The sequence below is a fragment of the Mytilus trossulus genome, chromosome 5 (genome assembly GCF_036588685.1).
Source record: "Mytilus trossulus isolate FHL-02 chromosome 5, PNRI_Mtr1.1.1.hap1, whole genome shotgun sequence".
Lineage (NCBI taxonomy): Eukaryota > Metazoa > Mollusca > Bivalvia > Mytilida > Mytilidae > Mytilus > Mytilus trossulus.
This window is the reverse complement of record NC_086377.1, coordinates 61534833-61679011: the sequence shown is the minus strand read 5'-3', so window position 1 is coordinate 61679011 and position 144179 is coordinate 61534833. Positions and strand designations below refer to the sequence as shown.

At 32.7% G+C, this 144179-nt stretch overlaps 7 protein-coding genes across 9 annotated transcripts; 5 read left to right on the top strand and 2 right to left on the bottom strand.

The window, feature by feature from the left end:
* The first annotated feature begins 29496 nt into the window (after positions 1-29496).
* LOC134718153 (uncharacterized) lies at positions 29497-30708 on the top strand. The gene has a single exon (XM_063580643.1). The coding sequence runs from the start codon at positions 29497-29499 to the stop codon at positions 30706-30708; it is 1212 nt and encodes a 403-aa protein (XP_063436713.1).
* Positions 30709-31392: 684 nt separating this feature from the next.
* Positions 31393-34394, bottom strand: LOC134718152 (uncharacterized). The gene is made up of 5 exons (XM_063580641.1): positions 34086-34394; positions 33752-33852; positions 33183-33443; positions 32323-32416; positions 31393-31749 (listed from the first exon to the last, which is right to left on the bottom strand). Exons 1-5 carry the CDS (start codon positions 34392-34394, stop codon positions 31456-31458), a joined length of 1059 nt encoding a protein of 352 aa, XP_063436711.1. The 3' UTR covers positions 31393-31455.
* On the bottom strand, positions 34371-35147 carry LOC134719781 (uncharacterized). The gene is made up of 2 exons (XM_063582744.1): positions 35055-35147; positions 34371-34761 (listed from the first exon to the last, which is right to left on the bottom strand). Exons 1-2 carry the CDS (start codon positions 35103-35105, stop codon positions 34468-34470), a joined length of 345 nt encoding a protein of 114 aa, XP_063438814.1. The 5' UTR covers positions 35106-35147; the 3' UTR covers positions 34371-34467.
* A 24746-nt stretch (positions 35148-59893) lies between these two features.
* LOC134719017 (uncharacterized) lies at positions 59894-70835 on the top strand. Its single transcript, XM_063581927.1, has 6 exons — positions 59894-60140; positions 62269-62371; positions 65557-65702; positions 66364-66466; positions 67928-68082; positions 69918-70835. The coding sequence occupies exons 1-6, from the start codon at positions 60068-60070 to the stop codon at positions 69995-69997; spliced, it is 660 nt and encodes a 219-aa protein (XP_063437997.1). The 5' UTR covers positions 59894-60067; the 3' UTR covers positions 69998-70835.
* A 4025-nt stretch (positions 70836-74860) lies between these two features.
* LOC134719780 (uncharacterized) lies at positions 74861-89207 on the top strand. Its single transcript, XM_063582743.1, has 7 exons — positions 74861-75080; positions 80245-80329; positions 80652-80754; positions 84127-84272; positions 85964-86066; positions 87055-87197; positions 89073-89207. Exons 2-7 carry the CDS (start codon positions 80281-80283, stop codon positions 89186-89188), a joined length of 660 nt encoding a protein of 219 aa, XP_063438813.1. The 5' UTR covers positions 74861-75080; positions 80245-80280; the 3' UTR covers positions 89189-89207.
* Positions 89208-94320: 5113 nt separating this feature from the next.
* LOC134719779 (uncharacterized) lies at positions 94321-111990 on the top strand. Of its 3 annotated transcripts, XM_063582739.1 has the most exons (9): positions 94321-94452; positions 98405-98554; positions 102776-102866; positions 103612-103737; positions 104236-104337; positions 106941-107019; positions 108039-108101; positions 109301-109366; positions 111914-111990. In XM_063582739.1, the coding sequence occupies exons 2-8, from the start codon at positions 98507-98509 to the stop codon at positions 109344-109346; spliced, it is 555 nt and encodes a 184-aa protein (XP_063438809.1). In that variant the 5' UTR covers positions 94321-94452; positions 98405-98506; the 3' UTR covers positions 109347-109366; positions 111914-111990. The 3 variants fall into 3 exon arrangements, with proteins under 3 accessions (XP_063438809.1, XP_063438811.1, XP_063438812.1); XM_063582741.1 differs by lacking the exon at positions 108039-108101; XM_063582742.1 differs by lacking the exon at positions 98405-98554 and having other exon boundaries at positions 94381-94452.
* A 12841-nt stretch (positions 111991-124831) lies between these two features.
* LOC134719778 (uncharacterized) lies at positions 124832-136787 on the top strand. The gene is made up of 6 exons (XM_063582738.1): positions 124832-124942; positions 129040-129139; positions 131407-131532; positions 132732-132827; positions 134886-134980; positions 136537-136787. Exons 1-5 carry the CDS (start codon positions 124895-124897, stop codon positions 134966-134968), a joined length of 453 nt encoding a protein of 150 aa, XP_063438808.1. The 5' UTR covers positions 124832-124894; the 3' UTR covers positions 134969-134980; positions 136537-136787.
* Positions 136788-144179: the final 7392 nt, after the last annotated feature.

Genomic DNA, 144179 nt, shown 5'->3' with positions numbered 1-144179 from the left:
AGAGTGCCAACATGTACTTTTTTTATTCAAAATATTGAATTGAAACAAATTTCAGTAGTTTTCACACCTCAGACTGACTCTTATTATAAAATTATTTGTCCGCAAAAACCAAAACTGAAAATATAAGCATTTAAGTATGTAAATCTATATAGCCACAAAGTAAATAAGTTATATTTTCATGTAAGGATTGATTGTATAATACAAAAGGTAGCAATATTTGAATATTATGACTAAAAAACTTTGTTCGCATCAATTTAGAGTGCCAGCATGTCCTTTTTTATACAAATTATTGAATCCTAAACCAATTTCAGTAGTTTCCATACCTCAGCCTGACCCGTATTATAAAATCATTTGTCCACAACATTAAAATTGACCATATAAGCATTTTATTATGTAAATCTGTATATTTGCTTAGTAAATGAGTTATATTTTCATGTAAGGATTGATTGTATAATTAAAAAAGTAGCAATCTTTGAATATTATGACTAAGAAGTTTTGTTCTCATCAATTTAAAGTTCCAGCATGTCCTTTTTTTATTCAAAATATTGAATTGTAAACAAAATTAAGTAGTTTTCATACCTCAGACAGACTCATATAATAAAATTATTTGTCCGCAACAACCAAAATTTACCATATAAGCACTTTATTATATAAGTCTATATAGCCATATGGTAAATGAGTTAAATTTTCATGTAAGGATTGATTGTATTATATAAAAGATAGCAATATTTGAATATTATGACTACAAAAAATTATTTGTTTCACAACAACCAAAACTGACCATATTAGCATTTTATTATGTAAATCCATACAGTCACATAGTAAATTAGTTATATTTTCATGTAAGGATTGATTGTATTATATAAAAGTAGCAATATTTGAATATTATGACTACAAAAAATTGGTTCGCGCCAATTTAGAGTGTCAGCATGTACTTAATTATTTATACAAATTATTGAATCGTTAACCCATTTAAGTAGTTTTCATACCTCAGACTGACTCGTATTATAAAATTATTTGTTTCCCAACAACCAAAACTGACCATACTAGCATTTTATTATGTAAATCTATATAGTCAAATAGTAAATGAGTTATATTTTCATGTAAGGATTGATTGTATTATATAAAAGGTAGCAAATTTTGAATATTATGATTAAAAAAAAAATTTGTTAGCATCAATTAAGAGTGCCAGCATGTACTTTTTTATACAAATTATTGAATCTTTAACCAATTTCAGTAGTTTTCATACCTCAGACTGACTCGTATTATAAAATTATTTGTTTAGCAACAATCAAAACTGACCATATTAGCATTTTATTATGTAAATCTATATAGTCACATAGTAATTGAGTTATATTTTCATGTAAGAATTGATTGTAAAATACAAAAGATAGCAATATTTGAAAATTATGACTAAAAAGTTTTGTTCTCATCAATTTAGAGTTCCAGCATGTCTCAAATATTATGAGTACAGAAAATTGGTTCGCACCAATTTAGAGTGCCAGCATGTACTTTTTTATACAAATTATTGAATCGTAAACCAATTAAAGTAGTTTTCATACCTCAAACTGACTCGTATTATAAAATTATTTGTTTCACAACAACCAAAACTGACCATATTAGCATTTTATTATGTAAATCCATACAGTCACATAGTAAATTAGTTATATTTTCATGTAAGGATTGATTGTATTATATAAAAGTAGCAATATTTGAATATTATGACTACAAAAAATTGGTTCGCGCCAATTTAGAGTGTCAGCATGTACTTAATTATTTATACAAATTATTGAAACATTAACCCATTTAAGTAGTTTTCATACCTCAGACTGACTCGTATTATAAAATTATTTGTTTCCCAACAACCAAAACTGACCATATTAGCCTTTTATTATGTAAATCTATATAGTCAAATAGTAAATGAGTTATATTTTCATGTAAGGATTGATTGTATTATATAAAAGGTAGCAAATTTTGAATATTATGATTAAAAAAAAAAATTGTTAGCATCAATTAAGAGTGCCAGCATGTACTTTTTTATACAAATTATTGAATCTTTAACCAATTTCAGTAGTTTTCATACCTCAGACTGACTCGTATTATAAAATTATTTGTTTAGCAACAATCAAAACTGACCATATTAGCATTTTATTATGTAAATCTATATAGTCACATAGTAATTGAGTTATATTTTCATGTAAGAATTGATTGTAAAATACAAAAGATAGCAATATTTGAAAATTATGACTAAAAAGTTTTGTTCTCATCAATTTAGAGTTCCAGCATGTCTTTTTTTATTCAAAATATTGAATTGTAAACAAAATTCAGTAGTTTTCATACCTCAGAATGACTCATATAATAAAATTATTTGTCCGCAACAACCAAAATTTACCATATAAGCACTTTATTATATAAGTCTATATAGCCATATGGTAAATGAGTTAAATTTTCATGTAAGGATTGATTGTATTATATAAAAGATAGCAATATTTGAATATTATGAGTACAGAAAATTGGTTCGCACCAATTTAGAGTGCCAGCATGTACTTTTTTATACAAATTATTGAATCGTAAACCAATTAAAGTAGTTTTCATACCTCAAACTGACTCGTATTATAAAATTATTTGTTTCACAACAACCAAAACTGACCATATTAGCATTTTATTATGTAAATCCATACAGTCACATAGTAAATTAGTTATATTTTCATGTAAGGATTGATTGTATTATATAAAAGTAGCAATATTTGAATATTATGACTACAAAAAATTGGTTCGCGCCAATTTAGAGTGTCAGCATGTACTTATTTATACAAATTATTGAATCGTTAACCCATTTAAGTAGTTTTCATACCTCAGACTGACTCGTATTATAAAATTATTTGTTTCCCAACAACCAAAACTGACCATATTAGCCTTTTATTATGTAAATCTATATAGTCAAATAGTAAATGAGTTATTTTTTCATGTAAGGATTGATTGTATTATATAAAAGGTAGCAATATTTGAATACTATGACTAAAAAAAATTGGTTTGCATCAATTTAGAGTGCCAGCATGTACTTTTTTATACAAATTATTGAATCTTTAACCAATTTCAGTAGTTTTCATACCTCAGACTGACTCGTATTATAAAATTATTTGTTTAGCAACAATCAAAACTGACCATATTAGCATTTTATTATGTAAATCTATATAGTCACATAGTAATTGAGTTATATTTTCATGTAAGAATTGATTGTAAAATACAAAAGATAGCAATATTTGAAAATTATGACTAAAAAGTTTTGTTCTCATCAATTTAGAGTTCCAGCATGTCTTTTTTTATTCAAAATATTGAATTGTAAACAAAATTCAGTAGTTTTCATACCTCAGAATGACTCATATAATAAAATTATTTGTCCGCAACAACCAAAATTTACCATATAAGCACTTTATTATATAAGTCTATATAGCCATATGGTAAATGAGTTATATTTTCATGTAAGGATTGATTGTATTATATAAAAGGTAGCAATATTTGAATATTATGACTACAAAAAATTGGTTCGTATCAATTAAGAGTGCCAGCATGTACTTTTTTGTACAAATTATTGAATCTTAAACCAATTTATATAAGCTTTGGATTTCAAATATTTTGGCCACGAGCATCACTGAAGAGACATATATTGTCGAAATGCGCATTCTGGTGCAAGAAAATTGGTACCGTTAATTTTATTACTACCACTGGGTTGATGCCTCTGCTGGTGGACTATTAGTCCCCGAGGGTATCACCAGCCCAGTAGCCAGTACTTCGGTACTGGCATGAAATACGGATTTTTTGTGTTATTTAAAATTTGCTGTTACAAAGTATTAGAAATTATTATAAATTAAGGAATGTATCTCCCTCGTGCAAAGCTCTCATTCCTTTCAAGAATTTGGCTATATTTTTTGGACCTTTTGGATTATAGCTCTTCATCTTTTATATAAGCTTTGGATTTCAAATATTTTGGCCACGAGCATCACTGAAGAGACATATATTGTCGAAATGCGCATCTGGTGCAGGAAAATTGGTACCGTTAATTTTATTAAGTAGTTTTCATACCTCAGACTGCCTCGTATTATAAATCTATTTTTTTCGTAACAACCAAAACTGACCATATTAGCATTTTATTATGTAAATCTATATAGTCAAATAGTAAATGAGTTATATTTTTATGTAAGGATTGATTGTATTATATAAAAGGTAGCAATATTTGAATACTATGACCAAAAAAAATTGGTTCGCATCAATTTAGAGTGCCAGCATGTACTTTTTTATACAAATTATTGAATCGTTAACCTATTTAAGTAGTTTTCATACCTCAGACTGCCTCGTATTATAAATCTATTTCTTTCGTAACAACCAAAACTGACCATACTAGCATTTTATTATGTAAATCTATATAGTCAAATAGTAAATGAGTTATATTTTTATGTAAGGATTGATTGTATTATATAAAAGGTAGCAATATTTGAATACTATGACCCAAAAAAATTGGTTCGCATCAATTTAGAGTGCCAGCATGTACTTTTTTATACAAATTATTTATTTAACATATGGCTATATAGACTTTTATAATAAAGTGCTTATATGGTAAATTTTGGTTGTTGCGGACAAATAATTTTATTATATGAGTCATTCTGAGGTATGAAAACTACTGAATTTTGTTTACGATTCAATATTTTTAATAAAAAAAAGCACATTGTGGCACTCTAAATTGATGCGAACAATTTTTTTTATTCATACCGTTCCAATAATGCTACCGTTTAATTTATACAATCAATCTTTACATGAAAATACAACTCTTTTACTATGCCACTATAGATTTACATAATAAAGTGCTTTTATGGTCAGTTTTGGTTGTTGCAGACAAAAAACTTTATAATACGAGTCAGTCTGAGGTATGAAAACTACTTAAATTGGTTAACGATTCAATAAATTGTACAAAAAAGTACATGCTGGCACTCTTAATTGATACGAACCAATTTTTTGTAGTCATAATATTCAAATATTGCTACCTTTTATATAATACAATCAATCCTTACATGAAAATATAACTCATTTAACATATGGCTATATAGACTTTTATAATAAAGTGCTTATATGGTAAATTTTGGTTGTTGCGGACAAATAATTTTATTATATGAGTCATTCTGAGGTATGAAAACTACTGAATTTTGTTTACGATTCAATATTTTTAATAAAAAAAAGCACATTGTGGCACTCTAAATTGATGCGAACAATTTTTTTTATTCATACCGTTCCAATAATGCTACCGTTTAATTTATACAATCAATCTTTACATGAAAATACAACTCTTTTACTATGCCACTATAGATTTACATAATAAAGTGCTTTTATGGTCAGTTTTGGTTGTTGCAGACAAAAAACTTTATAATACGAGTCAGTCTGAGGTATGAAAACTACTTAAATTGGTTAAAGATTCAATAATTTGTATAAAAAAGTACATGCTGGCACTCTAAATTGATGCGAACCAATTTTTTTGGGTCATAGTATTCAAATATTGCTACCTTTTATATAATACAATCAATCCTTACATAAAAATATAACTCATTTACTATTTGACTATATAGATTTACATAATAAAATGCTAGTATGGTCAGTTTTGGTTGTTACGAAAGAAATAGATTTATAATACGAGGCAGTCTGAGGTATGAAAACTACTTAAATAGGTTAACGATTCAATAATTTGTATAAAAAAGTACATGCTGGCACTCTAAATTGATGCGAACCAATTTTTTTGGGTCATAGTATTCAAATATTGCTACCTTTTATATAATACAATCAATCCTTACATAAAAATATAACTCATTTACTATTTGACTATATAGATTTACATAATAAAATGCTAATATGGTCAGTTTTGGTTGTTACGAAAAAAATAGATTTATAATACGAGGCAGTCTGAGGTATGAAAACTACTTAATAAAATTAACGGTACCAATTTTCCTGCACCAGATGCGCATTTCGACAATATATGTCTCTTCAGTGATGCTCGTGGCCAAAATATTTGAAATCCAAAGCTTATATAAAAGATGAAGAGCTATAATCCAAAAGGTCCAAAAAATATAGCCAAATTCTTGAAAGGAATGAGAGCTTTGCACGAGGGAGATACATTCCTTAATTTATAATAATTTCTAATACTTTGTAACAGCAAATTTTAAATAACACAAAAAATCCGTATTTCATGCCAGTACCGAAGTACTGGCTACTGGGCTGGTGATACCCTCGGGGACTAATAGTCCACCAGCAGAGGCATCGACCCAGTGGTAGTAATAAAATTAACGGTACCAATTTTCTTGCACCAGATGCGCATTTCGACAATATATGTCTCTTCAGTGATGCTAGTGGCCAAAATATTTGAAATCCAAAGCTTATATAAATTGGTTTAAGATTCAATAATTTGTACAAAAAAGTACATGCTGGCACTCTTAATTGATACGAACCAATTTTTTGTAGTCATAATATTCAAATATTGCTACCTTTTATATAATACAATCAATCCTTACATGAAAATATAACTCATTTACCATATGGCTATATAGACTTATATAATAAAGTGCTTATATGGTAAATTTTGGTTGTTGCGGACAAATAATTTTATTATATGAGTCATTCTGAGGTATGAAAACTACTGAATTTTGTTTACAATTCAATATTTTGAATAAAAAAAGACATGCTGGAACTCTAAATTGATGAGAACAAAACTTTTTAGTCATAATTTTCAAATATTGCTATCTTTTGTATTTTACAATCAATTCTTACATGAAAATATAACTCAATTACTATGTGACTATATAGATTTACATAATAAAATGCTAATATGGTCAGTTTTGATTGTTGCTAAACAAATAATTTTATAATACGAGTCAGTCTGAGGTATGAAAACTACTGAAATTGGTTAAAGATTCAATAATTTGTATAAAAAAGTACATGCTGGCACTCTAAATTGATGCAAACCATTTTTTTTTAGTCATAGTATTCAAATATTGCTACCTTTTATATAATACAATCAATCCTTACATGAAAAAATAACTCATTTACTATTTGACTATATAGATTTACATAATAAAAGGCTAATATGGTCAGTTTTGGTTGTTGGGAAACAAATAATTTTATAATACGAGTCAGTCTGAGGTATGAAAACTACTTAAATGGGTTAACGATTCAATAATTTGTATAAATAAGTACATGCTGACACTCTAAATTGGCTCGAACCAATTTTTTGTAGTCATAATATTCAAATATTGCTACTTTTATATAATACAATCAATCCTTACATGAAAATATAACTAATTTACTATGTGACTGTATGGATTTACATAATAAAATGCTAATATGGTCAGTTTTGGTTGTTGTGAAACAAATAATTTTATAATACGAGTCAGTTTGAGGTATGAAAACTACTTTAATTGGTTTACGATTCAATAATTTGTATAAAAAAGTACATGCTGGCACTCTAAATTGGTGCGAACCAATTTTCTGTACTCATAATATTCAAATATTGCTACCTTTTATATAATACAATCAATCCTTACATGAAAATTTAACTCATTTACCATATGGCTATATAGACTTATATAATAAAGTGCTTATATGGTAAATTTTGGTTGTTGCGGACAAATAATTTTATTATATGAGTCATTCTGAGGTATGAAAACTACTGAATTTTGTTTACAATTCAATATTTTGAATAAAAAAAGACATGCTGGAACTCTAAATTGATGAGAACAAAACTTTTTAGTCATAATTTTCAAATATTGCTATCTTTTGTATTTTACAATCAATTCTTACATGAAAATATAACTCAATTACTATGTGACTATATAGATTTACATAATAAAATGCTAATATGGTCAGTTTTGATTGTTGCTAAACAAATAATTTTATAATACGAGTCAGTCTGAGGTATGAAAACTACTGAAATTGGTTAAAGATTCAATAATTTGTATAAAAAAGTACATGCTGGCACTCTTAATTGATGCTAACAATTTTTTTTTTTAATCATAATATTCAAAATTTGCTACCTTTTATATAATACAATCAATCCTTACATGAAAATATAACTCATTTACTATTTGACTATATAGATTTACATAATAAAGGCTAATATGGTCAGTTTTGGTTGTTGGGAAACAAATAATTTTATAATACGAGTCAGTCTGAGGTATGAAAACTACTTAAATGGGTTAACGATTCAATAATTTGTATAAATAAGTACATGCTGACACTCTAAATTGGCGCGAACCAATTTTTTGTAGTCATAATATTCAAATATTGCTACTTTTATATAATACAATCAATCCTTACATGAAAATATAACTAATTTACTATGTGACTGTATGGATTTACATAATAAAATGCTAATATGGTCAGTTTTGGTTGTTGTGAAACAAATAATTTTATAATACGAGTCAGTTTGAGGTATGAAAACTACTTTAATTGGTTTACGATTCAATAATTTGTATAAAAAAGTACATGCTGGCACTCTAAATTGGTGCGAACCAATTTTCTGTACTCATAATATTCAAATATTGCTATCTTTTATATAATACAATCAATCCTTACATGAAAATTTAACTCATTTACCATATGGCTATATAGACTTATATAATAAAGTGCTTATATGGTAAATTTTGGTTGTTGCGGACAAATAATTTTATTATATGAGTCATTCTGAGGTATGAAAACTACTGAATTTTGTTTACAATTCAATATTTTGAATAAAAAAAGACATGCTGGAACTCTAAATTGATGAGAACAAAACTTTTTAGTCATAATTTTCAAATATTGCTATCTTTTGTATTTTACAATCAATTCTTACATGAAAATATAACTCAATTACTATGTGACTATATAGATTTACATAATAAAATGCTAATATGGTCAGTTTTGATTGTTGCTAAACAAATAATTTTATAATACGAGTCAGTCTGAGGTATGAAAACTACTGAAATTGGTTAAAGATTCAATAATTTGTATAAAAAAGTACATGCTGGCACTCTTAATTGATGCTAACAAATTTTTTTTTTAATCATAATATTCAAAATTTGCTACCTTTTATATAATACAATCAATCCTTACATGAAAATATAACTCATTTACTATTTGACTATATAGATTTACATAATAAAAGGCTAATATGGTCAGTTTTGGTTGTTGGGAAACAAATAATTTTATAATACGAGTCAGTCTGAGGTATGAAAACTACTTAAATGGGTTAACGATTCAATAATTTGTATAAATAAGTACATGCTGACACTCTAAATTGGCGCGAACCAATTTTTTGTAGTCATAATATTCAAATATTGCTACTTTTATATAATACAATCAATCCTTACATGAAAATATAACTAATTTACTATGTGACTGTATGGATTTACATAATAAAATGCTAATATGGTCAGTTTTGGTTGTTGTGAAACAAATAATTTTATAATACGAGTCAGTTTGAGGTATGAAAACTACTTTAATTGGTTTACGATTCAATAATTTGTATAAAAAAGTACATGCTGGCACTCTAAATTGGTGCGAACCAATTTTCTGTACTCATAATATTCAAATATTGCTATCTTTTATATAATACAATCAATCCTTACATGAAAATTTAACTCATTTACCATATGGCTATATAGACTTATATAATAAAGTGCTTATATGGTAAATTTTGGTTGTTGCGGACAAATAATTTTATTATATGAGTCTGTCTGAGGTATGAAAACTACTTAATTTTGTTTACAATTCAATATTTTGAATAAAAAAAGGACATGCTGGAACTTTAAATTGATGAGAACAAAACTTCTTAGTCATAATATTCAAAGATTGCTACTTTTTTAATTATACAATCAATCCTTACATGAAAATATAACTCATTTACTAAGCAAATATACAGATTTACATAATAAAATGCTTATATGGTCAATTTTAATGTTGTGGACAAATGATTTTATAATACGGGTCAGGCTGAGGTATGGAAACTACTGAAATTGGTTTAGGATTCAATAATTTGTATAAAAAAGGACATGCTGGCACTCTAAATTGATGCGAACAAAGTTTTTTAGTCATAATATTCAAATATTGCTACCTTTTGTATTATACAATCAATCCTTACATGAAAATATAACTTATTTACTTTGTGGCTATATAGATTTACATACTTAAATGCTTATATTTTCAGTTTTGGTTTTTGCGGACAAATAATTTTATAATAAGAGTCAGTCTGAGGTGTGAAAACTACTGAAATTTGTTTCAATTCAATATTTTGAATAAAAAAAGTACATGTTGGCACTCTTAATTGATGCGAACAAAACTTTTTAGTCATAATATTCAAATATTGCTACCTTTTGTATTATACCATCAATCCTTACATAAACATTTAACTCATTTACTAAGCGGTCAGTCAATTGAAAGCAATTTTTGAACCAGCATGACCTCTTTTATTTAAAATATTGAATCGTAAACAAATTTCAGTAAAAATGAAAACTACTGAAATTTGTTTACAACACTATATTTTAAATAAAAGAGGTCATGCTGGTTCAAAAATTGCTTTCAATTGTAATATATGTCCATTATGACATAAAAATATAACTGAATTACTACTAAATAGATAGCTTGATAAAGGGTAAATATGGTCCGTTTTAGGAGTCAGACTGTCTTAGATGAGAAAACTGTTTGATTATGGTGAGGATTAAATTATTTAAATAAACATACTTAAACTATTTATTTGCGAAGAACAAGAAATTTACTTTAATATTTTTTCAATTAAATAAAGATGTGTGATAACATTTATAATCAGCTGTAATCGTCAATATGTCAAGCGGAAATGACCAGTTGGTCATTTAATGTCGATGTACATTATCATTTGATATTTGAGGTCAGTGTATACAGGATACGATGACAATCTGTGTTAAAGCGCGTTTACTGCAAACAGTAAACGTGCGTTTACATTTCACGAAAATAGAAGACGCGCATCTGTTCACGTTAACGCGGAGGTAAACGGGAAAGTAAACGCCCGTTTACTCTTTACAAAATTAGAAGACGCGCCGTTTTTGCGTTAACGCGGAGGTAAACGCGAAAGTAAACGCCCGTTTACTTTTAATGTCTACTGCAATTTCGGAGTTAACGCACAGTTAACGCGGCGTTTACATGAAGTGCACGCGAGTAAACGCCGCGTTAACTTTTTCGGCCCGTCTACATGTAATGCTTGGTCTGCACCCAACTGTATAAAGAGTTCACTAAAGTAATATAATAATAGCATTTTTTTTTTAAAGTTGGTGTATTCTGAATACACTATGACCTAAGAAAGCACATAGTAATATACAATAAGTAAATACAGTATTATTTCCCATGAGACAACTATCCACCGTAGAACAAATTATGTAAATGTTAGGTCACCGCACGGCCTTAAACAATTAGCCTGTAGACTTTATACAATGTCATTCATAATATGACGTGGTTTTATTAGAATGGAATACTGCTATCAATATTCATCTTATTGTCTGTGAATTCTCGCCTTGTCGGGTCAGACATTAGACTGTACACTGTATAAATGTACTTGTAATAAGCACAGCAGTAGACGTGTATCATTGAATTATGTTCTAAGTCCATTGTAATAATGTACATTGTGATATACTAAATACTTAACCGACAATGCTTTTTCTAATATCGGACCCTTATGACATACAAGAAAAAATAGTTTAACGAGTTAAAAAAAAACATAATCACTTTTATTCGTTCGTTAAAAAAAGACATTCTGGACCTTTTTATAATTCGAACATGTCATTTTCCACACTTTGATATAAAATTTCATATTAATTTCACTAACAGTTTACTACATGAATAAGTTTAAATTGATAGTTGAAGACATTATGATGTCCTCTCGATATGGTTTGTTTAATTTAATAGTTGAGTTATCAGGGTTTTCCCTGGGTCATTTTTTTTTCGCCACCTCTTTCGCCAAAACAATATATTTTTCGCCATTTTATTATTTTTTTCGCCAAGTAACATAAATTTATTTTTCGTTTAAAATTTACCTGTTTTCTACCCCCCCCCCCCTCCCTTAAATAAGATGATTTTGCCCCATTGAATCTGTGATAATTCTTTCAAACTTATTTAAGAGTCTACATTTCAATGAATAAATACTAAACATTTACTTTAAAACAATAATAAAGAAGATATAAGTCCTGGAATATAACCAAATTAATGGACATGTTTTGATCATATAATACCAGTATAGTTTGTAGGGAAAGTTTCTTTAAAAGATAAATACTGATGGGCCATTTTGTACAAAGAAGTGTTTTTTACAACAAAACAAAAGCTTTTATCACATGAAATTGATCCCTCATTTCATGTGTAGTCATTACATTGATGGGTTACTCTTATTCGAGAGGTGGTTCCCAACCTTTTGGATAGATTTTTTCATGACAACAGTTTTCCTTTCTTGACCATCGGAAATATAAAACTATGTTTGAAACACGTGTGTTACTCAAACGAATTTAAAGTAGTCTCCCCTATCAATTACCTATAATAAAGTCGAAGGATAATTAAAGTTTTAAATCGGAAATTTTTATGCTTTTGAATATTTTTCGTTACAATAGCTTTCTTTTCTAAACTATCTTTAAGAGATGAGGAGACGTCAAAAGATCGCTTCAAACATGTGCGTCGTACAGTGGTAAAGAATTCTGTATGTGACATTTAGCGGAAGCTATTTAACCATATCATTTTGTCAAACAATTCAATCAACACCTTTATTAATTAGTCCTTTGTTGTCACTAGCTATAAAATGCAATCAGCTGATCATTGATTTTCTGTCCAAATCTTAATGAGGTCAAGGTTAATTCCCAGTATTGTCTGATCGGGTAAATTCCGAGAAACTCGAACAAAAAGTAAATAAACAAGATGGAGGAAAATAAATCGTTATATATATTTCTTTCGTCAAATTCTTTCGCAAATGACGAATTTTTATCACCATAATTATTATTTTTTCGCAAATTGCGAAAATGGCGACTGCCAGCAGAAACCCTGAGTTATTGTATCATGGAGGGTATCATTTCTAAGAAGGTGGACTCTGCCGGGGATAATTATCGTAAGAAATGATAAGTAACGTCTCAAGGCAAAGGAGGTTGGCAACATCATTGCTTAGTCATGAAAGATATGTATTATAATTATCGCTCACTTTAATTTTCCGCTTACTAGTATCTTGATCATCCTTTTCATCCGGAACGCTTTTGTTAGGTGTCCGTTTAATCCGTTTGGATGTACATTTGACGTCCGTCCTGTCCGGTACGTTTCCGTTTCGCGTACGTTGCATATCCTGTAAGTGTCAGTTCTAGGCTTTCGTCACCCGTCCCTTTTATTTGATCAGTATTACAACGGACACCGAACGGATAGAAATTTTGTAAATGGAAAATCTATGATTCAACTTTCATAAAATTTGGGTATGAATTGTAAATATGAGAGCGCCTAAAATGCAGTTCTCAATATAATTATATTTCTAAGAGACACCACTCTATGAATTTTTGAATTCGTCCATGACATTGCTAATATAAACCTATGATACAAGTTCCATAAATTTCTAGCAAGAATTGTACATTTAAGAATGCTAACATTGCAATTTTGAACAAAACTGTTATAAAAAAACTATATGACATAAGTTTCATAAAAAAATCCGGCAAAAATTGTGAACGTGAGACCGGATGGATGAACGCACAGACGGATGGACGAAAATACAAACGCCAAATATTTCCATTGAACCTGCAATGCGTTACGCGGGGTAAAAAAATATATGAATGTAAGATTTGCCCGGCCTATTTGCCGCTTACGCCTACCGAATTTGGTCAAAAGACTTTCCCCCCTCTTTAGTCAATTAGTAAATTGTGTTACTTTAATTTTTCACAATCGTATTCAAACAAACTATCTAATTTTTCACAATCGTTTTCAAACAAACTATCTAATTTTTCACAATCGTATTCAAACAAACTTATCAATACTAAGGTGCCACAGAGATGTATGAATTTTGATCTAAATCATGACAAATGTAACCAAAACCATGACGAATTTTTAGACTCTTTTCTTAACCACGTCAATCGCTTAACCAAACCATATCAATTTGGATATCTTGGTTATCCTGGGTTATTTTCTTGAAAACAACAATTTCAATTTATATAGTCTGACTTACAGTATAGATTCAAACATTTAATTAGCTTTTTATTTGCTCACTTGAGAAGAACTGGGGCAATTGATTTGGGAAGTTATAACACTTATCCATGACCAACTTAACCAAATTATGTCAAAATTACTGTACTAAGCGCTCCTCGGTATGACAACCTTACTACCCGTGTTTACAATGATTTCAAATGAAGGACTTTTCGTTTAAATGAGCATTTATGGTCACTTTAAGAAATAAAGATCCTGAAGTTTCTACGTTTTATAAAGTCCTGGAGACCAAATGTTTAACATGTTTAAATCTCAGCGTTCTTGGTGCGGATAATTATGAAAAGCGTTATTTTCGTTTTAAAGTATTTATTGGTCAATCTGAAAATGTTGCATTAATTCATATTGTAATAGATTTATTTATATCGGAATTTTTAAGGCAAAACTGCTTTAGAACAAACGCAATTCATTTTGACATTTAAAGTCATCAGTTTTGTTTACTTTTTATATTTTTAAGTTGGGTTGTTCTTTTAGTCTTATATACTTTCATATTTGTTAGTTAGATACAGAAAGTACCGGTACCTAATCCCGGTCTCATTAAACATAAGATTGTATATTTAGATAGATACTAGTTTGTAATTGTTAGTATTCTAAATTATTTATCAATTATTTCCATATTGTTCAATGAAGAGTGAATTTTATTTCAGAGAGAAAGAAAAGAGAGAAAAGCAAAAGATCAATAAAAAAAAAAACAAACAATAAACCAAACTAGAACAAAAAATCAATGATATTCGGACTTTTGGCAGTAGTATTTTGGTCAAAATTAACATGTATCTTTTGACAAAGTTAGTTTTCCATTGTAAAAAAAAATGATACAAACACAAAACAGATATCAAGAAATCGTACATGTGCTTTTCGGCAGAACACAAGATAAAATTGACAACATAAAACAATATATTATATGAATCATATATGGTGCTGTGGAGAAGGCTAAAAAAATATACACTGTAACATTACATAGAATGTATAAGGTAATGCAGTTGTTAAAGTGTGAATTATTCTTGTTATGGAAGCCAGGGGTCCCAGTAGAGGTTGGCAATGTGAAGAGTCTTTGTTTCATAAAATATATTCTTTTCTAGTATTAGATTTTCTTTTAGATAATTTTTCAGCTCTGCAAAATTTACTTGGAGAAACAATTTTTCCCTTGACTGGTCGATACCAAACCCTTGTGAAGAATTTTATAAAAGCGGGAGGTTTGACTAGCCACAAATCTAGGTTCAACCCACCATTTTTATCTTAAGATGTCCTGTACCAAATCAGAAAAGTGGCCATTGTTATATCATAGTTAGTTTCTGTGTGTCTTATATTTGATGTGTTCCCCTCAGTTTTAGTTTGTAACACAGATTTTGCTTTTTCTCAATCGATTTAAGAATTCCAAACAGCGGTATACTAATGTAGCCTTTATTTATATATATTGACACCACCACAAATATAATTCAGATTCTTGTATGTCAATGATGTTTTATCCATGCATAATAATGTTTTTCAATTTAAGTATATGGCAATTGTCGGTTAGTATAAATAATTTACCATATATAAAAATAGCTACTAAACAGGAACATACATTATTGTTGAATTGTTCCCGGAACTTCGGATGTACCAAAACAGGTACTTCCGATCTGACAAAAAGGCAAAATTTACTCTCCTTTTTAAATTTCATGCCATATTTTTATTATTCAAATTTATCAGTCAAAAATTGTTCTGCAATGATCACCAGTCATGCAGCTTTCATTTGATACCAAAGTTAATAAAATATTCTAAATATTTTGAAAGTTATGTCCAAGCGTAGGGACTATTTTGTGTTAAATATGTACTACTTTCTGGTATGTGCTTTCTGGCCGGGCCTGAATTAGTGGTGTTACACCTAAAAGTCTCATTCTCAGTGGTCATGATAATTTTGCAGTAATGGTGTATTTTCAATTTTAATGCAAAATAAAAGCCTGTCGAACAAACAGTTTGTTATGATGGTGTATTTTCAATTTAAAATGCAAAAAAGAAGGCAGGTGAAAAATTTAAAAAAAATAGGTCATTATCTCGCAACTCCGTTCATAAAATAAGTCACGTGATGTCAACATTAAAAATTAAGTCCGAGTTAGAGCATTGTTTTGCAAGACGATTTTTAACATCCTACTTAACTAATGATATTGCAATTGGTAAACAATGAGATTGTTTTGTAGGACGATTTTAAACATCCTACTTAACTAATGATATTGCAATTGGTAAACAATGAGATTGTTTTGTAGGACGATTTTAAACATCCTACTTAACTAATGATATTGCAATTGGTAAACAATGAGATTGTTTTGTAGGACGATTTTAAACATCCTGTCAAATGCTATTGTAATTGGTAAAAAAATGCGATTGGTGTGTAGGACGATTTTAAACATCCTATCAAATGCTATTGTAGTTGGTAAAAAAATGAGATTGGTGTGTAGGACGATTTTTATCATTCTAATTAACTAATTATATTGTAATTGGTATAAAATAGGATTGTTTTGAAGGACGATTTTTTAACATCCTTAATAACTAATTATGATATTGTAATTGGTAAAGAATTAGACTGTTGAGTAGGATGATTTTTTACACCCTAAATAAGGGTATTGTAATGGTAAAGAATGAGATTTTTGTGTTAGACGATTTTTTAACATCTTTACTAACTAATGATATTTAGTCCTGCAACTATAGTTCTTTTTTTAACTTTAATGTTCCGGAAGAACACATACCTGAATTGTATATCGATGGAAAGAGGAACACGTGTACAATAAGAACATTTTGGTCGAAATTGAGGTCAAACGTCAGACCTAAAAATATCAATATTTCAACCACAAGGACAACTAGAGGCTCTAAAGAGCCTGTGTCGCTCACCTTGTTTTATGTGAATATTAAACAAAGGACGCGGAAGGATTCATGACAAAATAATGTTTTGGTGATGGTGATTTGTTTGTACTGAACAATCTTGCTGCTTACAATAATATTTATCTATAATGAACTTGGCCACGTAGTTTCAGTGGAAAATGTTAGTAAAAATTTTCAAATTTTATGAAAATTGTTAAAAATTGACTATAAAGGACAATAACTCCTTAGGGGATCAATTCACCATTTTGGTCATGTTGACTTATTTTTAGGTCTTACTTTGCTGTACATTATTGCTGTTTACAGTTTATCTCTATCTATAATAATATTCAAGACAATAACAAAAAACGGCAAAATATCCCTAAAATTACCAATTCAGGGGCAGCAACCTAACAACAGGTTGCCCGATTCATCTGAAAATTTCAGGGCAGATAGATATTGACCTGATAAACAATTTAACCCAGTCAGATTTGCTCTGGTTTTTGAGTTATAAGCCAAAAACTGCATTTTACCCCTATGTTCTATTTTGAGCCGTGGCTGCCATGTTCGGTGAATGGCCAGGTCACCGGACACATTTTTTAAACTAGATACCTCAAAGATAATGGTGGTCAAGTTTGAATTAATTTGGCCCAGTAGTTTCAGAGGAGAAGATTTTTGTAAAAGATTATTAAAATTTACTGAAAAAGGTTAAAAATTGACTATAAAGGGCAATACATCCTAAAGGGGTCAACTGACCATTTCGGTCATGTTGACCTATTTGTAAATCTTACTTTGCTGAACATTATTGCAGTTTACAGTTTATCTCTATCTATAATAAAATTCCAGATAATAACCCAAAACAGCAAAATTTCCTTAAAATTACAAATTCAGGGGCAGCAACCCAACAGCGGGTTGTCCAATTCATCTGAAAATTTCAGGGCAGATAGATCGTGACCTGTTAAACAATTTTATCCCTTCTCAGATTTGCTCTAAATGCTTTGGTTTCAGAGATATAAGCCAAAATCTACATTTTATCCCTTTGTTCTACTTTTAGCCATGGCGGCTATCTTGGTTGGTTGGCCGGGTCATCGGACACATTTTTAAACTAGATACCCCAATGATGATTGTGGCCAAGTTTGGTTAAATTTAACCCTGTAGTTTCAGAGGAGAAGATTTTTGTAAAAGTTAACAGACGACGCCGGACGACGATGACGACGACGATTACGGACGACGGACGCAAAGTGATGCCTTCGGGCCAGGTGAGCTAAAAAGATGCCTTCGGGCCAGGTGAGCTAAAAAGGAGAAATTTTCTGATATATTTATTCAATAGAATGCTACAATAGCGGTTCAATCATAAGCATATGCTTTAAACGATTTTAAAACGACAAATCTGATTACTTATATGAGGAGCTGCCATTACAAATAAAAATGGCATTTTTCCATTTGACATATCACAAGAAGAGGTGGCCTTGACCTTTTCACATCCATAAACTTTCATATTGCTTATAATTTTTCACTACAGTATATTACAGAATTATTTTCAAAACTATGAAACACCAATTATTTCAAAGTCTGGACAAATCAGTTATAACACAAAAAATACCATAGTCAACCGAAGCGAATGTGAGGTTTAAAAAAGTGTGACTTGCATTGATTTAGCGTTTGGTTGAGTGTAAAAAAAGACAGTTTGGTGCAGGAACATTTTTTAAGTGGTAAAACAGTGTAGACTCATCAATGTTTTTGGGAAGTCATGAAAAATAATACAATGTAATGCCAATTTGCTAATGTTGTTATCTAAAATCAGCCATGACCCTAAATAACTTTTTTTAAAGCGACATACAATAGCTCTAGTCTTATGAACCAATTTTTTAGTCATCATATGTGGATTCAGTACGCGTATTAGCATTACATTACACTTACCTTTTTTTCGACAAAAACAAGTTCGGCGCAAGACTGAGTTTGTTCAAAGCAAACACAGCTTTTAAGCACAAAGGTTTACCTTTGCCGGTACAAAGTTAATCTTGTAAGTAATCTGATGACATTTGTCCTATGAAAAACCTTGGGGTTTATCATTTTTTTGTCTTCCCAGTCAAACATTTGAAAGAATTCGGAACACGAACAGGACCTCTCTTACCTTTGGTATAATGAAACAGCCGCCAACGATGATGCACTGCAAACAACACGAACATAGAGCAGACAACAACCGACGGCCACCAATGGGTCTTCAATGCAGCGAGAAACCTGAAGTCTCCTCGTGCCATGGGATGAAACTATCAATAATCTTCATGTTGGTACTATATTGTCGGCACCTTTTTGTATCAAACTTCCCCCTTGGTGTTTTGAAACAATACCATTTGGAGCGTAAATACCGTATTGATTCGATCAAACTAGTGCAATGCCAATGACTGACAGGTTTAGTATTAAGTTTACCTCAGCATAGGAAACACAAAAGCCATGAGAGTATAAAGTTTCTATAAATGTTCGTGACCCATAGTTCTATATTCATGATATAACTGCAAGGCCAATCCCAAATGTAATGGGGCGAATGTTGCGCCAAAAGCGGTTTATGTAGTAATATCTATACATTTACTAATGTGTGTTATCTTTAGGGACAATATAACGTTAAGAAGCGCCTTTGTGTGATTTTATCATCAATAAAAACAACAAATGAACTTCAGAAGCGATGCGGGCATCTTTTCCATAGAAACACCCTACGAGAACATAGCTCACAAGAGCGCTCTGGTCGCAGAATGAAGTAATTGTTCTTCTTTTAATGTAAATTTGATATCTTTAGACACGGATCGGTGTAATTCTGAAAGTCTTTACATAGACGTCAATTTTCCAGCAGCAGATATGGCATCCCCTATATTGAGGTCAGAGCTAAACTCTATATTTGATATCCATTGGCTACGCTGTGTCTGGATTGTAAGGTGTCATACTATCTAGTTAATGTGTTCTGGAGTTTGGCAGTTTGGTAAGCATCAGAGACTATCTTGGGTAAAAGTGATCGGTATATATCGAGGATATGCTACATACATTTGTAAGAAAGGACTTTTTATGAAAGAACAGATCATCACTAACAATCGTTTTCAATTAATCGACAGCAAGTTCAAATTTTAATTGTTCAGTAAGTGTTTTAGCTGAAAGGTAGACTGCATTTGAAAATAAAACTGTACTCGCGTTTTTCTTTACCATGCCATGCATTTGTCGTTTTTAAAGATTGCGCTTTTACATAAAAAAAAAACTGTTTTCATATCCAAACTACAAGGAGGAAACTAAGCACGATATCGATAAAAGTGTCAGGTTGTGAGGATACATGTGGATCAGTTTGATCACATATATAGCTTTCTGTTGTTTCTAATTTAAAGACGCAACAATTTTGCCTTCTGGTGTAAGTCTTTAACATCATTGATGATTCACAACTCTTTCGCCGAAGGAAAGCAGAATATCAAGAGAAATTGATTGTAGCATCACCTTGTCACACACTAAATGTCTGCGACACTACAATTATAGTACTTTTTCCCATACCGCTTACATGCATATAAATTGCTTTGGGGTTGAACATTGACATACAATGGTTGTTTTCACACAGTTTCACATAGTGATTAACCGGAAAAACATCTTATCCGAAGGCTTTGGTTAACTTTTATGAAAAGTCAAAATTTTATTACCTAAAAGATATCTTATTAACAGAAAATACACGAAATAACTACTATGTATATCAAAATCTTTCAAAAATAGATTAACTTATCCTAGAAAATGTGCATTTATCACATCGAAGCTATTAAATTCATTGTTAAGGAAAAAATAAAATGTGGAGTTGATTGACGGATAGGAAATTACCGTTATTTAAAAAGGTACAAATGATGTTTTTATTTTTGAGTTTTTGATAAAATTGTTTGAGATTTGCCAAACAAAATTTGGATGCAGTATCGCAATAACATATAATGTCCTCTCAAATGTCAAATGCTGTTATTAAGACATATGTTTTCTCATTTTAAAAGAAAAACTCATTAAATTTCCATCTACAAATAGCCAACTTTAAGTTTTAAATTTTTACTATGTCTTTATCATTTCTATGATCCTTGATGTGCATCGAAAATGTTAAACAAAAATATTATGTTTTTTTATTTTAATGTGACTAACCCACAATCGTAAATTGAGGGTTACCCCATTAAAGGGCTAAAATACAAAAATGTATCTATGGAAACTTTTTACGACCTGGCGGAAATTAAAATATAGATATTATTCTATCATTTAAAACAATTTCCAGCCGTGTGTTATTCCGGAACATTAAACTCGTTAACTAAGCGTCTTTTCCGAGGTCGGTTGCAGTACTAATTGTAATTGGTAAAAAAATTAATAACAGATGTTATTGTTTGTTTGTTTGATGTTATATTTGTTGGTTTTGATGTTATATTTGTTGGTTTTGATGTTATATTTCTTATTGGTCTAGACAAAAACAAATGCCAACAATAACAACTTGTTATATTAGCCTCAAGTGTGTTTTACGAATTTATTTCAATCGTTCATCATTAATTTTTTCGTCTGTTGAAACATTTAGTTTTTCCTCAAAATCCGTTATAAATGACCTTCCAAATGACTTGATTTGAGCGTCACTGACGATCGTGCATACACAAAACGTTCTGCTGGTGTACAAATATCAGTATCAGATACCTTTGATTATTTTTTCGATCTATCGTTATAGTACACTAGAGGTGACAAAAAACTTAACATTTATAGGTAACCTTATCTTCAACTGTTTAGAAAATTGCATGCCTCTTTCAATGTGGCACTTCTTGAGTTCAATGTAAGTATACTTATTTTGATGTAGAGTTGAATGGATTTCCAGAAAGAAAAAAAAATGACAAAATAAGAATAGAGTATAAAAATATAAAAAAAAAATAGAAATTAATGTACAGTTAAGTAGTGGCTGAAAAGTATGCATATACAATATTAACTCATCCAGGATTAAAACTGTGTACGTCAGACGCGTGTTTGACCTACAAAAGACTCATCAGTTACGATTAAATTTTAAAAAGTTTGAAAAAATTATTTACAAAGAGCATTTTGGTACAGTTTAACTATTGCTATTATGGTAGATCATTCTTACTAAGTTCGTAAACTTCAAAGTTAAGTAACCAGTAAATTCATAAATATAACTATATCAATGATTATATTATGTATGGAACAAAATAGGTTGTATTGACTGCATAGTTTGGTGCACAAAATGTTCAAATAACGACAATTGTTTTCTATTCTTTATATTTATTATTCTATAATATACTTTTCTTTGTTTGTTAACCTTTTTTACTCTAGTTGTTCTCACTTTTGACCTATTATTATTATATTTTTGTAAACTAATGATATAAGCCAGACCCCTATAATTTTATCGTTCGACAGTGACACATAACCTTATATTTTGTTACCTTTTTCTAAATATAGATTTGGTTCACATAAACCTGAATTGAAATCAGCCACAGATTGCTGATGCATATCACCTTTAATGTATCACAGCATCTAATAATATATATTTGGATATAAAGCTGAACATAAATGCAACTATGAAATTAATTCGTGTGCATCATGTCATAATGGTATAATTGAATACATAAAACTCAAGACAAGTAATCGAATCGTGTACTTATCTTCATTCATTGACAATGAATGCTTACAAGTAGGTAGGATTCAACTTTCGTAAGTTATTTACACATTTAAAAAAAATTATACATCATGATTTCTCTATTTTTTGCGATATTTTCACATTTCTTGATCGGTCGGGGAAAATTTTTCTCCTCACTAGTGATAAATATGTTCTCGGCAAATGATTGGTCGAAATTTAATTCTGACATTAATTTTCTTGTTTTTTTCTGAGTTTTCCTAATGTGATGTCATGAAAAGGCGACCATGCCTGATGCGTCACATAAAAAGTACACACACTTTCTTCAATTATTTGAAAAGGAATGATAAAATCATTAGAGAAACAGATTCCATCACTATAACTTGTGTGTTACGATATTTCTCCACTCTCGACAGTTAAATTTAAATTATTCAAAAATATTAAAATTTAACTGTTTCGAGTGGAAAAATATAATAACACACTTTTTGCAGTTGTGGAATCTATAAATTGACTAATTATATTTATTTCGATTATCGTTACCATTATGCTAAAAAAATACATTTTCGTTATCATAATTTGTACACAAACCATTGTATCCAATAGCATCACTTATTGTGCGGATCGGATAGCAATCGCACACATGATTCTTCAAAATTGCATCTTTTCAGAATCTAGAGGACTATGAGTAATCTCATTGTTCGTACACCAAAACGAAAATTACGTTACGTCATTGGTTGAATTTCGATCACAGGACTTTCTGAAATATCCAATATAAATTCTCACAAAAAAAACATTTACAAGCACTTCTTAATTATGAAAAAAATAAGAAAATCAGAATAAAAAAAAAGAAACAAGAAACAATGGATAAAACTAGTATCTCAATTGTTTGAAAAACAATTGAAAGGTCTTTCCTGTAAAAGTGATGTCTTCGTAATGTACTTTGTACGACCTTTCGTTTGATATACGACAAGCATACCTTCTGAAACTTTTCACTTTTTACACTTAATGACCTTATTAGCCTACATTTTTTGTTACACAGGGTAGATGAGCTTTCATTTGATATGCGACAACGCCATGTTCTAGAAAGTTGGATTTTTGCACTTAATAACCCCATCCAACTAATTTTTGGAGGTCGGGAATTTGATATTTCAAATGTGCACATCATGACCTTTCATTTGATATACAACAACCCTATCGTAAAAGATTTTCTTTTTTGCACTCAATGACCCCATCCAACCAATTTTTGGGGGGTGTCAATTTGAAATTTGAAATGTACGCTTTATGTTCTTTCATTTGATATGCGACAACCTTACCATCTGAGAAATTTGAATTTTTGCACTTAATGACCCCACCCTTCCACCTGGGATGAAAAAAAGGTTTAAAATTTTCATTTTTAAGTAGAGTTTATTGAGACCTTCAATTTGATATATCAGATGACCCCATTTGACAAAGTGCCAAAAATGATGCAATATCAACGATATAAATAGAAGTTATGAAACTTACAAAGTCAATGCAAAACATAAAAATTTCAAAATGATTTTTGGTTTTTTTTTCAATGGAATGTTTTTGGTATTTGGTCAAACATATAACTATGTTAACCTCTTCTATTTCTTAAACATTTTTAGTGGTAAGCTGTTGTTGATTCAGAAATACATGCCGCCGTTCGCAAAATTCAAACTGCATTATCTCTAAAACAACAATAGATATCTCAAATCTGTTCAACGGTAAATGATCTACAGTTAAAGGATAACATTATAGAAAAAGAATTGGGACAATTTCAAAGTTCACCAAGGTTACAATTAATCATCAAATATAAGATGCAATACCAAACTTGAGAACCGGAAGTTGTGGAGACATGGGACTACCACCTTTCAACTCAGGACCACTTGACCTTTCAAATATCACAAGGTCAAGGTCATAGTATAATGTGAAGGTCAAGTTGAAATTTCATCATGACCTGACATTGACCTCAAATTGACGGTCTTGAATAACTGATCATCTTTGCAGTTTATAGTAGGTATTGATATCTGTTACCTTTAAAAAGATATACACAAAATACTATACTTTTAAGAATCATCCCGTTGTAACTTTTGAACAGACAGTCGGACATTTTTGAACTTATCATATAAAATGTAGAGCTTGTCAAGAGGAACATTTTATACGCTGTATGTATGCAGCAAAGTCTTATCGTTTTCCTTATATGTAAGCTTGAAATTGCAGCGTATTTTTTTTTTTTGCACTCAGTGACCTTTGACCTTGAAATACATTTTTTCTCAAAGGGGAATAACTCCTTATAAGGGTTAATAACAAAATGATTGTACATGTTCATTGACATTGCCATCTGTTCCTGTACATGTTGCCGTTTTCAAATCGATTCTATCTCTTATACTTTTTGAGAAAAATGCAAAGAAAAGAAATTGTTTCAAGGAGATATAACTCTCATAGGGGACGATGAAATCCTATTCAGCCTCATATGGTAATACATCATGATGAGATCTACCTATTGTCCAAATAAGGTAATGATATCTTGAAAAACAACGAGAGGGGGCCATGTTGAAAAAATACTAATAAAAGGGAGATAACTTATAAAGGGGATGATGAAATCCTTAGCAGGGTCATCTGGTTATACCTCATGATGAGGTTTATCGATGGTCCATGTTTGGTCTTGATAACTTCAAAAGAAACATGGGGAGGCCATGCCAAAAAAATGTTGGAAGAAAAAAAAGGAAAAAAAAGAAAAAACATTAGAAAAACAATAATGTCTTTCCTCACGTAGGGGAAAGACCTTAAAAATCAAAGAAGGCGCATAACTGTACACGTTATAGTAATAAGCTACGAAGATGTGGTAAGGAGAGAACAATTGACACAGACATTAACAATTATAGGTCACCGTACGAACTGTTTTTGTATTTTTTTTATTAATGACGTCCTCTCGAACACACCAATCAAAATTGATAATTCAAAAGATAATAAACTGAATTAACATCAATATTTTAAAGGCAATGCTCGAGTTGTACGTTTCAATCGCATGCAACCCATTTCCATAGACTATCAACATAACATAAACAATGATAAATAAAGTGAAACCTGACTAAACCGAATCTTGCATAAACCAAAATCCTATATAAACCAAACATGTTCTAAAGCACCGCCATATCAAACTGTATACGTTGTGAACATGATAAAACCGAAAAGGAAAAAAAGTCCCGAAGAGGTTCGGTTTAAACAGGTTTTACTATATTGTGTTACTTTGCTAATAATTGTGAATAAAGTTATAGTTTATTAAAGAGGGACGAAAGATACCAAAGGGACGGTCAAACTCATAAATCTAAAACAAACTGACAACGCCATGGCTAAAAATGAAAAAAGACAAACAAACAACAGCACACACGACACAACATAGAAAACTAAAGAATAAACAACACGAACCCCACCATATTACCTGCAAATTGAAAATTTTAATGACAAAAATTGTAAACTATATAAAAAAAAAAAAGATGATTAAAAAAATCATAACCGAAAGCTCGATGAGGATAGCTGAAATTGTTAACCCTCATAAAATATTGTCAACATTGGCTATGCCCTATTTGCACTATCGTTCTTTTAACTCTGTGTTATTTAAAAACAATATAACTAGTGGATCTAAAATCTTTATACCGGAAAGAATGATAGGGTACTTTGTTACCCTTTGAAAAAAAACATTATCAACATTGGCCTTAGCTGCCATATTTGCTCTATCAACCTTTAAGCTATGTCTAACATTAAAGGTATTTACTAGCTTTAATTTTGTATTAAAGTGCATCATAGTATTGAGTATTCAGATTTCTTAATGTATCGTTAAACTATTGTTATATAAAATACAAAAACACGTCTTATCTGTGCAATTTGACCATCCATTGAATTTGTGATATATTTAGCTAGGTCATAAGAAATAGTACTATGTCGTTATTTTATATTTTTCTCTCCACAATCCCTCTTACATTATTAAAAAGTTTGTGTTTGCTTGTGTTTTAGCATTATGGATCGCATACGTGGAGCGAACCTGTATTTTGCAGTTCTTGTTGTTATTTTGCACATCACAGTAACAAATGCGTTAGATCGTAAGCAAATGATTTCATCATAGATACCAGGATTAAAATTGTATACGCCATACGTAGTTTCGTTTGAAAAGGGATACCAAATGTCTTTTATTGTGCCAATTGTGTATGAAAATAATTAGATTGTTGGTACAAAATGTAAATTTAAGATAGTGCTGGCAAAATGCTTTTTCTATGTTTATTTTCTAAAAAAAAAAATACTCCTTGCCTAAATAGTTTGGATTTCTGGAGAAAATTTTGAAAATTAATTTCAAAATATGATGGAGGTGGGTATACGATTGAATAATGGAAATAGGAGGTAAATTAATTTTAGGTATTGGAATGTGGATATATGGTTTAAAACGTGGGACCTGTGATACAGAAAGAAAATTTGTGAGCGGGAAAATTTTAAAAAGTGGTGTTGGAAAGCTTTATCACCCCCTCACAAATTAGTTCAAGCTTCACTGTGACTTTGAGATGCAGAACAGCAATAAATACGCTGTTCGTTTCCTTTTTGTGAGCTTCATTTATTGTTGTTCACGTACTGATTTTGTGAATGTAATGTGAATACCCTTGACCTTCTATTCAAACAAAATAGTGTTATGGTCTTAATCCAGCAAAATTGCGTTCGTGAAAAGCGGAATAAATTAGTTGAAAATCATATTCTATCATTCATACTTTAGTTTCTAACATATATCTGTTATTTGGTCTCTGATACAAGAGGCCCCTCATGGGGGGTCCTAGTAATCACATAATCACCATTTTTTTGCCAATATAATCACATAATCATTAAATATTTGCTTATCTTTAGTAATCAAATAATCATAAACTAAAAATAAAGTCCTAGGTAATCAAATAATCATGAAATATTTGGCTAAGTAATCAAATAATCATTAAAAAAACGGCCAAGTAATAACATAATCAAAAACCCCATGAGGGCCCTCACACAAAGTTGCTGGAATGTTAATCATATTATATCTTCTTATTTTAAGTTTTTTTCTACCAGATTGGCAAGATGAAAGGCTGACGTTATATATGTATTTGGTCGCCGTGACTTTGTCGTTCGTGGTATAAAACAAGTGTTAACCTTTTATCTGGTGAATAGTTGTCCCATTGGCAATCATACGGTTACCGTTTCTTCTCATGCTCATTTCTATGTTTTATCTTTGAGAGGAATGTACGAATTCAACACTGATTGAACCCCTTGCTACTACCTGCGTCACAACTAGTTTTGTAGCTTTTTCTGCGGCTACTGATGATGCAGCAAAATGCGTGTAAGAGAAATAATTGTGAGGACCATGTATCCCATTAGAATGTGGCAATATTGGAATTAAGAGTTATTTATTAGCTCCCTTTTAAGTTTGAGCATATTTACATTTTATTTAATTACTATTGTTTACATGAAAACTTTCACCTGTGTTTATGTACACAATAACTTTACTCCTTTTCTAAACCGGTTATTAACAGTTAAAGGTAAGATTGTGTTGGTTAAATTGCAAATCTTAGTTCAAGAAAGTACCATTTGTTAAGTCATTTTGTTATTAATTATATACTGAATTCACATTATATTGTCCAGAATTCATACTTTCCTCGAAGGTAACTATCAGTATTTATTACAGCCATGCTGTTTACTGTTTCTCTGGACCAATTCGTCTCTTAAATGTTTTGGCAAAATATTTAGGGTATAAACGTTAGGACTTGGGACTAAAATGGTTTAAATGATACAATTTAAAAGCCCTACTTACAGTAAGACATTTTCCCCCCTTTATTTAACTTCTGTATTGTTGTACAACTTACTGTCATAATATAGGAATATTTATTGTGTATTTTGGTATGAAATAAATATGATAATTTAGGTATTATTTCTTTAAGACTTCCCTTCCTAGAATGCTGGCTTATACTTGTCCAAATCATTATCCGGTCAAGTATTAGCTTTGTCCTCCCAGAGAATTGTCCGTTATGTCGGTTGTTGAAGACACTTGTCCCCTAGTGTGACCAGGTGTCCAGGGCAGAACTGGTCTTCATAGTTTATGTAAAGAACCTGGGTTTATTTTGGTTATTTCGCGGCTGCGCTAACATTAAGTAAAAAGGTATCCAGAAAACGTTACTTTTACTTGAATGTAAAGCCCCAGTCACACTGTCACGTTTCGGCTATCCCGTTTTGCTACGTTTTCAAAACGTAGAGAAACGGCAATATCCGTAGTGAATCGTATCGATCCGTACTTAAAACGGCTATATACGTAGTTATGCGTAGATTGATACGTGATCGGTGCCGTTTGTATTGGTCTGCACAATACAAACGTGACTAAAAATGAAAACGTAGTACTAACGTAGAAAAGCGCAGTAAAACGTAGAAGGAACGTAGAAATGCGTATTAGAAACGTACCTGATACGTTCTTAAACGTATTTGATTATAATCACTAGGTGTTATTACGTTTAAGTACGTATCTGCCACGTTGCATTAGGTTTTTGTACGGTATATTACGCTTCTTGGTACGCATTAATAGGTTTCATCACGTTATTCTAGGCATTATTACGTATCGATGCGTATTACTACGAATGATTACCTTCTTCTACGTATAATCAAACCACGTGTATCTATATTTCTCGCCATTTGCTAAAATAGTTTGTCAGTCTTACAGCAAGATGGACAGACAACGGATGGAAATGACAAATTATGGATTATTGATACACAATCATATTTTGAAATTGAGAATGTTGTTAAACAGACACATACATAAACGAATAGATCGCAGAGTGCGCACGGTATGGGTAAGGGATTGGATAGGTAGAAGATCTCAGTTTGTTTTTTATGCACAGCTGTTGGATGAATTGAGATGTGAAGACACCGTTTCTTTCAAAAACTTTTTGAGAGTTGATCCAACCATGTTTCAGGAAATTGTTAATAGATTAACACCAAGGCTACAAAAGAAGGACACGTGGTACCGAAAGGCATTGCCAGTTGGTCTTAAAGTAGCAATAACCCTTCGATATCTAGCCACAAGAGACAGTTATCATTCACTTATGTATTTATTTAGAGTGCCGCACAACACGATATCCAATCTTGTAGTACAAGTCTGTGAAGCAATTATTTCCGAGTATGCTGAAGATGTTATCAACACACCTACGGAAGAAGCTGAATGGCTAGCCATTTCGCAAGAATTTAGTGATATGTGGCAGTTTCATCATGTGCTAGATGCACTAGATGGGAAACACGTTGCTATCAAATGTCCGGCTGGTGGTGGTTCTAAATACTATAATTATAAAGGATTCCATTCTATAGTTCTAATGGGCTTAGTAGACGCTAATTATAAATTCAAATGGGTTAAAGTTGGCGCACCAGGTGCTTGCTCTGATGCACAAATTTGGAATCAGTCAGACTTAAAAAATCATATAATTGATGAGAATATGCACATACCAAAAGCAGAGCCTCTTCCGAATGATGACAAAGACATTCCGTACTTCATCGTTGGTGACGACGCGTTCGCCCTCAGAAGTTGGCTAATGAAGCCCTTTTCTAGGAGGAACATGACCCTTGAAGAGAGAGTTTTTAACTACAGGCTATCGCGATCACGAAGAGTTGTTGAAAACGCATTTGGGATACTTGCAAATCGATTTCAATGCTTACTTTCAACTTTAAAGCAAGAGCCTAACAATGTCGTATCCATTATTCTGGCCTGTGTTTGTCTGCACAATATAATGAGGATAAGATATCCAGGTGATCAGAACATTTTGTTAGACAGAGAAGACGAGAACCACCATCTTTTACCTGGAGCTTGGCGAGACGAAACAAACCTGAAGGACATTGATGATGTGCAAGATCGCAACTATCCTAGCAAGGCAGCAAAACAACAAAGACTGTATCTTAAACTCTATTATTCGTCACCTGCAGGAAAAGTTCCATGGCAAGAACGAATGGTTCAATAACGTTTTTTTAACTGTCTTATCGTAGTATATTTGAATGATAAGTATATGATTTGTACTTTTGTTTATTTAACTTTGAATGTATCAAAAAATAATATCATGATACATGTAATTAAACTTTAAGAAATTCTTCTATCAATACCAGTTTTCTGGTCTTTTAAAAACAATGCCACGCATGGGTCAGCATACTTAGGATAAATTGAAAATTTCATTATTATAACACTAAAACAACAAGACAAATCAAAATAAAAAAAAACTTTGGGATCCCGCTAACATATTTAACCCCGCCGTATCATGTATACATGTGCCTGTCCCAAGTCAAGAGCCTGTAACTCAGTGGTTGTCGTTTTTTGCTGTGTTACATATTGTTTTTCGTTCATTTATTTGTACATTAATAAGGCCGTTAGTTTTTTTTTCGTTCGAATTGTTTTACATTTGTCATTTCGGGTCCTCTTATAGCTGACTATGCGGTATGGACTTTGCTCAATGTTGAAGGCCATACGATGACCCATAGTTGTTAATTTCTGTGTCATTTGGTCTCTTGTGTAGAATTGTCTCATTGGCAATTACACCACATCTTCTATTTTTATATTAACCAACAAAATAATCACTCAAACAAAAAAACTTTTAATTTTACAGACAACTGTCATAATACATGAAATAAACAAACTGTCTACATAATAGAGTCGTCTTTTAATGTCATTCATATAAAACTTTTAAACACCTCTACGGTTCCTGGTATGAATAAGTTTATAATGAGAAAAGTGACGATGAGGGTGAATCAACGTTCATTGAATCCGATTGCATTATTACACTGACAATACTTGATGTTGTAATATCTTGTGCGCATGTAACAGGTGGAGCAGAATGTGCTCTTATAGGTTCAATGTCTGCTTGAGTTTGAGACCGGTTTTGCAGAAAGGCGACGTCCTGTCCAGGTAGCTGATATTGCTGCTGCCATGCAGGCAGGTACCCAACATTACTTGATTGATTACAGAAGCTGCCCATGGGAACATCCAATGCAGATTGTTGACCAGTGAATCCCTGCAACAACAAAAAACCATGACCATATAAACAAGTTTAATCAACTGTGTATCATCGGCGTTGGAATTAGGTACTAGAACTGGGGTTATGCGGGGTTTCAAGGAAGGATAATTAACATAACTGTACGGGGTACTGTTGCCTTGTTCGGTAATGCCGATTTCTTAAAGATAAATAAATCCCAGTTCCTAAGTCAATGATACACAGCAGTGGCGGATTCAGGGGGGGGGGCATAGAGGGCGTACGCCCCCTTTATTTGTACTTTTTCCCCCTTTTTACGTGATTTTAGCCACAAAAAAAACAATTTCGCCTCGCTCCGCTCTCCAACAAAATATAGTCTACGCCCCTTTCCAATTCTGTAACCATATCGTTTTAATATACGTAGTATATATAAATATATATATATATGACCGGACGCATGACAATTTCAAAATGCAGCAATTACCTGAGAGTAATTACAACACGAGGCATCCAAAATATGCAGGTGAACTAAAGAAATGTGTATTTCGAAACATGTTCTGACCTTTCAGTCTTAACACAATACTAGTACTAGTAAATAATATGTGAATGATATACCTGCAGTTGCTGAAGACGTTGTTTATCACGGCTGCGTAGCTCTTTACTTTTATTTTGAAATCTGTCCAATAGATCCATACTCTCTCTTTTAAACCTGAAAGCAAAAATTTGATATAAATTCATTTAAAAAGTGAACATCAATTTCATATTAATGTAAAATATAGCTATAATGGATTATTTTTGATACATCTCATTCTTTTGAGAAAGTGTGAGGAAAATAATTGAAAACGAATCATACTGACGTTTGATAAACACCAATCTTTACATATAAAATTTTTGCAAAGTTTCATGAAAATCTCTCAATAACTTCAAAGTTTCATTTCAAAACGGCTTAACTTAAAAACGAAGTTTTCGATATATCTTAACATTAAACTTGTAAAAGCTCTCTGTTATAGTACTCAACAATTGAGCAAAGTTTCAATAAAAATTATGGATTCGTTCTTAAATGACTACTTAGTAACAGTCGATGACGGACGGACAGATGGACAAGCGGACGAAAGAGCAGACAGACAGGCAATACGCAGACGAACGGACACTCAACCAAGCGTTTTTTACGAAGGGTATTACACAATGCCTTGCGACAAATGTGGCGGGGTATAAAAACTAATGTCATTACCATAGCGTATCATCGGACACAGGATGTTGGTACCAGGCTTAAACGATTTGTATGGTGTTCAATTTTAAAGCTGCTACAGTACATCAAAAAGTTGTTGCACTGCACCGTGGAGTTATGTTTTCCTCCTAAAAAATCAGAATAGACCCTCTGCTCGATGATACACGATTTTTATATAGCGTATTCGGCCGTGTATAGTACACATTCATCAAGTAACAAAACATTAACATACAAAAGCATAGCATACCTCCCCCACAATCTGTCGTCAATACCTGGAAGAATGCTGACCATCCAATGTCCCCAGTTCTGCCTTTCGGGTGTCATGTCCGCATGACTAGCCAGCTTAGCCTGCACTTGTTTCTGTAATTCAGAAGACTGTTTTATTGCTTCCTGGATGTCTTTTTCAACTGGAGATTTCATTTTCTGGTATTTCTTTTTCGTTTTTGTTGTAACTATAGGAGAGGGAATATCTATTGTGCTGGACGTCTCCTCAAGATTACATTGCGATCTAAAGAAAAAAAAACGATGAAAGGTGTATTTTTTGTTCTAAACAATACAAAAAGACACCCTATCTCTACTACTACGGTGGGTTTTGAACGACCTTGACTGGCTTGACACCCTATCTCATAACAAGAAAACTAGAAATGTCGGAAGCACAATCAATCCGATACAATTACTTTTAACTGAAAAGTATTTACAAATGTAAGTGTGATGGACGGACGGACGGACGGACGGACCAAAACATTATAATAAGTCCTGATGTGAAGATATAGTTTCAATTTAACTAATTATACAAAGAAGTAAATGGTTACTGACCTTCTTTCATCGTCTTCTTGACTTTCCTCTTCGTCCTCATGTTCACTGGGAGAGTCGACGCAAGCATATGTTCCGTATTTTGCCTTGAGTTTCTCTTTCGGCTGAAATATTCAGACATAATCGGAACATTATTTATGTATTCGTACAAGATATATCGAGATGAAGTCAAACGTGTGAAATGAAACAGCTGTAAAATGAATTTCGTAGAATCAGAACATTAAGTATCATTTAGAAAAAGAAAAAAGGTACGGGAATTCAACAAAGGAAATAACAATAAAAGGTAAAAAAAAAAAGTGAACTGAAATATTAAGTAATAGAAAACTGTATTGCACACGTTTATTCCTCCTCTGGTTTCTATTCTGGCAATATGTGGACCCAAGAAGCCAAATTTTTCTTTGATCCATTTGTCTCTTTGAGTATCATCTTTTCTGCCTGAACCAGATTTATTGCCTTCTCGTGTCAGTCTTCCGAGCTGAGATCTCATTGACTCAACCCATGTCCTGAGAGTCTTCCAATCCTCTACTCCTAGCTCATTAGCTTTTGCTTGCCATCGTGTATTTTTGAGAGCAGTATCTTTGTACTGATAATGAGTTGAAAGAGAAGAAAAAAATCGGTCACATTGATTTTTAAATATAAAGACCATGCTGTAAGTTTATCTATGTCTACTGGTGGGGTTAACATCTTTTGACATTTATTCTCCGTATTAATATTTTAAATTATAGCAAATAAATACATGTACCTTTGTTGTATAGAGGTTCGTTTTCTCTATACCAATCTGCCACCTCATCCTGCTTTTCTTGTGGTATTTCTAATGACTTGCTTCTTTTGCGCTTCTCTTTATTGGTATTAGCTGGCTGTTCACTATCACTATTTTGTGTTTGCTCATTTGTTTCTTGTGTATTAGTTGTTTCAGTCTCAGGCGCCACACTAACTATGCGGCCTCTGCCACGCCCACCACGACCCCTTCCTCTGCCTCTGGTCCTCATCAGAACGGTCTGGTTTGAAACACACTAAAAGATAAATCAAATGCCGGTAAGAGGAAAATTGGATTTAAAACGGACAATGTGCAACGTAGAATATTTCAAAAGAGCAATTATTATAAAAGGGAAACCATTGACAATGTTCTAACCAAAGCTTTAAATGTTTTTCATGATTCATGTATCCACTCAACAAAAATCTTATCTGAAAGAAAAAACAATAAAATCTTTCTTTTGAATACAAAAAATCTAAATTTTTAGACCATAAAATGGGAACAAAATAATGTAATTACAATGACAGATGTATTAATAATTATAAAGTGTACCTCTATTAATGTCTCCAGATTTGTTTTAGTTACTCTGCTCCCTCTTTGCATCTCTGTCCTTTCTAAATTTTATTGAATAATGATGCCGTTTCATGATAACTTTTTATTGATAGTGATCACAGCGTAGTGACACGTGATACTGCGTGCAATAAACTTGCTAAATCGTAGGAAATCGTGCAAAAGCGTACTTGAACCGATTTAGAAACGTACTAAACACTAGTAATACGTAGTGAAACGTAGTAAACCGTAGTAAAACGTAGTTTATACGTACTGAAGCGTATTAAAACCTAGTAGAACGTACCCCTTGTAGTTATAAAAAAAAACTAGCAAATCGTAACAAAACGAAACAATACGTAGAAGAACGTATCAAAACGTGGCGTAAACCTAGTTAAACGTACGGACCGTTAAAAATGACAAAAAAATGCCATGAAACGTAGCATTTCTACACGTACTAAAACCTAGCTGTCGAAACGTGACAGTGTGACTGAGGCTTTAGATCAGTCCGTTCACAAGAATAAGAAAAAACAAGAAATTTCAAAACAAAATGTTGCTACAAATAATGGACAATTATGAGAATTTCTACACGTCTGTCAATGGTTTTACCGTTACTGATTTGTATTGCAAGTTCTCAATTTACAAGTGAATTCTTTTTTTCTTTTTTTTTTACAATAACACGTGTAATTGTTGATGGAGGCAGCCATCTTGTTAAGCATACGATTGTTTCGTAATATTTGTATACTTGCTTACCAAAAAAAAACTTCTTCCTCTCTTGCATGTAACATCTCTCTCATATTAAAGATGCTAGTCTACTTTCAGCTATTTATAGATTTGCGTTCTGTTTACGATAGTAAAGTCTAATCATTAAACGTGTTATTTTTCTTTGATGCTACAATTTAATGACGGCATTCTTCTCTTTGTATATATACTAGACATTTCTAAGAAACGACTATAATTTATATTTCTGTCTATGAGGAAATAAAAAAAATAATTTGGCGCACATTGAATAACATGCATAGCGTATTATTTAAAAGTTTGCACCAAATGTTTGAGGTTATTTCGCAAAGACAGAAACATATTATGGTCAGTCCTTATAATTGAATTCTATTAACTTTCGTTTTAACGGAGTTAATCATGAAAAACGTTGATGACGATAAAAGATATAAATTGGGACTGTCGTCGAAATATAACGAAACATTGGACAAAGACTTACAAAAGAGAAGCTAGTGTCCAAAAGAGGGACGAAAGATACCAAAGGGACAGTCAAACTCATTAATCTAAAACAAACTGACAACGCCATGGCTAAAAATGAAAAAGACAAACAGAAAAACAATTATAGTACACATGTCACAATATAGAAAACTGAAGAATAAACAACACGAACCCCACCAAAAACTAGGGGTGCTCTCAGATGCTCCAGAGGGTAAGCAGATCCTGCTTCAGAACATGACTTATGTAAAATAATGACATTGTATACTTCCTTCAAAAACTAAGAACTGACTGTTTCTATCTAATTCCATGTATGTATGTCAGGTCTACGTTTAAAAAATAAATAGTGATGGAAGAATACCACAGAAATAATTGGACCAATAATTGAGAAAACTCGACTACTAAGGGAGCTACCACTTGATTTTCATTCGAGGGTGGTGGGACCGTATAGAGTGAAAAATTAAAAAAAAGCCGGACAGGGATTACAGGTAAAACAAAAGCAAGACATACTTTTTGCATCCCCCAATTCAAATCCAAATCGTAGCACGGTAAGATATACAAAAAAAGAATAATCAGCAAAATATTTCAAAAGTAAAAAAAAACGTTTAAAGAAAAAGAAAGAAGAATAAAAATTTCAATATCAAGATCATTACGTATTTGTTTGTTTTATTTCGGATCGCTACGGGCACTATCTTGCCATGTATAACGACTGCAGTACAAGACACGTACACTGTTACGTGTACCGACGCACAACAATAAAATTGAGAATGGAAATGGGGAATGTGTCAAAGAGACAACAACCCGACCAAAAAAAAAAACAACAGCAGAAGGTCATCAACAGGTCTTCAATGTAGCGAGAAATTCCCGCACCCGGAGGCGTCCTTCAGCTGGCCCCTTAACAAATATATATACTAGTTCAGTGATAATGAACGCCATACTAATTTCCAAATTATACACAAGAAACTAAAATTAAAATAATACAAGACTAACAAAGGCCAGAGGCTCCTGATTTGGGACAGGCGCAAAAATGCGACGGGGTTAAACATGTTTGTGAGATCTCAACCCTCCCCCTATACCTCTAACCAATGTAGAAAAATAAACGCATAACAATACGCACATTAAAATTCAGTTCAAGAGAAGTCCGAGTCTGATGTCAGAAGATGTAACCAAAGAAAATAAACAAAATGACAATAATACATAAATAACAACAGACTACTAGCAGTTAAGGTAGTTCAGGGGTATAGAAAAAAATCGACAGAATTGTCTTATACTTTGTGAAATTTAACTTTGAAGTATTGTAAATGAAAAAATGCAAAAAAAAATGGGGGTCACCGGCCATCTAAGAGATATTTTGACCTCTGAAAATGAGTGCAAATAGGTTATAGGGAATTATAGGGAAAATGGACACAAATACACTTTATTGAATTTTCAAAGCAAAATAAATGACAGAAGTGGCTCATTTTTTCATACTGTATAGCTTGATGTCTCCATTTTATAAAATTGAAATAAAATTTGGGGGTCATCGTCCATCCAAGAGATTTTTTTACCTCTGAAAATGAGTGCAAATAGGCTAAACATAGGAAAAACAGACATAAAATCTCTTTGATTGAATTTTTAGAGCAAAATAAATGACAGAAGTGGCTCATTTTTTCATACTGTATAGCTTGATGTCTCTATTTTATAAAATTGAAATAAAATTTGGGGGTCACCGGCCATCCAAGAGAATTTTTGACCTCTGAAAATGAGTGCAAATAGGCTAAATATAGGAAAAACAGACCTATTATCTCTTTGATTGAATTTTCAGAGCAAAATAAATGACAGAAGTGGCTCATTATTTCATACTGTATAGGTTGATGTCTCTATTTTATAAAATTGAATTAAAATTTGGGGGTCACCGTCCATCCACGAGATTTTTGACCTCTGAAAATGAGTGCAAATAGGCTAAACATAGGAAAAACAGACATAAATCTCTTTGATTGAATTTTCAGAGCAAAATAAATGACAGAAGTTGCTCATTTTTTCATACTGTATAGCTTGATGTCTCCATTTTATAAAATTGAAATAAAATTTGGGGGTCACCGTCCATCCACGAGATTTTTTGACCTCTGAAAATAAGTGCAAATAGGCTAAACATAGGAAAAACAGACATAAAGTCTCTTTGATTGAATTTTCAGAGCAAAAATAAATGACAGAAGTGGCTCATTATATCATACTGTTTAGCTTGATGTCTCTATTTTATAAAATTGAAATAAAATTTGGGGGTCACCGTCCATCCAAGAGATTTTTTTACCTCTGAAAATGAGTGCAAATAGGCTAAACATAGGAAAAACAGACATAAAATCTCTTTAATTGAATTTTCAGAGCAAAATAAATTACAGAAGTGGCTTATAATTTCATACTGTAGAGCTTGATGTCTCTATTTTATAAAATTAAAATAAAATTTGCGGGTCATTGGCCATCCAAGAGATTTTTTTTAGCAAAATAAATGACAAAAGTTGTTCATTGTTCAAAGAGGGGTTGACCTCTGCGGTTGTATAAAGCTGCCTCATGCAGAGCATCTGGTTATTATTGTGCTTTTAAAAAACGTATTTGGGACAACATATGAAAAGTGTGAGCTGACAGTCTGCTTAGTTTTTATCCATTAGTCTCATTCTGACTTTCTATCTAAAAGGTTTTTATGTGTCAATATTTGTGTTTCAATACAAAAGGAAGATGTGGTATGATAATGGTTTGTTAATGAGGCAACTCTCTGCAATAGACCAAATGACACAGAAGTCGTTATCGCATAGTGAGATGTAAAAGGCCCTTCAATGACTAATGAAAAACAATTCAAATGAGAAAACTGAAGGCATATTAATGTACAAAATGATGAACTAAAAAATATATGTGACACAACAAAAGACAATCACTGTCTGAATTACAGGTTCATAACTTGGGACAGGCACATACATAATGTTGTGAGGTTAATGTACCCCTTAAACTGGTACAACTGTTACTTTTATTTATTATAGGGGTTTTATCAATATGTATTATTCATTTTTAAACTCTAAATCTACATGTAGCAAAACGTAGATTATCACAGATAAATTTGCAGAATGAGTTGTATGAATAGTCTTGACCCTTGTCTTACAAACTTTGTGGAGCAAGAAAAATGTGATGAGGTTTGTATGTACATAAAGTCTGTCGTAAAATTAAAGATTTCAGTATATATTCGCATTTTACAATATTTTTTGTAACAGTAACTGCTGTATTTCACGTTATTTTTCTTTTCTACTATAGGATAGTATAAAGTGGTTCAAATACACATATGCCTCTTGAGACTTATATCACATGCAATAGAAATCAACTCCCCAAAAAAGCAAATTTTAATAATTTCAGCTATAGTATGCATTTTTAACATGTTTCAATGTAATGTATGTGCTAGGGGCCTAAATTGACCCTGAATTATTTCAAGTGTTTTTGGCCTAAGACTTTTTAATACATATAAATGTATTATTAAATTATTACATTTTCATTGTAATATACTATGCTATTTGTAATTTCCATTTTATTTAAAGTTAAGATCAGTTCGTTTCTACTATCCTGTTAGATACATCTAAGGAACCTCCTTTGATTTTATCTTTATTTACAAAATAAAGACTCTTGTGTGAACATTACCATGCATTTGACATGAAAATCAATTATATAATCATTTTTATAAATTTGATTACTAAAATGTACATATCTTGAAATATTTTTTCATACACCTTTAATAAATAAGCCATCAAGAGAATATGACACCCACTTAGCGCAGGTGTAATTTTTAAAAGTTTGCATTTAATGTCTTACTATAATATACTAAATAAATGCATTTAGAAATAACTGTGTAGAGACCTAACAAGCTTTTAATTTTAGAAAAATATCACTTTATGACAAGACCACTTTTCCTGTTTAGGTAGTAAAAGTTTTGTTTTTCTCTCATGAAGATTCTGTAGGATCAAATATATTATAGGGGGTAAGGAAAAGTTTTAAAGAATAGAGAATAATGCATGTAATGTCATGAATGTTCACAATACATTTGTAAATAAAGAAAATAGACATACATGTAACAATGAAGAAAAAACGGGTTGTAAAATTATAAGAAGTACAGAAAAATGGGAAAAAAATAAATCGAGATAAATAGTATGAAGAATAAGATAGGAATGAAATGAAGGACCCTCAATCCAGACCATTGGTATACGTAAGAAAGGTAGTTATGTGATTCTTTTGTAAAATCATTCATTTTTAAAAATAATTTATACGGTCTAAATCTTGCTAAGGCCGTAGTTTTTTTATTTTTAGTTTTACGAACCCTCCTACCCTAATTTTTGCCAAATAGGAAAAAAAATAAAATTAAAAATTATGATTTTTATTTTTTTTTCTCCTCCGACCCAGTGTTTTTCATGCAAATAAAAATAAATTTTAGTTCATAACTGCATGAAAGAATCTAAATTTATGCTCTTGGTGATTTAGTAAGTTGTTGCACATTGATTTTCAATTCAAACCTTGTCAAGAAAAAAATAATAGTTGTTACACTAGTAGAAAATCTCCTGGTGAAATAAAAAAAAAAAAAATAATATTGACGGTTGGTATTAAAAAAAAATCAGCAGCAGCAGCATTTTTTTTTGTTTTTTTTTTCGTCCTCCTACTCATTGGTTTTGTCAAAAAATTTCGTAAAACTAAAAATATAATAACTATATGGCCTTACGTGTTTAACCTCGCCACATTATTCATGTATGTGTCCGTCCCAAGTCAGGAGCCTGTAATTCAGTGGTTGTCATTTGTTTATGTGTTACATATTTGTTTTTCATTAATTTTTCTATGTAAAAATAAGGCCTTTTGTTTTCTTGTTTGAATTGTTGTTCATGTATACATGTACGTACATCATGTACATTGTCAAATCTGGGCCTTTCATTGCTGACTAGTATATGTGCGGTATGGGCTTTGCTCATTGTTGAAGGCCGTATGGTGACCTATAGCTGTTTATGTATGTGCCGTTTTGGTCTCTTTTGGATACATTGAAGTTGTCTCATTGGAAATTATACCACATCTTTTTTAAATAGATTGGTTTTGTTCTCACATGTCTAAATTTTAAGTGTGCATGCTTAACCAAAAATGTTATTTACTGGAAACTGGGCAAAATCAACTGCATTCACATTCGAATACACCTGATCGCTATTTGTCCGCCATTACAAGATATCACACAGTTCTTGTAAAATTTTGACATCATAAAATAAAATATCTGACGTCACAATGGAAAAGTGATTGTTGTATGCGTCAAAAGGTCAAGCAGCCGGGTCGGCCGACCGAGTAGGCTAATAGCGATAAGGTGTATACTCCAGGTTTACAACAAGAAAATTCTGTTTGCATATGCATGTAATTACATGTATATATTAAACCTAAGCTTTACTTTCATGAATCTTGACCTTTTCTCCCAGAAACCTAAATGGTCTGAACCCTTTGCAGATTACATATTTCTCAGGTCCACAAATTTCAAATCTATTACATGATAAAAGTATCATGAGCTTTGCCTTTGGTTACATTTATAATTAATTTTCTGCCTGAAAAAGGGGGGGGGTCATTGTTTTGTTATTCGACACAGATATTGGTTTGAAATTATTTAAGCTTACATGTTATTTTTCAGTGGTCGTGACTCGCTCTTGAACATGTATATTCAATTTATTAGTACTTACTTGTCAGTTTAAATTTCCCCTTTTCCATGATTTGTTTACATCATCTTTCGCATGTTTGTCGGACCTTTTCTAGTGTAAGACAAGAGTGAAACTGCTTCATAAGCTACCAAAATGAAGATCGTTAACTATAATTTCGATCTGCATTACAGTATTCATGAAAAGCAGTTCACGTGTTCGATAAATGTGAGTAATAGTCTCTTTTCATTCTTCTCCTTCGTCAAAAACATGCTATTTATTTTTAGAACGGAAGTCCGATTTCAACAATGACAATTGTAACAATAAATTTTATTAAGTTTTAAAATTGCATTTAAAAGTTATTCAACTCTTTCTCAATGCATTTAAATAAAAAAGATTATTTAAATGATCCTATTTTACTGTTATGGAAAGTTACGACAATGTACATCACTTACGATATTAATGCGCAACTTTATGCGCAGACGGCGCGAAAATTTAAACCCCCGAACTACCTTAACTGACATGCCAGCTCCAGACTTCAATTAAACTGACTGAAAGATTATGATTTCATCATATGAACATCAGGCACAATCCTTCCCGTTAGGGGTTTAGTATCATATCATCATAACATATATGAGAAGAACGTAACCCGTGTCATGCCAACAACTGTTTTTAGAATAAATGTCTTTAGTTCCGACGCAAAGACCTTATCAGTGACTCAATATTAACGCCAAAATATGCAATCTTTAATGACTTGACAACAGTATCGTAATTATATCCCTTCTTAATTAGTCTATTTAAAGGTTTTGTAAGTTTCTGAGGTGAATACTGACACCTTTGTGCTTTATAAAGAATATTTCCATAAAAAATTGGATGTGAAATACCTGAACGTATAAAAAGTCTGCATGTTGAGCTATATTTACGAATGATGTCTTTATACCGATGATAAAATTTAGTAAATGTTTTGATATAATAGGTATACATTGTTATAATAGGATTCAGGTCAACAATCACAACAGCTCTACAAGGATTCGATGTTGTTGAAAAATGTAAGTATACAATTAAAAAGTATACAAATTCCCGTACCAATATAACCAAGTCAGGAAATTATGACAGTTGTTGTACATTTATTTGTTTGATGTGTTTGTGCTTTTAATTTTACCATTTAATTAGGGTTTTTCTGTTTTGAGTTCAGTATTTTTGTGATTTTGTTTTTTAGCACGTGCTAGGTGTGCTCGACTTCAATCTTAATTAATTCGGATTGTAATTTTTCCTGCCAAACGTCAATTATTCTCTCCGGGCGCTCCACTTTCATCGACTAATAAAAACCTAAAATAACAAAAGGTGTTGAAAGTAGCATTGAATACCAAAGAATTCAACTGATTCCTAGCTTGACAGTGTTAAGTCATTATAAGGTCATTACAAGGTATACTATACCCTTTTAGATTTCGAACAAGAACAGGCCAATGCCGCTACAAGGCAGCACTCGAACCCGCTAGGTGGATAGGGATTTATATAAATTTCAAAAATGTGTTTACCAATCCACTTTGAATAAACATGTTTGAACTAAACTAAGGTATACTAACCTCCTTTTGAAGTAGTATAGTTTATAGAAAGATGGATTGTTTTTCTGTCGAACAAGTCTACTCTTAAAGTAGGGTAGTTGATCTAACCTAATAAAGACTTCACATGTAAGCTTGTAAGAAAGCTAATCAACCATATTGTTCTCTACACACTCAATGAAATCGGTTATAACATGTATTATATATAGATGTCAATGAAACAACTTTCTACCAGATACCAAACTACAAAGACGTTAACAACTATCAGTCATTGTACGACCTTCATAAATTAGCAAACCCAACACCGAAACCTCAGCAACAAAGTGCCCGGCATGACAAATGTAAAACAGTTGAAACTATAAAAAGCCAGATTTAAATACAAAACAATTAACGAAAAAACAAATATGATATACAGCAACAAACGACAACAGCTGAATTACGGCTCCTGATTTGAAGCTAAAAAAGTGTTGCGGGTTTTCATGTACAGTCGCATGTCTAAATATGTTAATGTTCAGTCTATTATTCATCGGAGGAATTGAGAGTACAGTGAAACCTGGCTGAACTTAACCTCTTCGAGACTGACGATTTTGTTGTTTTGGCCGATGTTCGGTTTTATTGGTTTCACAACGCATAAAAATGACGGTACTTAAGAACATGTTTGGTTTATATAGGTTTTCGGTTTATGCAGGATTCGGTTAGCCAGGTTTTACTGTATATTGTTCTGTATCACACGGTTTCAAATTAAGTTTTCAATCAAGAAACTGATTCTGCAACATTGTTCTAGAAATTTTGGAGAAAGTATGTCTCATTGCCTATATATAGCTACTTATTCAAATGTAGTGAATTAAATTCTTAGAAAAACAAGTTAGTAGTCAAGACCGTGGTTGTTTTTTCTTGATGTAAAATGAATCTAAAGCCCCAGTCACGCTGTCACATTTTATTCCGTTTTTAAATGCTACGTTTCAACTACTCTTTGAAAGAAAATGTTCCGTTATTTTAAAAGCTAGGTTTTACTAGGTTTGTGCTACGTTCTTGTTACGTTTTGCGTCGTATTAGTACATTTAAACGTTTCCACCCCACATTAAGGTGGTAGACCTTGGTTCAGGGAGATAACTCTTTACATCAGTAATGTGTTTGTAAAAGTCAAGTTGCATCAACGTATTTTAAGCATTTACCTGAAACAGTAATTAAAAATTTGTAAGGGTTCCGCGGAACCCAGTGTCTCGCCTACTTTTGCTGTAACTCCCATGCTCAACAAAAATGAGGAAAATAATCAATAAAAATATTCCTCTTGATACTTTCTTTTGATTGTAAGAAGGTTCTGTCCAAGATTGGTAAAACATTCAGGATAGTATATGAATCAAATAAATGTTTTAAAAACTTTAACTGCAGACTGTATGTAATGTTAACTGGAAGAAAAACTATGTCCATTTATAAGTAAAATACAGATACACAGGTACCAAATATTAACAAAATTTCCTTTCTAGATACTAGCTTTTGATCATTAACAAGCTTCTGTCCACGTTTGGTGCAAATTTAAAATAATATATTAAAGTTATTAAATTTTCAAAAAATTTAACCACAGAGTGAATGTGTTGTTTCCTGGCAGAAAACCTAAGTTCATTTAAAAGTATAATACGGAAAAAAGGAATTTATTTATTTACAAAATTTATTTCTGGATACTATCTTATGATCATAAACAAGCTTCTGTCCAAGTTTGGTACAATCCCAGTATAGTTTAAGAAAGATATTCAAATTTTAAACACTTTAACCACAGAGTGAATGTAATGTTTCCCCGCAGAAAAACTAAGTCTATTTATAAATAAAATACAGAAAAAATAGAATTTTATTTTTACAAACTTTACTTCTGAATACTATCTTATGATCATAAACAAGCTTCTGTCAAAATTTGGTACAAATCCAGTATAGTTTAAGAAAGTTATTAAATTTTCAAAAACTTTAACCACAGAGTGAATATTTGTGGACGCCGCCGACGACGACGACACCGACGACGACGGAAAGTAGGATCGCTTAGTCTTGCTTTTTCGACTAGAGTCGAAGGCTCGACAAAAATAATGTATGTAACATAGAAGCTTAGAATATATGAATGAAAATGGTTGACACAAACGAACTGATGATTTTAAGAGTTATTTCCCTTTACCAAGGTCTACCTCCTTAAACGTTTCGTTATGTTTTGTTACGTTCCACTAGGCTTTGAAACATATTTACTAGGTTTTATTTCTCTTCAGTTTTCGCTACGTTTGCTTTTGAATTTTTAAAACATACGGGGCAGGTCCCGTTTTAAACAAAGGATCACTACGTTTTGATACGCTTCGTTACGTATATTCCCGTTTCGCTACGCTTTCAAAACGTAGTGAAACATAAAAAAAGAAGAGTTGGTATGATTGCCAATGAGACATTTTTAGCCCTTGAAACGTGACAATGTGAGTGGGGCTTTAAAATGAATCTATGCAACGTTTATTGTTTAATAGGTCTACCTACGTTTACCTGTGGGGATATTGCATCTATTGTATACTACGCAGCAAGAGCTTGTTCTGAGCAACTCCTTGAATTCCAGGCACATAGTAATTGCAGGTACATTGCACCATATATGAAAGTTTTTCTTACTCCCTACACATTTCTATGAATATGATTGGTTAAAAGCAACCACGTGGAGACCGTGTTTATTCCATATTAGGTTGGTAGGCCGGACATGGGTTTATTTTGGGGAGAGTCTGTCAATTGTGTATAATTTTATTTTTTAAGCTTTTTTCTTAATTTCTCAAATATTGTCTACTCATTAGATTCTAAATCCCCATTATGTTCTATCCTTGTTTTCATTTCCTTTTTTTCTGCATTCGATTATAACTCGATCATTCAAATAAGTCGTCGTATTTTATTTGACAATTTCAAAAAGTTTGTTTATATGTGTCATCGTCCTTAATATGCATGAAATATTTGTCACTGGACGTTAATCAACCAATAATCAATCAAACAATTATATGCTTCATTTGAAGGAACAAATATGATTTTCAATGCTAATCTGAGACTTGCAAAAACCCAGTAAACAGATTTCTGAATGTAAAACAATTATTACGGGTGCCGCATGTGAAGCGGGAACACTTACAATACCCTATTTCTATCTTTCTATGTTTTGATTTTACACTATTGTTTAGATAATGTTGAAGGTTTGGTACCATTTAAACAATTAAACATGTTGCAGTTCTTTGTACCTCTCCTAAGTCAGAAATCTGATGTTCAGTAGTTGTCATTTGTTTATGCAGCTCATAAGTGTTTCTCGTGTTTTATGTAGATTAGCTATAGGTTGCACTTTGTAATTACAGCTGTTTCTCAAAACACGCCTCGTTTGGGGAGATCTTGAATATTCATATAAAATTAATTTTGTTTACATACTGGTTCCCAGTTATGCTCTCTGTGTTCAATATCACAGAGACAGAACTTGGGACCGTTACCAGTAAATAACCACGTGCATAATATTTGTTTACATTGAAATTTGTGGTAACCTTTCATTCGAGGTAGGGGTAGACAAGAAAATGAGTGTCAGTTTAAACTCTGAGAAGTTTATGGCATATAAACGTTGAAAATATGCCGGCAAGCCCTATATTTTGACCTTTGAAAAAAATGTTGTGCATATGAACTTTCAATTCTAGGATAAGATTTTTTTTAAAACTTAAATTCATAGTAAAAGTGGTACAGTTTTAGCCGTAAAAGGAGTTCCAATGGGAAATTGCATTGTCAATATTTACAGAAATGCAACATATAGACCGTTGGTTTTCCCGTTTTAATGGTTTTAAACTAGTAATTTATATAGCTTGCTGTTCGATGTGCACCTAGGTTCCGTATTGAAGATCGTACCTTGACCTATAATGGTTTACTTTTAAAAATTGTGACGTTGATGGAGAGTTGTCTCATTTGCACTCATACATGTACCACATCTTCTTATATTTGTTTTGACTTATTGTAAATAATTATAGTACATTGTATGGCCTGGCTACATGTTATGCCACAGCAGCCTCGGAGGTGTCATCTTGTTCAGTAGATGATTTCGAGCAGACGATCACAGACAATGCAGCAGCTTGGCAAGCTGCATTCTCAGAAACCCAAACGGAAATGTGTTGTCGTGAATATTTATAGAATCTAATGCATTCTGGGTAACATTTTCAAAAGAATACACCAAACACTAAAATTAGGTTTGAAGACAGCAATATATATGTTTTTATTAATTTTTGTAAATTATAATACACAATTTATTATGCAATGGACATATCAGTTATCCAGTATTTGAAGTCTATGTCACTTACACTGTATAATTCTATATGTACATATACCTCTGTAATATTTATCAATTTCTTGTAAAATGCTTTTATTTTTATATTGAAAAAGTAATGTGTAATGTAATGCATTACATAGGCAAAGTAATTGTAATGTAATGTATTACATGTTAGAAAAAATGTAATTGTAATTGTAATTGTAATAGAAGAATCACAAAGTAATTGTAATGTAATGCATTACATTGCAATGTAATGGCCCCAGGTCCACATTGCCTCACATTCTCATTAAGAAAAAATTCACACACCTAATTAAATGGGCATTTAAAAAGTCAGAATGTGAAAATATATGTTCAAACTCTTTAAGGTCATTTTTTAATATCAATACACAAAACAACTATGTTACTTGGACATGCTTTTATTCTATATATGCCCTTGAATTTTTACTAGATAACATTTTTCGGAATTCCAATGGGGACTTATTGTGCACAACTTGTTGCAGACCTTTTTTTGTATTGCTATGAGTTACAGTTTATGACAAAAATAAGCAAAGACCCATCGAAACAACATCTGTTACATTAATTTAATAATATTTTTAGATATTTGGATGATATGTTGGCTCTCAATAATGACAATTTCAGTATGTATATTGAAGAAATTTATCCTGTTGAACTTACTTTGAATAAAGCTAATAATAACAATGACCACTGCCCTTTCCTTGATCTTGATATCTATATTACTAACGGAAAGCTGAATACTAAAATTTATGATAAAAGAGATGATTTTTCATTTCCTATCGTTAATTATCCATTTTTAGATGGTGACGTTCCCTTGTCACCATCTTACGGTGTTTATGTATCTCAACTTGTACGATTCGCTCGTGTATGTAACAATGTTTTAGATTTTAACGAGAGAAATTTATGTATTACTGAAAATTTATAACACCAGGGTTTTTGATATCACAAACTAGTCAAAACATTTACCAAGTTTTATCATCGGTATAAGGACAGCATTCGTAAATATAGCTCAACATGCAGACTTCTTATACGTTCAGGTATTTCACATCCAATTTTTTATGGGAATATTCTTTATAAAGCACAAAGGTGTCAGTATTCCCCTCAAAAACTAACAAAACCTTTGAATAGACTTATTAAAAAGGGATATAGTTACGATACTGTTGTCAGGTCATTAAAGATTGCATATTTTGGCGTTAATATTGATTCACTTATAGGGTCTTTGCGTCGGAACTAAACACATTTATTAAAAAATCAGTTGTTGGCATGACACGGGTTATATTCTTCTCATATACCGGGTATTTTATAATGGTATGATACTAAATCCCTAACGGGAAGGATTGTGACTGATGTTCATATGATGAAATCATAATCTTTCAGTCAGTTTAATTGAAGTTTGGAGCTGGCATGTCAGTTAACTGCTAGTAGTCTGTTGTTATTTATGTATTATTGTCATTTTGTTTATTTTCTTTTGTTACATCTTTTGACATCAGACTCGGACTTCTCTTGAATGAATTTTAGTGTGCGTATTGTTATGCGTTTACTTTTCTACGTTGGCTAGAGGTATAGGGGGAGGGCTGAGATCTCACAAAAATGTTTAACCCCGCCGCATTTTTGCGCCTGTCCCAAGCCAGGAGCCTGTGGCCTTTGATAGTCTTGTATTATTTGAATTTTAGTTTCCTGTGTACAATTTGGAAATTATTATGGCGTTCATTATCACTGGACTAGTATATATTTGTTTAGGGGCCAGCTGAAGGACGCCTCCGGGTGCGGGAATTTCTCGCTACATTGAAGACCTGTTGGTGACCTTCTGTTGTTGTTTTTTTTCTACGGTCGGGTTGTTGTCTCTTTGACACATTCCCCATTTCATTCTCAATTTTATTGTTCGCTTAGGGGATTGCATATATCGTCAGATTATCGCAATTCCAATGAGGGACTAACTTAGCACCATTTATTGCTGACCTGTTTTTGTATTGTTATGAGTTACAATTTATGACAAAAATAAGCAAAGACCCATCGAAACAGCATCTGATAAACAAATTTAATAATACTTTTAGATATTTGGATGATATGTTGGCTCTCAATAATGACAACTTCAGTATGTATATTGAAGAAATTTATCCTGTTGAACTTACTTTAAATAAAGCTAATACTAACAATGACCACTGCCCTTTCCTTGATCTTGATATCTATATTACTAACGGAAAGCTTAATACTAAAATTTATGATAAAAGAGATGATTCTTCATTTCCTATCGTTAATTATCCATTTTTAGATGGTGACGTTCCCTTGTCACCATCTTACGGTGTTTATATATCTCAACTTGTACGATTCGCTCGTGTATGTAACAATGTTTTAGATTTTAACGAGAGAAATTTATGTATTACTGAAAAATTATTACACCAGGGTTTTCGATATCATAAACTAGTCAAAACATTTACTAAATGTTTTCATCGGTATAGGGACATCATTCGTAAATATAGCTCAACATGCAGACTTCTTATACGTTCAAGTATTTCACATCCATTTTTTTATGGAAATATTCTTTATTTAGCACAAAGATGTCAGTATTCACCTCAAAAACTAACAAAACCTTTGAATAGACTTATTAAGAAGGGATATAGTTACGATACTGTTGTCAGGTCATTAAAGATTGCATATTTTAACGTTAATATTGATTCACTTATAGGGTCTTTGCATCGGAACTAAACACATTTATTCAAAAAACAGTTGTTGGCATGACACGGGTTATGTTCTTCTTATATATGTTATGATGGTATGATACTAAATCCCTAACGGAAAGGATTGTGCCTGATGTTCATATGATGAAATCATAATCTTTCAGTCAGTTTAATTGAAGTTGTCATTTTGTTTATTTTCTTTGGTTGCATCTTCTGACATCAGACTCGGACTTCTCTTGAACTGAAATTGTATATGCGTATTGTTATGCGTTTACTTTTCTACGTTGGCTAGAGGTATAGGGGGAGGGCTGAGATCTCACAAACATGTTTAACCCCGCCGCATTTTTGCGCCTGTCCCAAGCCAGGAGCCTGTGGCCTTTGATTGGCTTGTATTATTTGAATTTTAGTTTCCTGTGTACAATTTGGAAATTATTATGGCGTTCATTATCACTGGACTAGTATATATTTGTTTAGGGGCCAGCTGAAGGACGCCTCCGGGTGCGGGAATTTCTCGCTACATTGAAGACCTGTTGGCGACCTTCTGCTGTTGTTTTTTTCTTTGGTCGGGTTGTTGTCTCTTTGTCACACTCCCAATTTCCATTCTCAAATTTATAATTTATATATGTTTTTAAAATGTCTATCACGGTATCTATTATATATTTCTTATCTTTCGACATTTGATAGGAGAAAACTATATTCAACTCCGAACAATTTTAAGTTTTAGAATTAGAAATATAAACTGTCGTATCTCGCTAGGTCCAGTGCTATAATATATCTTTAAATTTCCTTTATTAGAATAACCCCAGATCAAATAATGTCATTCAAATGAATAATTTATATTGATAGTTTATATATATAATATATATCAACTTTTCAGTTTTATGAATCTCTGGATTGGTTTCACAAAGTAAAGGATGCTAGGCCATACAAATAGTTATCAAAAGTACCAGGATTATAATTTTATACGCCAGACGCGCGTTTCGTCTACATAAGACTCATCAGTGACGCTCAGATCAAAATACTTAAAAAGCCAAACAAATACAAAGTTGAAGAGCATTGAGGACCCAAAATTTCCAAAACGTTGTGCCAAATACGGCTAAGGTATTCTACTCCTGGGGTAAGAAAATCCTTAGGTTTTCGAATAATTCAAAGTTTTGTAAACAGAAAATTTATAAAAATGACCATATAATTGATATTCATGTCAACACCGAAGTGTTGACTACTGGGCTGGTGATACCCTCGGGGACGAAACGTCCACCAGCAGTGGCATCGACCCAGTGGTGTAAATAGTTATCAAAAGTACCAGGATTAAAAATATAGAAAAAGTACAAACGAAAGAGCACTAATATAAAATAGAAAACTCGGAGTAAAAGATAAAGGGTATAAAAAAAATACATTAAAAGTTATTGAATACAAATCCTATTCAGGAATAGATTACCTTAGCTGTATTTGGTATTTGGCAAAATTTGAGGAATTTTTTATTTTCAATGCTCTTAAACTTCGTACTTTATTTGGCATTTTAACATTTTTTATTCAAGCGTCAATGATGACTCTTTTGTTGATGAAACGCTTCTGTCGCAAATATGATATTACAGGAAGTACACCACTAATTCATGGTCCCATTGCTTTCTATGTTAAATTCCTCAGTTTCAAGCAGGCACACCTCTTTTATTTTAAGTTCAAATAAAGTGGCAATCATTGCATTTCAAAGCAACACTTTGTGGTGTCTTGTACCGGAAAAATCAACATACCTTGCATGGCATATAAGAAAGAACTGGTTCCCGGAACTTCAGATGTACCAAAACAGGTACTTCAGATCTGACAAACAGACAAAATGTACCCTCTTTTTAAAATTTGCTGCAGTTTTTTTAATATTCAAAACTAAAAGTCCAAAAGTGTTCTACAATGATCACCAGTCCTTCAGCTTTCATTTGATACCAAAAATATCTAAATATTCTACATATTTTGAAAGTTACACTCATGCGTAGGAACTATTTTGTGTTAAATATGTACTACTTTCTGGTATGTGCTTTCTGGGCGGGCCTGAATTAGTGGTGTTACACCTACAATCCTTGTATCTATGATGAGTTTGATATTATAAGACCCTCATTTATGGCACACAATGTTATACTTTGACAGTTTATGATTCTGAAATAAAATATTGATAAGAATAATCTATATTGAACTGAAAACGAAGTACTACAAACATATTTATAACAGAGATTTCGACATCATTTGAAATCTTTTATATTTTTCGTATTTTCTTTTTCAGTAGGTATAATCTTCAATATGGAGTTGACTGTTTTCGCATTGGCTGTCGTTACTGGAGTCTTCTCACAGAAAATTTTTTGACGTGAAATATCTATGACTTTATACTTGTTTAGAGTAAAATGATATGCATATGAGATGTACCAGAGATATTGTAGTATAATAATGTCTCTGAATGTACAAACCTAAGCTTTGTGTCATATACGTGACTGTTTTTCGAATAATTTTTTGACCTGATTTACATGAGTGTTTAACGTTGCAAGATCATGTACTGCACTGAGAAATAAAATAAATATAGTGACTAGAAAGGATTTATTGAAAAGTGTAGAAATTGAGGGAAAAATTTAGATAAAATAGAGCCAGAAATATTTCTCAATTCTGAATTCGTAAGTAAATGGAATAAAAGACATTAATCTTTATAATTATCATACATGTTCATGCAATATTCTTCTATGCACCGACCATTTTATTTTTTTATCGTGTGTGTGTTTTTGTTGTATAATTCAAAGTCTTTTAAACAAAATGTTTTTATCTTTTTTCTTTCGTGTGTTTTTTTTATGTATAAATCAAAATCCCTTTTTATAAAAATGTTAAGAAAGAAATTTATTTCTAAATTACATAAAATGTTCCTTCAAATCATATGCATTACTAGAAATTGTTTGATTATTGTATGTTTACTCTCTTGCTTAATGAATGGCTATTATCTATTTTGAATTTATTGAACCATAAAACTAATTTTTGACTCTTCAATAATCCGCGAAGAGGATTATGTAAAATATGAAGAGTCAAAAATTAGTTTTCTGGTTCAATAAAATCAAAATAAATTATTGCCATTCATTATAAATAAATGGAATAATTAAAACTAATATTTTAACCAATCAGAAGACAGTAAAAACACCGTATCGGTGTTTTTGTTTCAGCAAAGTTGATGTTATTCGTTTTTTAATATCCAATCAGTTGCTTGCAGTCGGTACGATATTCAACTGATGTCTTAGTTGAAAAAATTAAAGATATTATATATTCGATACTATTAACAGCTTGATAGTCATAGTTAAAGTCACAAGAAACGAGTGACCGGTGAAAAATAATGTTCTTCCAATTCTTGAACTAATGCATACAAACATAATAAACTTAGTTTTCTGTGCACGAATTTATTATTTTTTTCGTGTAAATTTCGTATAATCGTCATTTTTTTTCAATCGGTCAATGTTGTTGTGAAAATATGGCAGGTAATTAAAGTTCGTGTTTTGAAGCCGGAGTTTAACGATGGTCACCTGTTTGTCAACAATCGACAAAAAATAAACAAAAAAGCATGGAAGAGAGCACGTGTTTTTAAAACATGTAAATTCAGATAATAGTTTATTTTAAGGACATCCATGCGTATTGTGATCACCGGATTTTTACGAGATGGGTCACACTGAGGTCACTTTGCATACGGAAAATATGTCGGGGGAATAGCTTGCTGGAAGGAAGCAATTAAAATAAAGTAAACTTCTTCTAAATATGAATAAATTAAAGAATTTTCTTCAGAAAAAAGTATCTGTACATAAGTTTTATAATGAAAACTATCCATTAAGTTATAAAAAACATATGCATTAATTTTTTTTTATTTGAGGTTTCTTATGACTTTAAAAGGAGTAAATAGATATGAAGAAAATAGCTTTATGACACCTTTAAGCTATCATAAATTTTCGTTCTCCTCAAATAAAAACCTTTAGAAAAGTATATTAACATCGAATATCGAACCGGCCGCTAGCTTTACATACATGTGACTTGTCTATCGCTAAGGAAGCCGCTGTTACAACACTCAAAATATTGATAGGTCATGCATGAACACCTTTTATGAAATATTTGATTTATAAAATATGGCGGGAAAAGGCTTTCTCGGACTTTTACCTTATATTTGCATTGATGTCATTTGGGACTCAAAATAAAAGAAGAACAAAATCAAGAATCTGCTTAAATTTTGTATAACGGTCGACCTTTTTATGAGATATTAAGTCTTATGATAAAAGATAAATAGGTGTTATGGGACAAAATATTTTACCTTGTATCGTATGGGAAAATACTGAGGAGTCCGAACATTTGACACTTTTTCCAAAACCTCACCTAAGTACAGTCTTAACGAATGTTATGTATTGCTTAACCGCACAAATATACAAAAAACAAAAGCACTTCAATGCCGAATGACGTGTGAACCGTCATTTTGATTCCGGAATAAACGCTGAAGAAAGGAAATGTGGCATGATCGAGACAAAAGACGGAAATGCTAGTACATATTGGAACTAGAGCGCATGTCTGTAAAAGGGAAGCTTTAGCCCGCCTCCGGAAGCGGGAATATGTCGCTGTGTTGAAGATCCATTGGTTGTTTTGAGCTGTTAACTGTTCTTAGTTCAGTTGTTGTCTCATAATTCAGACACATTGCTAACATCGATTTATTTGTATGGGCGAGTTTGCTGATTAAAGATTGGTGTGCAATTTCCAGTGGCAAACATTGTATTTTTACTTAAGAGAAAACATAGGTTCATGTATGACCAATATTTTTAGTGGTGGAACATTATTTATGTATGTGCTTGTCCCAAGTCCGGAGCCTGTAATGCAGTGGTTGTCGTTTGTTCATGTGTTACATATTTAACTTTCGTTCATTTATTTTATATAAGTAATGCCGTTAGTTTTCTCGTTTGAATTGTTTTACAATGTCATATCGGGGTCTTTTATAGCTGACTACGCGGTATGGGCTTTGCGCATTGTTAAAGGCCGTACGGTGACCTATAGGTGTTAATGTATGTGTATTTTTTTTCTCTTGTGGACAGTTGTCTCATTGGCAATCATACCACATCTTCTTTTTTATATATAGATGTTCCATAGGCAATCATACCACATCTTCTTATTTCAATATGCATATGTTATATGCAAGTTAATCCTACTTTGTCCTAGATGAATATGGTAAGTTCGATTTTTAATGCGCTATTTCATACGGTAACATAACACCCAATCCGGATATTGGTGAACCGACCATCTGTGAAAAACATGCACCAACCGTGCGTACAGCCGAAGCTTTTTCAAAAATAAAAACAAAAAAGTCCCAACAGGGATATGATGAACTTTTGTCTATTTTATGTCCAGTGGCAAATATTAAATACATTTTCCGGACTCATCGTTTTAGAAATTTAAATGATAGATTGTTTCATCAAGAGATAGGTCCCCGGAACTTTAAAAGTTGTCTCTGGATAAGGATGGGGAGTTCGATAGTAGCAAATAAATTCATCATAGATACCAAATCATAATTTTATGTTTACGTCATACGCGCGTTTCGTCTAAAAAAGAAACATCGGCAGTGACGCTCGAATAAAAAAATGTTTAAAAGGCCAAATAGATTACAAAGTTGCAGAACATTAAGAACCAAAAATTCTACAGCTAAGGTAATCTATTGGACTCTCAATTGACCCCTCAGAGATTACTAAGGATTCCATAACGACAAAAGAGCTTACCACTCTTCCCCAGACATCCTTAGACTAAGTATCGGATTAGGGTCTAAGCATAAACTGAACGTAGCTGCGTATTTACATGTGTCACAACTGTGCCGATTCCGTACCTCTAGCGGACTCACCCGAGAATTGCCGATTGTGCGTATTCATACAACCATCACAACCAAAAGGACGCAAAAGCTTAACTTCCGAACGTGACAGGTCCAAAGACAACTATGTGTGCAATACTTAATCAATCTTTGGGGTTTCTGACCAAATTTAACAAAAGTGTTTGCATTCCTTAGCAAATAAGTAAAGATATATCACGAATCAGGCTCAAGCTGGCAGCCACTTTAATCCGCCAATCAATAGAGCACCACCTTTTTTCCAGCAGCAAATTAAATTGAACAATGTCCACCGAAAAATCACGAAATGTCGAATTCCGTTGTCAAAGAGGTGAGATGATTAGTATATTTGAATAAGATTTTTAAATTTTTGAAGCGTTTGCGTCTTACAAAGTTATTGTTTATTAGACATATCATTAAAATTTGCTGCTGAAAAAGTGGCTGCTACATGAACCTTGATTGTCTGAGTTTGGTGAAACATTGTACTTGAAGATCATTATTTACCGAATAGACATTGTTATCGTATCTGTCTGTTAGTAGTTTCCAATTACTAACTAAGTGTATACAATGTGTACATTGTTATCGTATCTGTCTATTAGTAGTTTCCAGATAATATCACAGTCTATACAATATGTACGTATATACATTGAGGGGGATTAAGAGAGGTCCTGATCCCGAAATCCCGGGCTTATAACACGAAGTCCCGAAATCCCGAATTTAAATAAAGTAAATCCGACCATCCCGAAATCCGAAAAAAAGAATTCCCGGATCCCGGAGAGTCAATCCCGAAATCCCGAGTTTAAAAACAACCGATCCCGGAGTCCCAATAAAGGTCCTATCCCCCCTTTACATGCATTGAATAGTAGGTAGAACACAAACAATTTATATTTTACATTTGAATGCATACAATTTCTTTGTACTTCAATGGAAATAGGTGAGTGTATTAATGATTGGCAAGTCTTGCCTTTAGTTCTTTGGAAAGGTCGAAAAATACGTCGATTTTTAAAGAACTACTTTTTAATCTACTTTTCATTTCTAGTTTCGATGTAAGTGGTGGAAAATAAGATACATGACATTCGTTTTTGTTGGGATCATCCTCCATACCACCCTCCCATCCCCCACCCCCTCCCCCCACACCACAACCACCGCCACCCCACTACAAAACACCTTCCGAATCTGCTCGTGATTGCCATTACCCAATACATATATTTTAAATTTGATTATCTTGTCCATATGTACTTATATGATTCATAGCTCATGTCAGGTTACAACATTCACAGATTCTTTTAAAGTTATATATGATCATTAGCACAAACTTACAACTTCTCGTCCAATAAATATGCTTGAATTTGCCTTCTAATTTTCATAGTACATACTTTTCCGTGTACTACGTAACTTCGCATGAATGACCACAAGGGTAAGATTTCATTGTATTGTAATCAAGATATTAGAACAAAAATTGCTACTGGCTATTTTAAAATAAATTCTGTGTTCCAAATTTAACTAAATAGTTTGTGATTAGTTTTCAAACAGATTTTTAACATCCTACTAATCAATCTTTTGATTTGAATTTTGTTTTGACAATTAAAAAAGGTTCTGTCATTAAAATGAAGAGTTATAATTATGGTGCTTTATACCTTGATTGAAGTACAACTAAATCTTAAATTTGTAATCCTTTATCTTCCATGCAATTACTGTGTACACAAAAAGAGTCAACCATTAATCTTTTGAAGGGAAACTATTAATAAAGCAATTTGATATATTTAGTCATAAATTGGTCGATAATTGGTTGTCTTATGTCCAGTGACAAATATTTCATGCATATAAACTACCCACTAGACTACCTATGGGTACATACCAGGGGCAGATTCAGGCATTTTTAAGAGGTGTTTCAACCAAAGATGTGGGAGGGGGGTCCAACTGTTTGTACTCATTCAAAAGCATTTTCAAGATAGTTTTAGGTTTTATGTGAAATAAAAAAAAATGTTTTCAAGAATGTAAAGCTTTCACTTCAATTTAAGAATTGCCTGCTCTTGATCAATTCATTTTGTCATCTTACCATGTAAATAAGTACATGTTTAATAAAACAACGCTTTTAATCAATAAACATACTTACACCAGCAGCTACCTTCTTTACATTCAAAAGTCAAGGGCCTTTTGAAATCCCATTTTTACAATGATATTATAGTGAGTAGATTTACAAAACTACGTAAATGAGCTACATCCAGTCAGCCAAAACATATCAATAGAGTAATTACAGGATTACTCAAGTTGTAAATATGTGCGAAATTGGATATTGTATAGAAAGGTATATACTATGAAAATAAGAGCTTGGGGCAAAGCCCCGCGCTATAATTTTCATAGTATATACCTTTCTATACAATAACCGAGACATATTCAATATGTATCGATCAATCATGTTTACAAACATTTTGGTTGTTATACTATTACATTTTCTATTAATAACTACATGTAAACCGAATGAAGAACGTATAGGTAAATTGGTGTCATTCTTTTCGACTTTATACTTAAGACAAACTGGCACTCGGTCAGTTATGAGCAACCAAAAGGAGTAAAATCAAAGAGAAGATAATCTGTCGAAGGAATATAAATTCCGAAGTCAAAAGTTGGTTATGTGAAGGAGAAAAAAGTCTATTATTAATTTAGAGTGTCTATTTATTATGATTAAAAATAATGACAAAGCAGCGAGTTCTTAAGCTTATACATAGAATATATAATCTGCAGTTTTTAGAAGTTGTGTATGTTTCTCCTTAGTTTTGATAAAATTGTAATGTATAATGGTTTCCACCGGAAGTGACGCTGTATGCTTGAAACGGGTTTTTTTTTTTAGGAAATACATGCATAAATGATGGACCCTCAAGGGTGACTGGGGTATAGAAATATGGTCACTTGGTCTTCTCCCGACCGGCAGTAAAACGCTTGCCGAAAGGGGGCGTCCGTTTGGCTGTGCGGGATGTATAAGTTCGCAGTCACGTCCGGTCAGAAGGGGGACGTTAAATCCGATGCCTCGTGTAAAGAGAGTGCCCTTTGCACGTTAAGAACCCTTGCAACAACTGTTTGAGGGGTCCGTAGGTGGCCTGTTGCAAGGCAAAATGTCTGTCTCTATCCAATATACCTTCATTTTCCAGTGGCAGTCCAAATTTCCCCGACCATCATCCTCAATTATAACAACCTACCTATTGTATTTATTGTGAACTTGTTCTCGTCCTGAATATGCATGAAATATTTGCCACTGGACGTTAAGTAACTACAATCAATCATAAATGATGGACTAATAAAAATTAAAAAAAACTTAAAGTACACAAATAATAACAATAAGAGAATAATTATACACAAATTATGATAAAAAATATAATAGAATTAACAATGATAATGAAAAAAAGGATTGACACAAAATATATATACGACGCCTATTAAAACGTGTGAAACAGGACTGGATGAGTTGAATAACATTTATACATGTAATACTCTATGTAATTTGTTAATAGCAAATAAACAAGCTATAACTACACATTCCCTTCGGCAATGTTAATATATTCGTTACATGTCCACTTACCGGAAGTAAATATTTACGACAACAACCGAATTTGCTTCTTTACAACTGAAAGATATTCGCGAAATGGAAATTGGAATTTGGAATGGACGTAAAACAAAATATAACAATGTTTGACGATTTCGATATGTTTTGCAGGATAATATTGTGAATAATCAATAATGAAGAAAATGGTTATGAAGATATTCCTTTTAATATTGGTTGTAAATTTACAAATTCTATATGTAACAGCAAGTGAGTATATATAAAACATTACGAAAACAACAATGGTAATATAAGCCTTTGTATCAACAATAATCTTTTACAAATACCTTTAAATATTATAATAGATTGTTTAAATCTGTTTGACATACATGAATTAACCTTATAGGGTGGTTTATTTTTGAAAGAGTTAAATACAAAGTATACAGGAGACATCCATTGCTCCCACTGTTTATGTCCCACCTACGATAGTAGAGGGGCATTATATATATGTTTTCTGGTCTGCTCTGTGCGCCCGTTCGTTCGTCCTTCCGTCCGTTCGTCCCGATTCATGTTGAAGTTTTTGGTCAAGGTAGTTTTTGATGAAGTTGAAGTCCAATTAACTTGAAACTTAGTATACATGTTCCTTGTGATACGATATTTCTAATTTTAATGCCAAATAAGAGTTTTTATCACGGTCCACTCAACACAGAAAAGTAGTAGTTCCGTTCTTTAAAACAGTCATTTGCACTGAGGGGAGTGCATACATATTATTGTAACATGCACAACTCTAGTATATATGATGTTTAATATATTATAATTTTTGCATTGTGTACACATTTGTATTGTATGTAGATATAGGAAGATGTGGTGTGAGTGCCAATGAGACAACTCTCCATCCAAATAACAATTTAAAAAAGTAAACCATTAAAGGTCAATGTACGGCCTTCAACACGGAGCCTTGGCTCACACCGAACAACAAGCTATAAAGGGCCCCAAAATTACTAGGGGAAAACCATTTAAATGGGAAAACCAACGGTCTAATCTATATAAAATAACGAGAAACGAGAAACGCGTATATAAATTACATAAACAAACGACAACTACTGTACATCAGATTCCTGACTTAGAACAGGTGCAAACATTTACAGCGGGATTAAAGGTTTTAATGGTACCAAACTTTCTCCCCTTTTCTGAAACAACATCACAACAAAGAAAATCATACAATAAAATATCAATTGGCAGGCTTAACTCCATCAAAAAAAGCTAATTAATACACAATGAACGAATACATTTGATCTGCGATATCTGAATGTAAATGCACAGTTAATAAAATATTAGGGATAAATATTCAAACATTCAACATTCAAACATTTATGCATTGTGAACCTGATGAAACCGAATACCTGCCAAAACAGAACAACATCTCATGTCCCGAAAGGGTTCGGTTTAGTCAGGTTTTACTGTATATGGTTTACATATGCCTTCAATCCCTAGGGGTATACATGTGCATTCCATTAATGAATTAAGAATAAAAATTATTTTGCATTTAGTACAAATGTAGCTTTAAGATTCAAAATAGGTCAACCATTCCAAGTAATCTAGTGCAAAAATGAAAATAACCCTAAACAAATGTCCTGCATCCGACGTGCTTTTCTGGATTTACCTTCGCCAAGAATGCTCAAAGCCTAATGTATGAAACCCTGGGATGTATTAGAACTTTATAATTTACCGAAATTCAGTACGTTAACAATGGCCAATTCAATATGAGTATATAGATAAATAAGTTTTGGTTTGATTGCCAATGAGTCTCCAACAGCTTCCACATGACATACAGTAAAACCTGACTAAACCGAACCCTTTCGGGACATGAGATGTTGTTCGGTTTTGGCAGGTATTCGGTTTCATCAGGTTCACAATGCATAAAATGTGAAATGAATGGTCTTCAGAACAAGTTTGGATTGGACAGGTTTCCGGTTTATTCAGGGTTCGGTTTAATCAGGTTTCACTGTATAAGTTAACAGAAATCAGTAGGTCACCAGCAACGAGCCTTCAACAACGCCCAAACTGATACCGTTTACTAATTTTATTATAAAAGGCAAATTGTAAAATAATCCAACGAGAAAACTAACGACTGTATGAACAAGATAATGGAAAAAAATGTATGTCAGATAGACGGCAACATCGACAACAACTGAATAACAGGCTTCTGACTTGGGACCAGCGCAAACAGATAGAAAACTTCGCCTGACTGAGTTGAAACGAGATAATAGTTATTGACGTTGAAGACTGTACTTTTACATTGACCTTTAATTGTTTACTTTTTATAAATTATGACTTGGTTGGTTTGTCTCATACCATATCTTCTTATATTTATCTATACATTTACTTGTATTTCCAGACCCATGTACAAATGGAGAACTGATTGAAGGAGCTGCCTTAAAATGTACCGCCCAACAACTGATTGGTCTATTACAAGCTAAATCTCTTGAAGAAAAATGCGGGTAAGATCATTTATGATGACGTACAAAATGTATCATGATATAAAACATTCATATTATTCATGTAACCATTCAGCAAGTCAGGAGTCAGAGGGTATTGCAGCAAACGAACTGTCACATGCGTATAAATTCAATTTGAAAGTTAGTTTTCTCAATTGAAATAATTCAGGCCTTTTTATATCAGACAATACGGTATGAATTCATCCTCATTGTCGTACGGTTGCTTACAATTGCTTAAGGTGGTATGGGTGTCTTTCGCCATCTTGGACTGTAAAAAACAGAAAATCTAAGGTCCATATTTTTTATCAAGTTAGCAAACTTTGATGCAGGAATGCAGATATTTAATGTGAATTTTCATTTAAAAGAACGAATTTATAAGAATATAAATTAGAAATATTAATATTTTTTACAAGTGTAGATTATTTTTGGTTGTTTTTAAATATTTTCAAATTGGCATTTTAAGGGGAAGTAACTCTAAAACAGTGCATTTTCTGAAGGGCTCTTCATGAAATTTTCCTATTTTGTCTTTTAGCCGGAAAAAACGTACGGTGACACTATCTTTTCTTTTGATATTCTAAAAGCATTTAATTTGTCTGAAAGCTATCTTTTCCTAACTTATTATACAATTCTATCATTTTGTTTAGTTTCTATTCATAAAATTGTGTTTTTTTTTTGTATAATCCATACACAATTTGTCATGTTGTCACAACCTGTAGCTTGAGAAAATGCGCGGTGACCTATCATTTTTATAATATTTTTGAACATGTATCAATAGATACTACATTTTGACAAAGTATGGACAAATTCTATCATTTCTATTTTAGACTCCCATACCACCTTTAATTCGCTTTACTTGAACTTTGGTGGAAAGTTGACACATTGCCAATGATACAACATCTCCTTGTTTTAAATGCTTGTCTGGAAACGCTTCACAGTGATGTACTGTAAACCAACTTATTTTCGCGGATACTTTATTTTGCGTTTTACCCTTTCTAGACCATTTCGCGGCTATTTAATTTCGCGATTTTCTGATTGACTTGATGTAGTTTAATAAGGAATGATCAAAGTTTTACATATTCGCGACGATTTATATTCGCGTTTTTTTCTACTCGCGAAAGTCGCGAAAATAAATCGCTCGCGAAAATAAGTTGGTTTACAGTATTACTTTACTTGCTAACTACTACGAGATTCGGTCTTTAATGGAGAGATCATGTCTCATTTGCGATCAGCCCAAATCTTCTTATCTTCAAATTACTTTTTAGTTTCATGTGTTTATTTTATTTATTTAACCAGCAGATATATTCACAAGTTAGAGTTGGGTTTTTAAACTACAATTTACATATAAATGTTAAAGAAAGGCATTAGCCTTTTTTAAGTTTTTATAGGATGGACAAGTTTACACATGGAAAAAAGTATTGCAACACCAAATTGAAATTGAAATTAAAAAAACACTTTTTATTTTTTGGTGATATATTTTGGTAAAATCGAACTAGTTAAACATTATTTAAGTATCATCTGAGTTTAATCAATAAATATCGACTTGATAAGTTTTTAACTGCCCATGCAGCTACTGTACCCGTAAACAGCAAAACAGATGTTTTTTATACTCATTGTTTTCAACACTTTAAATAACCAAGTTTTTAAAGAAATGTGATTGACACCTTGAAATGGGTCCTTGACAACTCTTAACTGCAGCAAGATGGCAGATTATCAGCATAAGAGAAGCACGGATGTCGCTGTAACAACTGCACGTATAGTTGGTCATCACCATTCCACTATAAGTCGTTTTGAGAATAAAAATCAGGCAATAAACGCTGTTAAAGACCTGCCGAAATAATGAAGACCCCCTATACCATTGGCTAGAGAAAATCAAGCATAATGAAGGTTGGTCAGAAGGAAACCCATTGCATACAAGACAATCCTAAAAAGAGAGTGTTGGCCATACATGAGCCTTTTAACAAGAACCCTTCGAGATCAACTCATCGCTACTGGTTATCGTGCGATAAGACCATTTCGAAGACCTTAAGTTTGCTAACGAACAGACACACAGTTTTCCGTATCCAATGTAGTGCAGAGCTCGCCAAAGTTGGAAATTAGCATCGTGGAGGAATTTCCAATGTTCAAATGGATTTGGTTCATCTTCCTTGGCCTGATCGTAGCCCGGCTTTGAACCATATCGAGCATATATGGGACACTATTGGGCGGAAAGTGCGCGAAAGGACACCCCAGTTCAAACACATCATGAACTAAACAATGCTCTTCATCAGGAATGGTTGCTGCTACCTTAGCAACAAATTAGTCGATTTATGGCAGGAATCAGAAGACGTTAAGTTGTGGTTATTCGTTTGAATGGAGACTGCGCACAAAGTACTAATTCTTTGGCGTATAACGATCAACCATGATGTGAACAGTCATCTGAAGATTAATTATGAAATGTCTGACATTGTAAAGTTCGACTACAGTAAAAGTTGTAAAATGCATTTTTTTGTACAAAAAACACTTCATTTTGTTATTAACATTGTGGTTATATAAATCATTTTTTTCAAACATTTTTCGTTCGTTCGTTTCAATGCCAATGTTATGGTAAACTATGTTTCAATAATATCATGAACATATTTTTATTATATTTCATCCCAAAAAAGAGGCTGATTTTTCAAGTTTCAAAAAATCAAGGTGTTGCAATACTTTTTTCCATGTGTATAGAATTGAAAATCCTTGCCGACAGCAAAAATCTATTAAAAGTGAAAAGCTATTGAATTCATTTTTGTATCCACTGTTATTCGAAATCAATTTTAACAAGAAACGTTTCAGCAAATGTCGTGTATTATTCGTCACAACTCGGCCGATTCCGTGCCTTAGAAAAGAGGTAGCGGATTCATCCGAGGATTGCCGATTGACACGAATTAACGGAGGATTTTAAGGAGGTAGACCTGGGTTAATGGAAATAACTCTTAAAATCATCAGTACGCTTGTGTCAATCATTGTCATAAATATATTCAAAGCTTCTAGGTTACATAGACTGTTTCAGGTAAATGCTTAGAATACACTGATGATACTTGACTTTTACAAACGCATAACTGATTTAAAGAGTTATCTCCATGAACCAAAGCCTACCCCCTTAAAATCAGTATTTTTTTGTAAATAAGAAAATGGTATATGTTCACCAAAGCTGTATTTGTATTTTTCAGAATTGTTTTAGATAAAGTAAGACCCTGTATTGTAACCGCCATCAGTACAGACCACAACAGAACGTGCAAAGCACGAGAGATTCACGAACTTATAGTTAACTTTCGTGACGTCATTGTCGAGCATTTAAAATTCGATGTCACAGAATGTATGTACATATGTTTTAATCAAAATACGATACGAAAATTATTTGTTTTAAACAAAAAATATTTATTTACAATTTGTTTTCAAATTTAGAATTACCATACAATTTGCTATACTATATGCAGTCATTTGAACTTTGGTGGAAAGTTGTCTCATTTGCAATCATGCCACATCTCCTAATTTTCATATACAATTATATTAATTTAAAAAGTAAACTAAGGCGAAAGATACATGAACGAACGAAAAATTCAAAAACCAAAAGTCCATAAGTCGAAAAGAAAAATGAAAACCGTGTTGCAAAGACTGAACAACGATGAAAAGACAAAACAAATCAAATCACAAAACAATACTACATGTAAGACTAAAAACTCAGCAAGACTAATCATTATCTGAAATTTTCTTTTTCTTTTACAAAAACTAGTACTATAACAAATGCAGTATATTTCCTTATTATTGATTTATATGCTTAACTTTACTATGTTCTTTGATTTTAACGTTGCGATTTACTAGTATAAGAATGGAATCATATCCTTTATGCCAAATGAAACAACCATAAATGAACAATCATAAAGAAGGAGCCTTCAAATTCTTGAAATATTTATAATAAAAGAACAACCACAATATGAAACACAAGAAACATGGTTTAACTAATGTTGTAATTTTAGGTTTACCAGTAATGAATTGTTCAGATTTCGAATCTGTGATGTACTACCTCGAGGTGTCCTGTGAATCTCAATTTGAAAGTTTTATAGAATACTCAAATTGTGGGTAAGTTATGATAGCTTTACTATACACACATACAAGTTTGGCTTCCATCAAATACCAAATCCACAACAAAGTTATAGTACTGTACATTTGCATTGTCGTAAAACTTAAGAGTACTTCAATCGACACTCCTCGAGTTGAGCAGTTACATGTGGAGCAGGATCTGCTTACCCTTCCAGAGCACCTGAGATCACCCCAAATTTTGGTGTGGTTCGTTTGCCTATTCTTTAGTTTTCTATGTTGTGTGTTGTGTACTATTATTTGTCTGTATGTCTTTTTTAGCCATGGCGTTGTCAGTTTATTTTCGATCTACGCGTTTGACTGTCCCCCTGTATGAAACAATCCGTATGGAATGTAAACGGAATATAGTAGGAAAATTGCTTTGAATTCCTACCAGAAAAGAGTGATATTCTAGTCAGACAGTAGTAGGAATCCACACGGAAAATAGCCGAAAAATTTAAATTATCAGGAATTTCTTTGTAGGAATATTGTATATTCCTACCAGGAATATGCAAATTAGCAGGAATAATTTGGTAGTAGGAAAATGAATAATCAAATCAGATTTTCAAAATAGAAAAAAATCTATACAGACTTTAGCAATTCCACCTAGGTAGAAGAATTTTTCAAGTAGGAATATTCAAAAATCCAGTCAGACTTTTGTTCATTTTCCATGTCCGTCTCCTTTCTATGTGGAATCTTTGAATCTAGGTGGATTCCTACTTCATTCCTACTAGTGTCTAGGTGGAATTCTACTACTTATTTCGTACGGGCCTCTGGTATCGAGATGAGACGATTATGACTACTATTTATATCAAACACATAGCGAGACATCATTGATATGCTTAGTTTATAGCAAATCAACTAATCTTGACGAGAGTTTTATTTTGTGCCGCTCTCGCGAGAAGGAAAGTAATTATATAATTTATGTCAAATATATGTCAATGAGTTATTTAACTCATAAATCTATAACAAACTAAAATGTAACAGCTAGCGCCATGACAAAATACAGTAAAACCAGACTTAACCGAACCCTTTCGGGACATGAGATGTTGTTCGGTTTTGGCAGGTATTCGGTTTCATCAGGTTCACAATGCATAAAATGTGAAATGATTGGTCTTCAGAACAAGTTTGGATTGGACAGGTTTCCGGTTTATTCAGGGTTCGGTTTAATCAGGTTTCACTGTACGATCAAAAGACAAACAACAGTACACAAAACACAACTTAGACATTTAGAATAATGCTAAACAACACTAACCATATATTCCAAGTGCTCTGGAAGGGTAAGCGGATCTTGCTCAATATGTGGAACACGTTGTGCAAATCATGCAAGAAATTATTATTGCTATTATGTTTTATCACATATTGACAAATGTAAAAATAAAAAGAAGTACATTATTTGTGTTAATGTTTGTGTATACATGTGGTATTTGATATTAATTATTTCATGTTTATATTTTTGTTTAGAAATCTGTGTAGATTAGGATCTTGCATGTCAGATTCAGTAACAGCACAAAATAAAACGTGTTCCCTGATAGAGTTTCAAGATTCGATAATGTCCAACAGAAACGCATGGACGGCGGAAATGGGAACATCAGAGGTCGATATTTGTTGTAGTGACGGTAAATACTTTTTAGATAACAATATTTCATATACAGTCAATATAAAAAAAAAGATGTGGTATGATTGACAATGAGACAAGTATCCACAAAAGACCAAAATGACACAAACATTAACAACTATAGGTCACCGTACGGCCTTCAACAATGAGCAAAGCCCATACCGCATAGTCATCTATAAAATGCCAAACCTGCTTAAGAGACAGCTGTATTAAGCAAACACCTACATGTATGTCATGTATGTTCAAAGACCACAAATTTTATCTAAAGTACATTTCATATAGATCAAACCTGTATTAAAACACAATCTGGCTTAAGGATGTTTGCTTGTCATGTTTTGGAGTTTTTGTCAGATTTTCGAAATCCTCTGGTTTTATCCATTTCAATGCCTTAACATATTTTGCCCATGAACCCCCATATTTCTTTTTATAAATCTTTTCAATGTATAATTATAAGCAATTTGTAAAAGTTTTATAAATTTTTATTTATTTTTTGAGAACTTTAACTGGTCAATGATAAAGCTATGAAAAGTCAAGAGAGAACATTTTCCCGCCAAAATTTCAATGGCTAATATCTCAAAAACAAGCCCATTGACCCCTAATTATTTTTTGCTTTTTAGCTTCTTCAATTAATCCCCTATCAATATATACTAGTTTTATGGAAAGTTATTTATTATGAAACTGAGCAGCGAACATCCTTAAGAGACCTCTTTTTTGCTCCCCCTTAAATGGTCTCTTAAAACAGGTTTGGCTGTATATGAGAAACGATTTAAGATTGACATATAGGCCGCCATTTTGGAGAGATACATAAAATGGCGGAGATGGAAACATCAGAGATCGATATATGTAATAGTAAAAATATACTTTGTAAACCATAATACTTCACGAATAGATGAATTTTAACATGACATTTTGAAAGGGCAAATGGCTGATTTTCATATTTCACTAACCAAATTAAGACATGAAAGCATATTAAAAAATACTTCATACTATATTTGGAAGTGGAAGAACACACATGAAGTTGTCATATAAAAAGACTTTTTTTCTCGTCTTTGTATCAGATAAATTCAAGATGATATCCCCTACATATGAACCTGTACGTTCTTGATATTAAATCCACACGACATGGAATATCGTCAAAACCAACCATCAAAAGTTTAAGGAAAAAAAGAAATTAAAATAAAGAAAAAAGTAACCAATTACATTAAGCAAGCTTAAAATAGATGACTTATATTTGTTCACATTTGATTAGTGTCTCTTGTTACTATAATAACCCAGATCTTCCCTTTTTTAAGTAAGGAATATATTCATTTGCTACCTTACTACACAAATGTCATTATACTTTATGTAGCAATATTGATTTATTCATATACAGTGAAACCTGACTAAACCGAACCCTGAATCAACCGGAAACCTGTCCAATCCAAACTTGTTCTGAAAACCAATCATTTCACATTTTATGCATTGTGAACCTGATGAAACCGTATACCTGCCAAAACCGAACAACATCTCATGTCCCGAAAGGATTCGGTTTAGTCAGGTTTTACTGTACATACAATCATATGTTCATATGTTCTTTGTAACTGAAGTTTTATGAAAAATGTGAGAAATAAAGTCATTCTCAATAAAGTAATTTTGCGCCTGTCCGGAGTCAGGAGTCCTTGTTAGTCGTCTTGTATAATTTTTAATTTTAGTTCCTTGGGTGCAGGAATTTCTCGCTTCATTGAAGACCTATTAGTGACCTTCTGTTGTTGTCTATTCTATGGTCAGGTTGTTGTGTCTTTGACACATTCCCAATTACCATTCTCAATTTTATCATTATATTTTCTTTATTTTCAGATGTAAATTCAGCCAGTTTGCCATTGATATCAGTATCACTGAACTTAGTGTCGTTATTCGCCATGTTTGTTTTGCTTTGATTATTTAAAAGACGATATTATAATCTAGATCAATGTTGCCTTATTTTGAAAATATGGCCACGCTTGGTCTTCTTCCGACCAGCAGTATGACCATTGTCAAAGTGATGATTCGGTTTTATGGTTGAGCCGGATATAAATTTACAGATCGATAAATATGAAGCCTCGTATGGAGGGAGTCCTTTATTCTCTACATCATTGTACATACGTTAGAATCATTTTAGCAACTTTTGAGGGTTCCGTATATCGCATGTATATTGCATGTACATTGCATGTATATTGCATGTTGCAAGGCGCGAAATATCAGTCCAAATCTCATTGACCTTCATCTCGCACAGCCTCTTTTATCTATCGTATTTTTATAGATTTTTTATCGTTTTAATCATGCAAGAAATGTTTGAAAAAAAATATTTGGCCCCCGCAATGCGTATAAAAACAAATTTACCGTCCACACAGGGAACTATATTTCAAAGGGAGATAACAGTGGTCTCGGGGTTTGTATTTATATATATAACTTAACAGAGGCGGATATAGGGAGCCAGAGGGGCCGCCCCCCCCCCCCCCTTGTTGGGGAAAAACTTGGTTGCTTATATAGGGAATCACTGAAACGTGACTTGAGCGGTCCCCCTCTTAGGTCAGTCAGTGGGTCCCCACTTATGAAAATTTCTGGATCCGCCACTGAGACTTAACACTAATATATGATGTTGTCATATTATTTATAAGATATTTCAACCACATGGTCCTGAAAAGTATTGTTTCATATGCAGGCGTTAAAACTGAGATGCAGCCTTTAATTTTCAACTCTTTATTCGTCAACTTTTTTTTTTTTATATAATGTATTTAATTGGAGTTTAAATTTTAAAGGAGTAGGTCCAGTAAGACCCCTTTTGGCCCCAAAATATAGCAGTTTTACAAAATTGTTAAAATGCAAACTTTTTATTATTTATTGGATAGTAAAATGATTCTGCTGAATAAATATGGGCTGTTTTTTACAATACAATGCACATATATTGGGAACTAGCACCATTAAGTCATGCTTAATTACTGAAATCCTCACAATTCTTGCATTTTAGTTATATTTTAGACGGTTTCCGTGTTAAACGAAAGTGGCCGCATTCGTGTTTATCCCTAATATTGAAATGTAAGTTGTATTTAAATTGATGATCATAATACATAACATTTATAAAGGTTGAGGATGAACACGGATGCGGCCACTTTCATTTTTGACAAAAACCATCTGAAAAGTGACATTTTTCGGCATATTTGGTAGATTTTTCATATTTGAGCTGGAATCGGATCGTTTTTAATGACAAAATTAGTTAAAATCTTTCTCATAAAGTAATTGAATCAAATGAAATAGACACGTAAGTGTTCAAAAAGTGGCCAAAATCGGTCCTTACCGGACCTTCTCCTTTGTATTTTTCGTCATGTAACGTTTTTTTTAAATCTTGATTCCTTTTGAATCATCTGTAAACACTGCTTATATAAAATGAAATGTTCTTTGATCTTCTCCTTTTGAGGGTTATTTATCACTAATAAAATGTCAAGTTTCATATTAGTATGAGTTATAATAGTCCATGTATTACAAAACAATACCATTTTTAGTTACCTAATGTGAAAAAATTAGTAGGAAAAACTCAACTAAATGGCAATGTTAATTGAAATTGTTCAACTGAACATGTTGAAGAGAAGCAGTGTATGTTTCAACCACATAACTTTTTTTAAACATTCTGACACCATAAGAGAAAATATCTGATGCCAAAAAGGAGAAGTGGTTGTTTTATATGACGTCAACAGCTGAAGTGTCGCTAATTCTCGTGTCAAATGTCGCAGATCCCCAAAAGGTCTATACATTGATGGTACAATTGTTCTGTATGAGATGAGCATTTGGGTGATTCTCGAGGCTCAGCATGTCAGTCTAAAACAAAGCAGGGTTAATATACTCATATCGCATTAAAATGTTATTGTACTTGTAGTTTGATGTTAAGCATACGTCATAACTTTCATTTTGTCGTGTTTACAGCTGTTATCTTAATACTAGCAAGTTAAAGGTTTGGTTTGCTTGCTTGCTTTGTATTGATGTTTGTGCAAGTGTTGTTAATAAGATTGACATCTGAAAACAATGTAAAAAGGCGGAATTAAACTTAAACCTTCAACTTGCTAGCATTAGGATAACAGCTGTAAAGGTTCAAACTAACAAAAAACGTCTAATAAGGATACCATTTGTAATGCTAAGCCTTAAGGGGGATCGCGGGTCTAAATCTATTGTTATGCCCCATCTACGATAGAAGAGGGGCATTATGTTTTCTGGTCTTTATCTCCGTTCGTCCGTCTGTGCGTCCGTGCGTCCGTTCGCTTCAGGTTAAAGTTTTTTGTCAAGGTAGTTTTTAAAGAAGTTGAAGTCCAATCAACTTGAAACTTAGTACTAATGTTCCCCATGATATGATCTTTCTAATTCTAATGCCAAATTATAGTTTTGACCCCAATTTTATGGTCCACTGAACATAGAAAATAATAGTGTTAAGTTCAGGTTAAAGTTTTTGGTCAAGGTAGTTTTTGATGAAGTTAAAGTCCAATCAACTTGAAACTTAGAACACATGTTTCCTAGTATGATATGATTTTTCTAATTTTAATTCAAAATTAAAGTTTTGACACCAATTTCACGGTCTACTGAACATAAAAAATTATAGTGCGAGTGGGGCATCCGTGTACTATGGACACATTCTTGTTTTATTTAATATAGGATTTAAAATTGAGAATGGAAATGGGGAATGTGTCAAAGAGACAACAACCCGACCAAAGATAAAAACAACAGCAGAAGGTCACCAACAGGTCTTCAATGTAGCGAGAAATTCCCGCACCCGGAGGCGTCCTTCAGCTGGCCCCTAAACAAATATATACTAGTTCAGTGATAATGAACGCCATACTAATTTCCAAATTGTACACAAGAAACCAAAATTAAAATAATACAAGACTAACAAAGGCCAGAGGCTCCTAACTTGGAACAGGCGCAAAATGCGGCGGGGTTAAACATGTTTGTGAGATCTCAACCCTCCCCCTATTCCTCTAGCCATAGTAGAAAAGTAAACGCATAACAATACGCACATTAAAATTCAGTGCAAGAGAAGTCTGAGTCTGATGTCAGAAAATGTAACCAAAGAAAATAAACAAAATGAAAATAATACATAAATAACAACAGACTACTAGCAGTTAACTTACATGCCAGCTCCAGACTTCAATAAAACTGACTGAAAGATTATGATTTCATTATATGAACATCAGGCATATATTTCTCTATGTGTTTCTATAAATGAACTCAACATGCAGACTTCTTATACGTTCAGGTATTTAACATCCAATATTTTATGGATATATTCTTTATAAAATACAAAAATGTCAGACTGAGTATTCACCTCAGAAGCTAACAAAACCTTTAAATAGACTTATTAAGAAGTGATATAGTTACGATATCGTGGTTGGGTCATTAAAGATTGCATATTTTGGCATAAATATTGATTCACTTATAGGGTCTTTGCATCGGAACTAAACACATTTATTTTAAAACCAGTTGTTGGCATGACACAGGTTATGTTCTTCTCATATATGTTATGATGGTATGATACTAAACCCCTGACGGGGAGGATTGTGTCTGATATTTATATGATGAAGACATAATTTTTCAATCAGTTTAATTGAAGTCTACTAGTAGTCTGATGTTATTTATGTATTATTGTAATTTTGTTTATTTTATTTGGTTACATCTTCTGACATCAGACTCGGACTTCTCTTGAACTTAGTTTTTTCACTGACCCCCCTCTTAACTTAATTTGGGAAAAAATTGATTTACCAAAAGGGATATATGTCAAAATCGATTTTATATATACAAAACTTGTAGAATTTTACACCCCCCCCCCCCCCTAAACGATTCGATTTAAGTTTAAGACCAGGACACATAGATCGCAGGCATCGAAAAGCTTAATATTCAAATTAGACATGTGAAATGTCTTCACAAACAATATCTTTGAAAGATCTTTGTTTTCGACGTATGCGCTCTATGTTTCCTGTTCGATAATCTATGGAAATTTACCCATTTTCATTATTTTTTTTCGTGAAAAATCAATATGAGTACAACTTGTGACGTCATAATGAAACGCAGAAACGTAAAATTTTCAATAAAATGGTTTATATCCTATCTAGTCAATGGATAAGCTATAATTTATCATGATATTGCTAAATAAATCCAAATTTCAAATTTACGCTAAAAAAAATTGGGCCATTTAAGGACCTTATCGAACATACTTTTATTTAGATAATAGTTTGCAATGAAAATAACACATTATAAATTTCTTTTCTTCGAAATGCCTTATCTAAGTATTAGCATTTGTAATTACTATCAAGGCAGTAATATATTTTTAGAAAGCTATTTTTTAAAACATTCTAAAAAGTTATATCCCTGCTATTCTAATATATTAAAATTTGGTACATGTATGCAAATGAGAGGCATTCCATAAAGGCATTTGGAGAATGCATGCATGAAAAAACAAGATATGAAATCGGAGGTTGTAGCCCTTTTTGCGCCAATGGCAACTATTTTTAATATTATATGTATCGTGTATCAGTTTGTCAAACATTATTTACAAAGGTTTCATTGAGCCAATAAACAAAAATTCACTCGCGCAAATAGAAACATTCACTCGCGCCAATAAACAAAAATTCACTCGCGTCAATTAGACAAAAACTCATTCGCGCCACTTTACCTGTACATCTATCTAGAATTAAATATACCAATAATATTAAGAATTTGGCAGTAACAGGAAGACAACATTGTCAAGTGCTCAAGGCTTTTTCTGGAACATAACAAGTCATGATAGTAAACGTAATGTATGTACATTGTATACTTGCTACATTTTATAGTAAAAGTGTCTTTACTGATGTTTAACCTGAATTTATGAATAACATTATTGTAATAAATATTGTACAGTGGCATTGGTGGAAGATCCAATTGTATCTATATTGTCTGTGAATCCGAAGCTATAATCAGAAGTGGTGTGCCAGCTTTGGTGGGATTTTTATTACGGAATCCGAGGTACAATATATTTAAATTACTGCCTGATCTTTTTTTTTTTGGGGGGGGGGGGGGGACTTCAAATAGAATTGTCTTAATCTTAATTGCTGTATAGTTTGAAATTTAATATGTGTCTGAAGAATTAGATGACGCTTGAAACGTGTCTGAAAAATTAGCGACAAAATAGTCAATACAATGGTAGGTAAAGTATTATATAATTATCATAATTGGGAATATGAATGACAATAATGCATTTTTGTCTCGCCTTCGATGAAAGTCGCGGAAGGCGAAAGGCGAGACAAATGTTTTTCTTTTCCCATGGTTGCAGGGTCAATAATATTGTGAAGTTTTCTCTTGAAGTCAATTTGTCAGGAACTTCTTGTGATAATAAACGTTAATCGTGCAATGTTGGGTTTTTTTGGTGGGAGGGGGGGGGGGGGGGGGGGGGGTCGTGTTCTTGAATTGCAGATCAAAGCAAATTAATTGCACCTTTTTACAACTCTAAATGTTAGAATATATCGAACTTTAATTTAAATTTAACTTTCATTTTTCAAAGCGTTTACTTATAAGGGAGCCACCATATGATTTGTATGGGGGGGGAGGAGGGGGGGGGGGGGCTAGGATGAAAAATTTTGTCCTGCCTTTTTTTTTAGCTGTAATCTCTGTCCTGCCTTTTTATTTTTCATTCTGTTCGGTCCTGTTTATCCTGACTTTTTTTACCTAAATTGTCGTCCTAACTTTTTTTTGCAAGTGTCTCATTCTCTCTAAAAACTCCTGTCCTGCCTATTTTTTTCAAATTTCATTCTAGCCCCCCCCCCCCCCCTCTCTAAAAATCAAATGGTAGCTCCCTAATAACCAGTAACCAGACTGAGGCCTGCAGTTATATATGATGGGTAAACGTGTCGGCTATTAATACTTTTATACGTTCATTTCATTTGCATTTTTGTTGATTTTTTTTATATTCATTTCGTTGCATTCGAATTTATTTTGAAATTAGCAGCTATTGGTGTAAAGTCTTTTTATCCATTTTTTTGTATTTCTGTTGTAGTTTCCAATGTATTTCTGTTGTAGTTTCCAATGTATTTCTGTTGTAGTTTCAAATGTATTTCTGTTGTAGTTTCAAATGTATTTCTGATGTTGTTTCAAATGTATTTCTGTTGTAGCGTAACGCAAACACAAACCTAACCCGAATAATGTCAGTCGTTATATTCCGCTGATCTCCGTCTAATCTCCGTCTAATCTCCGATTGCTACATAGGCTATAGACCGCTAGAGGGCGCAGAGTTATTCGAGTTTACACCAACCAATCAATTAAAATGCATGTTAATCCATACTAATGAATTTTCTTGAATGTTATTCATTGAAACGTACATTTAAGAGGCTGTTGATTAAGCTTTACAACAAAAAAAGAATAATAAACAAAACATATAAAAGAAGAGAAAATGGCTTAAAGAATAAAAAATACAGAATGTCTCATGCATCCATGCACACCCCATAGAAATTCTACGTTTTAAAAATTGAACTGTAGATGTTAACATCAGGATAATCCCTCTTTGACCATGATTTAAATTTACAATCATTCGTAACAGTTGTAACCGGAGAGCACGTATCTACTCTACAAATTCATAACGTCACCACCGGGATTCGAACCCCGGTCGATTGCGTGACAGTCAGTGCGGTTTTTTTTTAATCTTTATTATGCAGTCAACCCACCCACTGAGCCAAATAATCGATTCCCCAACTCAGTTGATTATGACTGGCTATATAATTATGTTCTACCTGTACTAAGGGGAAGCAACCCCGCTACATAATAAAGGAACATCAAATCATTCGTCAGAATCAAAATTAAATTGATTTCTAGTGAATAGTGATCACAACTTTTATGACTCTTAATATAATTGTCAGTTTGTGAGAATTTGTGAGAATAAATATAGTGGAAGATCTCTTGACTGAGAACATCATCGTCTGGTATTGAAAGTATGAGATTGGTATCATCCCATTCTGTTGTGCAGGTAAGAATATGACTTATACCAGCAGCTAAGTGTTGTCTTACAAAAATTGTAAATGAAGGACAACCACCTGAATCTCCATTTGAAATGAACGTCCAGGTGGTTGTACTTCGTTTCTGTATTCTAAAACTTTTGGGCATTGTTTTTATCTACTTTTAATTTTGTTGTCCATTATTTACCTTACTATAATCCCCTCCCTTAAAGTATTTTAGATTCTATGTTGTTTATTATCCCTAAAGCCTTTTTCGTAATTTTGTTTGCCCTTTTTTCTGTTTATTTGCATACAGAAAAATAACAAAAAAATCAAAAAGATACAATGTAAGAGAACAGAAAGGAAAGACCCATATTCAGACCCTCCCATATCAGTGGCATTTTTATACACTTTGTAGAATGTGCCTTATCGTATTATGCCGTTTGATTTCTGCTTTGTTAACATATCACCAACAATCCCTTTATTTGATGATTGGAATCGAAAGGAATTTACAAAAATGAAAGTAAATAGCTAAAAGTTGCAGAAAATTGGGATAGAAAAGACAGCAACTCCAAGGAAATTCCTGAATGGAGGATAACGGGGTTGCAAAATTTTAAAAATAGTGAACTTTTAATTTGATTAAAAAACATATCCTGTTTTCAAAATCCGCCAGTAGTCATTACACTGTCTCTTCTGGTGTTTGTTGCAGCATCAGCTAATGAAATTTCAGCTTTTAAATGTATGAAGCAGTGTAATGATCTGATAAAACCAAAGGTTCCCGAATGGTCTTTAAAACAGAAAGTAAATGGGAACGTTTTTAGATAGATCTATGTAAGCATATGATATGATCTGTATTCTAGTTGGATGGAAAGAAATTGAAAATGATAGTCAAAATAAATTAAAGATTAAAAATACCTGTTTTGGGGAGAGTCATGATGTAGTGGTTAGAGCTTCGGAATACAAATACAAAGATTCCTGGTTCGATTCCCGTTCCGAGGACTGTTCTGGGGAGAGTCATGATGTAGTGGTTAGAGCTTCGGAATACAAACACAAAGGTTCCTGGTTCGATTCCCGTTCCGGGGAGAAAATTGCAGGGACTTAAATTGCGGCTTTCCCTTGACATAATTTGCGAATATGGTCTTAAGAAACTATGATACTCTTACGTCGGATATCGAACAGTTTCTTTGTTATTTTAATATCTGTACTTCAAATATTTACTTAATATTAAATAGGTAAAAATTATTGCTGAAAGCATGTTCAGGGTTTCTTTCTTGTGTATGATTATATAATTTTTCACATGCCTGAACTCATTGACGATAATGTAAGGTGCTCTATTAGAAAAAAAAATTGATTTCTAGTTCGGGTGAAAAGGAAATTTCGCCTTTACCCGGCCACGTCCACTTGTATTTTTGTCTATCTGATGAGTTAAGACTTTTTCAACAAATTTTTATAGTTCGTTCTTATGTTGTACTGTTATACCACTGTCCCAGGTTAGGGGGAGGGTTAAGATCCCGCTAACATGTTTAACCCCGCCACATTATTTATGTATGTGCCTGTCCAAAGTCAGGAGCCTGTAATTCAGTGGTTGTCGTATGTTAATGTGTTACATATTTGTTTCTCGTTCATTTTTTTACATGAATATGGCCGTTTGTTTTCTCGTTTGAATTGTTTTACATTGTCTTATCGGGGCCTTTTATAGCTGACTTTGCGGTATGGGCTTTGCTCATTGTTGAAGGCCGTACGGTGACCTATAGTTGTTAATGTGTGTGTCATTTTGGTCTTTTGTGGATAGTTGTCTCATTGGCAATCATACCACATCTTCTTTTTTTATATTTTCTTCAGCCTGTTTTGTACATTTAGTTGAACAGATATGTTCCAATGGAAATTTTCAAATGGAACCTTCGGTGAATAGGAAAATGAAAAGATATGGGGTAATTTACAGAGAGACCACACTCCATTCATGAGAAAAACGGAGGGAATTTAAAAATCTAGAGGTCTCCACAAGGCTTTCAACAAGGGTAGAATCTCAATCCTTCTGAAAAGCTCGAAATCGCCCCAACGTGTACATTCGTTTGGTCATCAAAAGATTCTGGTTTCTCTTTTTGTGTGTCTTAAACTTTCAATTCGGATTTGAATTTAATTTACCGAAACATTTCCGTACATTAAATCTTAGGACGGTCAGAACATTTTAAGGACGCAAAAGATCGAAGTACAATTTTAAGTAGTACATAGATGTGCAATAATTTAGCTTCCTTTACAAGTTCATGAAGTTCTAAATTTTGCATGTTGATTTCATTAAAAAAAACACCATCTTTTACAAAAAAAATCTCAAAATGTCCGTTAACAATAAAAAAAAAGTTTGACCATGAAAAATCTAAGAAAAGCAGTCGTTTGATTGGTTACAAGAAAGTTTCAGTATATCATGTCAAATTTCTTTAATTTGAGAGTTTTCCTTTAGTTACAAATGTAGCTCCATGTCTGATGGTGAAATAAAAAAATGAATGTCTCAGAAAGTGGTGAATTAGTTTCCGTAAATGACAGATGAATCGGGTCAAGCTTAGTAACTTACAGTAAACAGACAACTGTAACATTGACGCACTCGTCGAACTGTTTAAAAGATTTGTGTTTATGACCAAAAATGTATATACAACTTCATTTACAAATTAATCTGTCAGTTCGAAAGTATTTAATCATTTCAACTCCTTTGTATTTCATAATAGGTGTCATGAACAAAGACATATGTTCGATTGAATAATGATTTCTTCGTAACAAATGATAGATTCCGTATTTGATCCTCTTTGCCGTTAAAATGAAAATGCCAATGACAGAGGTTTATTATAAAAAAAAAAATGAAATATTTTGTCGATGAAGAAAATTAAATTATGTCACTTCTGAAATAAGTTTGTCGATCACGTAGCTTATTTTGACGATAAAGAAACGCGAATTCGATCACTTCTCTGTTACGGGCTGTAGTACTTTGGAATGGGACGATTAATGGCTCTTCCGAGTTAAGAGAGAACCATTATATATCTTGCACGTAAAATACATCCTCGTAGATTTTGAAAAAGAGCAGGCTAATGACGCTGCAAGGCACTCGCACCCGAAAAGTGGAAAGGGATTAGTATAAGTTGTAATAAATTGTTTCTCTATCCAATGTAAATAAATAGGATTAAACTAATTGCCTTTATTTATTAATTCTTTTGCAGAAATAGCTTAATAACCACGACCCATCTGTTAGAGCGATGATCCTGCTATTGGTTTTGACAGTATTGCCTGTTTGTATTTATGGAGGTAATGGACAGTTAGCTTTATAATGTGTGTATTTATGGAGGTAATGGACAGTTAGCTTTATAATGTGACTTCTTAGTTGATAATAAATAACTTTGGCGAAGACAAGTTAAAAATAAATATTTTGCAACTCAAAATGCAGAAAATAATTGTATTTCGAAATAAAATTTAGCATGCGTAGCCACATCTGAACGTACTACTGCCCTCCACCTGCCCCATGCAAAACAATAAAAACATTGTCCTTAATATCTTAAATTGTAATGAAAGTTTAATGGTCAATTAGTGCATATTTCTGTGTTCATTGGTTTATGAATATTGATTGCAGATATATGTACTGACAGCAAAAAGTTAGAAGAAATAGCAACAAGTTGTGCTACAAAAGACATCCTCACGTTCTACCAGTCGACAACAACTGAGGAAAAGTGTGGGTAAGAAATAACTTTTGATGTCCCAAGTCAGAAACCTGATGTTCAGTAGTTGTCGTGTGTTGATAGGGTGCACTCGACTCCAATCTTTATTGACTATGCTTGTTAGATTTCCTATCGAAGGTCGGTTGTTTTCTCCGGGCACTCCAGTTTCCTCCACCAATAAAAACTGTCCGCCACGAAATAGCCTAAATGCAGTGCTTAAAAGTGGCGTTAAAACACCTAAAATCAAATCAAATGATAAGTGTCTCTTGTTTCTCGTTGTTTTTGGGTCCTCAATGCTCTTCAACTTTGTATTTGTTTGGCTTTTTAACTATTTTGATCTGAGCGTCACTGATGAGTCTTATATAGACGAAACGCGCGTCTGGCGTATAAAATTATAATCCTGGTACTTGAACTATTTACACCACTGGGTCGATGCCACTGCTGGTGGACGTTTCGTCCCCGAGGGTATCACCAGCCCAGTAGTCAGCACTTCGGTGTTGACATGAATATCAATTATATGGTCATTTTGATAAATTTTCTGTTTACAAAACTTTAAAATTATTCGAAAAACTAAGGATTTTCTTACCCCAGGAGTAGATTACCTTAGACGTATTTGGCACAACTTTTGGGAATTTCGGGTCCTCAATGCTCTTCAACTTTGTATTTGTTTGGCTTTTTAACTATTTTGATCTGAGCGTCACTGATGAGTCTTATGTAGACGAAACGCGCGTCTGGCGTATAAAATTATAATCCTGGTACTTTTGATAACTATTTACACCACTGGGTCGATGCCACTGCTGGTGGACGTTTCGTCCCCGAGGGTATCACCAGCCCAGTAGTCAGCACTTCGGTGTTGACATGAATATCAATTATATGGTCATTTTGATAAATTTTCTGTTTACAAAACGTTGAATTATTCGAAAAACTAAGGATTTTCTTACCCCAGGAGTAGATTACCTTAGACGTATTTGGCACAACTTTTGGGAATTTTGGGTCCTCAATGCTCTTCAACTTTGTATTTGTTTGGCTTTTTAACTATTTTGATCTGAGCGTCACTGATGAGTCTTATGTAGACGAAACGCGCGTCTGGCGTATAAAATTATAATTCTGGTACTTTTGATAACTATTTATATAGATTAGACCGTTGGTTTTCCTGATTTAAATGGTTTACGCTAGTCATTTTGGAAGCCCTTTATAGCTTACTGTTTTGTCTGTGCCAAGGCTCCGTGTTGAAGACCGTACTTTGACCTATAGTGATTTTTGTCGAGCCTTCGACTTTAGTCGAAAAAGCGAGACTAAGCGATCCTACATTCCGTTGGCGTCGGCGTCGTCGGTGGCGTCAACAAATATTCACTCTGTGGTTAAAGTTTTTAGAATTTTAATAACTTTCTTAAACTATACTGGATTTCTACCAAACTTTGACAGAAGCTTGTTTATGATCATAAGATAGTATCCAGAAGTAAATTTTGTAAAAATAAAAGTCCATTTTTTTCGTATTTTACTATAAATGGACTTAGTTTTTTCTGCGGGGAAACATTACATTCACTCTGTGGTTAAAGTTTTTAGAATTTTAATAACTTTCTTAAACTATCCTGGGTTTGTACCAAACTTGGACAGAAGCTTGTTTATGATCATAAGATAGTATCCAGAAGTAAATTTTGTAAAAATAAAATTCCATTTTTTCCGTATTTTACTATAAATGGACTTAGTTTTTTCTGCGGGGAAACAAAACATTCACTCTGTGGTTAAAGTTTTTAGAATTTTAATAACTTTTTTAAACTATCCCGGGTTTGTACCAAACTTGGACAGAGGCTTTTTTATGATCATAAGATAGTATCCAAAAGTAAATTTTGTAAATAAATAAATCCATTTTTTCTATATTTTACTTTTAAATGGACTTAGTTTTTTTGCGGGGAACCATTACATTCATTCTGTGGTTAAAGTTTTTAAAATTTTAATAACTTCCTAAAACTATCCTGGGTTTGTACCAAACTTGGACAGAAGCTTATTTATGATCATTAGATTGTTTCCAGAAGTAAAGTTTGTAAAAAGATTACTCTGTTTTTTTCTGTAATTTACTTTTAAATGGACTTAGATTTTCTTACAATCATAAAATAGTAACAAGAGGAATATTTTTATTGATTTTTTTCCTCATTATTGTTGAGCCTGTGATTTACAGCTAAAATAGGCGAGACACTGGGTTCTGCGGAACCCTTACAAATTTTTCTGTTACAAATTGTGAAATGGAAGGAGAGTTGTCTCATTTGTCGCTCATACCACATCTTCAATATCTATTGTAGTATAAAACTATGTTTTTCAGTATACAATATATTTAGACATTGTCGAAAAAGGTAGGGGCCTCCGAGGGTTCTCATTGGGGGGTTCTGATCCCAGATCCCGATTACTGTTTTGTCAGATTTCCGTTTTCCGCTTACAATATGTACGTAAGCAATTCTCTTTTTTTTTTTTGCAATTTCCCGTGTCCCGCTTGACTTGATTTCCCGTTTTCACGGCACAATAACTTGATTTACACGTGTCACGCTTACAAAAAATCGGCAATCCCGCGTCACGCTTACACCCCAATGAGACCCACCTCCGATGCCGAGTGTTTTAGGTAGTCACTACTATATCAATACCCAGTCTTCACTGAGGTTGTGAATTTGAATACGACACGTGGCAAGTGCACTGCACTGCATATTTAATTGACAATGATTGGCAGTTTTCCTACGAATGTGTATGGTTTTCGCCAGGCAATCTGTCCTCCTCCACCAATAATTTAATTTTGGATGTAACGCAATTTCTGATTGGCTGATGTTATTTTGTAACGAGCCCACCATGATTTAGCACAATAATCTATCGAAAAAGATAGAAACACATATCATGACCAATTCCTTGTGAATTCAATAATTAACTTTTGTCAGAAATAAAGGCAACGGTAGTATACCGCTGTTCGAAATTCATAAACCGATAGAGAAAACGAAATTCATAAACCGATAGAGAACACGAAATTCATAAACCGATAGAGAAAAAATAAATCAGAGTTACATACCAAAACCGAGGAAAACGCATCAAATATAAGAGAACTACGACACAACAGAAACATAACATTAAAATGTAACACACATAAACGAACTATAATATAAAAATGGTAATTTTCCAAAGCTGAATTTAGGTTTTGTTTTCGCTTTACAAATAAGGGTGCAATTGGCAAATTAAATTGATTTTAGAATATTTTAACTACGAAAGTATTTTTTTTTAAATTTTGACCTTGACAAGATAATATAACTGTAACATACAAGAATATTTTGATTGCAAAAGACAGAACTTTAATATGACAAACGCAAGACTTTGGTATTCAACTTCATGTAAATTCAAATTTATATTTTACAGATATTTGCTAAATAATGTACAGGGGTGTGTTTTTGATACAGTCAATACTACATACGATGAGGTTTGCTCGCTCAAAGAACAGCATCAAATGATTGTTGACTTCAAGGATGAAGTGCAGCAATTTCTTCAGTTTGATATTAATCTATGTGAGTTATCTTTCTTTTTTGATTGGTGGTACCTGGTCGTTATTGACAATTGAGGGCCCTCATGGGGTTTTTGATTATGTGATAACTTGGCCGTTTTTTTAATGATTATTTGATTATTAAGCCAAATATTTCATGATTATTTGATTACCTAGGACTGTATTTTTAGTTTATGATTATTTGATTACTAAAGATAAGCAAATATTTAATGATTATGTGATTATATTGGCAAAAAAATGGTGATTATGTGATTACTAGGACCCCCCCCCCCCCCATGAGGGGCCTCACAATTTAATATTTGTATATTAACATAGCTTTGCGTTCTAATCTTTTTGCTTATTTAAAAGACTATGTACCATTGTTATAACATCTTGATGCATTAAATAAACTTAAACACATTCTAAACCCCATCACTGAATTTGTTCGTCATTTTGGAGTCTTCATTAAACAGTCTTTAGAACTGACGGAGTCAGACCCGTGTCAGGTAAGGTTATTATGGTGTTTTACATACATTTATAAATAAATAAATTTGGTGTATTTACTGTCTTCTGATTGGTTAAAATTATTAGTTTTATTTTCAATGTTGTCAATTTTGATGGCGGCACGCCCAGTCTGACGTTGTGTATTCATACGCCAACATGTGTGTACGTTGTTATTATCAAGATAAATAATATAAAAAGTTCTTTGAGCCTTATTTTGATAGAAATTTATTTATAATGAATGGCAATAATTTATTTTGAATTTATTGAACCATAAAACTAATTTTTGACTCTTCACATTGAATAATCCGCGAATAATCAATGTGAAGAGTCAAAAATTAGTTTTATGGTTCAATAAATTCAAAATAAATGATAGCCATTCATTAATTGAACTCTAATGTTCTATTTTTCCATATATTTTATTGTACTTCATTGTATTGCATTGTATTACATTGTATGTCATTGTATTGCATTGTATTATCTAAACTTGTTGTTTGATTGTATTGCTTGACCCTTATGGGTGTAATTTTGCAATAAAGATTATTTATTCCGAAAGCTATTCGGGTCAAACTAAAGACTTTAAAATTGAGGTGTGCTATCTCTGCACTGAGCAAGCAGCATTAAGGAGTACAACTGGTTGGTTCAGAGTCGAATACACGTGTAAGGTTGGGATGATATGTTTTCCTCCCACTGTAACCATAGTTAGCTCCTAAACTTACAAGTTATAGCATCAAGCTGTACGTGTCGGTATAGTCCAAAGCACGTTTGATATTAATATTATATTATCATGTTCTCGTCCTGAATTTGCATTTATTTTTCCACTAGACGTAAAACAGCCATCATCATGCAATTTTATGCCGGAGTAAAACATATGTATCTCACACTGATTATCTGCAGCATATTTTTCAGATAAAACAAAAATGACAAGACAAATTGAAATAGATGAAAAAAGTGTGATAATATTTTTGAGAGTGTTCCACAAATAAGTTAGAGTTATTGCCCGTATACCACAGATGCTATATATCCGTTTATTAGAATTTAGCAAGTCATGTTAAAGTATAAATGAATCATGCAGTTTTAGGCGTTTAAATTCGTTGATTTCAACAAATTTACATGGCGCATATTGGCCGATATGATATAATGTACCATCTAAGAAAATGTAAATAGCATAAACACTAACTATCATGCAATCAATCAATTGTTTTATTCTATTAGGTATACCACCGAGATCATGCAGCAATATCCAGTCCATACTTTACTATTTACCTGTTATATGTGAATCTGTATACTATCAGTATGTCCAGACTGGAAATTGTAGGTAAGTTTTTCATGGATTTATTGGTACCGTATTCGGTTATGTATAACACACTTTCATGCAAAGCACAAGACTCGTGTGAGTTTTCTATCGATTTTTTTTTACCGTTTTCGGATGTGTAATACGCATTCATGCAAAGCATAGACCCATGTTTGAACATTAAAACTGCAGAGAAAGAGCTATGTATGAATAACCAGCGTTAACTATCTGGTAAAATAATTACACGTAAGGTTTTTGAAACAATTATTGTATGATTGTTCTTCAGCGTGTAGGTTGTCATGTGAGTGTCGTGTTGCTTGCTTGAAGCTTTTTTATTTTCTTGTATTTGTTATAAAATTTTGTCTTTAGTAATTCATAATTTTACTATAACAAAATTTTAATATAGCATATTCATTATTCAAACATTTATGAAGGCACATTTCTATTAAAGTTCAAAGGTAACGAAGTTTTAAAAATATCATTAGTCAACTTACATGTAACCATGTCAAGTGAAGAATAAAAATATCACATAAAAAATAAGCCGGTCTTACCATTCAAAACAAGTGCATAATCTTTATTGGAACATATTAATCTGACAATCTGAAATCAATTTGTGTCAATAGTCGTGGTGAATATCCAGACCAATATTTCACCAAATTTGAACTAAATATTCCTAAGATTATTGAGGTATGAATTATTTGTGTTTTTCAATAGCCAACATGTCGGTCTTGGACAAATTGTATAAGTGCTAATAATACAACTATCCATAAAGTCACACAAGTTCGGCCGTCAACACGGAGTCCTTAAGTTGGGTGACAGAGAACAGCAATCTTTAAAGGGCCCCTAAATTACTTGTTTTAAATTTTAAAATGCGAAACTTGTTTCTGAAAAAAAATATTATTCTAAAAAAATGTAAAAATTTTTTTGCATATTTGTCACGTGATTTTGGCGTTTAATAGTCTCATTTTCCATTTCTTTACTAATACTTTCTTGAATTATTCATCCTTTTCAGTACGTATTTAGATGACCTAAATTGCTACAAAGGCAACATTAATACAACTGAAACATGTGATATCAGCATTATGAATAATATCATCAAGTCTAATATTGATATGTGGACAGGGTCCACTCAACAGCATACAAACTGCCCTGCAGGTAAACCTACATATGTATAAAAATATAGCTTCGTAATTCCCTCCTGTTTAGGAGCACTCGGATGAGACCATTAAAATGTTAACAGTATATGTATATTAAAACACAATAAATCCTCTGCAAAATATAAATGAACAGCATCCTCCACCATCAAAACCAGTATATTTACAACAAGTCGTGAATTTGTATATAAGCATTAATATAGGGTCTTTTAAAGTGATGTAATATTGAAATGGCAAGAGACATAAATAAATTACATGTTCGTAAGGCTCTGGAATCATAATTTTAAGCAGGTGCTTTTCAATGCAATATCAAAACATAAACATGATCTTTTCATGTAATTTGGATGTTGGGTTATATTATTCAATATAGTCATGTTTCCCGCCTACGTACTTAAACCAAGTGTGTATGCTCTTACATGTGTTTGTTCAAAATTAGCACAAATATCACTCTCTAGCATCATCAAAGTATATGGTACATGTATACCCGACGCTCTCTAGCATCATCAAAGTATACGATACATGTATACCCGACGCTCTCTAGCATCATCAAGGTATATGGTATACCCGAAGCTCTCTAGCATCATCAAGGTATATGGTACATGTATACCCGACGCTCTCTAGCATCATCAAGGTGTATGGTACATGTATACCCGACGCTCTCTAGCATCATCAAGGTATATGGTACATGTATACCCGACGCTCTCTAGCATCATCAAGGTATATGGTATACCCGAAGCTCTCTAGCATCATCAAGGTATATGGTATACCCGAAGCTCTCTAGCACCATCAAGGTATATGGTATACCCGAAGCTCTCTAGCATCATCAAGGTATATGGTATACCCGAAGCTCTCTATCATCATCAAGGTATATGGTACACCCGAAGCTCTCTAGCACCATCAAGGTATATGGTATACCCGAAGCTCTCTAGCATCATCAAGGTATATGGTATACACGAAGCTCTCTATTACATCAAGGTATATGGTATACCCGAAGCTCTCTAGCATCATCAAGGTGTATGGTATACCCGAAGCTCTCTAGCATCATCAACGTATATGGTATACCCGAAGCTCTCTATCATCATCAAGGTATATGGTATACCCGAAGCTCTCTAGCATCATCAAGGTATATGGTATACCCGAAGCTCTCTATCATCATCAAGGTATATGGTATACCCGACGCTCTCTAGCATCATCAAGGTATAGGGTATACCCGAAGCGAAGAAAAAAAATAGCAAAACGTATCTGTTCAATCGATATCCCCATTCTCAGTTGCAGTGTCTGTATCCGTTCTGTTGATGCTTTGCAGAAATTGCAATACTGCACAGAGTGTGTTTTTACGTTTTTTTGTAGTCTTAAATAGCAAGAAAAAGTTAGTAAATTGTAGTTGGCTATGGTGGATTTTTCAAATATGAAAGTTATTGTGCAATAAAATATATTTTGAGACAGCTGATGACCAATTTAAACTCTCTATTAAGGTGTGTGCTTGTATATGGTTGATATTTATCCAACAAATAATTTAATCCATGAAATAGAGGTGTTAACAAAATAGGGAATAAACTACTTTGTTTTATTTTTACAATATAAAAAAGAAGATGTGGTATGGTTGCCAATGAGACAACTATCCACAAAAGATCAAAATGACACACACATTAACAACTATAGGCCACCGTACTGCCTTCAACGATGAGCAAAGCCAATACCGCATAGTCAGCTACAAAAGGCCCCGATTAGACAATGTAAGACAATTCAAACGAGAAAACTAACGGCCTTATTTATGTAAAAAAAAATTAACGTACAACAAAAATGAAACACATAATCAAACGACAATCATTTATCAATCGTTAAATGTCTTAATATGTGTTTGTTACTATTACAGGGATTACAGCGAAAACACAAGGGGATGCCAATTCAGCAGATACGATTTCGTCATATTTTTATTTTGTTCTAACTTGTTATTTTTTGTGTTTACCTTTTGTTTTCCTTATTCTTTAATAAATAAAGTGTTTTTGTACATTTTGAAATTTTTATTGGAAAAGTTGGCGCTTAAAGTACAATGGTTGCGAAAAAAGCCTACAGAAAAAAGAAGAAGATGTGGTATGATTGCTAATGAGACAACTATCCCAAAAAGACCAAAATGACACATACATTAAAAACTATAGGTCACCGCACGGCCTTCAAAAATGAGCAAAGTTCATACCGCATAGTCAGCTATAAAAGTCCCCGATAAGACAATGTAAACCTAGTTTTTTTTGTGTCATTGTTTTGCTGTAAACTCAGTTTCTGATGCATTCTGGGTACATATTTAATTATGTAATGAGAAGTTCTTTTATACAGGGAGAGTAATAAGGAAAAAGAGGTTATACATAATGAACGATTGTTGTTTGTTAAATTTCCAGCGGCAAATATGTCTATGTTTAATAAATCAGATTGATGGTTTATGCTCCTGTGTTTTTTAACATCGAATCCAACAACCCATAGCCAATCAGCTCGTAACCCGGTACAGCTTTATCATGGAGTTCATTAAAAATCAGGACATTTTTGAATGGTTTTAAACTAGTAATTTTTGGGCCCTTTATAGCTTGTTGTTCGGTGTGAGCCAAGGCCCTGTAATGAAGGCCGTTCATTGACCTATAATGGTTTACTTTTTAAAATTGAGATTTGGATGGAGAGCTGTCTCATTGACACTCACACCACATCTTCCTATATCTATGTATCTGTTAAAACAAACTTATTGGTAGTTTCGTTTATACAATAACCCTGGTCTAAACTGTTATTATCGATTCCCAGTCGCTTCATTTTTTTGATGGACCTACGTTCAACTCTACGCACGATACATGATATAACATTGAGAATGGAAATGGGGAATGTGTCAAAGAGACAACAACCACTAGTTCATTTATCTTGTGTAAAGTTTCACAATAGAAGCTTGTATATAAAAAAGAAGATGTTGTATGATTGTCAATGAGACAACTATCCACAAGAGACCAAAATTACACAAACATTAACAACTAAAGGTCACCGTAAGGTCTTCAACAATGAGCAAAACCAATACCGCATAGTCGGCTCTAAAAGGCCCCGATAAGACAATGTAAAACAATTCAAACGATAAAACTAACGTCCTTATCTATGTAAAACAAATGAACGAAAAACAAATATGTAACACATAAACAAACGACAACCACTGAATTACAGGCTCCTGACTTGGGACAGGCACACACATAAATTATGTGGCGGGGTTAAACATGTTAGCGGGATTCCAACCCTCCCCCGAACCTGGAGACATAACAAGTATAACTATGCTGTTATAAACACGGCATTATTAGTCAGTGTAGTGGAATGATCCACCAAATCCATTGGATGTTTGATGTACACGTACTGATTGATATTTAATCTTAGATACATTTTTAGGTCACCTGTCACAAAGGGCAAAGTGAGCTTTTCTCGTCACTTGGCGTCCGTCGTCGTCCGAAATCTTCTCCTCTGAAACTACTAGGCCAAATTCAACCAAACTTAAACACAATCATAAGTAGGGTATCTAGTTTGAAAAATGTGTGCGTTGACCTAGCCAACTTTCCAAGATGGCCGCCATGGTTTGCACCACTGTCCAAGGTTAAAGGAGGGTTTATATATGATTTTGAAGTTGAACAGGAGATGTATTCGTTACTTGATAACAGTAGCAAGTGTCGTATCTATAAATAAATCATAAACAGTTTTGATTAAAAAATTTATTTGACAATATATATTCCTATTGTGTACCGAAGAGCTCTTTCAAAAATAAGACTTTCTTCTCATTAACAGTGGAAAGTGGACGCTACCTAACATTGAGTTGTCACGTCGTATATGAACAAATGCCGTCAGTTAATAGAAGACGAATTCCATTTCATCTTAGTGTGTCCGAAATATAAGGAACTTGGAGAAAAATTCATATAGAAATACTACTGGTCTAACCATGTGTGTTTAAATTTATTGAACTTTTAAGTTTAAAGAACATCAAACAATTAACCAATTTCGGAAAAATACATTTTTAATGCATTTAAAATCAGAGACAATATTACATGAATATTCTCTGTCTGTTTTTACATGTTTACTATGAAAATTTGTATTTACACCGATGAACTGTAAAGATCAGGTAATAAAGAAAAAAATGAAGTTGTGCCGGGTTTGTTACTGTATGTCCTTTTTTGTTCGTTCGTTGTCTTGTACAGTAAAACCTGACTAAACCGAACCCTTTCGGGACATGAGATGTTGTTCGGTTTTGGCAGGTATTCGGTTTCATCAGGTTCACAATGCATAACATGTGAAATGATTGGTTTCAGAACAAGTTTGGATTGGACAGGTTTCCGGTTTATTCAGGGTTCGGTTTAATCAGGTTTCACTGTACATTATTCGGGCTGTTTGGCTTTTCGTTTGAATTCTCTACCATTTGTCAATTATTTCTTCCCGTAGACTGTTAGAGACGCCATCAAAAGTTCAATGTAGGATAAAAAAAAAATCACATAGTTTTTTTTCACTGACCCATCCCTCCCCCTCTTAACTTAATTTGGGAAAAATTGATTAACCAATAGAGATACATGTTAAAATCGATTTTAGATATACAAAACTTGTAGGATTTTAACCCCCCCCCCCCCCACCCCCAAACTATTTGATTTAAGTTTAGGGCAGGGGAATAGTTGAAAGCATACAAACATGTTCTTTGTTCTGTTCTTACACCAGCTTAGGGCAGGATAATAGTTTAACCATACAAACATGTTATTTAGATATAGGAAGATGTGGTGTGAGTGCCAATGAGACAACTCTCCATCCAAATAACAATTTAAAAAGTAAACCATTATAGGTGAAAGTACGGCCTTCAACACGGAGCCTTGGCTCGCACCGAACAACAAGCTATAAAGGGCCCCAAAATTACTAGTGTAAAACCATTCAAACGGGAAAACCAACGGTCTAATCTATATAAACAAAACGAGAAACGAGAAACACGTATATATTACATAAACAAACGACAACTACTGTACATCGGAGTCCTGACTTAGGACAGGTGCAAACATTTGCAGCGGGATTAAACGTTTTAATGGATCCAAACCTTCTCCCTTTTTCTGAAACAATAGCATAACATCACAACATAGAAAAACATACAATAAAATATCAATTGGCAGACTTAACTCAATCAAAAAACGTATGATTACACAATGAACGAATAAATTTGATCTGCGATATCTGAATACAAATGCACAGTAAATTAAATATTAGAGACAAACATTCATGACCAAAAAGCTAACAAACAAATTCAAACACACTGAGAAATATTTAACCAATCAATGCTCACTTTAGAAAAAAAAAACGTTTTTTTTTATAATCTTGAAGTTTATACAAATGTTGTAAGAATAAGTGAAAAATTGAAGATATTACAAATAATCAAAGCTGGTGTACAGACAAGATCCATATTTGTTCTATTCTTACACCTGCTTAGGGCAGGAGAATAGTTGAAAGCATACAAACATGTTCTTTGTTCTATTCTTACACCTGCTTAGGACAGGGGAATAGTTGAAAGCATACAAACATGTTCTTTGTTCTGTTCTTACACCAGCTTAGGGCAGGAGAATAATTTAACAATACAAACATGTTATTTGTTCTATTCTTACACCTGCTTAGGGCAGGAGAATAGTTGAAAGCATACAAACATGTTCTTTGTTCTATTCTTACACCTGCTGAGGGCAGGGGAATAGTTGAAAGCATACAAATATGTTCTTTGTTCTGTTCTTACACCAGCTTAGGGCAGGAGAATAGTTGAAAGCATACAAACATATTCTTTGTTCTGTTCTTACACCAGCTTAGGGCAGGAGAATAGTTGAAAGCATACAAACATGTTATATGTTCTGTTCTTACACCAGCTTAGGGCAGTGGAAAAGTTGAAAGCATACAAACATGTTAAAACCATAATAAGAATAAGATTAATAAGGTTTTTAAATATAAAAAAAGTGAATATTGGTCAAATAGATATAAAAAAACAGAAAATGGTATAAAACTAAAGAAGAGACCTTCATTCAGACACCCCCTCATTGTCTTTGGTTCGTCGACATGACTTTGACACGGACCCGATGAGAACATCTTAAATACATGTATCTCTGACGCAAAGAAATTAGTTTAAACATATTTATTTATAGTGGATTGGGAAACAAGTTTTGCAACTTATATTAATCCCTTTCCACTTTGCGGGTGCGAGTGCTGCCTTGTAGCGGCATTAGCCTACTCTTTTTCGAAATCTACAAGGGTGTCTTTAACGTGCAAGAGATATGGCTCTCTCTTAACACGGGTCAGCCATTTATCGTCCCCTTCCGATGGACTATCATCGTTTCCTTAAGACCATACTCGAAAATGGTGTCAAGGGAGAGCCGAAAATTGAGTTCCTGAAATTTTCATCCCGAACGGGAATCGAACCTGGAACCTTTGTGTTAGTAGTCCGATGCACTAACCACTACACCACGGCTCTCATCATCGCAAAGAAATTATTCGGCAATCCATCGTACTACTCTTCTTCTCAGGGTACAGAATCGGCCGAGTTGAAAGGAATGGCCAACATTTATTTTAATATTTCAGCATAAATGCAGGACAACATGTCAAGACTTTATTCGATAAATTACAAATAAAGCAAAAATAAGAAGTTTTCTTTGAGATTTAGCTACAATATGTATGTCTTAATCCCGGGACTTATGATGTTTCGCCGTTTTATTTTTTTAAGTTTTTTTTTATAATTCGTCCTTTTTAAAATAAAAAAGATAAAATTGTTTTCAATTACAATCAAGTAACAAGATTATTTTTTTAACTCAACTTGGTTTATTTCTTGATTTGTCGGAGGAAATAAATAACTTTCATTAAAAAAAATCTGGAGATTTATAGATCATAAAACAATATATTTCTTTAACTGTCATACATCATGAACAATCGATAATGAAGACTATTTTTATTATCTAATTCTTTATTTGCAAAAACAGACAAAAACCAATTTTGGTTATGGCAAATACATTGACTACATATATATCGTCCTAATATAACTACGAAAAAAGAGAATATTTTCAAAAATGATTTAACTTCAGTAATGAATTATAAGTTGATAGGGAAAGTCCCTTTATAGTGTTATGTAATATTTTCGGATTTGGTTTTCGCGGGTTTGCTTTTCTCGTGCTAGAAAGTCGATGTCCAGTGGTATTTAAACTTCGTCTGACCACTTTTTCAGTAAACCGTCGGAAGCAGTCGAATCTGTAAGTTGAATTTTAGATTATGTTAATATTATTATTTTCCGTTTTTGACTTTTACATTTTGTTTTTGTTTTTGTTTTTTAGAGTCGAACATTGTTCAATTTTAAATTTACATTTCAGTTGTGAAAAATGAACGAATTGTACACTTTCTTTGCTATTATTAAAGTACAGTGTAAGCTGCAAATATCTAAGAATTGAATGCTTCTTTTTGAAAATTCATTGTGGTGTAAAAGCGTTGACCGAAGTTCATTTTTTATATGAAGCTTCATTAAAATGTGCGCACGGTCAATGCTTTTATAACCCTATGAAGTTACAAAAAGAAGCATTCAATAATATATTTACAATATTTAACTATAATCATGAAAACACGAATTTTATAATTGTTTTATTCAATTCACCTATGCACTATATTGTGGGACCACTTGTTATCATGAACGAAAAGTGTTATTGAGTAATGCAATTGCTTTAGGTTCATCATAACAAATGGACAAATATGGCTGTATTTACATGCCAAAAATTACTCTGAGTACAGACTTACCTGTAAAGTTGGAAAAGTTTTAATGCCTAGCATCCACTAGATATAAAAAAGTTAAATCCATTTTGTGTTTCAGAAAGATAAAATCTCTTTTGGATTTTGATGAGCATTTTTTTTTCTTCATGCAAAAGGTGTGAAAATTGACTAAGTTGTGGAACAACTATGAGATGCTCCCTCGGGTAAAAAACTCGTTTGAATTGTTTTCATTGTCCTTAAGGTTCATCAGCAACATATTTGAGGGACCCGTAGGTGGCCTGTTGGAAGGCAATTTTTTTGCCCTATCCAATATACCCTCATTTTCCAGTGGCAGTCCAAATTTCCCCGATCATCATCTCCAATGGCCTCTATTCTAACAAGACCTACCTATTGTATTTATTGTGAACTTGTTCTCGTCTTGAATATGCATGAAATATTTGCCACTGGACGTTAAGCACCCAACAATCAATCAATCAATGTTTTCTTGCACCATACAAAAATCGTAGTCTATGGTCTCTTTTGAACAAATGATGTTAATAATAAGCATCACTTAGGAATATCAAACTGTTTTATTCATAACACAGTGACCCTTGGATTAACAAAATATACACGGATACCTAAGTTCCCGATGGATAACTTTTCAAAATGAACTGGTTTTTTTTTTCATTATCCTTTTTTTTGTATAAACCCGTCATATTCTGTCTGTTGCCTTCATCGTCAAAGAGGTGTTAAAATCGTACAATGAAATATGTAAGGAAATTGTGTCGTAGGTTTAAGATTTTTGATATTTTATCATAAGGTCAGAACTATGAGAGAAACAAAAATTCGTGCAGACTAAATGCTGATTTAGTCTTGTTGGAGGAAGGTGGCGTTGTCATCATCGGCCTGAAGATTTTGGAAAATATTCTAATAGCCTGACTAGAAGTAATGAAATAGTCTTGCCAATGGTAGGATGGAATGTATATTTTTTCATCGAATTGCAGGAAATGGTTAATTACAAAAAGGAGACCAACTTAATCGAGCAACAGGCGAACACGAATGTTACGTGCACACAATATTCAAGCCCTCTTCTCGTATGAATAAAATTATTGTCGCTTAAATGAGTAAAATTTTCGAAAACATTCAGCATTCCTCATTCTTTTGAAAATTTTAAACAAATTGAAACAGCATTGATTCCATAATTTTCTTTATGTTGTTATGTTATTGCAAAAAGTTTGTTTATTAATTCAAGATATATTGTTATAGATTGTGCTACAACGGGATTTAAACTAGAAAATCACATGTGACGTGAAATAATTTCGGTGCAGAAGGTTTTGGGTTTTATTTTTTCATTGTCCAGAAGTATTTCGAGTTATAAATGTGTCACTAGAAACATAATTTGCATAAGCTTTCATGCGCAGCTATAACTTGAATCGTTTATAGACCATTGACATCGGAAGTATCATGCAACTCAAAAAGACGGTTTAATACGAAAAAAAAATATTTTACTTAAACTCCAACTCAATTTGATTGATTGTTTGTAGTTTGCTTAATGTTTAGTGGCAGATATGTGATGTGTTTTCCGACAGAGAATATATCAACAATATTAATGGTTTTGAATGATTTGACCACCAGGGATCAATGAATAACGAGACATTTGACTTACCAGTTTAAAACATATCTTGGAAAGAAGCATATTTTTTCCGTACAATATATAATTTTTGGAACTCCAAGAAATTGTTGGAAGATTCAAACCGCTGCATTTTTCGCGTGAAGTGCGCTTTCTACCACGACTACTACGGCGGCACTAGCGTATTGATGAGGGGGAGGACAGGGGTAAGGGAAACTGGGAGAAAGGAGAAAGTGGGTAGAAGAAAGGAGAGGAAGGCTGGGAGAAAGGAGAAAAAGTTGGAGAAAAAAATAAAATATGAAAAAATAAAATATCTCTCTTTTTTCCGGTAAATAAATAAAAAAAAAATAAGGAGAAGAGGAGTAGGAGAAAGGAGAAGAGGGATGGGAGAAGGGAGAAGGGTACCCCCCTGTCCTCCCCCTCATTGATCAAGTAATGAAAATATACTTAATGTTACTGATAAATGAACAATAAATGAACAAATAATAACACAAAGACGGAGAGACAGATACAAATACACAAATACAATGTATGAGAAAAATTTAAACATCGTCCGTTTACATTACTTAGTATTATGATTTAAAAAAAAGAAAACATTCTTTATTTTTACTGTATTGCCCATTTGGTCTATAAACCAATGAAAACATCCGACACTTCAATTACGTCTTATTTGCATATTAACGCATCCGTTAACAGCGCACCCGTTATCGCAATGTTTACGGAAACGTTTGTGAATACCACGTTAAATTTTAACGGACGTTAACGCCTCCGTTAAGTTAACGGGTCCGTTAGCTAACGGATACTTCGTGAATAAGCTCCCAGGTATCTTCACAACTATAGGTGAGTTAAAGAGTTTACCTGAGTCAGTGAGTGGACAGTATCAAAGTAATGCAGGTGTTTGTTTATTTTTGCACCTTCTGAAGAAAGGAAAAAAAATGCCCAGCAAAAACCAAGAAATATTTTATCTTTCTTAAACACAAAATGCATTTACCTTTTATATATCTAGTGGATGCTAGGCATTAAAACTTTTCAAACAGCACAGGTAAGTCTGTACACAGAGTAGTTTTTGAGGTAAAAATACGGCCATATTTGTCCATTTGTTATGATGAACCTTAAGGAATTTTTTCACCAGAAAAAAACACCGCCCCCTTTTTTACGTAGGACGAATGGCCAAAGCATCAGAAAATGATTCGAGTAGGCCTACAAAAGTCTGCATGTATCATTTACCAAGAGAAAACATCAAATATATTGAATTATAAATATAAATTTTATTGCATTTCATGGAACATGCATCAGGATAACGATTTTGTAGACACTTTTACTGAACTCTCAGATTGCTGTGTTGTCTCGGTATTTATATATATCTTATCGCCTTTTTAGTTTTCTCCGATTTTAATTTTATATGTAGAAAGTAAGATTTCAAAATGGTGTATGTCTTATCAGCAATATAGCAATATAAATATAGAGCCAATTTTTTTTATTTTTTTTGCCTCTCATTCGGTAATTGTACTACATGTATACTTACATAATCATGACATTGTGTTAAATCCAAATGATAGAGACTGACTGTATATACACATGAATGTGTCACGAGAATCACGTGCATGATTGTTTATTGTGTGTTAGCTCCTGTTGTCGTATATTATATATACATGCTTATCATAATTGTATTGTAATTACTGTATAGATATATCGTCTATTTATGTATGAATGTATATTGACCTCTTGTACACTGTTGTGTCTGAGGATAATAAAAACTTTGAATCTTGAATCTTGAATCTTATATAATTATGGAAATTAAAACCTGTAAAATGCGATTTAACTATTTTAAACAGGATTCGTCACGGTGCCTTGATTAATCTATCGGAATATACAATCAACTTTGGTCAGCAGTTTTGGAACTTTCGGACAATACAGTTATATACCAGAGAATAACCATGCTTCGACTCGCATTAATACTTTCAGTATTGTATTTAGTTGCACAGGTAATTAAATATTATTTTAATCTTTACTATCTACTGGTTATTGTGTTTGAGGTCTGGGTGGCAGTCTTCATTTCTGAATTCCTAATTTTCCCATTCTACATGTATACTGTTATTCTTTTAAGTGCCAATGAGACAACTCATTAGCAATCCAAAAACAATTTATTAGCGTAAACAATTATACATCAAGGTACGGCCTTCAACACCGAGCCTAGACTCACATCGAACAGCAAGCTATAAAGGGCCCCAAAATTTCTAGTGTAAAACCATTCAAACGATAAAACCAACTGTCTTATCTATATAAGAACGAGAAACACGTTAACTACATATAACAACCACTATACATATAAGAGGGCTAGATACTAGGGTTTTACATATTTGACGGTAATGCGTATAAAATATTGAACAGTGATAAGACCAGATAAAGTTCCCCAAAAAATATATTGAATTATTGGTGAATTAACTGATCGGCAATCTTCGGGTAACTCCGCTACTCGCCTGAATCGGCCGAGTTTTGACGAGTGTGAATTAACGGATCGCATCTACACGGAGAATCTAACTCCCATTTTTATTGTCCATCCATCTATTTATCTCTTCTTTTTACTTTTTTTTTTCAAGTTAAAGATAAAGTTTTCCATTCAATGGACCAATATTGAAAGTAGTAATACTTTATCATTATGGAAATATAAATCCGTTAAATTTTTTTATTTTTTTTCCTTTCGTGACGTTTTTTTCGCGATTTTTTGTTTTTTACAAAATTAACATAAAACGACAATTAAAAAAAAAGAAGTTCCAAATAATGATGCCAACCTCTTATTTAAAGGTAAATACAGTGTTTGCCATCAAGTTTTTTTTTTTAAATCATACAGTTTCTTCGTTTATTTGTTAAGCAAAGTTTGTCCCCACGAGAAATCGTTAAAATGTATACATTTTCAACTGCTTTACTATAGACAGTATGTGTAAAGTGATATTCAACTAGCGGGAACAATCTTAAAACTGATCCGAAAGGTTCCAAATTTACTGTGTGTTGTTTTAATATCTAAAGCATTGATTTGAGACGAAAATAAAAAAAAAATGCATTTTTTGAGATTTCAAAAAACACTTTTTCCCAAAAAATTTGAAAAAAAACAATATGTCAACCCATTACTTACAACATGAACATTACTTGATTAGCATATTGAATATTTTTAAACAAATTTGAAATTTTATTTAAAACTTTGAAAATTATGTGTCGATTTTTATTCAACTTTCCGCAAAACTAATTTGCACCCTACGATCGTTTACACTGAATTTAGATGCTTTCCGACAAGTTTTGATTTTCATTATCACATGTGAATACATTGCAAATGAAAGCTTTTTAAAATAGTATCTCATTTTTTTTTATATTTAATACTTTTTGATAAATTTTATTTCAAAGTCGTGTATCGTTTCTTTTGTTGACTAGTATATGTAGTCATAGAATCGCTGAATTGATCAGATGCCACTACCCTTCTTACAGCTGTTTATATGGCTTGTATATATATGCTAATGGTAGAGAAACACTTGGCTTTTATATGAATAAAAAAATGTAACTTTAAATACTGAGGTTGCGGTTGCGCAGTGCTTCTCTGATTGCGGAAGTGATATGACGAACTAAAATCACTAGTTGCCAATGAGTATACAAAAGATGTGGTATGATTGCCAATTAGACATAACTTTCGAAAAGAGACCAAAAATGAGTTCTAAATTAACAACTATAGGTCTCCGTACGGCCTTCAACAATGAACAAAGCCTTTACCGCATACTCAATAATATAAGTCCCCGAAATACAATGTTAAATATGCAAACGAGACCACTAACGGCATTTATTTATAAATTTTCTTAAATGAAAGAAAAACGAATATTTGGGGGTCTGAAATATGTAACAATGAGAACTTTATTCGAGAAAGTGATTTCTTTGCCAAAAACCACCCATTTCAATGTAACTAAGAAAAAAACAACATCCTAACACCAGATTTTAAAGAAAATTACTCGGAAACCGACGACCCATGAATTTGATATTTCAAAAAACTAATGAATTCTGGGTAATATTTTCAAAAACGTACAAAGAAACGTTGTGATTGTCCAGTGCATTGTGAACAACTGACGCGACGTTATTTTCTTCAATTTGAACTCGGAGCAATATAATTTAAGAATAATATGATGTTAATTACCGACAACATTATAAAAAAATAGTTCGTTTGATTTCTATAAATCTTCAGAAATTATTAATTATTCTTAAATCATTTTTACTAATATTTTTTTTCTTAATGTGTGTTAATGTATGATATATCCGAACTCTGAATATCATAATTTTGAACAAAAAATAAAAAAAAACTACTCATTGGCTCTTTGTTATTTATTTTTTTAATATTAAGGTGGTATGGGTGTCTTTCGCCATCTTGGATTGTAAAAAACAGAGAATCTAAGGTCCATATTTTCTATCAAATTAGCAAAATTTGATGCAAGTATGCAGATTTTTCATGTGTTTTTACATTTAAAAGATCCAATTTATAAGAATATAACTTATAAATATAAATATATGTACAAGTGTATATTATTTTTGGTTGTTTTTAAATATTTTGAAATTGTCATTTTAATGGGAGGTAACTCTAAAATAGTGCATTTTCTGTTGGATTGTTCATGGAATTTTCCTACTTTGTATTTTAGCCGGAAAAAACGCACGGTGACCCTATCTTTTCTTTTGATATTATCAAAGCATTGTTTGAAAGCTATATTTTCCTAATTTATTTTACAATTCTATCATTTCGTTTAGTTTCTATTCACAAAATGGTGTTTTTTCCTGTATAATCCATACAAAATGTGTCATTTTGTCACGACCCGTAGCTTGGAAAAATGCACGGTGACCTATCATTTTTATAATATTTTTCAACATGTATCAATAGATACTACATTTTGGCAAAGTATGAACAAATTCTATCATTTTTATTTTAGACTCCCATACCACCTTAAATACTCAATGGAGTGTGTATGAATATTGTAATAACCTTCCATTTAAAACAAAAACATTAGACTTGTGCTTTAAATCTGGTTTATTTAAGAATTGTATTAATTAATGGTGGTAAAAGCGTTGACCGAAGTACATTTTGTATGAAGCGCGGAAGCGCTTCATTCTAAAAATTTACGCACGGTCAACGCTTTTGCCACCCTATAAAGTTTCAGAAAGAAGTATTCAATACTTATAATTTCATTTTTTTTAGCTAAAATCATGAAAACACGATTTTTATTCAGTTTTATTTAATTCACCTGTGCACTTTTTTGTGGACCTCGTGTCATCATGCAATGCCATGATAAATGTTATTGTCTGATGCAATTGTTTACGGAATAACATGTTAGCCAATCAGAATAACGTATTATAATGAAACTTACATCTAATGTAATTATTGTACTATGTGATTTTAATCATTTTAAAATTTTAAAAATAACTCGGGTCATGTGATTACTGAGTTTTCTGTTTGCCTGCTTTTATATTTCTCATTGCATATAGAAAACTCAAAAATCACATAATTATAGATTATCGTTGATTATCTCAACGAGATTGATTTTCTCGCTTGAGCTGGTACAGCGAAAGTGAGAAAAGCAATCTAGTTGAGATGACCAATGATAATCTGTTTATCGCTATTTTACCTGTGACGACGTTGTCAATTTCAATGTCAATTTTGTTAGCAACGCCACGTGGCTCCTTAGTTTCTAGCAATAATTTTTCCATATCAAGCGAGAAGCATGATATGAAAATTATCACAAAAAAAGATGCACAAAATAGCGATAACCAGAGTTATTTAAATTAAGAAAGTCACATGGTACAATAAAACGGGTTTTAAGCACATGTCTATAATGTTTTTTTGTTATGAAGGAAAGGCTGTTCTACTATTGATAATTACCCCATTGATTATTTTACATTAAAAAAAAATAGAAGTTACATAGAGAGCTAATGAGTAACTTTTTAATTTTTGGTTCAAAATTATGACATTCGTAGTCGGAGTTCGTATATATCCTACATTAATAGATATGGAAAAAAAATTATTTATATGTAAAAATGATTTTTTAAGAATTAATTTTTGAACATTTATAGAAATCAAACCGCCTACACCTTGTTTTCTCTATATATCTCCGATTGCCGCAAAATATGAATCGCAGTTTAATTTTCGTTTCAAAGGCTTTCATGTTTGTTTTTTTTATTTTAAGGTTTATGGTCAACGTGGTGGAAATCCACGACGTCCTGGTCGTCGTTTTGGTCTTCTAAAACGATTTTACGACATGGTTCTTCAAGAAAGAGGTAAGGGTTCTGCAAGGAACGGGGTAAGGGTTCTGTCAGGAAAGGGGTAATGGTTATGCAGGTACGCGTTAAGGGACTTGATAATATAAAAAGTTCAATTTCAATGGAGAACTGTGGAGTACTAGTAAGCGCATCACACGACTATCACTAAGGTTCCTAGTTCTGTTTCTGTTTTAGGGAGACTTTAAGAGACCATTTGCGAGTATGACCTTGATAAAACGATGATAGTCCGTCGGAAGGGAATGATAAATAGCTGCTCAGTGTTGCCATATACCTTGCACGAAAAACTCACCCATGTAGATTTCGAAAGAGCAGGCTATTACTTTGACCCTTTAACGAAACTATAAAAATTGTGAACCAACCGTTTTGTCAGAAAAATTACACTGGTTATATAGAAGTTTGACAAACACCAATTTTGATAAGAAATAACTTGCACTTTTTATGTCTCATTTTAAGACACTTATGTTTTCTGGTCTGTAATCGTTCATTCGTCCGTCCGTTCGTCTATGTGCGTCCGTCTGTCTGTCCCGCTTCAGGTTAACATTTTTGGTCGATGTAGTTTTAGATAAGTCCAATCAAATTGAAACTTGGTATACATATTCCCTGTGATATGATCTTTCTGATTTGAATGCAACATTAGATTCCCCCAATTTCACTGTCCAATGAACACAGAAAATGATAGTTCTAGTCGGGCATCCGTGTGATATTGACACACTGTGATTCTTTACATATTTTAACTTTGTAGAAGTTCAGAAATGCTGGGGAATTTCAGAATCCTTTTTGGATTGCGCAGTTGAACAAGGATGTGAAAACGAGGCGTGTCCAGAAAACATGTACTGTTGTTCTACAGATAAATGCGGAAATATGTGTCGTGAGTAATTTATATTTTCTCGTTTCATTGAAAAACAATTCATCTGTAGCCGTTGGCTTTTTTTTACTCTTTGATCGGGTTATTGCCTTTTGACACATTCCCAATTTCCTTTTTACAAAACTATTTTTAGCTTATCAATAACACAGATTTTTGCTTTATAAATCTGGCCAGCAAAAAAATAAGAATAAAAAAAACAAGTATGTTCAGTAGTAAGAAGTATTTTCAGTAAGAACGAAATTTTCAATAAGATTCAGATTTTCAGTAAGAATTCTTTTCAAACTTTTCAGTAAGATTTCTTTTCAAACTTTTCAGGGACAACACTTAAAGGAGGCCCAGTCGCCAATGGCTCCTAGATTTTGAGCTTCGTCCCTAAACTTTCAGTTCAGTTGAACATATAGAAACTAATTATGAATGTCTGGTCTGGGCTCCTTGCTTGAAATTCTCAAGTTTAGTCCCTGAACTTTTCAGTAAGAATTCTTTTCAAACTACATTTTTCAGTCTGTAAGAGTACTCCTGACGGCTGCAATAAGTACTGTGTCAATGGATATGTTAATGGGGCCAATGGATGCCCTACATGTGCCTGTCGTAAAAAGAGCCAAAGTAAGTAGTACAAGTATGAGCTTTTTAAACAGCTATGGACTGCTCCGCTCTATCCTAATTTAAAAAAAAGGTTGCTTGTCATGTTTTGGAATTTGTCAGATTTTCGAAATCCTCTAGTTTTATTCATTTTGATGATTTTTTTAAAATCCCCGTTTACCACTATTTCTTCTTATAAACCTTTTACATATATAATGAAGTCATCTGCAGGAGTCTTATAAAATTCTAATTATGTTTTAATAGTTATGATAAAGATATAAAAAGTCGAACATTTTCCTGCCAAAATTTCAATGGCTTATATCTCGAAAACTGACCAATATAATTTGTTTTGGCTCTTTGAATTCCTTCATTAATTCCCTATCAATATAAACTTTTTAAATGTTTTTTGTAAAGCTTATTATTTTGAAAATTTGAGAAGCAAACTGCTTTGATTAAGGTAATATGTGTGTATGTGGTTGTTGAATTAGAATTGGAAATGTGGTATTTATAGATATTGATTGATAAAAAAATGGATGTACTTTTAACATTTTAAGTGTGCGTTATACACCTATGTTTGTAGTAAGGAACATTGTTTAGCAAAGCAAATCGTGTAAATTGCAGAGTTACAAAGCAAATAAACACGTATTAAGAATTGCTATTTCGACTTGATTTTAAAGGGTGTGAAATTTTAAAAAGGCAGGACAGTGTTTTGTGAAAAAAAGGCAGGACGAGACACTTTGCAAAAGAAAAGGCGGAATGGCAATTCATGTAATAAACAAGAGGCTGTCACAACGACAGCAAACCGGATTAATTAGCATTTATTTGTGTCCTGGCAATAAGTGTATATGAGACAAGAACCATTACTGATGATTGGTGAAAGTGAAAATTGTCAATATCAAATTTGACCTCTATTTTGTCATCAGTATCAACATATTAAAATTTGAAAAGCTTAGAATGAATGGTTCGTGAGTAAATGCAACAACGTGAATGCAAACACCATTTTAAGATCTTTCAAGAACCATAACTCCTGAACGGTAAAAGTTAAAATCGTCATTATTGAACTTGACTTCTTTTTTGTCATCAGTAACAACATATTAAAATGTGGGAAGCTTTGGTAGAACAGTTCATGCGTAAATGCACGGACACGACTGGAAACGCCATTTTACGATCTTTCAAGAACCATAACTACTGAACGGTAAAATTCAAAATCATCATTATTAAACTTGACCTCTATTTTGTCATCAGTAACAACATATTAGAATTTAAAAAGCTTTGGTTGAATGGTTCATGAGAAAATGCATGACCACGACTGGAAACACCATTTTTCAATCTTTCAAGAACTATAACTCCTGAACGGTAAAAGTCAAAATCGTCATTATTGAATTTGACCTCCATTTTGTCATGAGTAACAACATATTAAAATTTGAAGCTTTGGTAGAACAGTTCATGCTTAAATGCACGGACACAACTGGAAACGCCATTTTTCAATCTTTCAAGAACCATAACTCCTGAACGGTAAAAGTCAAAATCGCCATTATTGAACTTGACCTTCATTTAGTTGTCAGTAACACCATATTAAAATTTTAAAAGCTTTGGTTGAATAGTTAATGAGTTAATGCATGGACAACATTTGATTGCCGCCCGCCGAGCATCCCCAATCAATAACCGACATTTTTGTCACAAAAATCCGGTTAAAAAGCAGGATCGAAAAACAAAGAAAAAAGACAGAAGACAGAAATAAAAACAACTACAAAAACGGGAATTTTTCATCCTACAACAGTTTAAATGATACACAAAATAAGGTGATCTACAAATAAGTCATTACGATTGAAATTATAAAGATCTATAGACTCTCAACGAGTTGACGGGACGAGGCCTAGGCTAAGGGAAATAACTATTAAAATCATCAGTACGTTTGTGTTGATAATTTTAATAGATTTTCAAGCTTCTAGGTTTCATGGACTTGTTTCCGGTCTGTTTCATGTAAAATCTTAAAATACAATGACGAAATTTGACATTTACAAAAGCATGCGGTATTGGCTTTGCTCATTGTTGAAGACCGTACGGTGACCTATAGTTGTTAATGTCTGTCATTTTGGTCTTTTGTGGATAGTTGTCTCATTGGCAATCATACCACATCTTCATTTTTATATGACTAATTCTACGAGCTATCTTCCTGAACCAAGATTCGCCCCTCGACCCTTTACAAATATAATTTATCTATACTATTAAATAAAACTCGGAAGACCTCATTTTGTCTGTCGTTTCTCTTCCTTCCACGATAAATTAATCATCATGCCTCTGTGTTCTATCGTCTATAGGTACCTTGCATACTCGCAATTTTCGTCTATTCTTATGACTATTCAGTTGGGGTTATTTTGGGAGAGTTCGTATATTGTGTCCGTCATCAGACCAACTGTTATGTCGTACAAGACTTCTGGTTTTAAACTTGCACATAGTTTTCATAAGAGTACTCGGGGACAGGACAATACTTTTGGCGTTGATAGACTCTCAATATATGATGTAATATAGCAGTGACCGTCTTAGAAGAAACTTGAAATTGATAGTTAATATCAAATACACTTTATATATATATAATATTTAATTATGTGTATTTTAATTAACAGACGAACAGGATAAAAGAGAACCACCAATGAGATATAACGGTCCCCAAGTGAGACGAGAGGAAGAGGAGCTCAAAAACAGGTATGACAAATCAGGGGAACAACCGTTAAGGTTCATCATAAGGAATTGAAAAATATGGCCGTGTTTACGCCTCAAAAATTACTATGAGTACAGACAAACTGGTACATCCAGGAAAGTTTTCAGGCATGGCAGGAACTAGATATATAAAAGTTGTATGAAGTCTACGTTTCAGAAAATTAAAAACTTACCTGCATTTTGATGTACATTTTTTTCCAGTCTGCAGAAGATAGCAAAATAAACAAAAAACGAAAAAAAAATGGATAGCAAAATCTAGAAAAGTTTATAATTTTCTGAAACATAAAATGCATTTAAAATTTATATATCTAGTTCCTGCCATCCCTTAAAACTGCTCCAGGTGTATAGGTTAGTCTGTGCTCTGAGTAAAATTTGGGGCGTAAATACGGCCATTTTAGCCAAAAGGTTATGATGAACCTTAACATGTTAACAACATCTTTATTTGAGCACAAACAGTGCATTTGTTGTTAACAGTTGACAGGGTTGCAACCGTTACATGTAACAGCTTAAATTGATCTCAAATAATTAATCTTTCCCCACACAACGTACATTAATGGGCCTTCGCTATCAATCTATCATGCAGAGTTATCGGTCCTGGGATGAGGAGGAAGAGGAGCTCGAAAAGAGGTATGATAAATCTTTCCCCACACAAAGTTCATTAAAGGACGACTTAAAAAAAATCAATGAATGTGTGAACGGACTGAATTTGATTAAATAATGATAAAAAAAACTTATTTCAACTAGTTTGGGGTGGGTCAAAATTGCTGTATTAAGTTCTGTTTAATTGACACCTATTTTTTATATATCCTTGTTGGTCCATCGATTTCCCCCAAATTAAGAGGGGTAGGGGGTCAGTGGAAAATCTATATGAACAAAGTTCCTTAAGCTGTCAATCTCCCATGCAGGGTTATCGGTCCTTGGTCTTTACATTTGCAAATCACGTGTGTTTGTAGTGAAACATTACTATTTTCAACGTAAATAAAATAGTTTAATCTAATTTTCAGAAAATTTGGTTTCGGAAAATACGCCCGTCAAGTGAGACGAGAGGAAGAGGAGCTCAAAAACAGGTATGACAAATCAGGGGAACAACCGTTAAGGTTCATCATAAGGAATTGAAAAATATGGCCATGTTTACGCCTCAAAAATTACTATGAGTACAGACAAACTGGTACATCCAGGAAAGTTTTCAGGCATGGCAGGAACTAGATATATAAAAGTTGTATGAAGTCTACGTTTCAGAAAATTAAAAACTTACCTGCATTTTGATGTACATTTTTTTCCAGTCTGCAGAAGATAGCAAAATAAACAAACACCCGAGTTTCATTTGATACGGTCCACTCGGTTACACAGTTTAAACCTCTTAAATCACCTATTGTCTACAGGTGTCTATTGTTCATCTATTGTCCATTTAAATCAATACTACTCACAACATTGATTATATGAGGGGAGCTTCTCAATCGTTTTCACTACTTAGTTCATTTTTGCACCTTCTGCAGGAACGAAAAAAAATGGATAGCAAAATCTAGAAAAGTTTATAATTTTCTGAAACATAAAATGCATTTAAAATTTATATATCTAGTTCCTGCCATCCCTTAAAACTGCTCCAGGTGTATAGGTTAGTCTGTGCTCAGAGTAAAATTTGGGGCGTAAATACGGCCATTTTAGCCAAAAGGTTATGATGAACCTTAACATGTAAACAACACCTTTATTTGAGCACAAACAGTGCATTTGTTGTTAACAGTTGACAGGGTTGCAACCGTTACATGTAACAGCTTAAATTTATCTCAAATAATTAATCTTTCCCCACACAACGTACATTAATGGGCCTTCGCTATCAATCTATCATGCAGATTTATCGGTCCTGGGATGGGGAGGAAGAGGAGCTCGAAAAGAGGTATGATAAATCTTTCCCCACACAAAGTTCATTATAAGGACGACATAAAAAAATCAATGAATGTGTGAACGGACTGAATTTGATTAAATAATGATAAAAAAAACTTATTTCAACTAGTTTGGGGTGGGTCAAAATTGCTGTAAGTTCTGTTTAATTGACACCTATTTTTTATATATCCTTGTTGGTCCATCGATTTCCCCCAAATTAAGAGGGGTAGGGGGTCAGTGGAAAATCAATATGAACAAAGTTCCTTAAGCTGTCAATCTCCCATGCAGGGTTATCGGTCCTTGGTCTTTACATTTGCAAATCACGTGTTTGTTGTGAAACATTACTATTTTCAACGTAAATAAAATAGTTTAATCTAATTTTCAGAAAATTTGGTTTCGGAAAATACGCCCGTCAAGTCGGACGAGATTGATAAGAGGAGCTCGAAATCAGGTATGATAAATCTTCACCCACACAAAGTTCATTAAGGGCCTAAAGCTATCAATCTCCGATACAGTGTTTTCGGTCATTGCTATTATTTACATAGTAACAGCTCGTGTGTTAGTAGTGAAACATTACTTGAAAACCGGTATGATCAATCTTTCCCCACAGAAAGTGCATTATGGGACGACATAAAAAAATCAATGAAGGATAAAAAAAACCTCATTCAAATAGTTTGGGGGGTTGGTCAAAATTGCTGCAAGTAGTTAAATTTACATCAATTTTATATATATCCTTTTTGGACAAACAATTTTTCCAAAATTAAGTTAAGAGCGGGGGTAGAGGATTCCGTGAAAAATCTATATGAACAAAGTTCCTTAAGGTACCTAAGCTACAAAATGTATCGATATCCTATGCATAGTTAGCTGTCCTCGCTCTTTACATATGCAAAGCACGTTTGTTAGTGAAACAATTATTTTGTTCTATGTGAATAAAATAAGTTTAATTTAATTGTAAATCAGATTTGGCAAGAGAGCAAGGGACTAAATGTTTCATGGGAGGTGGATTAGCTTTACGAGATATACGAAATAATGTAATTGTGTTATATTTCCTATTTTGCGGATGTTAAAGATATATTTTGAAATTCCGAATTCGCAAAATAGGAAATATAACAATTGTGTTTTTATTCAATATCAATTCATGAAAGAAATAGTGAGAAATATTGGCTTTTAGCAGCCAGTTGAGTTGAGATTTGTAAAAATAAGCCAACGTGAATTATTCACTTTGCTTTTAGTTTTCGAACACTTTCTACCAATGATCCCTTCAATTGAATGCTTGTTTTCATCAAGTAATTTTTAGGTGATAATTTAAAGCGTTGATCGAAGTATATTTTGTATGAATCGTTGAAAATAATACTAGAAGCATTCAATACTTATAATTATATTTTTTTTAATTTTTCTTTAATTGAGCACTTTTATGTGAAAGCTCGCCACCATAAATCGTCATTCGGAATGACGCGAGATTGTTGTTAACCAATCAAAATAACTTTACGAAATAACATGGGATGAAAGGATATTTGAAAATCGAACGGGAGAGAAACAAATGAAAAATATTGATAAAAGGGATAAAACGGGAATGTGTCAACAGTACATTGTTCATCGATGTCACACACGCACATGCATTTTCTAATGTTCCGTGGACCGTGAAAGACGGGTCAATACTCTTTAATTTGTCATTGTAGTTAGCAAGATGATGTCACAAGGCACGTGTTTTTTAAGTGTTCAATTGATTGACTTCAGCTTCATCAAAAACTACCTTGACCAAAGAACTCTATAATGAAGCGGGTGAACAAACGGTCGCACGGACACGCCCCTGTCCCTAGGTGGTGCATTACTCCGGTATATTAAGCAGGCCCGGTTTATTACTCGATTTTTTTCACTTGACTGGCCGTAGTTTAACCGGTTCGCTCATAATAAGCCAGTCCATCTAGATCTATAGATAGGTGTTTATGATAAACTCACCAATGAAGTGTCCAGTCATTGTTTTGTAAATTCCTATGACACTGATAGGCGATTATAAATCAGTAATGATTATAACGGCAATCATCCTTAGGGAGCTACCATTTGATTTTTATGGGGGGGGGGGGGGGGGGCTAGGATGAAAAATTGTCCTGCATTTTTTTTAGTTGTAAACTCTGTCCTGCCTTTTTTTTCACTGTATCCGGTCCTACTTTTTTTTTTAGTTTATCCTGACTTTTTTTTACATAAATTGCCATCCTGCCTTTTTTTTAATCAAAACTCTTGTCCTGCCTATTTTTTCAAATTTCATCCTAGCCCCCCCCCCCCCCCCCCCCCCCTATAAAAATCAAATGGTAGCTCCCTTATCACACACATCTTCAAATATATTTTCCTAATGCAAATTAAAACGTAAGCTCCGCCCGATCAGTTGAAATAACATTGGTAATAGCAGGGTTTAACAAGTTCAAAACCAGCTTGTTTCGGGCTGATGTGCGGGAAAGGCGTTAATTTTTTAAATCAAATTCAAAAGTTTTCAACACGAGTACCTGCATTTTAAAGGGCGATTGCACCTGCCATTTTGTATTTGTTTGGAAATCTTTTTTCTCATGACTTGATTTGGTTTTTCTTTGATTCAGCATGCAATGCGGATTTTGCCATGCATGATATTATTCTATAATTGAATTTTGGATGTAACGCGAATTCTGATTGGCTGACGTTATTAATTTGTTATCAGCCCATTGACATAATTGAGTCATGTGACCGTGACGTCATCAAAATTTTGTCATGGTTTTCTACGGTTTAAAATGGAATCTAGAATTAAATTATAAGAAATGACTGTAATAGTTTTCCTGTCTATTCGAAATAAAATAAAAAATGTGGTGCACACTGTGAAATAACCCGCTTCACGCGTTATTCAGTGTGCACCCCCGCTACACGCGTTATTCAGTGTGCACCAAATAAACATAGAATGTTTTTTAAAGTCTGTATAATAACTGTATACGAAAATTTTGAAATGTACTTAAAATTATTTTATCTTTTACAGATTTGTATGATGTAGGAAGAGGGAACAAGAAAACAACATAAAATTTAAAAAAGATAATAAAAAACATTGCAACTTGACTATTTTGTTTGGTTATTTCTTGTAGACATTCTGTCGTCACAATATTTGTTGACTGTCATGAAATAGGTTAACCCTTTCCCAGACTTGACCAACTCGTTTTTTAGGGGGAATAGTGACAAAGAGATACCAAAGTTTGTATGTATAAACACGTAGCCATATCTGGTACCGGTCACTATAAGGAAATCAAATCCGATGAGAAAAGTAGACTAAATAAAAAAAAAAAAAAGTCCTGAGTCTTTATATTTTAGAATGTGGAAGACCTGGATGCTTCATACTTTGTATATGGATGCCTCATGTTGCGAAGTTTCCATCAAGTCGCATGTCTAATGTCTTTGAACTCATTTTCATGGTTCAGTGACTACTTGAAAAAAGTTGAGTGATTGTAATGTTAAATTCTCTCTTAAAATAAGTAACAGGATAACTGTATTTTGTATGTGCGTACCTTGCAAGGTCATCATGACTGTCGGACAGTTTTCACTTGACCTCTTACCTCGACGTTATTTCACTGATCGGTGAACAAAGTTTAGTTTTGGTCATCAAGTCCATATCTCTGATACTATATTAAAGCATTAGGTCTAGTATATTCATTATATGGAAGGACTATAATGTATATGTTAGCGGCAATAAGTAAAATTAGGCATTAAGCTTAAATCCTAGGCAATAAGCTAACGCCTAGGCATTAAGTTATTGCCTGAAATTTTCAGGCATTAAGCTTATTGCCTGAAATCTGATGATGATTATTCATCCTATTGCCGAACATAATTTAAGGCAATAAGTAAACTCTGGAATTTATGTATATTGGGTGAATTATTCTTGATATAGTTTCGTTTTTTAATTATAATTTTACATTTATAAATATATACATTCATTTGACAGGTCTCCAAATTTAGTAAGTTTAATTTAGTAATTTAGCAATTGAAAAACAGAATTAACATATACTTTTTTCATATTGGTGTGGTATTACTAAGTATCAAAAAGACTTAAATAAAGTAAGGGTATCCAATTGAAAAAGGGGGGAGAATCTATCGAATATTTGTAATTTTATTTATTTGAAAATTTTTACACTTCATTAGTCGAGCTGGTTTGAACTGGCCAAAAGAAGACCAAATTAAGATATGATTTTTTTTTATCACAACATTTTCCATTTTTTTTATTCCATAAATAAATTGTCTTTGTTAATAATTCCACAATTTAGAATAACAAAATGATTTTTTAACACAAATTTCTCTCAAGTTTTTATAATTCTAAATTAATATTTGATGCATTTTAATATAAATATTTTATTAGTAATTTTTTTCTGGTCTCTTGTGTAGATCTGTCATAATATTGGCAATCATGTCACATCTTCTTTTTTATATTTAGGATGACACTGGGCCCTGTACTTTTGCATCGTTAAAATCGGTGAATTCGATTTTTTTCTTCTGGTCATTTTCAAACGTATGTTATTTGCAGTAATAAAATACAATAGTTGAAATATTCAGTATCTATATGAAAAATGCACAAGATTTTCCTATGAACTTTTAAGTATGAAACCGTGACAGTTCGAATTCAGGTCCCTCAAAGCATTAAATGATTTTACCGATTATATATTCAATTTTAACTATTTACAATTATTTTGTTCAATTCTAATATAAAACGTAGTTATATTTTTTTACTTATATTTTGTTCTAAGAGTTTAGATCTACAATTATAACATAAAAATTATTTATGACCTTTCATTTAAAACTAATTATTTTTTTCTAATAATTAATCGGTTTATGAATTACAGTTTTTGGTTGAATTTGATACAATATTTCATTTTTTTCATTTGCTATTTTCTTTTACGCCAATACTTAGGACATCCCAACTAATATAATCCTCAGATAGCTTCGATGTGCAGCATGCTGAGAAATGTCGTAAGTCGATCCTACCTATATCATATTTTCTGTCCTAAGAATATCTTATATGACTAATCTTAGGACAGTGTCGATAAACAGGTTTTACATTAATTACATTTTAGGCATTAAGCTTAATGCCTGCACACATTTTTCAGGATTTAAGCTTAAATCCTAGGATTTAAGACTAATGCCTAACATCATTTAGGCAATAGACTTACTGCCTAGGCGTTAGCTTATTGCCTAGGATTTAAGCTTAATGCCTAATTTTACTTATTGCCGCTAACATATATATATGTCCAACTGGCAAGTGTCATCCAACCGTCAGTTCAGAGGTTATAGTTAAGTATTTGTTTTTTGTCTGTTTTTCTTATACTGTATGCAATATGTCTACTATATTTGGGTTGGGGTATGAAATCTTTGTAAGGTTCGTGTGTCTAGCTTGCATGTGTAATCTGACCTTGACCTCATTTTCTTGGTTCAGTGATCCAAGTAAAGTATTCGTGTTTTGGTCGGTTTTTATTATACTGTATGCAATATGTCTACTATATTTGTATATGGAATGATTGTAAGGTGTACATGTCTACTTGCTTGCATGTGTGATGTGACCTTGACCTCATTTTATTGGTTCATTGGTCAAAGTTAAGTTTTTAGTTTTTGTCTGTTTTTCCTATAATGTCTACATGATAATAAGGTGTACATGTTTAGCTTGCATGTGTCATCTGACCTTGACCTCATCTTCTTCTATCATTCATTATATTTAAAAGTGTACAAAATATATGATATTACAGAAAATTAAAAGATGCGGAAAACCAGGCCTATAAACAATGAGCAAAACACTTGTTTTTTTTTTATATTAGTACACCTAAATGCAGTTTCGGACTATGACTTACCGGGTATATTAGGTGTACAAAATGTTATGATATAAAACAAGGAAATGTGGAATGATTATAAACAAGACAATTATCCACCACCGCAAGCTCAAATTATCAAAAGTTCAGGTAAGCAATTAAAGTCAGTCGTACGGTTTATACACAATGAGAGAAAAGTCTTTGTTTTTGGTTTTTTACATTTTTTATAGCTAGGATCATGAAAACACGATTTTTATCCAGTTTTATTTAATTCACCTGTGCACTTTATTGTGGGACCTCGTGTCATCATGCATGATAAATGTTATTGTCTCATGCAACTGTTTCCGGAATAGCATGTGATGTGCATTTGGCCAATCAAAATAACGTATTATAATGAAACACATCTATTGTAATTATTTTCGTATACCTTTATGCACTCTGTTTAAGATTTCGGTGAACATATTATTATTAGTTTTATTGTAAATAACAGGTGCTCAATATAGCATTAATGCGTGAAAAACCTTTTCTTAAGTAAAACATGACTATTTTTATGAAGATATTTGAATATGATTAAAAATTAAATGTCATTTGTCATATCTTGCATATAATCAAATGAACTTGTGTATGTGAAATGTTTCAGATATATGAAGCATTTTGTACCTAGGGCATAAAAGTCCATTATGACTATACAACCTAAAAAATGTGAAAATTGTACACATTTTTTAAAAATTGTTATAAATTTGTCGTAAGAAAATGTATCTTATTTTTGTAGTAACATATGATTAGATTGGTGCAATGTTAAGTTTATGCATGCAAGTTGTAGAACGCATATTAAAAAAATCTTGGGTTATCAATCGTATGCAAAAAAAATCAATCTGATGCCAAAAATATCAGCATATGTAGCAAAAAAAAAATGAAAAGTCAATCCGATAAAAAGCATGTTTGTTTTTTTTTGTATAAAATTTAAAACAATAAGATGTAAATGATAGAACAAAGAAATATAGAAAAGAAGATGTGGTATGATTGCCAATGAGACAACTCTCCACAAGCGATCAAGTGACACATACATTAACAACTATAGGTCACCGTACGGCTTTCAACAATGAGCAAAGCCCATACCGCATAATCAGCTATAAAAGGCCCCGAAATAACAATGTAAAACAATACAAAATGTAGTACATTTATTTATAATATATACGTTATTTTGATTGGCTAATAGCACATCACATGCTATTCCGTAAACAGTTGCAGGAGACAATAACATTTATCATGCATGATGACACGAGGTCCCATAATAAAGCCTACTTGCAGTACTTGGGGTCTAAAAAAAAGTTTTTTATCGTCTGTTTTTAGAAGGTTTTTCTTTATCATTAACAATAACGCTTATTCTGTTTAATTCTAATGAAAAAGATTTTACTAGTATTGTTTTACTGAAATAATACAGTTTCATACTTCTGTACGCCATTCAATTCTATATTCAGTCAAGTTGTATTCTTTATTTTTCAGCAACGATTACCTATAAGTACCCGTTTATAACATTTTTTGCCCATTGTTCTCTGTTCTGTAAATCCATGTACGAACCCAGGGCCAAGGAATGGTGCCCCTCTCCCACCCCCTACCATCCTTTTCTGTAAAAAACGGGGTTGATTATATAGAGAATCTTTGAAGCATGACTGGAACAAGTTCCTTTTACGGCAACCAATGCCATCCCCCCTTAAAATAATCAGGGCCGTATCTACCTATGAGGCAGGGGAGGCAGTCTGCCTCCCTAAATTTTCTACACCAAAACTTTTTTTAAGTAATAAAATGAAATATTGATAATATGTACACGAAGAACTTGAATTTATATTATAAACAACACAAGTTTACAGTTTTAAGGGCATACGATACAGTTACAGGGGAGGTAATGACGTTGCTAACGTAAAATGTTATTTTCGCGACGTCAAACTGTGACATATCGGGAAAAGATACATTTTTCGACTGATTTTTATCATTCAAACTGATCTAATTTGAAATCGAGTTCATGGACCCCTATTTTTCAAAACAGCAATTTGTTTCATTTTGCAGGGAGAATATGCGACCCAAATTTTATAAAGCTGTAAATAGAGGATTTTTTCTTAATTTTGATAAACATCTAGCAAAAAATGACGTATTTTCCTCAATTCATGAACATTTGATAAATATGAGTTATTTTTGAATAAAAAAATGCATAATATTTTATGATACTTATAAAATACAGAAATTACCAATTATTTAACAAAAAAACAATTTGTGTTTATCTTTTATAACAAAAAAGTTATGTCTTTCTTTCGAAAAAGAAATTACGGTCACAAATCTGAATTTTGAGCAAATATACAAAATTTCGACCTCATTTTACTAAAAAAATAGCACATGAAGGTATATTTTTTATTACATATTTGATTTAATCAGGTAAAATTAGCCTATATGCAAATTTTCACGAACTTGTAAATACAGAACCAAAACTGTATCGTATGCCCTTAACAGTTTTATCATGATACGCCATAAATCTGTCATTTTCCGGATTTTTGGATCGAAAGTGAACCGTTTCAGTATATTTTTTTTTTTTAATTTCGTGTGGTCGTCCGTCTGTTATTCAGTTAAGCTGGTTCTCGACTGACTACTACACTTTGTTCATAGTCTTAGTGTAGCGATAATACAAGCGGATTCCCAGTTTATTATTCAGTATTCGCACGAGAACACATACGAAACTTTGCGTTCTATAATTTTGAATAAAACTTAACTATTCACATTTATTTAGGGGCTCAATTAAGCAGAGGAAGTTCCCTTTGTATTGTGAATCTCTTATGACATCGGAAATTCGTTTCCGGCTGAATTAGCTGTTGGGTCATTTTTGTAATAAAATTAACAGTACCAATTTTCTTGCACCAGATGCGCATTTCGACAATACATGTCTCTTCAGTGATGCTCATGGCCAAAACATTTGAAATCCGAAGCCTATATAAAAGATGAAGAGCTATAATCCAAAAGGTTAAAAAAATATAGCCAAATCCATGAGAGGAATCAGAGCTTTGCATGAGGGAGTCGATATATATTCCTTAATTTATAATGTCTAATATTTTGTAACAGAAAATTTTAATAACACGAAAGATCCGAATTTTCATGCCAGTACTTCGGTACTGGCTACTGGCCTGGTGATACCCTCGGGAACTAATAGTATACCAGCAGAGGCATCGACCCAGTGGTAGTAATACATTTAACGGTACCAATTTTCTTGCACCAGATGCGTCTCCCGATCGTACGAGAACATTATGGTCAATGCCTAAGTAGTTAAACACTCTTATTCGTTGTAGCAGGGACTTTCTATACTAGTAAGTAAAATATTATAATACATTTGTAATACTAGTATTGAAAGTCCCTGTTTGTAGTTATATACATATCTGTTCAGCTTTCAACAATATAGAAATTCAAGGTCCTCGATAACAAATAAATATCTTGCGTTTTTAGATCTTGCTTTATATGTTTTTTTTAACTTACCACTTTGATTTCTAACAAACATAATTTTTTTATCTTTAAATACAGATAATAATTGTTTGCATAAAAATGCTTCCACAGCAATACTGATGTTTCTTAAAGTAAGGAAATCGAAGGAAAACGGGTCATTTTGAGCCATATTGAGAAAAAAATCCGCATTTACAATTTATCTAATGTTAATAATTATACGGCCTTCAAGGCGGAGCCTTGGCTCAACCCGAACAGCTATCTCAGCTTGTTGTTGCATAAATAGTTATCAAAAGTACCAGGATTATAATTTTATACGCCAGACGCGCGTTTCGTCTACATAAGACTCATCAGTGACGCTCAGATCAAAATAGTTAAAAAGCCAAACAAATACAAAGTTGAAAAGCATTGAGGATCCAAAATTCCAAAAAATCATAAAAATTGCTTCAAGGTTCAAGCAATACTGATGTTTCTTAATGTAAGGAAATCGAAGGAAAACGGGCCATTTTCTGAGAGAAACAAATCGTCCAACGCCCCTCCTCAATGGGGCCTAAATCGGCGGCCCCAAACCCCTGCCTCCCCTGAATTCGAAACCTAGTTACGGCCCTTTTATATATAAAAAGAAATGGATCTGCAACTGAAATCCCATCTAAACCTTTATCGTATTATCGGTGTAAGTGTTTATGTAAGTAGTTAAAGTATAGTGATTTGATTTTAATGTGGGGGGGGGGAACGACTAAACAGAGTGAATAATAAAAAGGCAGGACAGAGAATACAGATTAAAAAAAAAGGCAGGACAACATTTTTCATCCTAGCCCCCTCCCCCCTATTAAAATCAAATGGCAGCTCCCTAAGTAGTTATTGTATACAGAGTATAGTGATTTGATTTTGATTTTCCATATTGAGTGCATAGCTAAAATATACAATATCTTAAGGGTATATAACAACTTAAGTACCATTATCAATAATAACATATTTATAGGACCTTTAACTACAGTGAAATCTATTTAAACCGAACCTCTTCGGGATCTTAAGATTGTGTCCAGTTTCGGCCTATGTTTGGTTTTGGCCGATATTCGGCAATATAAGGTTCATAACTGACACAATTTGATATGACGGTGCTTAAGAACATGTTTGCTTAAACAGATTTTCGGTTTATGCCGGATTCGGTTAAGACAGGTTTCAATGTATACTAATTATGTATGTCAATTGTCATTATTTAGAAGAAATAACCGTAGGTATTTTAGATTGAGAATAAGTGACATTGCTAACTTACAATTGTTTTTACGAACTGTGATTTCACGTAGCGTTTATCATTGGAAATCATATGTTCATACACCTTGAATACCAGGCGAGCATAGGGCGAGACTCACAAAATAAGTCAATCTGTGAATATATAAAACTCTCGCCTATATCAGTAAAGAAACCTTATGTCACGAGAACAATATGATAAAATTCTATACATACAACTGAAAAAAATGGATTTCACAATACAAGTCGATCTGTGAATATTTATTGACTAGTTTAACGCTCGTCTCTATCAATAAAGTATGACCAGAGGCGGATTTAGGGGGGCAGGCCCCCCCTTTTTTTGGGAAAAAAATTGGTTGCTTATATAGGAAATCACTGAGGCGTGACTGGAGCGGGCCCCCACTTATGGAAATTTCTGGATCCGTCACTGATGGCTTGAGAAAAGTATGACAAGCATTTTATACACACACCTAAAAAAATGAATTTGACAATACAAGTCGATCTGTGAATACTTATTAACTAATTTAACTCTTGCCTATATCAATAAAGTATGCATTGAGAAAAATATGCCATATATTCTATACATGCACCTGAAAAAATGGATTTCACAATACAAGTCGATCTGTGAATACTTATTAACTAATTTAATTCTCGCTTATATCAATAAAGTATGCATTGAGAAAAATATGACATATATTCTATACATGCACCTGAAAAAAATGGATTTCACAATACAAGTCGATCTGTGAATACTTATTAACTAATTTAACTCTCGCCTATATCAATAAAGTATGCATTGAGAAAAATATGCCATATATTCTATACATGCACCTGAAAAAATGAATTTGACAATACAAGTCGATCTGTGAATACTTATTAACTAATTTAATTCTCGCCTATATCAATAAAGTCATCTTCGCTAGCCAAGGGTTACGATCCACTCCCGCTCTCTTCACCCTTGGCGGATTGAGATAATATTTCGGAGACACAAGGTAAGGATTTTTATTGGTTGCAGTAGATACTCGCTGCATCCAATCAAAGAGCGCCTATAACATGATCACGTGTAAATGTTGAAAGTGTTTGTAAACAATTGCCACGTGTTTATTGTGCAACAAGTCTTTACATTACTAAACATAGGACTATATTTAGTGACAACTTGAATGTTTTTAATTAACTTATAGAAGTTTCTGTGTATGTTTCATGCACAAATGCATGAATATTGACATATATTTTCGTTTCCGGCTTTACCAAGTGGTTAGAATCTAGACGCTACCGTGTTTTTATCTCCAAATTGAAGAGTTCAAGTGCTACCATTGGTCAAGAATAATCTATTCGGAATGGGCGTGACTTTAAACTTCCGATAGATGGCGCAACATTGGTATCACAAATGTTGGCTCAATCTGCCAAGGGTGAAGAGAGTGGGAGTGGATCGTAACCCTTGGCTAGCGAAGATGCAATAAAGTATGCATTGAGAAAAATATGACATATATTCTATACATGCACCTGAAAAAATGGATTTCACAATACAAGTCGATCTGTGAATACTTATTAACTAATTTAACTCTCGCCTATATCAATAAAGTATGCATTGAGAAAAATATGCCATATATTCTATACATGCACCTGAAAAAATGAATTTGACAATACAAGTCGATCTGTGAATACTTATTAACTAATTTAATTCTCGCCTATATCAATAAAGTCATCTTCGCTAGCCAAGGGTTACGATCCACTCCCGCTCTCTTCACCCTTGGCGGATTGAGATAATATTTCGGAGACACAAGGTAAGGATTTTTATTGGTTGCAGTAGATACTCGCTGCATCCAATCAAAGAGCGCCTATAACATGATCACGTGTAAATGTTGAAAGTGTTTGTAAACAATTGCCACGTGTTTATTGTGCAACAAGTCTTTACATTACTAAACATAGGACTATATTTAGTGACAACTTGAATGTTTTTAATTAACTTATAGAAGTTTCTGTGTATGTTTCATGCACAAATGCATGAATATTGACATATATTTTCGTTTCCGGCTTTACCAAGTGGTTAGAATCTAGACGCTACCGTGTTTTTATCTCCAAATTGAAGAGTTCAAGTGCTACCATTGGTCAAGAATAATCTATTCGGAATGGGCGTGACTTTAAACTTCCGATAGATGGCGCAACATTGATATCACAAATGTTGGCTCAATCTGCCAAGGGTGAAGAGAGTGGGAGTGGATCGTAACCCTTGGCTAGCGAAGATGCAATAAAGTATGCATTGAGAAAAATATGACATATATTCTATACATGCACCTGAAAAAATGGATTTCACAATACAAGTCGATCTGTGAATACTTATTAACTAATTTAATTCTCGCCTATATCAATAAAGTCATCTTCGCTAGCCAAGGGTTACGATCCACTCCCGCTCTCTTCACCCTTGGCGGATTGAGATAATATTTCGGAGACACAAGGTAAGGATTTTTATTGGTTGCAGTAGATACTCGCTGCATCCAATCAAAGAGCGCCTATAACATGATCACGTGTAAATGTTGAAAGTGTTTGTAAACAATTGCCACGTGTTTATTGTGCAACAAGTCTTTACATTACTAAACATAGGACTATATTTAGTGACAACTTGAATGTTTTTAATTAACTTATAGAAGTTTCTGTGTATGTTTCATGCACAAATGCATGAATATTGACATATATTTTCGTTTCCGGCTTTACCAAGTGGTTAGAATCTAGACGCTACCGTGTTTTTATCTCCAAATTGAAGAGTTCAAGTGCTACCATTGGTCAAGAATAATCTATTCGGAATGGGCGTGACTTTAAACTTCCGATAGATGGCGCAACATTGATATCACAAATGTTGGCTCAATCTGCCAAGGGTGAAGAGAGTGGGAGTGGATCGTAACCCTTGGCTAGCGAAGATGCAATAAAGTATGCATTGAGAAAAATATGACATATATTCTATACATGCACCTGAAAAAATGGATTTCACAATACAAGTCGATCTGTGAATACTTATTAACTAATTTAACTCTCGCCTATATCAATAAAGTATGCATTGAGAAAAATATGCCATATATTCTATACATGCACCTGAAAAAATGAATTTGACAATACAAGTCGATCTGTGAATACTTATTAACTAATTTAATTCTCGCCTATATCAATAAAGTCATCTTCGCTAGCCAAGGGTTACGATCCACTCCCGCTCTCTTCACCCTTGGCGGATTGAGATAATATTTCGGAGACACAAGGTAAGGATTTTTATTGGTTGCAGTAGATACTCGCTGCATCCAATCAAAGAGCGCCTATAACATGATCACGTGTAAATGTTGAAAGTGTTTGTAAACAATTGCCACGTGTTTATTGTGCAACAAGTCTTTACATTACTAAACATAGGACTATATTTAGTGACAACTTGAATGTTTTTAATTAACTTATAGAAGTTTCTGTGTATGTTTCATGCACAAATGCATGAATATTGACATATATTTTCGTTTCCGGCTTTACCAAGTGGTTAGAATCTAGACGCTACCGTGTTTTTATCTCCAAATTGAAGAGTTCAAGTGCTACCATTGGTCAAGAATAATCTATTCGGAATGGGCGTGACTTTAAACTTCCGATAGATGGCGCAACATTGATATCACAAATGTTGGCTCAATCTGCCAAGGGTGAAGAGAGTGGGAGTGGATCGTAACCCTTGGCTAGCGAAGATGCAATAAAGTATGCATTGAGAAAAATATGACATATATTCTATACATGCACCTGAAAAAATGGATTTCACACCACCCTGATGTTTCTCGTAAACTAAAATATTATAGTTTGAGATATTATTTATTGTCCCGAAAGTATATACATTATCCCATTTGGTAATTGAAAAGACCAGTCATAAAAAAATTAAAAAGGCGGAAGAAAAACCATTTTAAATAAATAATTTTGTTTACAAACTAGATTTCGTGGGTACTTAATATAGATAATATTTTGCTTTGAATGCTTACAATAAGATTGATTGATTAATTGTTGGATGCTTAACGTCCAGTGGCAAATAGTTCATGCATGTTTAGGTCGAGAACAAGTTAACAATAAATACAAAAGGTAGGTCTTGTCTTAAAAGAAGCCATTCGGGATGATTGTCAGGTAAATTGGATTGCTACTGGAAAATATGGGTAAAAAATGTATATTGGATAGGGATTGAAATAGCCTTGCAATAGGCCTCTTACGGACCCCTCAAAGATTGTAACGTGCAAAGAGCGTGGCACCCTATATACATGAGGCATCGAATTAAACATCCCCATTCTGACCGGACGTGACTGCGAACTTAAGGGCATACGATACAGTTTTGATCCTGTATTTACAAGTTCATGAAAATTTGCATATAGGTTAGTGTTTACCTGATTAAATAAAATATGTTATAAAAATATACCCTCATGTGCTACTTTTTGAGTAAAATGAGGTCGAAATTTTGTATATTTGCTCAAAATTCTGATTTGTGGCCGTAATTTCTTTTTCGAAAGAAAGACATAACTTTTTTGTAATAGAAGATAAACACAAATTGTCTTTTGTTAAATAATCGGTAATTTCTGTATTTTATAAATATTATAATATGCATTTTTTATTTAGAAATAACTCATATTTATCAAATGTTCATGAGTTGAGGAAAGCACGTCATTTTTTACTGCATGTTTATCAAAATAAAAAAAAAAATCCTCTATTTACAGTTTTATAAAATTTGGGTCACATAATCTCCCTGCAAAATGAAACAAAATGCTGTTTTGAAAAATAGGGGTCCATGAACTCGTTTTCAAATTAAATCAGTTTGAATGATGAAAATCAGTCGAAAAATCCATCTTTGCCCGATATGTCACAGTTTGACGTCGCGAAAATAACAAATTACGTTAGCAACGCCATTACCTTCCCTGTAACTGTATTGTATGCCCTTAATACATCCCGCACAGCAAAACGGCAAAGTAGGGATTTCGGCATAGGGCCAAAAACTATATCCTGTAAATGGCGTACCGTGCAGTAAGTTAGTAATCAAGTGCCATTCGTAACAACTCGGACGATTCCGGATAGAAGTAGAGTAACGGCGTCACCCGAGGATTGACGATTGGACAAGTGTAATACCCAAAAAGTGTTTAGAAGTGGTAAGAGGAAAAGTTGGTTGATTTCTATTAATAAATTTGGTCCAGTATTCTATTTTCTGTAAGCTCCTTTTCAGACAACCCATGGCCCTAAAAATTAATGAAACACAATAATCAATATTTAAAGTGTCTCTAAAGATCAGGTAAGGTCATGAAATTGTCCTAATTACTATCATCTGATCAAAAAAGGCGGGTCCATCGTGCTCACCGGGTATAAAGAGGTCGCGTACCTGACATCATCAGTGTTGCCCGAACTGTATCAAGTAAAACTGGTATATCTTGATTGAGGATATAACACAGCGGAGAATAATAATGTTTCGGATTGCTTTAATATTGTTCATAGTTTATCCAGTTATCCAGGTAAATGATTTGTGTATTCATTTAATTGCTGTTTAGTCATTAATTTAATATTGTTTGTTATTGCTGCATAGTATTCATGTTCATTTACTTTAATTTGTTTGCGTGTTTGTTAGTTTTTATTTATATATTTCTGTTAAAAAGCAAAGTTTGAAATTAAAATTCGCCAAGGAAACTAATGCTGAAATTGACACAATGATCCATAACTGAAAATTTAGGACGATACTCTGAGAAGAAGTGCTACATAAACATTCCAGATAATATGCCCCAGTATTTGAAATTCACACAGCGGCTAAATCGTATTTGTACTATATATTGTCTAAGCTTTAATACTCGACTGAAATCTAGTCAGGTGATATTATTTCAGTGAAAGTCATTTGTAGACGTATGTCATTTTTGCCTTTAATTTTTTTTTTTTACATTAATCAAGCCTTTAATTTCTCTTATAAAATAGTCATTTCGGATAGTTTTACGTTTCGCTACGTGGTATGGGTATGTTAACTTCAACCATTCGGTAATCCTCGGTAAAATCCGCTACTCTCCTTCTATCATTCGATAATCCTCGGTAAAATCCGCTACTCTCCTTCTATCATTCGGTAATCCTCGGTAAAATCCGCTACTCTCCTTCTATCATTCGGCAATCCTCGGTAGAATCCGCTACTCTAGGGTACGGAATCGACCGAGTTGAGACGAATGTAACGAAAACATCACTCTGATAGCGTGTTCGTTGACTTTTTTGAAAATCATGTGACATCTTCTTTTTTTCATCTTCACTTTTTTTTAAAATATTGCTATAACTAAAATTGACTTAATTAAAAATCTAAATTTTGTTGAATCTAATCTTAATTATACCCCAGTCCAATATTAGCTTTACGTGAATTTTTCCAAGTATAAACTGATCATTATGATTAAATCACATTTTTTAAATTTAAACCAATATTTATAGAAAAAAAACTATGTGAGAATATAATGTATGATTTGCAATCATTATTACGATACACCTCTATAATTTCAGAAACATTCAGCACTTAACTATTTTCTACTGGTTTTTTTTTTGTATTGTAACAATATTTTCCAAAGTGAGGGAGGGGTTAAGCACTCACAAACATACACACGTGTGTACCTTCCTAAATCTGGAGACCACCATTTAGTGGTTGTTGTCAGATAAATATCTTTTTTATTTTTTTGTGAAACAATAGGCTTTCGGTTTTCTCGTATTAATTGATTTACATTCTGTCATGTCGAGACCTTTAAAGGATGATGGGGCATTTTATGTCATTGTTAAATGCCATACGGTGACCTGTAATTGCTGAAATCCATGTTATTTTGACAGTTCTTTAGTCTTCTCATTGGAAAGCATACCACGTCTCCTTATTTTCATCATATATTTCAGAATAAAAGAAAAAAGTAAAATCACAAAAACACTGAACTCAGAGGAAAATCAATTAGGAAAGTCCATAATCACATGGCAAAATCAAATAACAAAACGCATCAAAAACGAATGGACAAGAACTGTCATATTCCTGATTTGGTACAGGCATTTTCAAAAGTAGAAAATGGTGGATTAAACCTGGTTCTATAGCGCTAACCCTCTCACTTTAATAACAGTCTCATCAAATTCCGTTATATTTACATGATGTTTTAAATAAACAGTCACAATTAATAAAATAGTCAAAATATGGGTACATCAGTCATCATCGTATAACAATTTTAAAAGGGGACAATTTAAACGAACACAAAAACATCTTCTATCTAGTTTAGTTTAACCAATATTTTTATTCAAATAAATTGAATTGGATTGGGCAACAGGCATAGCCTATGTAAGCCCTCTCCACATCTTCTATCTACGAACACATTAATTGATTTGAGTGTCTGACGTCAGAAAATTTTACACGTCACATAAATTTGTCGTTCAATGTGCATACAAACAGTTTTCAAATTTACATAGGCAATGTAAGCATACAGGGTTAAAAAATCAAAAGTATGTAAGAATAAATTACAGAAATAGACCGATATTAATACTAGTCCAAAAGTTATAGGTAGAATTTATGAGAATCCAAAAATAGTTAATACCACTACGCGATTGAATGATTTTGACGTTAGTGGTTCAACGTATATAGTAATTCATAATAGAAATATATCATAATGACATAGAATAGACCAATATAATAATGACGGGATCGTTTTTGATGCCTTTTTTTGTTTTTTGATTTTGCCATGTGATTATGGACTTTCCAAATTGATTTTCCTCTGAGTTCAGTATTTTTGTGATTTTACTTTTTAAATTACAGAGTCACGTAATAAGAAGAAAAGAAATACAAACAGTCGCATATATAAAAACAAACCACAAAAAAATGAAAGCCAATACAAACACATTGACGAGATGTATAAGTACCGAGCCACGTCAAACTGATATCACATAAAACCATTCAACAGTAAAAGTAATATTAATACTATTACAAAGAAAAATGAAAGAACAATAAAACATGTTGTTAAGATGATAAACAACATCAGTACGTAGAATCTATACATCAAGACCATCGTGTATTATTTGAGAAGTTGATACGGAATATTTATCAACAAGGTCTTGATACCTTCCGATGAACTTTTTTAGAAAAAGGACAGACGTTCTTTGACATATCCCTGGTTCATCAACTTTCTACTCAGACACTGATGACGTTTTACAAAGTCTGAGTAGGAGCTGCAAGCTCTTGAATATCGAATTAGTAGGGAAATATATATCACATATGCAGGTGAAGTTGTTATATTGCTACTAAGGTGGGGAAAATTTATAATTTCAAAATTAAAATCGTCTCGTTTGTCATAGATTCTGGCACTGAGATGATTGTGTAAGTCAAATTCGAGGTATAAGTCTAAAAATGAGGCGGAGGAAGCTGTTTCTGTTGTTTCTTTAATCTCTAGTTCTAGGTCTAGGGGATATATCAATGGAACTCAATCAGAAAAATTTGGATTGTTTATGGAAAGAACATCATCAATATATCTGAAAGTGAAATTAAATAATCTGGCTTCTTTGATTCTCTTGTTTTGACAAGTGTCTGGAGGAACTCCGATTCATATGAAAATAAGAAGAGGTCGGCAAGAAGAGGCGCACAGTTTGTTCCCATGGGAATGCCGACAATTTGTTGGACAAATCTACCTCCAAACTCAACAAATATGTTGTCGATAAGAAGACTTTACATGTACCGCTGGTTTTTAGATTTGTGTGGTGTTAAAGAATTATAAATCACTCATACAATATATACATATGTATAAATTTGCAAAAGCAAATTTACAGATCTAACATTGTTGGGTTGATGTTTAGACGAGTTGTATATCGATATATATATATGTATATAAGTACGTCAGCGACAACTCTAGAACAGATTTATCAATCGGAACACAACCGGTTGTCGAGTTGCTGCCCCTGAATTGGTAATTTCAAGGAAATTTTGTCGTTTTTGATTAATACCTTGAATACTATTATAGATAGAGATACACTGTAATGAACAGCAATAATGTTCAGCAAAGTAAGATCTACAAATAAGTCAGAGTGACTAAAATGGTCAGTTGACCAATAAAGGATATATTGGCCTTTATTGTCATTTTTTACCAATTTTTCGTAAATTTTTGTAATCTTTTACAAAAATCTGCTACTCTAAAACTACTGGGTCAAATTTAACCAATCTCAGTCACAATCATTATTGTGGTATTTAGTTTTAAAAACGTGTGTGGTGACCCAGCCAACTAATCAAGATAGAACAAAGGGGTAAAGATGTAGATTTTGGCATATAACTCTTAAACCCAAGCATTTAGAGCAAATCTGACAGGGTTTATTGTTATCAAGTCAATATATATCTGCCCTGAAAAATTTTAGATGATTTAGACAACTTGATGTTGGGTTGCTGCAAACACATCACAATCACCAAAACACAATTTTGTTATGAATCCATCTGTTTCCTTTGTTTAATATAGACATAAACCAAGGTGAGCGACACAGGCTCTTTAGAGCCTCTAGTTTTAGAATGAACTACCACTTCCTATATGTAAGAAAATAAACTTGTTATACCATTCAAATGTTTGATATCTTAATCATTTATAAGGTTAATGGCAGAATAAGCAGCCAACTTTCGGTTGACAAAGAAGATGATAGTCTTTTAAATCTAAAAGAACGTCTTTACGAATTGATGTTGGAAGATCGTGGTAAGTAACTTTATAAGGAGGCCCTCAAATGTGTGTTAAAGTAATCACATAATCACATTTGTTTGCTTATATAATGACATTTTGGTCCTCTATGCTCTTCAACTTCGTACTGTATTTGGCCTTTTTAATATTTTTTTTTATTCGAGCGTCACTGATGAGTCTGCTGTAGATGAAACGCGCGTCTGGCGTAAAAAACTTTATAGCTTGTTGATTGGTGTGAGCCAATGCTCCGTGTTGAAGACCGTAAATCGATCTATAATGGTTTACTTTTTTTTAAATTGTTATCTGGATGGAGAGTTGTCTCATTGACACTCACACCGCATCTTCTTATATTCATAATCATCAATACAGACTAGATTATTAAATATTTAGTCTGATAATCAAATAATCACGATGAATTAATCAAGAGGGGGGGGGGGTCTGTAAGGAAAGTCCATTTTCATTCATCGAAATCTGACTCTTTTTTGTGAGCCAGGAAAAAATCTCATAGGGAGGTCATGTCAAACGGAAAAACTATATTACTGTTACTAAATTTCAGATTTATTTAGCAAAGATAGAACAACTTGTATTCGCAAATTTATGATTTATTTAGCAAAGATAAAACAACTTGTATTCGCAAATTTATGATTTATTTAGCAAAGATAGAACAACTTGTATTCGCAAATTTATGATTTATTTAGCAAAGATAGAACAACTTGTATTCGCAAATTTATGATTTATTTAGCAAAGATAGAACAACTTGTATTCGCAAATTTATGATTTATTTAGCAAAGATAGAACAACTTGTATTCGCAAATTTATGATTTATTTAGCAAAGATAGAACAACTTGTATTCGCAAATTTATGAAACGAGCACTGTGTATTGTGCGGGATATTACACGTGTTTTTACGTCGTGTATGGGATTATGGATTAGAACATTCTAAAAAACTTTGAAACTTGAATTAACCCACGTGTATAAATATGCAAACTCAAAAGCCCAAAACACGTCAAACTAATGGATAACAACTATAATACCTGTATATTGTTCCTGACTTGTACAGCCATTGTCTTATGTAAAAATATGATAAATTACATCTGGTTTTATAGCTAGCTAAACCTCTCACTATATGATGTGTTTATTTACAACCAGGTGCACTAGGTCGATGCAACTGTTGGTTGAGATTTATTACCCCGAGGGTATCACCAGCCCAGTAGTCAGCACCTCTGTGTTGAATTGTGTAATCATTGATATGTTCATAATTATAAATTTACTGATAACAAAATTTAGATTTTTTGAAATACTAAGGCTTTTCTACCTTCGGAATACATTACCTTAGCTGTATTTTGCAAAACTTTTAGGAATGTTGGTCCTCAATGCTCTTTAACTTCGTACTTTATTTGGCCTTTTAAAAATTGTTTGATTCGAGTGTCACTGATGAGTCTGCTGTAGATGAAACGCGCGTCTGTCGTAAATATAAAATTTCAATCCTTGTATCTATGATGAATTCATTTGTATGGCATTCGAATAAAATTCCATTAAAATTGACAACAATGTGTGCACAAAACAAAGAGATCATGCCAAGAAATTGACTCCTATTAAATTCTACAAACATTTCATGGAGCAAATTACTAGTACATGGATGATTAATATTGACCTTTTTGAATATAGCCGTAATTTTAGCGACACATACACAAATGAAGGCAATAGTAGACTGGTATACCGCTGTTCGAAATTCATTAATCGATTGAGTGAAAAAAAAAAAATTCCGGGTTGCAAACTAAAACTCAGCAAAACACATCAAATGAAAGAGGATCACTACGACACAACAGAAACACAACACTATAATGTAACACACACACTGACAGAAACGATTTATTATACAACATTGGCCATTTTCATGACCTGGAACAGGACGTTTTGAGAAGTAAATGGTGGGTTGGTCATAACTTAATTTGTTGAATGAAATGATATCTTTATCTTCTAATTGGTGCCGTAAGAGGTCTACCAAAATTTAAAGCAAAGTTTTGTTTTAGAATGATATCGTATAGCGGGTCATTTTCGCGGGTATAAAATTTCGCGATTTTCATTGAATATGGAATACGAAAAATTTTGGCGGTTATTATTTTGGCGGATTCAACATTTTTAACATTACCTTTGCATGTACACTTTTAAATTGGCGGAATTTATTTTGGCGATTTTGTTCTATCCGCGAAAATAAGCGAAAATTTACACCCCGCGAAAATAACCCGCTATACGGTAATACATGTGTACTATTTTACGTTATAGAGATTTATTCCTGTGGAATACAAGATGCCTATTTGAACTGTGCAAATATAAATTTCTGCCAATATAGCAACATATGTCCAAAAGGTCAGCATTGTTGTTCGACGACTTCATGTGGAAATATTTGTCGTAAGTATTTATATTTATACATCAGTAACTTGAGAATTCCGACACCATGCTTTGTCCGACATTTTTTATCCGGCGCCATAAAGTGTCGGTTAACAAATCTTTTTGATATTTGACGTAATGTATCCTCTGATTTGCTGACAGTGCTTTGTTTATATTGGCTGAAAGACATAATTTTTTATATGACCGTGACGTCATCAACATTTTTCCCAGTAGTCAGCACTGGTGTGTGAGAATGAATATCTATTATATGATCGCTGTTATAAATTTACTTTTTGGCAAAGTCCATGTTTGAATTATTTGAAATACTTATTTTCTTATACAAATTAATGTACCAGGCATTGATTACCTTAGCCGTAATTGGCGCAACTTTTTCGAAGTTTCGTGTCCTAAAAGCTATTCAACCCATTTACTTGTTTGGCTTTCTAACTATTTTGATCTGAGCGTCACTGATACGTCTTGTGTAGACAAATCTCGTGATTGACTTATTAAATAACAAGTCTGGTACCTTGATAGCTATTGACAATCAATTATGAAAGGGATGATTTCAACTTCCCAATTATTAATTCCTTAATTCCCAGCAGTAACTTACCATCTGCTCCGTCGTATGGTGTGTTTATATCTCAATTCATACGTTATTCTCATGCATGTTTACTATATAGACATTATGCAATGAAACCTGGCTAAAACGAATACTGCATAAACCGAATACCTGTATAAACAAAACATGTTCTTACGCACCGTCATATCAAATTGTATGCGTTGTGAACCTGATAGAACCGAACATCGATCAAAGCCGAACAAAATCTTAAGTCTTTTAAGTCTTAAGTCTTAGGTTCGGGTTAAACAGGTTTCACTGTATGTAGAAGTGTGCTCCTTACGCAGAAACTGCCCCAACAGGAGTTATGAGTAGGATAGATCCAACATAATACTCCATAAGGTGTTTGGACACCATTTCGAATTGGTTGAGCTATAAAATGTTTCTGTATCTTAACAAACTAATGACATTTTACCATCATGTTAGCTACGTCTTAGATTGAAGTTAAAATCTATATCGTCTGTATAAAGTTTTAGATTGCATGATATTGAAGTAAGTGCTCATTAATAACTTTTTGCATTCATGTTTTCTTAAACAATTAAAAATCTTGATTTATATAACAGATGTTTACATGTTATATTTCAATATTGTTTTATTTTTGCAGTCTGCAAACCAACCCCCGATAACTGTCCGAAATATTGTACATATGGATATAAGACAGGACCAGATGGCTGTTATATTTGTGACTGTAATCCGATTAGTATGTATCTTCACTTTTTAAAGGGGTATTCATATGTAAAGGTAGATTCATTGATAGGGGGAATAACTCTGCAGGGAGATAACTGTTCACAGTTTTGTCGATATAAGACAGGATCAGAGGGCTGTTATACTTGTGATTTAATCTAATATGTGTGTATCTCCATTCTAAAAGTGGTAGACATAGGTAAATGGAGATTGATTTATAGGGGGAATAAACCTGCAAGGGAAATAACTGTTCACAGTTATGTCGATATAAGACAGGATCAGAGGGCTGTTATACTTGTGATTGTTATCCAATAAGCTTATATCTCCATTCCTAAAGGGGTAGACATAGGTAAAGGGATATTCAATTATAGCGGGAATAGCTCTGCAAGGGAGATATGTAGAAACGGATATAAGACCGGAAGAGAGAGCTGTTATACTTGTGATTGTAATCCTATAAGTTTGTATCTCCATTCCTAAAGGGATAGACATAGGTAAAGGGAGATGCATTTATAGGGGGAATAACTCTACAAGGGAAATAATTGTACATATGTGTGTAGAAACGGATATAAGACAGGATGAGAGGGCTGTTACATTTATACTTGTGATTGTAAATCTATAAGTTTGTATCTCCATTCCTGAAGGGGTAGACATAGGTAAAGGGAGATTCATTTATAGGGGGAATAACTTTACAAGGGAGATAATTGCACATATGTTTGTAGAAACAGATATAAGACAGGATGAGAGGGCTGTTACATTTATACTTGTGATTGTAATCCGATAAGTTTGTATCTCCATTCCTAAAGGGGTAGACATGGGTAAAGGGAGATTCATTTATAGGGGAATAACTCTGTAATGGAGAGAACTGTTCGCCGTTTTGTCGATACAAGACAGGATAAAAGGGCTGTTATACTTGTTATTGTAATCCAATAAGTTTGTATCTTCATTCTTAAAGGGGTAGACATAGGTAAATGAAGATTCATTTTAGGGGAGATAACTCTGCAAGAGAGATACTTTGTACATATGTTTGTAGAAACGGGTATAAGACGGGGACAGATGATTTTCATACATGTGATTGTAATCTGATAAGTATGTTTTTTTCGTTCTTAAAGGGGTAGCCATAGCTTAATGGAGATTCATTTAAAGGGGAGACAACTCTCAAAGGTTGATAATTGCACAGATCTATGTTTGTATATAGGCATACAAGACGGGGACATATGGTTGTTAAACGTGTGATTTTAATCAAATTAGTATGTATCTCCATTCTTAAAGGGGTAAACATTGGTTAATGGAGATTCTTTTATAAGAGTGATAACTCTTAACGGCAGATACTGTTTCAGTTGTTTGTAGATAGGGATACAAGACGGGGACAGATGGTTGTTATATGTGGGGTTGAGTATCAAAAGGAGGCTCTGGTTTAAGAAAACGCATTTTACTAGAAAAGTACACAATTCAAGGTCTCCTTACATTCTTGCGTATACGTATATTTTTATATATGGTAATGTACAGAATCCAAGTATGTACCCAAACGAGGCTCTTTTGTAAAATTACGTTCTTTCCTTGAATAATGTATTTAAAACTTCCCACTTTACGATAAACGCCATTAGAACATGCGCCATACAACATACATAATACACTTTTCCATTTCTCCTACCTTATTCGAAGAATGCGATATGAGCACACCAAATTCACCATACATAATTACTAATTACGGCATATGCCATTCCCCATACATCTTACCATATTTCTTATTTGAGTCCTGCAATATTTTTCAATATTTTTAATATTTTCACCATTCAAAACTGCTAAAAATGTAACGTGTTTGAGAGTTGTAATGATTGTCAATGAAACTACTAGCAATAAAAACAAAAACAAAAAGCGTACACCAAAACGTTCTTAAACGGTAAATTAGACATTTCTTGACCAAAAAATTAAATTAATAAACAATAGGTGTGAACAATTACAAGTCGTTAATAACCAACAAACCATTAAAAAAATACCAAGTTTCCTGTTTATGAACGCCATGAATATATTTCGACTACAATATGACAAATTTTAATTATAATATTTTATTCAGATTTGAAACGACTTCTTAGAAGGATTCTTGACAAAAAAGAAAAGCAGCCAACTCATGCAGTTGCAGAGAGAATAATACATTAGAACGTTATACAGGTAAAACAATATAATCAATTTTGGATGATTTTTTGACAAGTATTTTATGCCACTTTCATCCTTTTATGTACCACAACGAGGCTCTTTCGTAAAAAGACGTACTTTCTTTACGTCAGATTCATTTCTCTGGATTTATCTTCGAAATCCAGGGAAAAACCCAGAGAAACGGTACATGCAACGAATATCCAAATCCATTATTCTTTTAACTATGTATAGAGTCTAGTTTATTTTGTCAGGTTTTAAAGAATTTACGTCCAGCAATCATGTATTAAAATTCTTTATTATGTATAAGGTATTGAACAAATATACATTTTAGTTTAAAATCAAAATAATTGAAATCTTACTAAAGACAAATATGAATAACAAAACGACAGTTACATGTATCATTGAAAGAAAATAAAAAGAAACCTCGAACGTTATAAATATAAACATATAAAAATTATAAGTACATTTTAAAAAAAACCCACTTACATGAATTTAGAGAGACGAGGAGTCTGCAAATGTCACATGTGAACTTTTATTGTCTCTTCATATTATCGTCTTTACAAATACCCTAAACCAAAACTCTGTTTAAATTGAACCTCTTCGGGGCTTTAAATTTAGTTTAGTTTTAACCGATGTTCGGTTTTATCAAGTTAATAACGCATGCCATTTGATATGACAGTGCTTAAAGTCATAAGAAACGAGTGACCGGTGAAAAATAATGTTCTTCCAATTCTTGAACTAATGCATACAAACATATTAAACTTAGTCTTCTGTGAACGAATTTATTATTTTTTTCGTGTAAATTTCGTATAATCGTAATTTTTTTTTCAATCGGTCAGTGTTGTTGTGAAAATATGGCAGGTAATTAAAGTTCGTGTTTTGAAGCCGGAGTTTAACGATGGTCACCTGTTTGTCAACAATCGACAAAAAATAAACAAAAAAGCATGGAAGAGAGCACGTGTTTAACATGTAAATTCAGATAATAGTTTATTTCAAGGACATCCATGCGTATTGTGATCACCGGATTTTTACGAGATGGGTCACACTGAGGTCACTTTGCATACGGAAAATATGTCGGGGGAATAGCTTGCTGGAAGGAAGCAATTAAAATAAAGTAAACTTCTTCTAAATATGAATAAATTAAAGAATTTTCTTCAGAAAAAAGTATCTGTCAATAAGTTTTATAATGAAAACTATCCATTAAGTTATAAAAAACATATGCATTATTTTTTTTTATTTGAGGTTTCTTATGACTTTAAGAACATATTTGGTTTCAAAAAATAAAATCACAAAAATACTGAACTTATAGGAAAATCAATTCGGAAAATCCATAATCACATGGCAAAATCAAATAACAAAACGCACCAAAAACGAATGGACAAGCGTGGATTAATCCTTGTGCTATAGCACTAACCCTCTCACTTTAATAACAGTCTCATCAAATCAACAGGTTTTCAGTTTATGCAAGATTCGGCTAAGCGAGATGTCATTGCATCATCTTTACAAATAACCAAACACCATACATCTGTATAATCATGAATACATTGTGTGTAATTTTGTTTCTTTTATAGGTAGGGAGTAGAGAAATACCATTAAAAAAAGAAGACAGAATCAACATTAACGTATAATTTACGGAACATTTATATATTTCGCAGATACATGAACCATAATTATGATAAAAAGAGTTGATCACATTTTTCGATCAAACTGACTTCTGAGTAACGGACAAACCACAAAATAAACATGTCAAATGTGAATTGAAAATTAGATTATACGAGTTTCTTATATACTAGGTTCCTAATTTTGTCAGTTTTTTTTTTAAAGGGAGACGGATTTATATTAGTTTTTTTTGTTTCCGAATCCCTGTATTTATATTGTATAATTATATTTCATGCAGTTTTTGAATAAATATTGTTTAAACTAACGTATAATTCAGTCAAACATAACATTCTTATGAAATAAGTTAGTTACGCCATGCTTAAAATACAATAGAGTTAACTCCGAATTTTCTTATCTCGTAATCATTTTGAATGTTATAATTCATATAATAAAGTAATTAAATATTGTGTATTTTGGTTTATGGTTTTATTTAATTTTGGGAAAATATATATATATAAAAGGTACCATACTGTGAAGGAAAATAGCAAAATTAAAAGCTTAAACATACCATACGAATGGATTACGACTTCATAAATCTGACTTGAGATAGGCGTTTTTTTAATGATGGGAATGGTGGAATAAACCTAGTTTTTACGCTCACTATTTCTAATATTTTTAATAATATGCGTATTTTTCCGTAGCACCACTTGAGTTCATTGCAGGGTTTTAGTTCGGGTCAAGTTGTTCTTTTTTCTATGTTGTGTGTTGTGTACTGTTGTTTGCCATGTCGTTGTTTTTCGTCTTTTTTTTTACTAGCCACAAATCCAGTTTTTTTTATTAAAACGTCATGTACCAAGTCAGGAAAATTGCCAGTGTTATATTATTGTTCGTTTCTGTGTGTGTCGCATTTTAGTGTTGGGTTTCTGTTGTGTCGTTGTTCTCTTATATTTGTTGTGTAACCCTGATTAGTTATTTTTTCTCAATCGTTGTAAGCATTTCGTACAGCGTTATACTACGGTTGCTTTTATTCATTTCGTCTTATTAAAGACACCAATGTAAGTAACAACATCTGTATTTCATTTTCCCAAGGTGGCACAAAACAAATTAAGGGAAGGCAAATCATAATACAAAATGACGTGAATAGAATTTAAGTACCAAGAGTACTGATGCACAACAAAAAATATAGTACAGTTACTTCTATTGGTCATACCTGTTAATTGTACATGCGTTTCTTTACGTCTATATCGTTATGCCAATTTGTCATACTGTTTTGTGATGATAGCAAGATTACATCCACACTTTCTTCTGAAATATGAGAGATATGAAACGCTCATGCTACATCCTTATTTTACATGGCATTGGTATGAAGCACTCCGATTGGGTCTTTTTTTCTAAATATGATGCGAGACTCGTCGTAGTCTCATGTAAGAAGACTTACTAATAGTTTCAAATACGTTAAAACTAAATCGTATTTTATGTTTTTGTTTGCTTTGTCGTGTATTCACCCCGTATACGTGGTATCACTACTTATCCATTTCACACGATTGAATTCCTCATTTTAGAAAGCTATCTTCTTCTTAAGTTAGCAATAAACAGTCAACAAAAAATATGAAAACTTGCCCTCATTAATGCATGTTTTTTATTGCAATATTAATATAAAAATGAAGATGTAGTATAATTGCCAATGAGACAACTATCCACAAAAGACCAAAATGTCACAGACATAACCAACTATAGGTCACCGTACGGCCTTCAGCAATAAGCAAAGCCCATAACGCAAAGTCAGCTATAACAGGCATTACGCCTACTGTGTGTGTGTCATATTTGTGCATATGGATGTAATCAGAATCTACCAGAGATTATGTATCAAGTATATAAAATGGTAAAATATAATTTCTTTTCGATGTATCCTTGGCAACAATCTGAATTTATTTGCTATATAATATTGTAAAAAAGATGTCACATATTTCCCAATGATGTGGCTTAAAGTAGAATTTCAATCGCTAGAAGTAATACCTTTTCTCAAACTGTTTTCAAATATATTTCAGGAAATCCAATGAAAACAATATGTCTTTCATATATTTTTTTGATAAAATTGCGTCAAAATCTTGGTAGAGAAAATTTTTTAAAAAGTGTTTATTTACATAACATTGATTTCTGGACCAATGGCCTATCTTACTATGAAAACGTGGAGAGTCACACAGAAAATAGTCCATAAAACATATAAAAAATAATCTTGATGTTTTTATAAACAATCTTTCAAGGCTTAGTACTCAGTTGTCTAAAAAAGAATTTGATTACACAATTAGTTTTATGTATGAAAAATCCACTGAGGCCAAAATGCGAAACCATACTCCTAACTGTGTATTGTTACCAAAAATACCTGTTTAAGTCGCTATTTTAAAATCTAATGCTTACTGATGAGTCTTCGATAGACGAAACGCGCGTCTGGCGTAAATATAAAACTTTTATCCTGGTATCTATGATGAGTTTATTTGGGTAATATTTCCAAAAGCGTATACCAACACGTTGTTATTAGTTTAAAACGTGATAAACAATGGAAATTCAACTAATGACGTAACATCATTTTCATTCATTGTGTCAGCTGTTATAAATTTCCCCTTTTTACATTTTCCCAAGAGTCCTTTTTTTATTGTTACACCACGTACACACTGAAAGTTTTCAAAGTTTGAATTACAGAAGGTATCGCAACGTACCAAACTATTCAAAGTAGCGAAACAGTTCAGTAACAAAAAAAAAACATTTCTATTTATTAATATTTAATTTTTGTATGGCTTAACTTTGATATTGGGTTTAAGACAACCGTATCAATTTTTTTGAAAATGACAACAATTGTTTTAAATTGTAACGTTTAAAGACGGACTACCCGTAAAAGAATATTTAATTACTTTTAAATTTCAATCAGTGACTAAAAATATTATATTTGTTAATTAAATAATTATTGTCGTTTCTGAAACTCATATTTCCATACAATTATGTTGTCAATGTACAAAGTAACTATGCATGAATGACCACAAGGACAACATTGCAGTGATGATATTAGTTTTTTTATCTACTGATATTTCATTTAAGGTGGTATAATGGGTGTCTAAATTAAAAATGATAGAATTTGTTCCAACTTTGCCAAAACGTAGTATATATTGATATATGTAGGAAAATATAATAAAAAGGATAGGTCACCGAGTTTTTTTGTGACAAAATGACACACTATACAGGAAAAAACTTCATTATTTGATATAATTGTAAAATAAAAAATGAGAAGATAGCTTTCAATCCATGTAGATGCCTTCCAAATATCCACTATTTCAGAGTAACGTCCCCTAAAAAATCCAATTCAAAAAAATTAAAAATCAAGCCAAAAAAAAACTACACATATAAAAATATTAATATCTATAAGTTACAATCTTACAAATGTGTTCTTTAAAATGCAAATTCACACTAGTTAGCTGCATGCATGTATCCAATTTTGCTAACTAGATTGAAAATCTTGACCTAAGATTATCTGTTACAATCCAAGATGGCAAAAGACACCCATAACGCCTATTAGATAGATAATTTATTTGCCGCATAACTATATAAATATTTTGAGAAATTAGCATAGTTTTAGAACGACATTTTCATACTATAAAACGATGCTTTCGAGGGGCTGGAGAGAAGCATGAGGTATTTATACCACATAGATATATATTAAAACTCATAAGTAGACAAACACACCTGTTGATTAATTTATGTCGGTAGGTCACATTCGAGGAAAAAAGAATATGGAACTGTTCGAACAACAAATTCGATGTCGTCGTCTGTGAAACCAATATTTCAAAACTTACTCGTGATGGCGTTCGCAAATTGTTAAAAGGAAGGGATGACTTCAACTTCAACACCTGGAACTGTTCATCTTAACATATATGATGATGGAAGTGTTTAACTACCTTGACTGAATGTACATCCCTCGCACAGTCGGTAGCATACATATAAGTAGATATAGTTTTAATCTCAAAATTCGAATAAACACTGGCTGCTACTAAAATGTACCATCATTTTTGTTCCTGGAGTTATAGAAATAATAAACAACGGTTGCCATATGTGGGGCAGGATCTGCTTACCCTTACGGAGCACCTTATATCAGTGGGGTTCGTGTTGCTTATTTTTAAGTTTTCTATGTTGTTTCATGTGTACTATTGTTTGTCTGTTTGTCCTTTTCATTTTTAGCCATGGCGTTGTCAGTTTATTTTTGATTTATGAGTTTTACTGTCCCTCTGGTATTTTTCGTCCTTCTTTTTTAACATATAGAAAGTAGATATATTTTTAATATCAACATTTCTAACAACATTAGATGCTACTAAAATGTACCATCATTTTTGTTCCTGGAGTTATAGAAATAATAAACAACGGTTGCCATATGTGGGGCAGGATCTGCTTACCCTTACGGAGCACCTTAGATCAGTGGGGTTCGTGATGCTTATTTTTAAGTATTCTATGTTGTTTCATGTGTACTATTTTTTGTCTGTTTGTCCTTTTCATTTTTAGCCATGGCGTTGTCAGTTTATTTTTGATTTATGAGTTTTACTGTCCCTCTGGTATTTTTCGTCCTCCTTTTTTAACATATAGAAAGTAGATATATTTTTAATATCAACATTCCTAACAACATTAGCTGCTACTAAAATGTACCATAATTTTTCTTTCTGGAGTGATAGAAAATTGGAAATCATAAATTTAATTGTTTAAATGAAAATAAACCGTCAATGTTCCAATTTGCGTTTGTTGAATTTATAAACTTAAGAATCAAAAACATCAACGTAACAACTTGAACTAATAGATAGCCATGATACTGAGTAATTTGATACAGTGAAACCTGCCTAAAGCGAACCTCTGCGGGACTTACGATTTTGGTCGGTATTTGCCGATGTTCGATTTTATCAGGTTAACAAAGTATATAATTAGATATGACGGTGGTTAAGAACATGTTTGGTTTATACAGGTTTCTGGTTTATGCAGGATTCGGTTTAGCCATGTTTCACTCTACTTATGTTTCATGAAACTTCAAAGCTAATGAGCTCCTATTAAGAAATATCTGTGGAACAAGTAGTCAACAAAAATCTTATACAGTAAAACCTGACTATAAACCGAACCCTTTCGGGACATGAGATGTTGTTCGGTTTTGGCAGGTATTCGGTTTCATCAGGTTCACAATGCATAAAATGTGAAATGATTGGTCTTCAGAACAAGTTTGGATTGGACAGGTTTCCGGTTTATTCAGGGTTCGGTTTAATCAGGTTTCACTGTATATATATTAATAGACCAATTATAAAATATTTTTTAAAAGTCGTCTATATGTACTAAATTGGATAGTCAACGGAAAGGTATATATACATAATATATATTGCAATTATGTGGTCATGGCCAAATTTTTGATAATTAGGTAAGATGAATAAATGCATTTTGTTTATTGTGTCAGAAAGTTAACGAAGTGAAAACCTTTAATTGGTCTATTTTGTTGCTTAATCTTATGTATACATATACAGTGAAACCTGTTTAAATCGAAACTCTTAAGGACTTCAAATTTTGTTCGGTTTTTGACCGATGTTTGGTTTTATCGGGTTCACACGCATACAATTTGATATAACAGTGCTTAAGAACATGTTTGGTTTATACTGGGGTTCAGTTTATGAAGGACTTGGTTTCGCAAGGTTTCACTATATATATTGATACCGTGAGAAAATCTCATTATATCGTAAAAGTAAACTTTAAAATTGAGGTAATTATAGCTTTTAAATGGTATATAATACTATCTACTTTATTCCACAACTCTGTGTCTTTATACGCTATTATTAAATGAATCGGTTGTATTTTAGCGTGCAGACTTCATTTAATTTCTTTTCTATTGCAATCTTTGAAAAATTGCCAAATTGTTTTGTATCAATAAATTTTGAAAAAATAAACTTGATTAGAAGGGAACGAATATTATATAAACATCAGTCAATAAAACTATATTTGTTTGTGAATGAACCACATTATAGAAAGAACAAAAACATATCATAAGTTAAGCATAATTCACAAGACAATTTTTTTTTATATAGGTTTATCACAAACGATCTATCATTCCAAAGCATTACTGAAGTAAATGTTGACCAAACACTAAATACTGCTATTTATAAAAGGGCGTTCTGATGCAAAGATGAATACGAAATATTGTATACTCATAGTCGTAGGTTTTTCAAAGCTTGTTTTAGAATTAGGGTAATAAAAAAAACCTGACACTCCCTATTGGTGGTTATCATGTTTTGGGAGATATCAACCATCTGTCAAACTTATCTTAATAACCTTCATATCAGTAAAAATATAAATTATTCATTGCAATTAAACTATTTCATTTCAAATAGATATGCATTTTTTAGTCATCAAAGATAATATGTTTATAATTCAAAAGTCTTCAACGGAACTATATTTCATTGATATGTAAGTAGTCGATTTTTTTCAGAGGTAATAATTCTAACTAAGAAAAAAACCTTAAATCTTAATCGCCGTCAGTTTTTTATGTTTGGGGTATTTTTTTACATTTATCATTCAACTCAGACAACCTATAATGACGGTTTTCAAAAATGTGGGATACATATTGTATTATTGTTTCCAGAAGAGGGGGAAGGTTTGGTTCCGTTAAAACGTGTGAACCCGCTGCACATGTTTGCACCTGTCCTGAATCAGGAATCTGATGTACAGTAGTTGTTGTCTGTTTATGTAATTCATACGTGTTTCTCGTTTCTCGGTTTTTTTTTATAGATTAGACCATTGGTTTTCCCGCTTGAATAGTTTTACATTACTAATTTTTGGTGCCCGTTGTAACTTGCTCTTCAGTGTTAGCCAGACTCCGTGTTGAAGCCGTACCCTGACCTATAATGGTTTTCTTTATAAATTGTTTGGATGAAAAGTTGTGTCATTGGCACTCATACCACATCTTCTATATCTATTAAGTACAGCTATTTGTAAGAACCAGGCAGGGTGCCATATACATGTGATTTATGAGGGTTTCAAATTTTATCTATAAATGGCCAAGAAGAAGCAGTAAGTAAATACTACTCAAAAAAAAAATATGAGTGGGAAAAAAACGAGTGGTTGCCATGGTTACGGACACTCTATTTTTTGGTTTTTAGACATAGTAAAATCTTTCAAAAATCAGCTAAATCACTACAATTCAGAGCCTGATTAGGAATAGAATCAAGCATTTTTAATTAATTTTCATAAGTAACATTGATACAACTTTGTTTAAGCATCATTTAATTTAAGATTGCATGTAAATTAAATTTGTAAATTTTTTGAAAAATTTTGCCAAAAAATGCATATTTTCAACTTTTCTGAATTTGGGATTTTTGCGAAATTATCAAATTTTCTATGGTGTTTTTCAGAAAAGAGCAACTGTGTATAGCAAAGTTAGCACTATAGTTATGAAGTTTTGATATTACTTTACCAAATTAAATAGAAAAAAGCTTGGGACTTTCTTCAGTTTTATCACCATAGCAACCGATTTTTTCCTTGGAAACGGACTTATTATTTGCAAAATATTGCAGTTTTAGAGCTTAAATGTACCGAATTGTTTCATAAC

Bases quoted from the DNA above. Each gene is read 5' to 3' on its own strand.
- LOC134718153 (XM_063580643.1), top strand. From the start codon at position 29,497: ATGTTGTTAAACAGACACATACATAAACGAATAGATCGCAGAGTGCGC.
- LOC134718152 (XM_063580641.1), bottom strand. From the start codon at position 34,394: ATGGTCTTTATATTTAAAAATCAATGTGACCGATTTTTTTCTTCTCTT. The intron at 32,417-33,182 runs GTATGCTATGCT...TTTTGCTTTCAG, and splicing joins GACGACAGATTGTGGGGGAG to GTTTAAAAGAGAGAGTATGG. The intron at 31,750-32,322 runs GTATATCATTCA...TTGTTGTTGCAG, and splicing joins AACGTCTTCAGCAACTGCAG to GGATTCACTGGTCAACAATC.
- LOC134719781 (XM_063582744.1), bottom strand. From the start codon at position 35,105: ATGCAAAGAGGGAGCAGAGTAACTAAAACAAATCTGGAGACATTAATA. The intron at 34,762-35,054 runs GTACACTTTATA...TTTATCTTTTAG, and splicing joins ATCTGGAGACATTAATAGAG to TGTGTTTCAAACCAGACCGT.
- LOC134719017 (XM_063581927.1), top strand. From the start codon at position 60,068: ATGAAGAAAATGGTTATGAAGATATTCCTTTTAATATTGGTTGTAAAT. The intron at 66,467-67,927 runs GTAAGTTATGAT...ATTTTTGTTTAG, and splicing joins ATAGAATACTCAAATTGTGG to AAATCTGTGTAGATTAGGAT. The intron at 68,083-69,917 runs GTAAATACTTTT...CTTTATTTTCAG, and splicing joins CGATATTTGTTGTAGTGACG to ATGTAAATTCAGCCAGTTTG.
- LOC134719780 (XM_063582743.1), top strand. From the start codon at position 80,281: ATGATCCTGCTATTGGTTTTGACAGTATTGCCTGTTTGTATTTATGGA. The intron at 84,273-85,963 runs GTGAGTTATCTT...TTATTCTATTAG, and splicing joins TCAGTTTGATATTAATCTAT to GTATACCACCGAGATCATGC. The intron at 87,198-89,072 runs GTAAACCTACAT...TTACTATTACAG, and splicing joins GCATACAAACTGCCCTGCAG to GGATTACAGCGAAAACACAA.
- LOC134719779 (XM_063582739.1), top strand. From the start codon at position 98,507: ATGCTTCGACTCGCATTAATACTTTCAGTATTGTATTTAGTTGCACAG. The intron at 98,555-102,775 runs GTAATTAAATAT...TTTTATTTTAAG, and splicing joins TATTGTATTTAGTTGCACAG to GTTTATGGTCAACGTGGTGG. The intron at 103,738-104,235 runs GTGAGTAATTTA...TACATTTTTCAG, and splicing joins TAAATGCGGAAATATGTGTC to TCTGTAAGAGTACTCCTGAC.
- LOC134719778 (XM_063582738.1), top strand. From the start codon at position 124,895: ATGTTTCGGATTGCTTTAATATTGTTCATAGTTTATCCAGTTATCCAG. The intron at 129,140-131,406 runs GTAAGTAACTTT...TTTACGTTATAG, and splicing joins ATTGATGTTGGAAGATCGTG to AGATTTATTCCTGTGGAATA. The intron at 131,533-132,731 runs GTAAGTATTTAT...TTATTTTTGCAG, and splicing joins TTCATGTGGAAATATTTGTC to TCTGCAAACCAACCCCCGAT.